Here is a 144179-nt window from a genome sequence, read left to right on the forward strand (position 1 = left end):
ATTGACATTATATTTTCATTTACTGTCAGTTGAAAATGATTTTTAATTTTCCATGACCCCTTCCTGTTTTACCCAACTAAAACATTACTTAGACATCCCCTATCAATTATTTAAATACTCGAAAATTTTCCTGTTCCTTATTTCTTGTAGATTTCCATTATAATCTGAGAAAAATATTTTGTATGCATTCAACTGTCTTAAATTTGTTAAGATTTGTATTAAGAGTAATATGTGGTGTATTTTGGTGACTATTCCAGGTATACTTGTAAAAAAATGAATATTCTGTTCTTGTTGGATAAAATATCCTACAAATGTCAATTACATCTAGCTGGTTGGTTGGCAGTGTCATCCAAATATTCTATATTCTTGGTAATTTCTGTCTACTAGTTCTATCTATTCCTAAGGAAAGAATGTTAAAATCTTCAACTATAAACACTGCATTCTCTATTTCTCCCTAAGGATCTGTAAAGTTTTGCTTCGTGTCCTTTTGATTTTATTGTTATGAAATCACACACTTATGATTGGTAAACTAATCCTTTTATCAATACTTTTATACTCTGAATGCTGGGTATTTTAAGTTTATTTTGTCATTAATATAGCAAAAAATTTTTCCTTTCATTACTGTTTGCAGGTTATATCTATTTTCATCTTTTCCTTTTCAATTTACTTACACTACTGCATTTGATGTGAGACAACATAAAGTGGGGTCATTTTTTACTGTACTCTGACAAAGTCTTAATTACTGTGTTTATAGCATTTAAAATTTTTATGTAATTATTGATGTGTCAGGATTACATCTATGATTCTATTACTTGTTTTATGCTTGTTTTCTGTTTCCCCTTTCCTTCCCTTTTTTAGGTTACTGGAGCACTTTTTTAACATTCCATCTTAATTTATCCATTGTGATTCTAACATCTATTTTATAAGTACAAGCTCTAGGCATTATAAAACATGTTTAACTTTTCAGAATCCACGTAAAATCAGCATATTACTATTTCAAATCGATTGTAGATTTTATATATATTACTACCTCCATTAAAAACCACATCAGTTCATGTCATAATTTTTGCTTTCAACTATAAAATTGCTGAATAAATTGACATTATATTTTCAATAGCCCATTTATTTTTTTAGGACTGACATGGAGAGAACAGTTTCTATGATAGCTAGCATTTCCATTTATCATCTTTCATTCCTAATATCCATATTCCATTCTGATACCATTTCCCTCTGTCTTAAGAACCGCCTTTGGAATTCTTTCAGTTCAGGCCTGCTGGAAACAAATGCTGTCAGGTTTTCCTTCCCCTGGAAATACCCTTATGTCACCTTTGTTTGTAAAGGGTATTTTTGCTGTTTATAAACAATGCTTATCTTTCAGTATTTTATGAAATATTTTGCCTTTTTCTTCTCATTTACATAATTTCTGATGAGGAATTCAGTTATCAAAAATAACATATGGTTTTTCTCTGCTTGCTTTTGACCGTTTTTCTTTCTTTTTACTTTCCTGATTGATTATGACATTTCTGTGGATCGGCTTCTTTGGGTTTATTCCATGTTAGATTTTTTGAATTTGTGTTTAGGCTTTCACAAAATCTGTGAGGTTTTCAAGTCACTTATTTCTGTATTTCCTTAGCACCGATTCTTTCTCAAAATGCCTAATGTTTTTTTTTCCACACTTCACTGAGATTCGATTCAATCTTAAAACTGTCGTTCAGATAAATTTTTTTTCTACTTTATCTTCAAATACATTGATATTTCCCTGTGTCATCACACTCTACTAGTCAGCCATCCAGTGGAGTTTTTTCCACCTACTGTATTTTTTAGTTCTAACATTTACATGTCTTCTTTTTATCTTCTGTCTGCCAAGACTTTTCTCTTCATTTCTAGAGCATTCACAATTACCACTTTCCAATCTCAAGGGGCACCCTTTCTCATTTCTCCTACCAGAATGCTAGAGTTTTCAGCATCCTGCTTAGTCACACACTTCTGATACTGTATCTGCTTTGAGACCAAGCTGTAGAAAGTCAGAGAAAAGAAGGTGGAAGCAATAGGATTTGTCAATTGGACAGTAACTTTCCTATCCCTCAGAGTTGCAGCTGCAGGCTTCCACTACAGCTTCTGATGACATTATCACAGAGTTACAGAGAGAAAGGAGAAGGGGAAAAGGGGAAAGGATTTTGATCCTGAGTCACAGCTATCAGGCTTCTTTTGCAGATTATCTCCATCTTTACCCCTCTCTCTTTTTCTGTCTCTCTCTCTCTCTCTCCACTATCTAGGTTTCAGACTGTTGAATTCAGGTCCTAGGGTCACTGGAAGAAAAAAACTGTAAAGTAACAGCCATTTTGATGATACTCTGAATTCTATTCTTCTTTTTCAATCCACCTGGTATTATTTATTCTGCAGAGTCGTCAAATAGCTCTTCCATCCATTTTAGCCTGGTTTTATAGATGCATTTTCAGAGGAAGAGACTAGGTGTATGTGTTTTTTAATACATTATACACAGATATGGAACTAGCTTCTAACTTCTCAGTCAACTCTCACTAACTACTCAAAATTCTTATCAAAAGATATTAATAATCTCAAATAAGAAAAGTCTAATGAGTTCTTCCATTCACCAAGAGTCCTAGTTTACACAAAAACTAAGTCATGGAAAGACAGCCATCACACTGCCAGAAAAATCCAATCATGTTTTAAGTAAAGAGTTTTTATGATTTCAGGTTGCAACAGCAAGGTTCTCAGAATTGTATAGTGCACTATCAGAAAAAATTATGCTTCCTCACTCCTTAGACTCTATGAAAATTGCAATGACATAATGATGGCACAGCAATGGGAATCTATGTGGATGATCCTTTTATAGGTAACTAGGTAAGAATTCTTATTCAACACAATACTAAAATGATTTTCAGTTGTGGACCCAAATTAAAATCATTAAGAACATCTTTTATTTCCAAAGAGTGATCCCTAATCTCTTTCAAACTCTAGCTCCCAGGCTGGGGATGTGGCTCAAGCGGTAGCACGCTCACCTGGCATGTGTGCGGCCCGGGTTCCATCCTCAGCACCACATACAAACAAAGATGTTGTGTCCACCGAAAACTAAAAAATAAATATTAAAATTCTCTCTCTCCCTCTCTCACTAAAAAAAAAAACAAAACAAAAAAAAAAAACAAAAAACAAAAAAAAAAACCTCTAGCTCCTATCTGGGAAATAATAAGTTTTCAAAATTTAGATTAAACAAACAAACAAAAAAGCAGAAAGAGTATGGCAACAAATCTTGGAATAAGAAAACTTGATTTTGGGCAAACCTTTAAATTTTGGGTCAGTTTTTAAGGAAATTTAGGAAAACATACAGAAGCATTTGTCTCTACAAACTAAAAACATTACTAATGTGTTTTAATCAATACTTTTTCTACATTCTGATTACTAAAAGACAGTTTGCAATACATTGTACAACTGGTCAAAGACAAATGTTTCCCTAAGTTAAAAAAAAAAAGTACTATACTGTAGTTGTTTATTGGAGATTTAATCTTGTAGTTCCAACAAAAAAGCAACAAATACTCAAAAATGAGTAACTGGTTTTTATTTCTTTTGTTGTTGTTGTTGTTGTTGTTGTACTGGGCATGGAACCCAGGGAATCATGCATGCTAGGCAAGCGCCAACTACTGAGCTACATCCTAAGCCCTGATTGTCATTTCTTCAAAAAATTTTAAATGCTTTGCCATAAAAAAGTATTAATTCTAAAAACCTTTTAAATCTTTAGACCATCTTCATTCAGGCAGTGGGCATATCTGTACAACCACACAATGAAAAAAACAACCCGCATTTTCTGTAGTGAATACTGATGAGATCTTATTTCCTCCAAATTTTTATTTAATAAGTCCATACTTGTTAACCAGTTAAATGTCTGAATTGAATAAATCAATTAAGACATTATAACATAATATAATAATAAAACATCACAAGTTCAAACCTTTCTTCTATGCCTGTAGATTTGGTTGACCATTTTTTCTTGTTAAATGTGGCACACTGGCATTGGATGGAAAATGAGGGTTGGTGACAGGAAAAAATGCGAATGAAGTCAGCAAAGAATGTAAACATACAACAGTGCAAATCCTTCACCATCAGTGGAAAACAACACAGTAAGTGAAGTAGTAAGTCAGGAAAATCATCTTTCAATCTAAAACATAGTCCTATATAAGGAAATTGTGAAATTAAAGCAAACATCTGAGAATAAGTTAACGAACTGAAGGGCTGGGGATGTGGCTCAAGCGGTAGTGCGCTCGCCCGGCTTGAGCGTGGCCTGGGTTCGATCCTCAACACCACATACAAACAAAGATGTTGTGTCCGCCGAAAACTAAAAAAAAAAAAAAAGTTAACAAACTGAAGAGCTTTATTAAAAGGAAATTTTGAGTTAGATGTTATGGTGAAAATTATTAAGAAGTTTTTAAAAGTTCAGCAACATGTCAGAACCAAACCATAAGAACAAAACATTAGCCATTAAAACACATATTATCCTCTGTTCCAAGTTCTGCAGGAAAGAACCTACAGGCCAACAGACATGCAGAGTAGTGTTAACAGCAAATCTGTTCAAGTTAAAAACTTATTGTCACTCCTTATCTAAATAAGTATTTCTGGTACTAAAGGCAACACCAAGCTATGAAATGCAATCCTAGTTTACCATTCACACCTATTTTTTAACTGCTTACTAGTTTTTTTAACTGCTCACTAGAAGGGCAAAGAAAAATACAAACGACTGTGTTCCTCTTCATGTTCCTATGAAATAAACATGCCAAGAAGGAAAGCCATCTTAAAATAGAACTTTTTTGGAACAAAGATTCAGTATAAATTTGTGCTATAACTACAAATCTGTAAGCTTGTAAATTGTCCCCCAAAAGGGAGTTAAACCATGTAATTTTTGTACATATTATTAAGATAACAGCTTAAAGTAACATCTTGTAATTTTATTTACTAATATTGTTCCAAATACATTTTGTTTAATTCATTTTGTTCCATCATTCCAGACGTGGAACACCTATAAAAACATAAATATAGTACACAATATATAATATATAATAATAGATTATAATATTAATTATGGTAATATATATAAGCTCCAGATTAAAATTTCCAACCTACTTTAATGTACCTGGTAATTTTACTGAAGTACTTGCAGAATTGAAAACTTGAGACTCATTGGGTTAAAGGTTAATTAGAAAAGCTTTGCACACATAAGTTAAAAATGAGAGTTATAGTATTTACATATAGACCTCCCAAAAAAAGAAAATAAAAACTATTTTTAAAAATAAACAGTAGCAGGGCTGGGACTGTGGCTCTGTGGCAGAGCACTTGCCTTGCACATATGAGGCATTGGGTTCAATCCACAGCACCACATAAAAATAAATAAATAAAATTAAGGTATTATGTCCATGTGCAACTAAAAAAAATATTTAAAAACAGTACCATGGCAATATCAAAATTACAGCAGTTGTTCCCAATTGAATACACTGTAGGACACACTTCATATCCCAAGAAAAAGAGACTTTTTTTAAAGCTAACTTATTGCTCTCATTTTAGGCTTTACTCTTTTACATTAACATATAAAATTATTTATTAATAGTTTAAGATCATCTCTAAAGTAAAAAAAAAGACACTAAAATAACAAGAGGTCAAGAAAAACTAGATTTGGGAAAGAAGCCCATGATATTTCAAGGCCAAATTCAGCTAGGTCTAATATCTTCTATACAGTATCCTCATTTCCTAGCATTAGACCCAAGTATATCTGTTTCCTGTTTCCCATAAAGGCTAAATCAAGTTCACTTCTAAGTTCAGCAAGTACATCTACTTGGGAGACTATAAGCAGCAGAATTCACTAAGTCACGATCAGCCCTCTCTCCAGGAGCCAGCAAACTGATTCTGGCAATGATAAGACTGGGATTGTGAACAAGCTCTTCGGTTTTCTTGGTTTTTGTTTTTGTTTTTAAACACTTACTTTTTAGTTGTAGTTGGACACAATAGCTGTATTTTATTTATTTTTATTTTATGAGGATTGAACCCAGCACTTTGCACATGCTAGGCAAGCACTCTATCACTGAGCCACAGCCCAAACTCCCTAGTTTTTAAAAACACACAGCCTAGCTTAGTGCCTTTGAGTCCTATCAAGAAGTGTTAAAAGATTTAGATGGATAGTCAGACAGATGTGCATGCACACATACACACAGAGTGAAATACAAATAAGATATAAACAAATAATCTTCCAAAGCAGAGGTTAGTAAACTAAAGCCATGGGTCATACCCAACCAGCTGCTTTTTTTTTTTTTTTGGAGGGGGGGCGCATAAGCTGATAATGTTTTTCACATTTTAAGTGGTTATAAAACCCTATATTATATCTTCATTTTTGACTCTTGGACTGCAAAGGCTCAAATATTTTACTGTCTGGCCTTTTCAGACAATTTGTTGAATTCTTCTCAAAAGCAAAAACTATGTTCCTACAAATTGTAACATCTGAATGTGATCATATAAACAATCAATTTTTTTATGTTAAAATCTAATGCTATTACAGAAACAGGATGATCCCAATTTAAACACTGGTATAAACATGCATGTGTAATATGTAGAATATACAGAGAAAAAAAAAGGAAGGAAATCAACACCAAAATGTTCCTAAGTACTTATACCTCTTAGCAAATGCTATTATCACTTTTTATTTTTTCTGTACTTTCCAAATCTTAAAGTGAGCAACCACTGTTAAAATCAGTAAACAAACTATAGGGTACTTATATAGATCAAAAATACCAATGTCTTGAATTTAGTTCCATGGTTACTTTACATAGCTTCAGTTACATTTTGTATTCACCATTACCTCAAAATAAAACTGTTTTGTACATTGTTTGCCATTCATAAAAAAGAGAAGGCCCTCTATTTTGAAAACCTTTACTCAGAGTTGTTGATCTAACTTTTCAGGGTTACCTCCTTGAAATTAACAGTTTAGACATATCTTAAGATACTTAATACAATTTGAAGTTCATTTCCAATATTGTTTACTATATTCACATTAGCTTCAATGTTTCTTTCAAAATACGCTATGAACAAAATAATAAATACATTCTATGTATATTTCATGTACTCTTTATAACTACTATACCAATTAACATTTAAAGTTATATTGAACAAAAAATTTCTTGTTGACAGTCACTAAACAACTCAAACAAAAACATCTTTACAGATAGAAAAGATTACTATTTTAGCCCAGCATAACTGGGTTGAGCCTATAGTCCAGTTCCTGCTACACAGGAGGACAAGGCAGGAAGATCACTTGAGCTCAACTGTTTGAGGCCAGCCTGGACAACATAGCAAGACACATCTCAAAAATAATAATAACTGGGGCTGGGGAAGTGGCTCAAGTGGTAGCAGGCTCACCTGGCATGCGTGCGGCCCGGGTTCGATCCTCAGTACCACATACAAACAAAGATGTTGTGTCTGCTGAGAACTAAAAAATAAATATTAAAAAATTCTCTCTCTCTCTCTCTCTTTAAAAATAATAATAATAACTTATTTTTTAAAATGCATTCCAATAAACTAAAGTACAATTAAACAATTTTGATTGTTCTCATGAATAGTAATTTTTCTTATTTAATAATCTTTAACTATAAAATTTAGCTATTATTTTGAGAACATTAACTTTCAAAGTATAAGACAACATACTAATATAAATGATATATAAAATACTATATGACAAATTGAACTCTAACTTGACAAATGAAAGGTGTATTATAAACATTAGAAAGCATTTTTAAAGTCCCATCTTTACTGTATCTGAACAAAAAAAAAGAAAGTCTTTGCTTTATGGTTTATTTCCTTAGTTTATCTTGAAATGGCATAAAAGTTTTACTTCTAAATGATATTAAAATCTTAATTTAATTCTCCCAAATCACAAATTTAAATTTGAACGCCACATCAGACTACAAATGACAGTTTTTCTTTCCAAGTGCCACTCAAGTTTCTGTCTCCTTTATAGTATAATATTAACCTGTAAACAATTAAATATCATTAAACATAAAAATAATTTTGAAGTAAAAATTACTGATCATGGCATGTATCAAAACTACTGCAAAGTAATAACTTAGCAACTTAACACTGACTAGTCTTAAATTTTTTATAAAATAGCAGATATAAGGATGTTTCCTTCCCTTCCTCTTCCAGGTACTGATAGAAACTGAATCATTTATTCAGAAAACACAAGTCACACTCCTCAGAACTTGTAACATTTAAAGACAAAAACTTAATCTCACTTTATACTGAATTACTACTACACTTTTGCAAGCAGACATATTCACAATTCAGTATTGACCTTACTGGCAAAAACAGTCAAATATCCTCAATATATCCAGGGATGAGTTACTTATTTAACAGAAAAGATATCTGGACTTTTTATTACATCCAAAATAAGTCTACCCTGACAAGTATTACATATAAACAAGTTTTGTCAGTTATGCTTAATTATCCTATTTTATAGTTTAACAATATATTTTACAGTTCCACTAACAGACAATTTGGGCACTAATTCTAGGCTAAGGTTTCCTTTAAAAAAACACCACCACCACCACTAGATATGCATTTAGTAAATCACATTTTAAAAGACCTTTTGTATAAGAACACATAATGTGACTTAGTTCTATAGCTAATAGCCTTTCTTAAAACTTTATAAAAAAACTAATTTACTCTAAAAGATATGCAGGAACTCAAAAGATTATAAAACTGGTGGATTTCTATTTCTGGTTTCTGCCATAATGAATAGTAGGGGTTTAAGCCGAGCTGCTTTTTTGACTTAAAAGATTTTCATACAGTCAGCAACTTACAACAGGACATACTGTAATACCAAAATGGAAACTACTTAATCAACATTTCCTTGTGGAAACACAGATCATATATAACAGTCTATAGGAGTAAAGTTTTATTTTTAAAAGCTGCTTTTTTTTTAAGCAACACAAGCTTTTTTATTTTTTTCCTGGTCTGTCAACACACTCAGTTCATTTTAGTTAATATTGATAATTTATCAAAAGAAAACAGAAATGTAAGCAGCAATATAAAGTCTATTTATTTATAGTGCTGAACAAAACCATATTTTCATCTTTGGAATACAGACTGCTGGTTTTACAATCCTGCAGAATAAATATGATCTTATTTTCATGTTATATATTTTTTAACCTGTTTCTAAAAAGGATTGAAGATATTTAGAAAATCCAACAAGATGTGAATTATCTAATAATACACAAATCTCCCATATTATAAATTTGAAGTTATAGCCATCTATACCATTAATAAAGAAAAGACAGAAAACCAAAAACTATTGGGCATGATTTAAAAATCTTCCTCTTCCCTTTCTGTCCACTCCCCAAAACACAGTTTAAATTAATAAAATAAAAACCTCATAGTTGAAATTCTGTCAGTCTCACAGCTGTTCCTGTTGGCTTTACCACATATAATTTCCAAATTCTAGCATGGAATAAAAACTGCAGGAAATGTTTTTTTTTCCATCATTGAGCTCTTCATTTAAATAGAAAAAAAACAATTATTCAGAATTAAACAGGTTATTATAACATAACAGAATAAGTGTTAGTGTCCTAAAGGGAATCTTTAAAAATATATTTCATCAAGTATGCATCATGTGGTAAATAAAGATTTATGTAAAAGCTGCTTTAGCTTCACTAAATGTCTTCTGTTTTATAGTCTTATATTGCATGGCTCAAGTTTATTAGTACATGATTATGGGACAAGAACTGTGGTTACAGGCATACTTATTAAGCTTTTTGGTCTGAAAGAAAATTTGATAATTTTCTTTGTATTCACCATTTTGTACTCACTTGCTACCATCTATATATGTGGATAAATGAACCAAGTAAAATAAACCATGATACATATATGAAGACTGGTAACCTGGGAAATTAATATTAATACAGCTCATGACTCACACTTTTAAATAATCCTTCCAATATTCCTCATTCAATTGCCTCATTCTTTGTGCTTCCTCTTCACAATGTCTAAGCTCACTTCCTGAGTTTTCTTCTTGCAGGAATCAGCATTAACTGATCTAACAAAGTACGTACACTTGCTGTTGTCAGCAAAGAACAGAAGGCTGGAGAAAAAGCATTGTAAAAGCAATGGAAGGGAATGAAAACATTTCTTGTGCATTTGGTGGTAAAACCTCACTTGAATTGAAATAAGGGTGATCATAATCCTACTTTAATGTTTATATGGATCTGGAACATTAAATTAAATTGTAAAAATATTTAATATTTAAAAAGAAATACATACATGCATTCCAACCCATGAACTCATTTCATTTGATCCAGGGCCTGACCTTTAGTTGCTATAATTGAGTAAAAATAATGGTAATTTCTATTGACATGTATTGGCACTTAAATAGTTAATACTAGAGTCCAAGTATTCTTCATAGTATCTTAGCACAATCTTACAAAAGTTCTTAATAAACAAAAGTGCAACCCTCTTGAGGATCCTGTGTGACTTTTCATAATGGTTGGGGTGTTAATCCCCTGTGCCCAGGCCTTTTTCCAGTTTGAATCATTAGATTCTGCTTACCTAAATCCTACTATCTATTCAATTGGTTCAGTTATTCTTTATTTCTTTGTCTTAAAGCTCAAGGCTTGTACTAGTTATTAAAGAGGCAAATTGAAATAGCTTTTGGGTACCTACATACTGCACTAAACACTTCCAATTTTTTAAGATTAATAAAGCAGTATTTCAAATCATTCTGTTGTGACTGTTTCAATTTTTTTACCATTGTTTTGTGTGGCATATGGAATATTCTGCTTACTGGTGATTTTACATAGTCCTGGAATGTCTAGGTTTTATTTCTGTCAAGAAAATCTGTCAGTGATCAGCTTAAGTGCTAACACAGCTGTGAAACTACAATCAAGGTTTTATTTCACACATTAGTAACCAAACCTGACCTACTAGCACAAGGAGGAAACAGTGTTAATGACCCAGTTCACCACTTCTCTCCCTACAATCCATTTACTCCCGACTATCTCACTATCTCTCTCCCACTCACAAATAAAACATGCACAAAGTTTTCCTAAATTTGTATATAGATATATATACATCTGTCTGTATAGATGCATTATGTAAAACTGTGTTCATATACATACACATTACTTCACCAGAAACATGTATTTCATAAAAATCAAAACAGAGCAGTGTATCTTCTTTTCTTCACAAGAGTAGCCTGTACAGACACTCAAGAGTAAAACAGAAAGAGGTCCATAACTCCTTAACTAAAATTCAAAAAGTTCTTAAAAAACAAAGTTTTAAATAAGTTATTTGGTGGTAAAACCTCACTTGAATGGAAGTAAGAGTGATCATACTCCTATTTTATTCTGCTCTGTGTATATTTTGGTGTTTCAATTCAGAAATATTGATGTATTTGGTTATAGGATCCTGCTATAGTGTTATCTAGGGAATGTTACATAATATGTAGTACATAATATTAATTCAGGTTTTTAAAATTAAAAGAAAATTGTGAATTCTAAAACAAATACATTATCAAGGTTTTGAATCAAGGAACTATGGAATAATATCTTCATTGTTTTCATTTTCTTAATGTATATGTAATTTCTTTCCCTCTACAACTTTCCTTCATTGTAACCTTCTATCAGTTCTAATCTCAAAGACAAAGTAGTCAGAATAAGATCCATATGTCTTAATTCCTCTCTTTAATGTTTATTAATCTCTTTTGCCAAGAAAGACTTAACCTGGATGATATTCTTTATTTCTTTATTTGACTATAAGAGACACAACAGGACATGGCTAAAGCATAGCAAGATTCACAGAAAAGATTCAAGCCAGGAATCTTTAATCTTAAGAATTCCTTGTATTATAAAGACTACTACTATTTTCTAATAACAACATTTATATAACAATGTTTTATTTCTTCCAAGCTACCATATAGTCATGTGACTTTTCTACACCCTACCATTTGCAGAATTGTTGCACTTTTTAATCCCACACTAACACATACCACATACAACTATTTCAACAGCTACCTCAAAAGTAATTCACATACATATCTACTTTTCAATTAGCATTTATTTTTTAAATTTGACGAGCAACTATTTTCACTGAAGATATAAAATTTGTTTTGAATTAAACCAATTTAAATCATCACTAGTCAAGAAGATTCCATTTAATCTATCTTCTACAGAGAATACAATCTTCTTTAAAACATTATAAAGCATGCTCTATACAATCACCTGCAGATATAGCTCTTTTCTTTAAAAAAATATATAACTTTAGGGGCTGGGGATGTGGCTCAAGTGGTAGCGCACTCACCTGTTATGTGTGACACACTGGGTTCAATTCTCAGCACCACATAAAAATAAAAATAAAGATATTGTGTCCACCTAAAACCCAAAAAAAGCTAACAGAAAAAATCACTAACAGATTTTGACAGAAATGAAATATCTATCTCTCTCTCTCTCCATATATATTAAAACTTTAAGTCAGTACTATAGTTAATACTTACTGAAGTTAATTTTGCAAATTTGTCTGACAACTGAATAACCTAGCTATTGAATTTACAATGGTAAATGAAACAGATAATTATTAAGTCATTGCATGGTGAATCAGCTCCAATCCAATAAGCTAATTAGATTTTTTTAAAGGAGAGAGAGGGGGGGGGGGAGAGAATATCTTTTTTTTTTGTACATGGACACAACACAATGCCTTTATTATTTTTTTTTATGTGGTGCTGAGAATGGAACCAGGTCCCGCCCATGCTAGGCGAGTGCTCTACTGCTGAGCCACAATCCCAGCCCCAGGCTAATTGGATTTTATGAAAAACTTCAGTATTACATGTAATACCATCAAAACCAAGAGAATTTTGAATTTATTACTTTTAAAAAGTAAACTAAGCACGGTGGTAGATGCCTGTAATTCCATCTGCTCAGAAGGTTGACACAGGAGGATAGCAAGTTTTTTTCTTTTTTAATTTTTTTTTATAGTTGTTGATAGACCTTTATTTATACATGGTGCTGAGAATCAAACCCAGTGATTCACACATGCCAGGCAAGTGTGGTACCACTGAGCCCCAGCCCCAGCCCAGGAGGATACCAAGTCTAAGTTGAACTTAGCAATTCAGTGAGGCCCTAAATAACTTAGTGAGACCTTGTCTCGAAACTTAAAAAAAAAAAAAAAAGGCTGGGATGTGGCTCAAGGATTAAGCACCCCTGGGTTCATCCCCAGTATCCCCCCCCCCAAAAAAAGAGCACATGGATTCTAAAACTTGTTTTTAACATTATTAAACTATATTAATTAGATATAAAATAGGATTGTCTAAAATTAATTCAATTATATCAACTGAATAAACCTGAAACTCAGCGTATTCATTTGTTGCCTTTTTTAAGACCTTGTTAGATATCTTGCTCACCAATATACCACCAAAGTCCACCCCAGTCCCTGGAGTTTAGCAGATATTCAATAAATACTTATTAAATGAATTTATTAATAAATCACATCTAAATTTAGAATCAGTAAAAATATATAAAGTGCTATGATTTGAATGTTTTTCCCCCCTCCAAAACTCATCTTGAAACTTAATTCCCAATACAACAGTGTTAGGAGGTGAGGCCTACCTTCATGAATGAATTGAAGTTGCTATGAAAAGGGCTTAGAGTGGATAGGTTCACTCTTATTCTTATGTCACATGAGGTTATAACCATTCCTCCTTGTCTCAGCAAGGCACCATCTTGGAACCAGCAAACAACAGTTGGGAGAATAAATTTCTGTTCTTTATAATTTTCAAGACTCAGGTATTCTGTTATAGCAGCATAAAATGGACTACTGAAACATAATTTTTCTGTTAAGTCTCTCTTATTCCAAGCTTATTATTTCAATAAACTGTTTTAACAAGCAACTTTTATAAATTCATGTTCTAAGTCACCATCGGTGCTTAATTTATTACTGAAAATACAGAAAGTTAAGGATTTATAGCCTAAGATCTAATCTTTGAAAATGAAAGACCTAATTTTCCACAAATGTAAAAAAAAAAACTCTACTCCTTAGTATGGGAATTTAAGTAACTTATTTATCTACAATCTATCTACTATGTGCTTAGCATTATGCCAGATATTCCAAATAAATATATAAACAATATAAACATAAATGTAAGAGGAAAGCCAGATGAGTAAATAATCAAACATGACTGGCAGAGTTAACAAATCTTACAGAAAATAACTGAAAGTGGTTCACAGATGAGGTGGCAACTTATCTGACTGCCACAGTAATGAGCGCAATATGTGAAAACTGAGGGAATGCTCAATCCAAGGTATCAAAAAAAGATATTAAGAACAGCATACCAGCATAAAAAAGTGTCTCATTCTATCCTGTGCTGCTCTAACAGAATACTGTACACTAGGTCACTTCTAAAACTATTAATTTATTAACTCATAGTTCTGGAGGCTGGGAAGTATGAGGTCAAGATGACACAGGTTTGGTGACTAGTGAAACCATTCAATTCTTCCAAGATAGCATTTTACAGACTGTTGTCTGGATCCTCATGTACCAGAAAACAGAAGGCAATGGGCCAAAGGAGGCCAAACTTACCCATTTATAATGACGTTAATCCCTTCTGTGGCTTAATTATCTCTTAAAAGTCTCATATTAATCTTGTTAAAATGGAAATTAAATTTCAACATGAATTTTGAAGGGGACAAACATTAAACAATACCACAAAGGTAGAAAAGTAAAGAATACACACACACACACTCACACACACACACACACACACAGAGAGAGAGAGAGAAAAGTAAAGAATACACACACAAACACAGTGTTTTGGTTTTGCTGATGCTGGGGATTGAACCCATGGCTTTCACAATGCTATGGAAGCACCCTGCCAGTAAGATACATCCCCAGGAAAAAAAGAAATAAAAACCTGTATTTTAAAAGTAAACCATTTCAGTTTAATTAAAATTAAAACATTTTTGAGATGGATCTCATTATCATAAAGCATTCTTTTCTTACAACACCCTTCAACAAAATAATCTAAATCAAATGTTATTCTCTTAGGAATCTAAAATTATAGGATAAAATTTATAAATAGTCCTAGAAAAATAACAACCTGTTGTTATCTTTAATAAGTAGAACAAATCTTATATCATTTCCTTTTACGTCTAAAATCACATCAGTGATGGCTTCAAATCCTTTTCATTTTCAGCACTTTTATGACCTTCACATCAGTCACTCTAAACTCCTGGATTTTAATTTTTTCATAGCTATTAATCTTATGTATCCAAAGTGAAACATAATTTCCTTTAGGACAAAAATCATACCTTAAAGAGTGTCTGAGGGTTCCCCTACATAGATCTAGAAATACAGTAGTCAACTGAATACTTACTATCTACTGAGATGAAGGCACTTACTTTTTTATAACACAGAGTACTTTAAAATATGTCAAAGAGGTAGACAGCCTTGTAGCTTTTCTTTATAGCTGATCACACTTGATAAGAAAACTAAGAAATAGGTAGAAATTATTCTCTTAAAAATTTTTAGTTTGCACCTTGCCATCATACCCCGAATTGAGTTTGACTACAACCTCTGAGCTTCGGAGAAAGTTCTATCAGTCATACTGTTATTTATCTTTCTGTGACTGGTTTATTTCACTTAATGAACTACACAGAAATTACTGTCACAGAAACTACAAGCTGTCTGTTGATTAGATTTTTTTAATCTTGGTGTTGTTAAGAGAATTTTATACTAATCCCTTCATTTCACTGATAGGCTCCAACCCAACCCCCCCCCCCCACACACACACACTTTTATTGTAGTTGTAGATGGACCGCATGCCTTTATTTTATTTGTTTATTGTTTATCTTTATGTGGTACTGAGGATTGAACCCAGTGCCTCACGCATGCTAGGAAAGCCTCTACTACTGAGCTATAGCCCCAACCCCAACCCAAGCCCTTCTTTAAAAGAAAAAGTGGGGGGGGAAATCTAGATTTGTTTTCTGAGCAGTGTTTTTTCAACATAACAGCCTTGCCTATAGCTAGCTGTCATTGAGGTGTGGTCTGCTTTGTCCTTTACTTTTGGAAAATTCTTTATAAAGAAAGAGGGCCTACCATTGTCTGGGTTAAAAAAAATACTTTGAAGAAGGATTTTGTAATTACCTAATAATAGAAACACGAGGTTCTAAAGATAAAGCTATGTTTGTGTCCCCACAAGTTTATAATCAATTTGTACCATGATCTATAAAAAGTATATCTTTCAGATAAATAAAACGGACCTGCATCTATTCAATTATCATTTTTTTCCCTCTTCACTTCTTGACAGAGTATTATTGTATAATTAATATCTCAGAAGAAGAAAAGCTTTTGTTTTGAGGTGTTATCTCAGGAGTACTACAAGTTTCAATTTTCTTTTAGACACTCTTGATGTACAATACCTGCCTCTGCCTCTACATATCATGAACCAGCATTTATCTTCACCAAACTTGTCATCCTCTGATATCTTTACATTGTTACTTTTAAGACCTCAGTAAGTCCCACGTGTTGTCTTAAATGGTGACCAAAATCAAAGGCACAGAAAACTCAATTTGATCCTGAAAAGTCAAACTGGAAAATTTTCCTAATGGGGCCAAAAAACCATAGAATCTTTGGTTACAACTACCAATTTTTGGTTACAACAATAACTTAAAATTATTCAACAAGATCTTCAGTAAAGTTAATTCTTTTTAAAATAAGCATGTCAACACTTATACCAAAACAATTCTGTTCTTCAAAACTGACTCCTTGAAAAGCTTAATACTTAACTTATGCTTCTACTTTTTAAACTATTTTGGAACTATATTTTAGAAACTGGCATCACAGATAATTTACTAACTAGATACAAAAATTACTCTATTGTAAAAACATAGGGCTTATAATCTGGCTTTTGCCTTCTATTCCCATATTCCTTTAAACTTGAACTTGGACTTTTTCTTTCTTCTTCTTCTTCTTTTTTTTTAAATTAACACTATGAAAATTTACAGTGTGGGAGTGATCCTTGAAGAGAATCAAAAGAAGGGACCAGTGAAGCAAAAGAAACATCTGAAAACAGGTAAACATTTTCATGTTGCTTGCATTATAGAATTGCAGATAAAAATGTACTAAGGGCCATTAATGATTATTTTCTAAAGCTTAAGTGAGCATATGAGAAAACGAGGAATGTAAACATAGTTTTTTTTTAAAAAATGAAACAAAGGAGATGACCTAGCATGAAAAGTTGTTTTTTTTTTTGTTTGTTTGTTTTTAATTCAAGTTTAGGAAAGGAAATTAAAACCAGGCCTTAAATATAGAATCCTTATGTTCAATAGAGCAGGGAATTCTGATTTGAAAAGAAGGGTCATCTGATCAAAATTGGCAAGCTCAGCTTAGATTCTGAAAGGCAAAACAAAGTATCAAAAAACTATTACTGAATTAGTGCAGATAATCCAATGCATGTTTCTTTCTCCCATCTAAGTTTGTCTCTGAATTCATAAGGAGCAAACTTCAATTACTACTGAGTCCCAAACCAGAAAAGAATAAAGAAAGAAGACTATGTAAAGTACCAAATTCACATCAGAGAAATACAACTATACCATGGACCTTCAGGAGAAGTAGCCCAAGTAGAAAAATTAAGTGGCATACTCATTAATTCAAGTCATTCAAATGTGTCAGAATATTTAACAATACGTGACTTAGGGTCAAAGGCATGTTCTTGTCTTGACTGAAACAAAATAATTATCATTTTCAGATTTTCCAACAAAATAAATTTCAAGATAGCAAAGGAGGGCTAAGGACATAGTAAAGTGCTTACCTAGCATACATAAGACTCTAGGTTCAATTTCTCATAGCACAAAAAAGAAAAAAAAAAAGGTCAAAGTAACTTTAAAGCTTCTAAACAATAAAATCTGTAGTTGAGTTGGGAAAAAATATGTATTTATTCATGATTACAGAAGAGGCAGGTAATTTTACTTCAGATAAATCATTAAAACAATAATATCAATATAAACAATAGCAAGATAGATTTTCAAGAAAATAGATTTTAAAATAAAGCAACTTAGAAATAATATACATATACACATTTAAGAATGCTTATGTGGGCTGGGACTGTGGCTCTGCATAGCGCACTTGTCTGGCATGTGTGAGGCACTGGGTTCGATTCTCAGTACCACGTGTAAATAAATAAAATAAAGATCTATCAACAACAAAGAAAAAAATTTTAAAAAGAATGCTTATGGATAAAATTACAGTTTCAAATATGTAAAACAAAGTTCAAGTTTTTAATTAAATTCGATGAGAAAGTACAAATAAATACAAAAAGGCAAAAGAACCTAGAAGGAAAGAATCAGAAAAATGTCAAAGAACCTACCCAAACCAAAAGAACATAAGTAATATAAAAAGTACAATATTGTCAAAGAAACAAAATTATTTATTTGTTTATTTATTTATTATGTGGTGCAGAGGGAACCCAGTGCCTCATACATGCTAGGCAAGTGCACTGCCACTGAGTCACAACCCCAGTCCCAAAGAAACAAAATTTATGTCTTACATGAAAAGAATACAAAGGTCAAGTCTTAAGAAGATAATATATTCTCCTGGTAAGAACAGGAAAACAATCTCCCCCACCGTGTGGTGGCTTCAAACAACAAAAATGTATTATCCTACAGTTGTCTAGGTCACAAATATCTAACAAAGCTAAAATTAAGGTATTGGCAAAACTGTGTTCCTGTCATGTAGATCTAGGTGACTATCTATTTCTTTTCCCTATCCAGTTTCTAGATGCTGACTACTTTCCATGGTTCTCTTCCTTATTTTCAAAGACAGTAACATTGGTCCAACTCCTTCTCACATCCTGTAGAAGTCTCAGGCTGCCATAACTAAGTCCACACACTAGGTATTTTTTTTAAGTAATAGATGGACACAATATCTTTATTTTGTTTTTATTTTTAATGTGGTGCCAGGGATCGAACCCAGTGCCTCACGCATGCTAGGTAAGCACTCTATCACCGAGTCACTGCTCTGGCCCAGACTAGGTGGTTTAAATAGATATCTATTTCTCAAAATTCTGGAAGCCAGATGTCCAAGATCAAGGGCACACCATGGTCACGCTCTGGTAAGGGAAAACTTCCTGGCTTGCATACAGCCACCTTCTCAATGTATCATCACATAATAGAAAGGGAAAACAATCTTTGTGTTTAAAAAAAGAAAAAAAGACTTCACTAGAACTGAAAGGCAATGAAATCAGTCAATAGACTAAAACTCTTAATATTTTTGTCATACTTCATTCATACTTTTACTTTCATGTATATTATCTGAAGTTCCACAATAAAAACACATACCACTCTCCTTTTAAAAATTGGTATAATGGATAGTAGAGGATAGGAAAGGCAGTAGAATACAACAGACACTAGTATGGCAGTATGTAAAAACATAGATGTGTAACCAATGTGATTCTGCAATCTGTATACAGGGAAAAAATGGGAGCTCATAACCCGCTTGAATCAAATGTATAAAATATGATATGTCAAGAGCTATGTAATGTTTTGAACAACTAATAATAAAAAACTGGTATAATGGTATTTTTAAAAACTTACTCAAGGTCATGTACGGTTTTTTGTTTGTTTTAGTCCCAGGGATTGAACTCAGGGGCACTCAAAACACTAAGCCACATCCCCAGCCCTTGTTTATATTTTATTAGAGACAGGGTCTCACTGAGTTACTTTGCACCTTGCCATTGCTGAGGCTGGCTTTGAACTCTCGATCCTCCTCTTTCAACCTCCGGAGCCACTGGGATTACTGGAATGTGCCATTGTGCCCACCCCTAGGTCACACAGTTTTTCTTAGGGATAGAAATCCAACTCTGAGCTCTCATTTAATGTGACTATTGAGTAGTCCACTTGTATTAGAATTACCTATTATCACTATGACATTAGTGTTTATGTGTCACCCCTACTGCTAAAACTATGAGCTGCTTGGAGGCAAGGTTTACACTGGCTTCTAATTATGTCTGTAACATCACCACCCAACACTGTATATTTTTATAATATGTGCTTAAAAAAAGTCTGTTAATGAATATGCATAAAAATAATTAAAGGAACTGATGGCATGGAGAATCTGTTTAATTACTTTTGAAATACACATATGCATAAAATCACTTACAGTCCCTATTGAATGAGATCAGGGCAGCCATGTCTATATCAGTGAACAACAACGATGATCCTACCACAAGCTAAGTGGATCAGATATGCACACATAGCCAAATCAAGACTAGTTAATTCAGTGGCTTATTAATCACTAAATGCTCTATCTTGAGAACTAGAATCAGGAAGTTAACACAGAGATAGTGGGTAAGCTGGAGATGTTATAAATTTTGTCAAACTAATAAATAAGTGAAGAAATTAGTCTGCAAAAAGAACAGAGTAAAAGGCAAACACACCCACCTTGGAACCTGAATCAAGAAACTATAGGACCCCGAAGGAAATAAAAATAAACTCTGTTCCTATAAGACCTAAATGTTATTTTTTTAAATGTAGAATTCCCTGAGAGCTTATATCTCTATTTCAACAATAAAATTGTTTCTATTTTTTTTTTTTCAATCATGAGCTTTTACTATAACAATAGTTAGTAAAAGCTCATGATTGCAACCAGGGCCGGGGATGTGACTCAAGCAGTGGTGCACTCGCCTGGCATGCATGCAGCCCGGGTTCGATCCTCAGCACCACATACAAAGATGTTGTGTCTGCCGAAAAGTAAAAAATAAATATTAAAATTAAAAAAAAGTCCCTCAACCATTTTCATTCTACACATTCAGGATACTCTTAAGGTCTCAACTAAAAACTACATGCTAAAAAATGCTCTTCTGAGCACTAAATGGCAGGTGTGAGACATTTGGAAAACACAATATAATAAGCTCTCAACCTAGGATGATGAACAAGGCTATAGCGTCACAAATTCATATATTAATATTAAATTAGTAAACTCAGTAACTACCATGTAGGTAGCAGAAAGGATATAAGAATCATTAAGAGAGAGAAATTTTGACTAGTCATAACAGTTTTTAGGAAAATATGGGTTGTAGGTAAAATAGAAACATAAATGAAAACATAATAGATTCCATAAATGGCAAAAAGTATTTTACGTAGCAAAATGATTTTAGGAAAGTTGGTGTCCACCATATAACAGGGTTCATGATGAAATAAAGTCTTGACATAAACAACAGTTGATATGTACACAAATTATGACTATAGAAATCTAATAGTTTCAAGCATTCTACTTTTATTAATGACCTAGCCTTCAAACTGAGGAACACTAAGAAAACATAATACAGACACAAATCCACTGCTATGATTAACAGGAAAATTTCAGTTACATTTCACAGAATGTTTGTTAAAACTGTTCACTAAAGCTTCTTCAACTAAACAAAAGTAATAAATATTTTCAGGGTAGAAGTAAATTGTAAAGTAGGCATTAAGAATTTACAAGATTTGAGCTGAAGTTGTGGTTCAGTGGTAGAGTACTTGCCTAGCATGTGTGAGGCACTGGGTCTGATCCTCAGCACTACATAAAAAAAATTAACAAATAAAGTTATTAAAAAAATAAAATTGAAAAAATAAAAAAGTTTATAAGATTTCAGCTGGGAATGCTTGCCAACAAGCAAGAGGCCCTGGGTTTGATCCCTTACACCATACCAAAGAAAAACCTCAAAACATTGAAATGGTAGCAGGTACACAACACTGCTAAGAACTGTGAGGCTCAATCTCCATTACCGTCAAGTCACAGAACAAAGAATATAGAAAGTAGAAATCTATAAAAGATTCTTGATTGGCCCCTTGCCATTCATGTATTTGTCTATTCCAATTCTTCCAGTTTTTATATGATTATTCAATGCATTTCCCTCACACACATTTTGCTTCCTAAAAACACTTCCAAATATGATCACAACAGGATGTTTGCCTCTCCTGGTTATAAGCACATCATATGACAGGGTCTATTTCCTCTACCATTCCCTATCTCTCAATAATGCATGCTTCAAAATAAGCAAATAATATTCATTGAATAACTCCAGGTTTAAGCTAAACAAAATAAAAATAAAAAGAATTTTGTTTTAAGAATCAAAAGAGTCAATGGGAGAGATTTTTAATAAAGTTAATATAAACAATTAAAACTCATAAAAAAAACATGATTCTATAAAATTTACAAATAATATTATAAAAGAAATATTATTATGTTGCCAACAAACTCTAAACCAGAACCTTCAAATCCTAAAGATTTAATTTTAGGAATATTTAGTACATGAAAGTAAGCCAAACTGCTACCATTACACAAAAGAAGCAGAAGTGGTAGTCGAAGAAAAAAGACAATAACAAAATGAGTGACAAAGCAAAACATCAGCAAACCAAACGCTGAATATGCTTTTTAAAATTTATTAATATAGGGCTGGGGTTGTGGCTGTGGCAGAATGCTTGCCTAGAACATGTGAGGCACTGGGTTCAATCCTCAGCACCATATAAAAAATAAATAAATAAATAAAAGATATTGTGTTCATCTACAATGTAAAAAAATACTTTAAAATTATTAATATATTTATAACAAGAGATTAGTCTCATTCCAAACTGCCTGGAATTGTGCTGTCCAATGAGATGGCCTCCAGGTGCATGTGTTTATTTAAATACAAATTTTAGATACTTAAAATTAAAATTCAGTTGCTCAATACACACTAGTCACATTTCATGTGCTCAATGGTCACATTTATTTGACAGCATAGATGTAAAAAAATAAATAAAAAATTTTCACCGCTGTAGAAGTTCTATCAGACAATACTGGCCTATGTATTCAGTTAGCCCAACTAAAAGGCCTAAGAGACCTTTATTCTTTGTAATTTATTATTTTCCAGGAAGGAAACAGTATTTTACTTTAGTTTTTAATTTTTCTTACTGAATTAAAAAAAAAGAAATTATTATTAGAGGTATAGACAAATAATAGAAATTCTCCACTGGAGAGTAAATCACAATGTTGTGAATTTACTTGATTTTTAAAATAATTTTACCAAATGTTTCTGTAAAAATGTATTGTTCTATATTTAGAATCAGTTTTTCTTTACTTACTCTTTTCAGTCTCACTCTGAAGTTTATTCTCATCCATATAATTAATAGTATAACACAAAGAAACAAGTTTTATTTAGATAAATTTATCATTTATGAGTCAAAGATGTTCAAGTTAAAAACTTAAGGCTCCAATCATTCTCTATAAAGCAAATGCAACCTTTTAAATATACATTTAACTGATCATAAACCAAAATAGGAAGAGCTTTTTTGTGCATCAAATATTTCATGGTTACACATACATATGTATCCTTTGTTTTTATTTTTATTTAATTATTGAACACTGATCATCAATGTGTAGTGCTTCAACAAGCAGTTTCAAATCTCAGGAGAAGTTGTCAGAAGCACAAATTCTAAGTACCTGCACCATCCCAAACCCAATGAATACAAACTCCTGGTGATGGGGTTCAATAGTCTGTATCTCCTCCAAAAGCCCTCCAAATAAACTGGAAGCAGTAGAACAAACTTGTAATCTCAGAAACTGGGGAGGTTGAGGCAGGAAGATCACAAGTTCAAGGTCAGTCTCAGTAACTTAAGGAGACTTCATCTCAAAATAAAAAAATAAAAAAGGACTGGGGATATATCTCTGTAGTAAAGCAATTCCTGGTACTAAAAAAAAAAGTCACTACAGGTGATTCTCACAAGTGCTGAAATTTGAAATTTGTGACCTTCTCAAGAAGTACCCTAATAATATACATAACAGTTTAATAAACACATGTAGACACAGAAATTTCTATCATTTAACCAGTAAACTCAAATACTCTCTTTGTTGATTTTTTTTTTTTAAATTTTGGTTTAAATTACTAAAAATACTGAATTCAAAACAATACTGATCAAAATACAACAACAACAACAACAAAAAAAATTGCATGATGGTGCACACCTGTAATCCCAGTAGTTCCCAAGGGTGAGGCAGAAACATTGCAAGTTCAAACCCAGTCCCAGAAACTTAGCAAGGCCCTAAGCAATTTAGCAAGGTCCTGTCTCAAAATAAAAAGGGCTGGGATTTCCTCAGTGGTTAAGTGCCCCTAGGTTCAATTCTTGGTACCAAAAAGCACTACAAACTTAACTACATGTCTATTCTAAGAATGTTTAATTTTTTAATTAACCATTTTCTAACTGTGGTAATTCTTCTAACACTTTTTCTAGATGGCAAGGTTCACTGTCTTTTTCCAGTTTTCCTAATAAGAATTGCGAGGGGAGGGAAGGAGGCACACAACGACAACAATAGAGGCTTCTTATGTATAAAGGCTCTCAATCCCCTGTCATATATTACAAATGCTTTCCCAAATTTACAGTGTTTCCCACAATCTGGATTTTTCTGTTATTTCCTGTTAATTAACATTTTCTTTATATGTTGTATTCACCATAAATTAGTACTTGGAATGGTCTAATACTGAAGTTAGATTATTTTCTGGGGAGAAAAGACTACTTTGAATGTGACACTGTCTTATTCAGGAAGCAAATGTGTCTGGATCTCTTTCTTCTTGTAATACGAATTGTATAATGCTCAATACCTACATATGTTAATTTATAAGGTCTTAAATACAAAATGATAAAGTCTAATTTTACAACCTTATTTGTTAACTTGAACAATTCTATATAAGGAAACATCCCCTCATCTACTATTTAGTTGCCCAACAGTACATTTCCAATAGAAAAGACTGGATAAGTGCAATTCTTTCATACATTTTCACTTTTTAAAATAATGATTGTTTTATTAGCTTCCTCCACTTTTTTAATCAGTAATTTTAAGAGTCACTATGAACTCATACATTTAACATATATAACTCAAATCACTGTAGATATTATCATTATTAATGCTCAAATTGTGCCATTTTTAATTCAGCAGTAAATTCTTCAATGCACCCTAAGTTCTCTAACCCCAGTAGTCTTTAAAGCTTTCTTATTACAGGTATCACAAAATGTTCCAATCTTATTTTGTATGTTCCTTGCATGAGATACAAAACAAATCCATTTCCAAATACCTCTGATTACTTTTAGTGAAAAATAATGTAAATACCTCAACTTATATTCAAAGAAACTTTAAAGCTGTGTTTAAATTATAACTTGTAATTAGCTATTTGTCAGTTATCTGCCTCATATTAAATAGTAAAAATAAAATACTAGCTTTTGGTTGTGAGCATATTTTGTTTGTTAACATATTCATAGAAATAGTAAAGGTAGGCAGACTTTTAGGTAAATTAATTTTTCTTTTGTGGTTCTAGGGATTAACCGTAGGACGTTGTGGATACTCAGCAAGTACTCTACCCCTGGGCTACATACCCAGCCCTAAACACTTGTGTCAGGGGCAGGTGGGTACTAGAAATTAAAATCCAAAATCTCACTCATGCTAGCATTCAATCACTGAGCTATATCTGCATCTCCAATTTCCATAAGACAACTCACTCTAAAAATATGAAATCACCAAAAGAGAATGCAATATAATATACCTAGTTTTTAACAATCTAAGGTAATGATGATTCATACATGGTTTTCTTTCCCAAAGTATAGGAATATAATAATATATAAAGTTTATTGCTAAATATTTTTAATGCAGGGTTTAAAAGCACATTCACTCCCTTTAATTCTTACTGTGGAGTACATTTTGTCAATTATAGATAAAACATATAGAGTACTAATGTTTTAAATGACCTGTTACCATATCCTGATTATAGATCATAGCCATAAGCAAGATGCTGGTACATAAGTCCTTTAAATATCAAAATGAATTTAAGGTATTAACCATAAAAGAGAGCTACAAACATGTTGTTTTCTATTTGTACATACGTTTAAAATGTTTGCTATAGCACTATTCACAATAGCCAAGATATGTCATCAACTTATGTGCCCATTAATGAATAATTGGATAAAAAAAAATGTGGCCTATATACACATTGAAATATAATTTGGCCATAAAAGGAATGAAATTCTACCATTTGCAGAAACTCGGATGAAAATGGAGGGCACTATGTTAAGTGAAATGTCAGGTACAAAAAGACAAATATGACATGCTTACATATGTAAGCTAGAAAAAGTTGATCTCAAAGAAGGAGAGAATAGAAGAGTGGTTACCAGAGCCTGAGAAGGGTGTAATGGTGGGAATGGATGGAGAAAGAGAATGATTAATGAGTACAGAGGTGTAACTAGATAGGAGAAATAACTTCTAATGTGCTATAACATGTCAGGATAACTGTTGTTGACAACAATTAATTGAATACTTCAAAATAAGAGAATTTTCTCAAAAGATCTAAAATCGGCCTTATACTACAACAGAATCAAATCAGTGTTTATAGCAGCACACTTCTCATTAGCTAAATTATGGAATCCATGCAGATCTGTTAATAAATCAATGGATTAAGAAACTGTGGTGTATATGTATGTATGTATGTATACACACACACACACACATACACACACACACACACAAAAAGGAGTTCTACTCAGTCATAAAAAGGAATGAAATTATGGCATTGGCTAGAAAAGGAATGGAAATGAAGAATATCATGCTCCATTTAAAACTTAGAAATTCAAAGGTCAAATGTTTTCTCTCTAATTCTCTTAGATTATTTTTTTGGGGGGGTGCAGAGGGTGCTAGGGCTTGAACCAAGGGCTTTATACATTCTAGGAAAGCACTCTACCACCTGCGCTACATACTCTGCTGTCTCACTTATGAGGAAGCTAGAGTAAAATAAAGGAAAGGGAGAGGGAAAGTTAAGATTACATAAAGAAACAATCAAATACTAATTAACAGATGAGCGAAAGGAAGTCCAATAAAGTAGAGGATGGAGAAGGGAAAAGGGGAGGAAAAACAGGAGAGTAAATGGGGGATCATGAAAAGAATTCCCACATTCTTCACCCAAATCCCAGATATGCTAACACTTCATAAATACTTTATCTCATTCTTTTCAAAGACACAATTGCTATATCCTCTTTTCTTCTCTTATTCTATATATGTTTACCTGCAAAGGTTTTCTGAACCATGTGGGAGTAACTATCAAACACTGTCTTCTCTCCATTATTCTAAATACTTGTTCTAAAAGGAAGAATATTCTCTTAAAGTCAAAATACAATTATCAAAATCAGAAAACTAACACTCATACAACACTACTATCTAATATACAGGCCTTATTTGGATTTTACCAATTGTTCCAATAATGCTCTTTGTAGAAAAAGAAAATTCCAGAACATGCACTTCTTTGTGGCACCTTTAATCTGAATAGTTCCTTAATTTTCATCTGTCACAATACTGATACATTGAAGAGTACTGCTGCTCTGCTGTTTAGTAGAATGTTCCTTAAGTGAGTTTGTCTGAATTTTCTTCTTATGATTAGATTCAGATTTTATACTTTTGGCAGGTGTAACACAGAAGTGATGGTATGTTTTCAGTGCTTTATGTCAGGAGGCACTTGTAAACTTGTCCTTTAACTGGTGATCTAACTTTAACCATATGTTTAATGTACTGTCAGCAAGGTTTCTCCACTGTAAACTTATAATTTTCCCTCTGAAATTAATAAGTATCTTGCAGGAGGATAATTGGAATGTATATAAGTATCTCGTTAATCATCAAACTTTCAACTCACTAGCTGTGTTCTGTTTTTCAGTCCTGGCAACTGAACCCAGGGATCACAAATGCTAGGCAAGCACTCTACTACTGAGCTAAGTCCACAGCCCTTTTGATTTTATTTTGAGGCAAGGTTTTGCTAAGTTGCACAGGCTGGCCTGAAACTTGTAATCCTCCCACCTGTCTCCCAAGTAGCTGGGATAACAGGTGTGTACTACCACCACACTCAACTCACTTCACTAGTTTTTAGCATTCTTTAATGATCGTTATCTGAACCAATTATTATCAAGTTGTTGCACACTGATGATTTTTTAAATCATTCTTTCTACATCTATTAGTTAACATTACCTTCTTCTACAGTTCTGATGACTGGTATAAACAAATAACTCAAGTATGGTGATATGTAACCAAGGTATTACTGAGATTCCTTGTACTATCATTAATCTAAATATCAATCATCAGTTACTGTATATAAGAGTGTGAAATATAATAATTGCTGTGAGCTAAGGCAGGAGCTTTGCATTTACATAGTACATGATAGTTTCCATTTATTCTCAGTACATTTTTAAATAGATTCCACAGAATAAAGGGGAGCGGAGGGGTGGGGAGGGGTGGGGAGGGGTGGGGAGGGGAGGGGTGGGGAGGGGTGGGGAGGGGAGGGGTGGGGTGGGGAGGGGAGGGATGGGGAGGGGAGGGGAGGGGAGGGGAGGGGTGGGGAGGGGAGGGGAGGGGTGGGGAGGGGAGGGGAGGGGTGGGGAGGGGAGGGGAGGGGTGGGGAGGGGAGGGGAGGGGTGGGGAGGGGAGGGGAGGGGGGACAGTCTGCTCCAGACTGTCTCCTTGAGACTAACAGGAACAAGTTTGTGTAACAATTAATTTAATAACTTCAGTTCATGGTATTCTCATTACTGACAAACTAAAAACCAAGATTTTTCACTTAATCATAAACCAGATTCTACTAATCAATCACTTATAGTATACTCCCCATTCTTTTCTACCAGCAAGAATCTCCCACCTTTGTGGGTTCTGGTAGAGATTTTATCTTTTCTCTCTGAATGTGAGTAAATAAAAATAGTTATCTACTCCTTGCTAGTATGATTTTTATCCACTATTTAAGCTATTTAGATGTCTCATATGAATATGATACTCAGATTTGAGAAGATACCCCTTTATGGTCCATCTTACACTCAATTCCTTTTACCCCCTTAAGATTCCTTCTTTCATACTTCATAAAAACGTATTTAAATCAAAACATTCAGAGGTCAGAAAAGGGAAAACACTGTCAAACACTCTAAAACATCATACTTAAAAGAGTCATAGATTTGGGCTTTTTTAACTCAGTATACTTGATCAGGTAAAATGTGCATATTCCCATGCACATTTTGGCATAGGGCCTAATACATAATAGATATTTGATAAAGATTTATTAAAAAGTGAATGATTCCACTCTTCTATATAAACATAGCAGTTAAACACTCCCTCAAAACTACTCTAAGACATCAACAAAAGGACTGTGTTGTTAAGCACTACATATTAGACCCAGGTGCGCTCTACCACTGAGATATATTCCTATTCTATTTATTTTGAGACAGGATCTCCACACATTGAGGAGTTTGGCCTCCAACTTATTATCCTCCTGCCTCCACCTACCAAGAGCAAAGGGATTTTTTAAAAATTTTTTTTCTTGGAAAATTTCAAGTATATAAAAAAGTAGAATAGTATTAAGAACATCTATGTATTTAATTGCCCATTTTTAATAATTATGTTTTTTTTATTTATCTTTTCATTGTCATCCCCTACCTTAAGTAAAATTTAACCAAATACATCATATAATTTCATATGATTTTTTACCCCATACTGGGAATTGAACCCAGGAGCTTTCTACCTCTGAGATACACTCCTAGCCCTTGTTTTTGTGTTGTTATTATTGTTGTGTTTGTAAGCAGGGACTGACTGACTGGCACAGGTGGGCCTCAAACTTGAGATCCTTCTGTCTTAGCTTCCCAAGCAACTAGGAATACAGGCATTCACTTCCCTGCCCCACTCATAAAATGACATTTTAAACATTAAAAGCATGGAAGACAAGAGACAAGACAATGGCAACAAAATCTGAGAAGATTAAACACTTATGAGTTATATGAGACTCAGTTTAAAACAGAATCCCAAGGTAACAAATGAGGGAAATCAATAACCAAACCCATGCATACCACAGAGTCAATAAAAGATTTAACTATCCAGTTCCAGGTGCCTCTTGAAGTGAAGAGAAGGAAAGGAAGAACTACCACAAGGTTGATTGATTACAAGTTTATTCAAGAAGCAGTCAGGAGGCTGGAAGTGTAGCTCAGTGGTACAGCCTGTACTTAATATGCACACTGCCCAGGTTCAATCCCCAGCACACACACACAAAGGCAATCAGTCCTCCCACCCATTTCCTTCCCTACTTCATACAGTAGAGTAAATGCCTCTCTCCTAACCAAGAAAAGTAATACAAATGTATTATCTGCAAAAGGTGAAGCAGAAGGTCTCTAGGCGACAGGGATATTGAGTCAGCATTTGAATGTTGTTGAAAATTGAGGTTCCTGGCTACCAATTTGGTTCCCAGAATCCAGCAGCCAGGCCTTCTGTTTCTCAGGAGATTAGATGATCCTTCTCCATGTAAGCTGATCAACCCAAGTGAAAAGTCCTGAAGATACAGAAGGTTTTCCAGCTGTAAGCCCAAACTCTGCAGAGAAGTTTACAGTTTAACAAACCTCTACCTCTTTCCTCAGTTTCCCATCAGCATTTTGTTACCCTATTTGTGTAAAAGAGCAGAGACCAAAGATTATTAGGTATATAACAAAAGCCTCTATCATGAAGACAGAAATCAAAACAAATGACAAGAACACTTTTCTCCTACTCAAGGAAAAAAAAATTATCTTTAGGAGAGAGTTGCAACCATAAAAGACAAGTAAGCAGAAAAATATTTTTTTAATATTTATTTTTTTAGTTATAGTTGGACACAATACCTTTATTTTATTTATTTATATGTGGTGCTGAGGATTGAACACAGGGCTTGCTCATGCTAGGTGAGCACATTGTGGCTCAGTGGAAAGAAAGGAATATTCAGAATACAAGAAAAAGCCTTAAGAATTGATAATGGAATCATATAAATGGTGGAGGCATGAACTATTGAAAGAGAGAAAGTTAAGGAAATTTCCTAGAAATCAGAGCAAAAAAGAAAGAACTAATTTAGGAGGTTCAAAATCCACATAATAACAGAGAAATTGGGGGTTGAGGGAGTAAGGCAGGAAGAGAAAGGGAAAAAATCATTAATTAAGAGAAAAAAAAAGGAAAAAGTCATTAATTAAATAATCTAAAAAAATTCCCAGAACTGAAATACATGAATTATCAAATTGAACAAGTTCATTAAATGTCTGCTACAATGTATAAAAATAGATCAGCTGGTTATGGTGGCACAGGCCTGTAATCCCAACGGCTCAGGAGGTTGAGGCAGGAGGATGGCAAGTTCAAAGCCAGCCTCAGCAATTTAGTGAGGCTCTAACCAACTCAGTAAGACCCTCTCTATTAATAAAATACACAATAGGGCTGGGGGTGTGGCTCAGTGGTCCAGTGCCCCTGAGTTCAATCTCCAATACCGAACAATAAAACAAAATAAAAATAGATCAACTTGAAAACGTGATCCAGAAATCTGAGTGCATAGCAGACAAAGAAAAGATCTTCAAGCTTCCAGAGAGAACAAAAAAAAGGACTGAAACTCAGATGTGGGACCAGTAGCATGTCAATGACCTGGCAACTAGTTAGGAAGTCAAATTCTTGGACTTCTCCTAGAACTACTCAGTTAATGGAACTTCATCCATCTCAGAAACTCTGAGAGTGGGACTGGCTATCTGTTTTGTAATATGTTCTTCCTGTGATTCTGGCACACACTACAGTGGGAAAACAGTGCCCTCAGAGTAGTGACTCTCCAACTACTACTCAGGATAATTAAGTTGAACATGAATTGGACTGCCAGCATATATTACCTTAAATAGATATAGACCATTGGAGCAAGTACTTAACAAGATACTGAAATGCTAAAAGAAATAAAGATGTATTTGAATAAACCACTTTCAAATGATTGCAAAAGAAAAAGTTATGAAAAGCCCAGAAAAAAAAGGACACTTGGTTCAACTCTCAGTATATGTCAGAGCTTATAAAACTTTGCTTACAAGTCTTTGGCATTTTTGGCAAATGCAGTCTATTACAGTCAACTTGTTGTTTACTTTTAACATTCATGAAAATAGGAGAACATGGTCCATATTCTGAGATTTGGGGGCACATATTTTCTGTTCCCCCCCCAATATGAGTTCTTCAAGGGTAAAGGCTATATTTTCTGTTTCTTATTAAAAACCATCTTTCTTCTAATGCCAAGAATCCCTAAGTAATTATTTATTAGTTAAATGAGAAATTGTATTTTCAGTGAAAGTTGCTTTGTCTTAAAGTTCTTTTCCCTGGATGATTTGATGAAATGAATGGGTTGACTTGGATTAGATTATTTAAATTGCACTTGATTATCCACACTTTTATTTAAGAGGAGTTAGAGAACAATTGGTTTTCTATACTACCAAAATATTTTATTTTGGATCCATTTGCTGAAGTTCTAATTTCACTAAACCAGCATTTTTATGCAATTACACATTAAGTTTTGGTGATTGGCACATTCTTCTCTAAATCCAGAATTTCTTACTGTAATTTTTCCAGTTTTATTTGTATTATAAACCTACAGGATTTTTATGGTCTAATATTTAAACATATCACCATAAGCTTTTGAACTATATTCAAGAGCATAATGAAAAGATGCCATTGAATATTTTAAAATCTTTTACATTGAGGGATATCACCTCCTCTGGAATTGGGAATGAAAACCAAAAAATCAATAAATGCAACTGGTTGATTATCTCCTGGGTCTTTGACTACCCTGTTCCATCTTGACATTATTCAACACTTTATAAAGAATGCTTGATGAGATCAAAATTGTCAAACCCAGAAATATTCTTTGCCTTCTAAACCTGTGCAATTGCATTTAGTCTTTAGGTATGACTTGAACAATAATTAAAGTGAAAATGAAGCATTAATAATCATCTAGAATGTACTTTCAGTTCCTTCAGTAGTATTTTCCTCAAACAATCAATTTATTATTTTGGTCCTCTTTTAGCCAAATGATAGATTTCTTGGAAACATTGCTTCATTACATTTATTTGTAGAATCAAAAGTGCTCTGATTTATTTTTCCAATGAACTCTGTAAAAACAGAAGCACTAATTTATAAGAAAAAAAAGAAAAAAGAAAACAAACCTCTGAAACTTGGCTGTCCTAAAGTGTTTCTGTATTGACTTGTGTAACTGTCAGTCACACTTGAATGGAGTTCACAATGCTAATAACAAATCAAAATCATAGACTTATTCCCAAAGTATCTGTTAACTTCTCTCAGAGAGGCAGGGTTTTTTTTCACCACAGATCAGTCTTCTATTCCTGACCATCTCAAAAAGTTTTGGACCCAGAAGGAAGAGCACAAGAATGCGTCTAGCCCACCAGTAATATCATTGGTGTTCTTTGCTGCATCTGTAAATTGAAATGATTTATAGATAAGTGCAAATAGAGAACTTAAAGACAAGAATTATTTGAAACATTATGATAATTAGCATGAACTATTAGGTAGGACATAGGTACTGGAGGTTGGGAGGAAGACACAAGCTCAAATGGGAACTAGTTCACATTTCAAAGACTATGCCATGTTCTCAAAACATGACTTTGTGCTCAATATATTTAAATGGGTCCTTGATTTTGTTTATTTTCTTAGTTAAATAGAAATGTAGACAGTTAAGATTTACATTGCAGACAATGTATATAAGGGAATATTCATGAAAAAGGACTTTAAAATAGCTAATACAAATATCTATCAAAGATATGCAAATATAATAAAATCCTATGACTGTGAAATTAGCCCAAATATATTTAAAAACATAATGATGGGCCTGGAAATAAAAAATCTCCATGATAGAGCCCTTGCCTGTTATGCTTCAGGCCATAAGTTCAATTCCTGGGACCACAAAAATGTAAGTAAGTAAGTAAATAAATAAATAAATAACATAATGATCAATTTGGTGAATATTCAGTGACACACAAACACTTCTGGGTAGAGGGTAGATTATGAATTAGTAAATTAATAATTAGTAAAAAACACAATGGAAAACAAGTTATCAATCATGTATATCAAGAGCCTTCTAAATGCTCATACTCCTGACCAGGTGATTCCACTTATAAAAATTTTCTAGTTACAAGAAAATAGAGGAAAAAGTTTTATGTGTAAAGAAAAACAGATTTAAAAAAGATATCATGAAGAGAAAGTGATAACATTAAGATAAGTTGAAAATAATTGGGTCTTATGCCTCTTAAAATTTATTTTTCTTCCATGAATTATTAAAGCCATGATATTTTTAAAATATGTAGTATTTCTAAAAATGAAATCTATGAAGTTTTACTTAAAATTGCTAAAGATATAGCGTTATGCCAAAACAAAACAAATTGAGGCAACAAAATCATCAAAGCATGATATCTTTCTGGAGGTATGCTTCCTTATATTTGATAGTAATATTCAGCTTTTGCGATTTGGAATCACAAGAACACCCTCTGCTTTTTCACAGTCTGATTTCCTTCCCCCTTCTTTCTCCAGACCTTTAGACTGGTATTTAACCCATCATCTCAGGGATAATCAACCAATTAGGCACCTGAAGTTTAGACAATGTTACCTACATCTGTTAGTATTTTCTAAAATCTTACTAAACGGTACATAATTTTGTTTATGCTTAGTAAATTGTGCTTGTAGATTTAGTGGTGTTTTATTATAAAATTTTTTTAATATTTATTTTTTAGTTTGTAGTTGGACACAATACCTTTATTTTATTTATTTTTATTTTTACAGGGTGCTGAAGATTGAAACCAGGGTCTTGCACATGCTAGACAAGCGCTCTACCGCTGAGCCACAACTTCAGCTCCTGAATTTTTTAATCCTAAAAGTAATTAACCTTTATATTAAAGTTAAAAAATACAGAAATGAAAAAAAATGTCATGTGGTTCCACCATATAATGACAACTTTTAGTAGTTTAGGGACTTTTCTTCTTGTCTTCATTATTTGTGAATGCTAATTTAAAAAGAGTTGAAAATAATTGGGTCTTGTGCCTCTTGAAATTTGTTTTCCCCCAATAAAGAATATAGAGAATAATAATAAAAAACATGCATGTTTCATTTTTTTTGAAGGGGGATGGTTACAGGGGAATTAACCCAAGGGTACCTTACTTTGAGATTCCTTTGATGGTGCTACATCTCCAGTTCTTTTTTCAAGTTTTACTTTGAGACAGGATCTCACTAAATTGCTGAGGTTGGTCTCAAACTTTACATCCTCCTGCCTTAGCCTCCCAAATTGCTGGGATTACATGCATGTACCACCTTAACCAGTTTATACTTTTCATTTCTAATTTCATCAAAAAGTGGTAATCACCAAGAATTTTTAAGCTTCTTTTCCTTTCTATGTATGCATTAATACACATAAGTAATATATATATATATATATAAAGAACTTAAATTGACATCATGCTCTAAATATAATTTTATAATCTAATTATTTTAGGAAAAAATGCAAACACAAAAGACACTAGAATGAATAGTAAATTAATCCCTTTGAAGCTTCACTCAGCTTCAACAATTATTCAAACATACCCCCAAATTAATTTGAAGCAGACACCAAATCATTTCTACCCACAGCTATTTATGTATTTATAGCTAAAATATAAGGGCACTTACTTCTAAAATATATATTGACAATACCATTATCACATCTATAATTTTTATAAAAATGCTTTACGATAAAATAGTCAGTGTTTAAATTCCCTTCAATTGTCTCATGAATGTTTTTATTATTTTATCACAGCTGATTTGTTCAAATTGGGATCAAAATGAAGTTCACACATTGCATATCTTTCTTTTTTCTCTTTTTTCTTTTTTCTTTTTTGGTACTGAGGATTAAACCCAGGGTCACTCAACCTCTGAGCCCCATACTGAGCCCTTTTTTGTGTTTTTTTTTTTTTTTTTTTTTTGGAGATGGTGTCTCACTGAGTTGCTTAGCACCTCGATAAGTTGCTGAGGCTGGCTTTGAACTTGCAATCCTCCTGTCTCAGCCTCCCAAACCTCTGGGATTACATGTGTATGCCACTGCACCTGGAAGACATTGCGTTATTGATACATGTCTTAAAATCTCTTAAACTATTGCTTCTCCCTCCTTTTTCCCCCCCCTATCGATTTATTGAAGCAAAACTGGGTTGTTTGTCCTATAGGATTTTTCCAGTCTGGATTTTCTGACTGTAACTCCAATACTGTGATCTTTCTGCCCTGTGTTTTCTTACTTAAGAAAACTAGATTGGACATAATTCTAGTTTGATTTTGAGTTTGTTCATTTCAATTGTTGAATGTATTTGCAAAAATCTGCTCACAATATTCTCTTATTATTCTTTTAATATTGTAGAATCTATGTTGATGTCATCTCTTTTATTTTGATATTGGTAATTTGTGTCTTCTCTCTTTTCTTGTTAAGTTTAGCAATTTATCAATTCATAAATACCAGTTTTTAGTTTCATTGATTTTGTCTGTTTTTTGCTGTTCCTTTTATATTTCTTTTATTTCTGCTTCTGATCTTTATTTTTTCCTTTCTTTTGCTTTTATCAGGTTTAATTTGCTCTTTTTTCACCCTAGTTTCTTAAGGTAGAAACTTATGTCATCAATATGAGATTGTTCTTCTTTATCACTATAGGCTTTAGTGCAAGAAAGAACTCCCATTCCAAGTAGTGCTTTTATAAAACTCAGAAAGTTTTATGTTTGTTTTCACTCTCATTTGGTGTAAAATAATATTTAATTTCTTTTTCTATTACTGCTTTCATCCATGGATTGTTTATAAATATTTTATTTAGTGCTCAAATATTTGGAGATTTTGCAGACATCTTTCTATCATTGATTTCTGATTTAATTTCTAAGTTCAAGAATATGCTTCATATGACTTGAATCCTGTTATGCCGCAGCCCGGCTGGCACTGTTACATTTATTGTGACTTTTTATGGCACAGAATGTTATCTATCAATATATTAAAATAGGGTTGGGGTTGTAGCTCAATGGCAGAGTGCTTGCCCAGTATATGTGAGGCACTGGGTTCAATCATCGCCACCACATAAAAATAAATAAATAAAATAATAGTACTGTGTCCATCTATAACTAAACAAAAATTAAGGTATTAGAATATTCCATGCACACTTGAAAAGAATGTGTATTCTGCTATTATTGAGTAGACATCTCTACACATTAGCAATGTCAACTTGGTTGATAATGTTTGTAAAATCCCTACTCTACCATTACTGATTTTCTGCTACTTTGCTCTTTTAACTATTGAGAGGAAGGTTATTGAAATCTTCTATTACAATTGTGGATTTTATTTTTCTCTTTGTAGTTCTATCAAGTTTTGTTACATGTATTTTGAAGCTATCTTGTTTGGTGAATGTTTTTAGATTATGGTATGCTCGAATTGAACCCTTCATCATTATGAAATGACCTGTAAGGATCTGATAACATTCTTTGTTCTGAAATCTACTTTGTTAGTGATTAGTATAGGCATTCATTCCTTCTTTTATTGGTGTTAACATGATGTATTTTTCTTTTACTTTTTAAACTTGTAACCTGTTGATATTTTGTATTTAAAGTATGTTTCTTATAAACAGCATATCATGTTTTCCTTTTTATCCAATCTGATAGGCTCTGCAGTTTAATTGGGTATGTTTATGTTATTTACACTTTTGCTTATATTTTTATACATTTAATTGACAAATTAAAATCACATATATTTATGGCACATATTTTTTTTTTTTTTTTTTTTTGGCACTGTTAGGTTTCAAACCCAAACCTCATACGTGCCAAGCAAGCGCGGTACCATTGAGTCAAGTCCCCAGTCCCAACATGATGTTTTGAAACAAATATTCATTGTGAATGGCTAAAACAAGCTTATTAATATGTTTATCACCACACATACTTCTTTCTTTTTGAGATGAGAACACTTTAGATCTACTGTCAGGGCTGGGGCTGGGGCTCGGTGGTAGAGAGCTTGCCTTACATGTATGAAGTCCTGGGTTTGATCCTCAGCACTGAAAAAACAAAACAACAAAAACCTACTTTCTTAGCAATTTTAAGTATACAATATAATTTTTTTTGGTAATATTTATTCTTCAGTTTTTGGTGGACACAAGGATCGAACCCAGTGCTAAGTGAATGCGTTACCACTTAAGCCACATCCCCAGCCCTATACAATATAATCTTATTAACTATGATCACCAAGTTGTACACAGATCTTCTGAACCTATTACTCCTAACTGGAATTTTGTGTCTTTGACCAACATCTTCCCAATCCCAATCTCTACCCTCACCACCCCCATCTCCTAGTAACCACATTTCTACTCTCATCTTCTAAGTTTGACTTTTTTAGTTTCCATATGTAAGTAAAATCAGGCAATATTTATCTATCTATGCCTGTCTTATTTCACTTAACATAATGTCCTCCGAGTTCATTCACTTGTTCTAAATGACTGAATTTGCTTCCTTTTAAAGGGAGAATACTATTCCATTGTGTATCTGTACCTCATTTTCTTTTTTGGTGGGGGATACCAGTGAGTGAACTCAGGGGTACTCAACCAGTGAGCCAGCCCTAATTTGTATTTTATTTAGAGACAGAGTCTCAGCTACTTAGTGCTTCACTGTTTCTGAGGCTGGCTTTGAACTTGCAATTCTCCTGCATCAGCCTCCGGTGCTGCTGGGATTACAAGTGTTCACCACTGTGCCTGGCTGTATGGCCCATTTTCTTTATTCTTCTGTCCATTAATGGATACTTAATTGATTCCATATCTTGATTACTGCAAAAAATGCTGCAATGACTACGGGAATGCAGACGTCTGTTTGACTTACTGACTTCAAATCTTTTTATTTTAAATACACAATTTTTAAAAATATATATTTTTAGTTGTAGGTGGACACAATTCCTTTATTTTATTTTTATTATTTTTATGTGGTGCTGAGGATCGAACCCAATGCCTCATGTGTGCCAGGCGAGTTCTCTACCTCTGAGCCACAACTCCAGCCCCACAACTTTTTTAATATTTATTTTTTTAGTTATAGTTGGACACAATACCTTTTAATTTTATTTATTTATTTATTTGTGGTGATGAGAATCGAACCCAGGGCCTTGCACACGCTAGGCAAGTGCTCTACCTCTGAGCCACAACCCCAGCCCCTGACTTCAAATATTTTAAGTAAATATCCGAAAGTGTGATTGCTGGATCCTATGGTAGCCATATATTTAATTTTTCAAGGAACCTCCATGCTTTTTTCTACAGAGACTATACTAATTTAAATTCTACCAACAGTGTATAAGCATTACAATTTCTCCACATCCTAACCAACACTTGTTATCTTTTTGCTGTCTTTTTTTGAAAACAATAATTTTAACAGGTGTGAGGTGATTTCTCTTGATGGGTTTAATTGGCATTTTCCTGATTAGTGGGTTGAGAGTTTTTTATGTACTTTTTTGGCCATTTGTATGTCTTCTTTTAGAAATATATATTACATTTATAAAGCAGATTATTTGTTTTTTCTTGTTATTGAGTTTTTAATGTATTTTGAATAGTAATTCCTCATCAGAGATATGGTTTGTAAATATTTTCTCCCATTCAGTAGGTTGTCTCTTTAGTTAATTGCTTTCTTTGCTGTGCAGAAGCTTTTGTTTTGTTTTTTTTGGTGGTGGTACTGGGGGTGCTTCACCACAAAACTTACATCCCTAACCCTTATCACTTTTTGTTTGTCCAGGCTGCCCTTGAACTTGCAATCTTCTTGCCTTAGTCCAAGTAGCTGGAATTCCAGGCTCATATCACCACACCCAGCCTGAACTTTTTAAATTTGATGTAATGCTTTTTGTCTATTTTTGCTTTTTTGGCCCATGTTTTTAGACTAATATAAAAAAAAATGATTGTTCAGACCAATGTTATAGAACTTCTCCTCTATGTTTTTTCCTAAAGGTTTTATATTTACATTTAATGTTATTATTAGCTATAACTTTTTTTCCTGCTTTGCTGGGGATGGAACCCAGAGCCTCACAATGCTAGGGAAGTGCTCCCCCACTGAGCTGTACCTCCTGTCCTAGTTATAACTCTTTGTTAGAGATTTCTGTAGGGGTTATAATGCATAATGTAAGTGATATTATCATCTTACACTATACTTTATGTATAACAGCCTTATAATATGAGAGTTGTCTTTATACTTTTACATATATTATAAACTCCATGATATAGGGCTTTTATTTTATTTGTTAATGTCTTTAAAAGTTATTTAAATAAAAATTTCATATATATTTTTTCAGAGAATTATGATTTTCACTGTTCTGCCTTCTTTTGTATAGATCCCTAATTTCCATTGAGTATCATTTTTCTTCTGCCTTAAGGATTTCATTTCATTCACTAACATTTCTTGTAGTGCAGGTCTTCTATGAGGGATGTTTCAGCTTTTATATATATGTTTGAAAAAGTCTATTTCACCTTTCTTTGAAAGATATTTTTATTAGGTATAGAATTCTAGGTTGACAGGTTTTTTTTTTTTCCTTTTGGTATTTTAATAGTGTTGCGTCACTAGCTTTTCTATTGCCTGTGTCTGATAAGAACCATGCTATTATCCTTATCTTTATTGCTCTCTCCATAATGTGTCTTTTTTTCCTCCAGCTACTTTTTACATTTTCTCTTTATCACTGGTATTGAGTAATTAAATTATGATGGGCTTTGGTGTAGTTTTTCCTCATGTTTTTATGCTCAGGAGTGCTTAAACTTCTTGAATAGGTTGGGTTTATAATTTCCATCAAGTTTGGAAGATTTTAGTCTTTCTTCAAATACTTTTTTTTTTTTAAATTTTGCCACCATATTTCCTCTCCATGAAGGACTCTGATCTTGTGGATCATTCATGTTCTACTTATTTTAAAAATTACTTTTTGTCTCTAGGTTTTATTTGCTATTTCTATAAATCAATTAATCTTTCCTTCTCTGTTATCAATTTCTTCCAACAATGTCAAATCTGTTGTTAATATCATTCAGAGTGTTTTCCATTTCATCCACTGTAGTTTTAATCTCTGAAAGTTTTAGCTGAATTTATTTTTTCATATGTACTATATCTTTATTTAATTTTTGAACAAGTAGCAAGTATGCTGTTATAATAATGTTTACTAAGTTTTTCAGCTTTGTCAATTCTGGATTGGTTTCAACTGATGGAATTTTCTCCTCATTATGAGTCATTTTTCCTTGGTGTTTTTCATGTCTGGCAATTTTTTACTGGATTCAGGATATGGTGATATCACCTTGCTAGATGCTAGATATTTTGTATCCTATGTTTTTGACCTTTGCCCTGGAACACAGTTAATTACTGTACAATAGTTTGATTCTTTCTAGTCTTACTGTAAAAAGATTTGTTATGCAGAGTGAAGAAGAGCTCAATCTACACCTATTTTTTTTCTCACTTTGGAGGCATGATTCAGCTGTATACCCTACCCCAGTGTCTTGTGACTCATTAGGTTTTTCAGTGTGGCTGTGGGGGATGGTATATTAAGCATCTTAAGAGTCTGTCTTCTTGTATTCACATTATGTCTGTAGGATTTATCCGTGTTGTTTTATGTCTCAGAGGCTTGCTATTTATTTATTGGTATTGAGCATCCCAGTGTATGAACAAACCATATTTATTCATCCATTTTATTATTAATGGACATTTAGATTATTTGGGGCTATAACAGAATTACTATGAACATTCATGTCCTGAGTGGTTTGACAGGTGTTATGACAGAAGTATGTGGGCACTAATGCTGTGGGATCACAGATGGATGGTTCTGGGGAAGGTGATGCTTCAGCAGAGTTTTCAGGAGAATAAAAGATGATTAAACATAAAAGAAAAGGAAAAGTTTCTACACAGAGAAGAAGAGTCATGAAAGAAAAGGAAGAAAATCACCATGAATTAACAAGGAAGAAGGAAGAGAAAGAGACTAGACTGGTAGGTAAACATTACCAGAAATTGGAGGGTCCAAACTTTACCTCATAGAATTTCAAGCATGTAGTCACATAACCAGATTTTCTTTTTTTGAGAAGTGTTGTCTGATCACAGTGTAGAGAATGGATTGGAGGAGGGTGAGATTGGAGATTGGGAGGCCTGTTAGGAGATTATTGCAGTAACTCAGAAGCAAAGAGGACTGCAATAAATCAATGACTATGGGAGCAGTGAACAGGGGAAGGTTTGAGAAATCTTGAAGAAAGTTTATTGGGGAGAGAGAGGAAAGACTCAGTGGAGATACAAAGATGTTTGCATTGGGTGATTTGATATGGTAGTCCAGTAAAAAAATTTTGAATAAAAGGAAAAACTTTCTGGGAAAGCTAATGAATTAAACTGGAAATGTAAAAGTTAAAACATTTTTTGTGGGGGATGGGGCACGTACCAGAGATTAAACTCAGGGGCACTCAACCACTGAGCCACATCCCCAGCCCTATTTTGTATTTTATTTAGAGACAGGGTCAACTAAAGTCAAAACATATATATAAATTGTGGGCAGACACAATGCCTTTACTTATTTATTTATTTAATGTTGTGCTAAGAATTGAACCCAGTGTCTCATGCATGCTAGGCAAAAACTCTACCACTGAGCCACAATTCCAGCCCTAAAATCAAAACATTTTTGAAAAGAGTTTTGATGAGTGGCTTATGATACCAGATAGCAAAATATTATATAAAGCTATGGTAATTAAATCACCATGGTACTATACCCAAAAAGATAAATTTGAAGGGACAGGATTGAAGGTCAGGGGTACATGTGAGACACTGGGTTTGATCCTCAGCACCACATAAAAATAAATAAAACTGGGGCTGGGGATGTGGCTCAAGTGGTAGCGCGCTCGCCTGGCATGCGTGCGGCCTGGGTTAGATCCTCAGCACCACATACAAACAATGATGTTGTGTCTGCCAAAAACTAAAAAATAAATATTAAAAAAATTCTCTCTCTCTCTTTAAAAAAAAAAAACAAACTTTCATTTAATAAATAAATAAATAAATAAATAAAGGTATTGTATCCTTCTACTACTAAATATTTATGTATATTAAAAAAGAAACTTGAATATAAGATCTGTGATACCACAATGAGAGAGAGAGAAAAAACAAACAAACCGGGAGAAAATATTTCAAAATATGTAGTAGACTAAAGGTAATTAAAGTATATTAATTATATATATTATATATATAAAATATATTAATTATATATCTCAAATTCCTTGAGATAAGTAAGAAAAAGACAAAAACTAATAGGAAAATAGATAAGGGACCTAACAAGGCATTTACAGATGAAATACAAATGGCCAGTAATCATAAGAAAATATTAGTTATTGCCTAATTGATTATGTCTAAAATTCAAATAATGAGGAAAAATTTTATGTCTAATAGTAAAAAATGCCTAAATATTTTCAATATCAAATGCTGACTTAAGAATAGGGAAACATTTAGATACGGAAGAAAACAATTTCACACTTTTGGGACAAATACTAGGGATTGAATCCAGGGGTGTTTATCACTGAGCTATATCCACAGCCCTTTTTATTTTGTATTGGGTGACAGGATCTCATTAAGTTGCTGAGGCTGACCTCAAAATTGCTATCCTCCTGCTTCAGCCTCTTGAGTAAATGTAATTATAGGCATGTGACACTATGCCCAGTTTTGAGACACACACACACACACACAAAAAAAAAAAAAAAAAACACATTTTTTTTTTACCTTGAAACTGTTATTGGATCTTATTGCTTAGAAATATTTGCACAGAGATATATTTCCAAGGATATTTCTGTGAGTGGTGCTTATACTAGTGAAATAATGGAAGAATCTAAGTAGGGGTTTGATAAATTATGTCATGGTCGTACAATGAAACACTATGCATTTATTTATTTTTAAAATTAATTTATTTAGGTGGTGCTGGAGATGGATCATAGGGCCTCACACATGCAAGGCAAGAACTCTACACATCCCCAGCCCTGCATTTAAATATATATATATATATATATATATATATATATATATATATATATATATATATATATATATAGTAGTTGTAGATGGACAGCCTGCCTTAATTTTATTTGTTTATTTTTAATGTGATTTTAAGGATCAAACCCAGTGCCTCACACACAGGAGGCAAGTGCTCTCCTGCATTTATTTATTTATTTTTTTATGAAGCAGACCTATATGCAAAGTATAGAAAGTACAGAAAGATATTTATAGTATGCTGTTGGGTAGAATTTATTAGTTAGAAAATAATGTAGCTATGATGCCATTTTTATAAACAGACATTTATTAATGTGCAGAATATGCGAAAAATCGGGCCATCAATTAGAGAGCCATAAATGAACAAGATCTCTGCAGCTGTGGAGTTGACAAATAGTTGACAGTGATTCCCCCCTGGGAATGAGAATGGTGGCAGTGGGCTGGGAAAAGGAGGTACTTTTTGCTTTATACATTTGGACTGTTAAATTTTTATCAATAAACAATTTTTGTTTTGTAATTTTAAAGCTAAGCCTTAAAAGAAGACATTTATATAATTTTTCTTGTATTTTCAAATATTTAAAGCAATAGTGAAGTTAATTAACATTTTTGAAAGTGTGAAGAAATGGGAACTTTTATACTTTTGGTGTGAGCTTACATCTGCATAAATATTTTGGATTGTAGCTTGGCGATATACATATGTATGTATATTTAAGGCCTAAAAATCAGCTTCAATACAAAAATTCTAGGAATTTATGTTGAGGAAAAATTAAAAATATAAAAATGTTAGAAATGTTTATTGTAGCTTTCTTTATAATAGTGTAAAATTAACAACCTAAGTATCTTTCAACATGGGATCACTTTAATTAAATTATGGTACATAGGTAAAATCAAAATGATTGTTGACATCTCACTGGTTGCCACCCCAGCAGTCATTTCTTCTTCTCCCTTGGAAATAGACCATTTTTTTCAGTTATTGAGTGGCAACATGATTGGGGGAGGTGGACAGTCTAGGCAGCAAATTGCAATTGTTGATAGTTATTCTATATCCGTGTATCTGGTTTAGGGTTTGACAAATTTATTTATAGCTAATTAAACATCTAGGTAGTTCTTCATGGAGCTTTTGGGAAGATTTTCACCCAGAAAAAAAAATGTATGAGGAAAAATCCCTACCAATTTTCAACTGTATTTTAATACTTTGTGTGAGCATGTCAGAATGTGATGGCTTAGAGCTGGATGGTGATCTGTCACTCTGAAGGAAAGCCATGAGAATTACACAAAAGCCAACCAAAGCCTCGCATGTTAAGTTAAGTATTTATGCCCAGCTTTAAAAGTAGCTAGTGCCAGACTTTTTCATTGTTTATATTTTCTTTAGTTGGGCATTACAGTTACATACAAATGAAGCCACTTGAGAAAGTGCCCCAGCTTGTGAAACGAGTCCCAACTCAAGAATTAACCTGTGTTGAAAGCTTGGAAAGCTCTTGAGAGTACAACTCAGCTTTAGGACATGGACTGTTTCCTTAAATTGTCAATGCCTTGGGTTTCTTGTCTGTAAAACAGGAATAATAGTATAATTTCTATCTTACAAGGTTTTAATGTGAAGGTTGAATGCATGTTAAGCATTTAGTAACAGTAAACCAAGGTGATTTGGCTGGAGAATAGGCTTATTCATGATGAGTCACTTTTTTAAAAAAAACTTTTTTAGTTTCCTTAATTATTTTTTTAAAATATATGTATTTATTTACTTTTATGTGTTGCTGAGGATTGAACCTGGTGCCTCACACATGAAAGGCAGGTGTCTACCACTAAGCTACAGCCCCAGCCCATGGATCCTTTTTTTTTAAGAGAGAGAGAGAGAGGGAGGGAGGAGAGAGGGAGGAGAGAGAGAGGAGAGAGAGAGAGAATTTTAATATTTATTTTTTTGTTTTCAGTGGACACAACATTTTTTGTATGTGGTGCTGAGGATTGAACCCGGGCCACACACATGCCAGGCAAGTGCGCTACCGCTTGAGCCACATCCCCAGCTCATGGATCCCTTTTTTGAACACACTGCAAAGTCTAGAACCATTCCAATTTGGGTTACTACTTTTTAATTATGATTATTGCATTTATGTTTATGAGTGAGAATGAGTTGAAATTTCTTCCTTGTAATAACCTAGCTTGACTTTGGTATCAAATTATGTTATCATTATAAATTAACTTGTAATTTTTTTTGAATTTTCAGGTTGTTTTCTAAGTTTTTTTTTATTCAAGTTCTCAAATTTATTGGTATACATATCTTCCTAATGTTTTATGTTAGTTTTTTAATGTATGCTGCATCTGTACTTACTTTCTAATACTTTAATTTATTCCTCTCCTTTTTATTGAATAATTTTTGTTGCCAATTTTATCATTGTTTCAAAAAATAACTTTTTTTCTTTGTTAATGCTCTTTGGTATATATTTATTTTTATTTCATTAATTTATGTTTTAATTATCTTCCAACTTTTAATATCTTTGTTATGTTGCACTCTTTCTAATATTTAAAAGTTATGCCTAGGGCTAGAGATGTAGCTTAGTGGTGGAACACTTGCCTTGTGAACACAAGGGTTCAATTTCCAGCATCATAAAACAAAAACAAACAAAAAGTTGGGTCTTATTAAGTTTTAGTTTTTATTTTTTCTAAAGTTTGACTATACATATATTCCTAGTCCCATTTTTTTCTAATTTTCATAATGAAAATTAGATTTAGAAGTATGTTTTAAAATTTCCAAATTTGTATCTTCATAGATTTAGTATAATCAGCAGCATTGCAGTCATGATGTTTTCTGTGTGATATTGATTCATCCAAATTTATTGAGACACTGTATCTCCTGACACCTGGTCAATTTTTGTATATACTCTATGTGATTAAAAAGGTTACACTTTTTTTGTTTTCCAGTTGTTGTATAAATATGTATCTATTAAATCAAACTTGTTCAGATATTCTTTATTCTTATTGATCTGGGGAGTGGAACTGGGAATCTAACCTAGGGCCTTGTGCATGCTTCTTGATTTTTAAAGCTGCTTTACCGGTTATTAACAGAGTTCATTAAAATCTCTCACTTGGATGGTGAATTTGCCAACTTCTCTTTGGAATTTTGCCAATTTTTAATTCTATATATTGAAGCTAATAGTATAATAAAATAATATTTTTGTTATTTGAAAAAGTTTTTCTCAACATTTTATTTTGAAAAGTCATTTCTCTATAAAATTTGAAATAACCCTTCAATAAATACCTATATGTGTTATCCCGTTTTCAGCTCTAACAAATAAAACCCAAAGCTAGATATTTTATTTAAAAAAAAAAAGGTTTCTTTGGGTTCCAGTTTTGGAAGCTGAAAGTCCTATATTGGGCAACCTCATTTGTTCAGTCTCTGGTGAGGGGTCCCCTTGTCTGTGTTACCACATGGTAGACAATCAGAAAGGGAACTGTGTGCAGAAGGAGCCAAGTGCATGGTGTGGCTTTGCTCTCTAACAACCCACTCCTGTGAGAACTAACTGGGTTCCTGCAAGAGCAACGATAATCCCTTCTAAGTGCAGAACCCCCATTTGCCCTAATCACCTTGCACTAGGTCCCACTATCTCTCACAGGACTCCACTAGGGACCAAGCTTCCAGCATGTGAACCTTTGGGAGATAAACCAGGTCCAAATCATGGTAATATCTTACATTCTTTTTCCTAAGTTCACAAACTGCAATCATTTGCCATATTGCTTTCTTAGTCTTTCACCTCCTTAAATTTATTCTAAGTTTTTTTTGTCTTTTGGATGATTTTGTAAGTTGAGTTTTTTTCTTATTTTTTTTCAGCTTGTTTGCTGTTGTTGTATAGCAATAAAATTGATTTTTTAGTATTGATGTTATACTCAAAACTACTGAATTTGCTTAGTAGCTAATTTTCTTTTATGGGTTTTGGGGGATTTTCTATATAGAGGATCGTGCCATGTGCATAAAGAAATAGTTTTACTACTTCTTTCTAAATTGTATGTCTTCTATTATTATTTTTTTACCTAATATTTCTCTTACCTAATATTTCCAATACAATGATAGCATAAGTGAAAGTGGTCATCCTTGTCTTGTTCCTGAGGGAAGTTTTCAGTCTTTTGCCACTGAGTGCAATACTAGCTGTGGGTAATCAATAAATGCCCTTAATAACATTGAGGAAGAGCTCTTCTATTCCTAGTTTTCTCTGTTTTTTTTTTTGTCATTTTGTTAAATGATTTTTTTTTGCATCATTCAGATGACCACATGGTATTTTCCCTTCATTCTATAATATGATGAATTTCATCATCTGCTTTTTAAAAAAATGTTGAATCATCCTTACATTTCTGGTATAAAAACCATTTGATTCATGGTCTGTAATCTTTTAATATTCTGTTGGACTTGGTTTACTAGCAGTTTTTTGAGGATTTTTGCAATCTATATTCATATATGTTGAGAATGTCAGCTTGTAATTTTCTTTTCTTTTCAGCTTTTGATCTGGTTTTGGTGTCAGGGTAATGCTGCCCTCATATGTTGAGTAGGAAGTGTTCTCTAATCTTTAGTTTTCTGAAAATTTTGAGAAGGATTGGTGTTAATTTTTCTTTGGATGTTTGGTATGACTCAACGCTGAAGCCATCTGTTCCTGGACTTTTCTTTGTTGGGATTTTTTTTTTAACTACCCATTTACTCGTTAGGACTCTGCTCATATTTTTTATTTCTTCTTGAGTCAATTTTGTTGATTGTGTGTTTCTAGGAATTTGCTCGTTTCATCTAGATTATCTAACTTTGTTTATCTTACATGAGGGCATGAAAATTTACCTTTGTGTTATTCTAAAAGTTTTGTAGTTTTAGCTCTTACAAAGTGGAGCTTTGATCCACTTGTGTGTGTGTGTGTGTGTGTGTGTGTGTGTGTGTGGTATTATGGACTGAATCTAGGGGCACTCTACCACTGAGCTACATCTCCATCTCCAGCCCTTTTTATTATTATTATTATTTTAAATTTTGAGACAGACAAGGTCTCACTAAATTGCCTAGGCTGGTCTCAAACTTGTGACCTTGCCTTAGCCTCCCCAGTTGCTGGGATTATTGGTATGTGCTACCATGTATAGCTATTATTGATTTTTTTTGACATATGATTGTTTGTAGTATTCTTTTTCAATCCCTTTTTTTGTCAGCTTTCTTTCACTCTTTTTCACATTCTCCCATTTACTTAATTTAATTTTTTTTTTAATTCACTTTAAGGGGCTGGAGATGTGGCTCAAGTGGTAGCTCGCTTGCCTGGCATGCATGTGGCCCAAGTTTGATCCTCAGCACCACATACAAACAAAGATGTTGTGTCTGCCGAAAACTAAAATATAAATATTAAAAAATTCTCTCTCTCTCTCTCTCTCTCTCTCTCTCTCACTCTCACTCTCTTTCTCACTCTCTCTTTAAAAAAATTTGCTTTAGTTATACATGAAGTTGAATGCATTTATGTACTTTGATATATCATGTATAGATGAGATATAATTTCTCATTTTTCTGAGCATTCATGTTGTGGAATCACATTGGTCATGCAGTCACATATATACATACAGTAATAATGTTTGTTTCATTCTACTTGTCCTATGTTACTAAACTCTGATATTTGGTAAATAAGTGTTAAATGTATTAAGTACATTTTTGACTTATAATATCTTCAACTCATTATGGGTTTATCAGGATATAATAATGCTATAATAAATTTGGGAGTATCTATAGATGTTTAAAGCTGTGAATTTTCTCTGACTCTTGCTTTTGCTGTATCCTGTAATTTCTGATATGCTGTATTTTCTTTTTCATTCATTTCTAAGTATTTTTCTAACATTTCTTGTTATTTCTCTTTGATCCATTCATTATTTAAGAGTGCTTTTTAATTTCCCATTTTATGAATTTTCCAATTTTCCCTTTGTTGTTATTTCTAGGTTCATTCCATTGTGGTCAGAGAATGTGCACTGCATGATTTTAATCTTTTAAAACTCATTGAGTCTGTTTTGTGGCCTAACCTGAAGAATGTTCCATACTCACTGGAGAAGATTGTTAATGCTGTTGTTAGGTGAAGTTTGTTAGGTCTTGTTGTTTTGTAAAGGTCTGGTTGGTCTAGGTTGTTTAAAATACTTAATTTTTCTTTTTGATTTTCTCTCTAGATGCTGTAACAATTTTGGGGTATTGAAGTTTCCACCTAATGTTGTAGAACCTCCTTCAATCATGGCACTATTTTTGCACATTTTTGAGTTATCCTATTGGTGTAAATGTGTATAATTTTTACATCCTTTTGATGAATTTACTCTTTCATCAATGCAAAATCACCTTCTATTTCTCTTCTGGCAGTTTTTGGCTTAAATTGATATTCGTGTAGCCATTCCTGTTCTGTGTTGATTGCTATTTTCATGGAATACCTTTTTCCTCTCTGTATTAGTTTCCTAAGGATACTGTAACGAAGTGTCACAGAGTGGCATAAAGTAATATGAACATCTCTCTCACTGTTCTGGAGGTCAGAAATGTTGAATAGAGGTGTTATCAGGGTCAGGCTTCCCTCTGGATTTTTTCTGGCAGGAACCTTCCTTGAATCCTTCCTTGCCTCTTCCAGCTTCTGAGAGTCCCAGGCATTCCTTGGCTTGTGGCTACATGGCTCCCATCTCTGCTGCCTTTCCACTTGGCCTTCTTTCTATCAGCTTTCTGCTCAGATTGAACTAGGATCCACCCTAATGACCTCATCATACTTTGGTTGTCTGCAAAGACCCAATTTCCAGAAGAGTTCACATTCATAGATAGTTCACATTCATAGGTATTGGGTGTTAGGATTTTAACACATTTTGTAGAGGGTGCAAATTCGATTCATGGCACCATCTTTCCACTTTCAATCTATTTGGGTCTTTGGATCTAAAACGAGTCTCTTTATGGAAAGTGTTTACAGTTGCATCATTTTAAAACACACATGCTGCCAATCTCTTTATCTTTTGATTTCAAAATGTTATCTATTTACATAAAGGAATAACTGATAAGAACGGAATGCCATTTGCTGTTTGTTTTCAGTGTGTCTTATCCTTTTCTGCCTTATTTCCTCTATTACTGTCCTTTTTTTATATTTGGTTGACTTTGTGGAATGTGAATTTTGATACCCTTCTTCTTTCTTTCTTTTTTAAAAATATTTTTTAGTTGTTGATGGACCTTTATTTTGTTTATTTGCATATGGTGCTGAGGATGGAACCCAGTGCCTCACACATGCTAGGCAAGCACTTTTCCCCTGAGCTACAACCCCAGCCCTACCCTTCTTATTTCTTTCATATGAGTTTTAAAGATTTTAAAGTGGTTGTCATGGGGGTTACAATAAACATTCTAAACTTATAACAACCTAGCTTGAATTGATACCAATGTAGCTTCAATATCACATAACCTCTGTTCCTATACAGTTCTGCCCCCTGCTTTATGTTGTTATTGTCACAAATTATACCTTTATACCTACAAAATGATATAATTTTTGTTATGTATTTATCTTTAAAATCATGTAGGAAATATAAAAGAGGAGTTACAAACTAAAAGTTGTGAGGTTTTTATTTCTTATATGATCACCTGTATTGGAGTTCTTTCTGTGGCTTCTTCATATGGCTTCCAGTTACTCTCTCGTGCCCTGTCATTTCAGCAAAAAGTGTTCTTTTAAAACATACTTTTGTAGAGTGGTTTATCAAGACCAAACTCTCTCAGCTTTTATCTGGGAAGGTCTTACTATCTCCCTCATTTTTTTATTCATTTTTAATTATAGGTGGACACAATACCTTTATTTTGTTTATTTTTATGTGGTGCTGAGGATTGAACCCAGTGCCCCACATGTACTAGACAAATGCTCTGCCATTGAGCCACAACCCAGTCCCTCTCCCTCATTTTTGAAGGTCAGCTTTGCCGTGATTAACATAAGAGAAAAAGAGAAACAAAAAATTTAAAAGGGGGAAAATGGCAGGGGAAAGGGGGAAAGAAAGAAGAAAAGCTTCTCCCAGTCTTGGGAGATTGGCTTAGAACAATCCTTCATTACTCAGACCAGGCTCCACACCTCTGCCTCAGCCTTCTGTTTCCTGCTTGCACAGAGCCTGGAGACCAGCCAGAGGCAAAGGCTTCATCTTCTCAGGTCTTTTCCAGCATGCATCCCACCCTGGGCATGCACGTGGTTTTCTAAGTTCTGAGAATATCTGGCTATTTAGAACACCCTAATTCCCAGAAGTTCTTTCTCCTTTTCTTCCAGGATTTCCATTTCAATTGCTTTTATTTTCTGGTAAATCAAACCATCTGTTGAGTAGGGGTGCTAAAGCTAACTCATACTCATAAGAGCTGCAATTCTTGTTATTATAACATGTGTCAATTGTACAAATCAATGGGTTTCACTGTGACATTTCCACATATGCATTCATTGTGCTGTGATCATTTCACTCTCCCTTTACTCTCTTTTACTCCCTTCTCTGTGGTCATCTTCCCCTTTCCTAATAGTCAGTCTTCCGTGTTTAAGTCATCCTTTTTTTTTCTTCCAATTATCCATATGTGAGAAAACATGAGAAAAAACATATAGTACTGGTTTTTCTGTGTCTGGCTTATCTTGCTTAACATAACCTTTGGTCACCCCATTTTATTGCAAATGACATGATCTGATTCTTCTTTATGGATGAATAGTACTCTCTCTCTCTCTCTCTCTCTCTCTCTCTCTCTCTCTCTCTCTCTCTCTCTCTCTCTCTCTCTCTCCATATATATATATATATATATATATATATCATATTATTTTATCACTTCATCTGTTGATGGGCACTTTGACTGATTTCACATATTTTATCACTTCATCTGTTGATGGGCACTTTGACTGATTTCACATGTTGGCTATTGTAAATAGTGCCACAATAAACATGGGAATGCAAGTATAAGAGCTGCAATGCTAAGATTTCATCTCACTCCAGTCAGAATGGCAGTTATCAAGAATACAAACAACAATAAGTGTTGGCGAGGATGTGGGGGAAAAGGCAGACTCATACATATTGCTGGTGGCACTACAAATTGGTGCAACCACTTATGAAAGCTGTATGGAGATTTCTTAGAAAACATGGAATGGAACCAGCATTTGACCCAGCTATCCCATTCCTTGGTCTTTACCCAAAGGACTTAGAATCAGCATCCAGTATATAGTAACGCAGCCACATCAATGTTTGTAGCAGCTCAATTCACAATAGCTAAACTGTGGAAGCAATCTAGATGCCCTTCTTTAACTTTAATTGGGCAAAGGGGAGGAAGTGGTGGGGAGGGAGCATGGGGGCAGGAAAGATGGTGGAATGAGATGGACATCATTACCCTAGGTACATGTATGACTGCACATATGTGCAACACTACATCATGTATAACTAGAGAAAAGAAAAGTTATGCTGCAATTATGTACAATGAATCAAATGCATTCTGCTTTCATATATACCTAATTAAAATAAATTAATTAAATAAAAAAAGAGCTTCAATTCTTTTTAAATATTCTTCTCTGCTCTGCTCTGTGTTCTATAAGGCTGGTTATCATTTGGGTTCCTTTGCCCTCTGATTTCTGGTTAGGTTCCTAAATAGGACATTCCATAAGATTGAGAGGGTGGCTTCCTCTATCTGGCTGCCTTCTGTCAGAGGCTGTTATTACCAAAGTCTCTTATGGCCACAGCTCCTATCGGAGCTACAACTCTCATTGAGGTCCAATGACAGCTTCACATTTCCTTCCCTTTTGGGCCTTCTAGTATTGGCTTCCCACCGTTGCCAGTCTCAGTATCCTTTACTCTCCCTTCTTGGTTCCCTTAGCCTTGCCTCAACTCTAAATATGTAGATTATTTCCTTGAGATAGTTTCTGAATAGAAGTTTTGGGTCAAAGGTAAAGGGACAATTGATTTAAAAGAAGTTTAGGAAGTAACATCAATAAGACTTGAATGTAGGCGGTGAGGCAGAGGAAAGAATCTAGGATGAGACTTAAATTTTTGGCTTAGGTATCATGGTAGATGATGATGTCATTAACTAAGATTGGGAATAGAAGTTAAGGTGGGTGTGTGTGTGGGGAATGATAACAAGTTCAGTTTGGACATGTTGCATCTGCGATGTCATGTAGGTAGAAAAATTTTTAGTAGGCAGTTGGAAATACAGGGCAGAGACTTGAGAGAGGGATTTGAGCTGCAGATACAGATCTGAAACTCACAAAGTTGGGGTCCCCAGATCTCTGGGATGTTTCCACATGTATTTTCAGGGATTTGTGTGTTCACTACATTGGTTTTTATATTCATGCTTATATTCATGTTTTCATTTCAACCATAATCTGGATTATTTGGATGACCACCATGTAAGTAAGTATTGACAACTTACTCTAGTGACAGCATTTGTATTTCTGTTTATAATCCTGCTGGTGCCAAGTGTCATAGAGCCAGGCTTAATATGCAAATGATGCAATCAGGTCAAGTGTCATTTTGTGCTTGCCAATGTGAAAGAAGTTTCATTGTAGTTTGAATAGAGAAGAGGGGTGGGAGAACTGAATCATCACACAGCACTCAGCTCTATTTCAATTAAGAAGAGCCATGTTATTAGCAACCAGTTGCTGGTGAGGCAGCAATTTAGTTTCAAAAAACAACATCACTAACACACAAATTAATGTTTATTTCATTTTATGAGGGTTTTTTAAAGATGTTTGGTTTTATTTGCATTCATTTTGCAAAGTTTTAGTTGTAAAGTCATATAACAACTATAAACATAGAAATTTAATTTTATATTTAAATAAGTAAGTAATGTTACAATAAAAATAATTTGTCACCATTGAATATCTAGGAGTAATCTTTTCCTTTAAATGGTATGTGTACATTATATAGATGTGTGTGAGGGCTGAGGCATAAATGAGACTTATCATTTGTAGGAGAGAATAAGAAGGAATGCTGCTGAGAACAGAACCCTGGGAAACATCAGTAATTAAGGAATGAATGAAGGAAGAAAGAAAAACCTAGAAGTAAACCAACAGGAAGAGGAGAATAAGGAAGCCAAAGGAGAAGCAAGTTCTCAATTTAAAAAAATGTCCTTGAAAGGCACAGATGGCTTTAGACCACACATTTTTAGTAGAATAGTAGTAACAAAGTTGGATTTTGGGGGCTGGGGTTGTGCTCAGATGTAGAGTGCTTACCTAGCATGTGTGAGGCATTGGGTTGGATCCTCAGCACCACATAAAAATAACTAACTAACTAACTAACTAACTAACTAAATAAATAAATAAATAAAAGGGATGTGTCCATCTACAATAAAAAAATTCTTTAAAAAAGTTGGATTTTTGAAGTTGAAGGAGTGACTGAGAGTTGAGAATGTGTAAACTTTCCTAAGTTTTGTTATGATGAAAAGAAAAGAGTTTGTGGAATGGGGGACAAACTCACCATAAATATCATATGCAAGCATGTTTACATATTGAACAGGAGATGCAGATGGAGTGAGGATCCCTATGCAGATAAAACAAAACTATTAGTAGAATAGGGTTTCAGAGGGCTGCGGTTGTGGCTTAGAAGTTAGAACGCTTGCCTAGCAAGTGTGAGGCCTGGGTTCAATCCTCAGCACCACATAAAATAAAAAATAAAGATATTGTGTCCAGCTATAACTAAAAAATAAATATTACAAAACAAAAGAATAGAGTTCTAGAGGGAATGGGACTCCATGAGACCCAGATAACAAATGACAGGATTACTCTTGAAAAGTGTTGATAATATTTTGCTATGGGCGATGAGAAATTTTAGAGGTGAAATCTGGACATTGTGCTAAGTAGATTTTAATTTCCCTTGAGGTAGGGGGCCAGAGTGATGGGAAAGTAGTAGGTTCATTAAAGCAGTAACAGTTGTTATGAGAAATGGGCAGGGAATTTCTAGCAATACCAAATGCCTTCTGAGATCTGGGTTCTTGGCTGTGCTACTGTCTAGTTCTGTGTGGGAAAACCAGTCTGAATATTTGAAGATTTGAAATATTTGAGGAATTTGAGCAAGGTAATTTCCAAAGTGCTTTCTAGCTTAATTTAGAACTCAGGCACTAAATTGTTTATAACAAGTAATCTAACTCAATTGATGCTTCTTTTCCCCTTTGAAAGAGTTACTTTGGGAAAAAAAATAAGCCATTTTAGATTACATCTCATTTGGAAGTTCACAGTGGGGGAAAAAAGCCAGTTAGAATAAAAAGGGAAAAGAAATGGGAGACTTGTTTTTTTTTCTCTTCATTTATTAAGTATCTCTCTCATCTACCAAAACAAAACAACACTCAGAAAGATCCAGGAACTAAAGAGGGGGAAAATGATGAAAGAAATTGACTCTGTCTTTTTGGCCTCTAGCTTCTGAGAACCTCTAAGTGAATTCCAGCTATGGGTTAAATTATCATGAGATTCCAATGAGGAATTGAGGAAAATGTCATAGCCTCAAGGAATTTCTTGTGAAGAAATCCACTTCAAGACCTAGCTGCTCTGCCTCTGTAGGAAAGGATGGCTGGGAATAAATAGGTTTGACAATGACTGAAAATGTAAATTTGGTGGTTCCCTCTCTGTGCTCTCCAGCGTTTGGTTGGTAATTAAGCTTTTTAGAATCTAACCTTAATTTTCGATTTGAAGCATAAATCAACCAAAGTAATTTCCTAAAGACCATATCTAGCCTTGCAATGAGAGTTAAAACAAGACTATATTCATCAACTATTGGATACCTAACTCATTATCTTTCTGGTGAGAAAGTTCTTTAAAAATCAAAGAATAAAAATCAAAGCAATAGTATTGCATCTGAGTTGAGCCTGAAATGCCAGAAAATCCTAGGTTTTACTGAGCAGTTTAGCCTGGAACACTGGGGAGCTATGCATTTATCCTGGGCTCCTTGTATCTAGCTCTCAGATACCTGTGCTTCCCAGGAGGAAGAGGAGACCACCTCCAGTAGAAGGAAGGGTGCTGACACCACCAATTCTTATGCCCTTTATCTATTTACACTTCTGTTTCTCTTACTAGACTGTTAGCTCCTGGAGGGCAGAGAAGTTGTCTCATTCATCTTTTTTATCCCTAGTGCCTACACTGGTAACCTGTGCATAGCAATTTCCTAAAATATGCTTACAGGATAAATGAATGTAGTAAACCTGATTCCGTGTTCCAAATAATTTAAAGGAAGAGGGTATAATAATTTCCAAACATTTTAATGGTACTAGCAATAATAGTTCTTTTCAGTTGTGCTAACAAAAAGAAATGGCATCTGGCATCTTTGAAAATTAAGAATGTGTGTATGTGTATATATATACATATACATGTATGTGTATATATATGTACATATATATGTTTGTGTATATATATGTACATATATATATGTATATACACATACATATATATGTACACACACATACACACATATATTCCTGAGTACATGTATGAACATGTTTTTTTGATTATTTGCATACATCTCGTGCCTGCCAATCTTTTCCAAAACACCATCTCGATTTTGTTATTCCCCAATTAAGGGCCCATGATGGCTTCTAGTTACATGATACATTGGTATAGAGCCTTAGAAAAACTTAATTTAAAGCAGAGTTTTCAATCAAGTTCAAGATTTCATCAGCATTGTGCAATAGAAATTACATAGATTTGTATTTTTAAAGATTTCATCAGTATTGTGTAATACAAATCATATAGACTGTATTTTGTGGGCATGATTATTAATCAGTTCTTACTTGAGTGTTAGGAACAGAAGTTCAACTCAATTTAGTTTAAGCAAAAACAAAAAAGAAAGAAAAAATATTCCTTGAGTAGCTAGGAAGTCTAGGAGATCATATCTGGCTGTAGGCCTGCCTTCCAGAAGCCCAAATATTGCTTTCAGAACCTTGTGTCTCATCTTTCTTGGGTTCACTTATTTTTTCTTGTCTTCAGTCTTTGGTTAAGATTTCTTCTCTACAAAGATAAGATGGGCTCCAAGTGCCTTGGGCTTACATCCTTCAAGTTTAGCAATCTCTTAAATAGAGAAAATCATCCCCTTAACTTCAGATGAAAATTTCTGGGGAGGACTCTACTTGGCCTAAACTCTTTCATTCACATAACCCTCAACTAATTACTGAGATCAAGAAAATGTACTATTTTGATTGGGGGGATTTCCCCCCCCCCTGCTTCCCATATTGATTGGCTAAAATGCAGATTGCTTGCTTCTCCCTTGTGACCCAGGAAATGTAGAGTCCCATGATGGCCATTTCCTCTGAGGGAGGGTAGGTCGCCAAAGGAAAAAGTGTGGCTGCTACTGGAAGGGAAATGGATGAACAAAGTTAGCTTTACAGTCTACTACAATAGGGCTTCCATGTAGGTGTGTATGCAAGGTCAGTGAACCAACTGGAATCCAGCCAGATTGTTCAGGGGTTCATCTGAATGTTAGTTTACATGCTGTACCACTGTTAACTATTTGAAATATCATCCTTGCTTGACAGTATCTCACTACTTATGAGTTAAAAATAACATATGTAATGTGATATGAACACTGTTGAACACATGAAAACGACATTTCTTTTTATTTAACATAAATTATCCCTTGCACTTAGAGCACTTTTTTGTCAGAGTATTTTTCAGAGCTCTATTAGATTTGGGTCAGGGAGAAAGAATTGATGAAACTCAATGCTCCTTTTTTTTTTCCTCAGCAAGAAAAATAAATAACATGCATAAATGGTCCTTCTTGAAGTATTTACATCATTCTCCCCAATATCTAAAAGTGGTTTGACTTTCAGATAATAAGACTGAATACTTCTGTCTGTAGTGAGCTTAGGGAAATACACACCAAAGCAAAGCTAAGTCCCAAGTCCCTAAGATGCCCTTCAAAAACAGTCATCCATTTAATTTGATCTATTAAACAAACTTAGCAGTTGCAATGCCCACACAGTGAGAAAGGCTGCTTAGAGATGGAATTTTGGCTTTAATTGGAATCTTCTGTTCTTTATTAGACAACCATAAGCTTCCAATTTTACACACCATCTTCATTTCAAATATGGATTTATAAAAGCTTATGAATTTTCATTCTTAGCAACAGATTTAGGAACAAAAACAAGCTCCTGTCATGAACAAATATGAGGGTTTTCTTTTTATCTCTCTCTTTCTTTTTTTTTTTTTTTTTGCTGTACTCCAAAAGATTATTGATAATTGATCAAACACCTACTTTGTATCCAGAGCTTTGTTAGTGACTTGGAGGGGCAATTATAAAGAAATTTGAAAAATAATGCCTGCCCTTGAAGAATTTAGGTAATATGTCTCAGGAGAGAAAAATTAGCATACCTGGAACAATCAGGTAACAATTAAGTGGTCGCTTTGCAGTTTCCACTAATGATGTAATTAATGACTTTACCTCCATTGCAGTCTGTTGAAATTTTACCCATTCTTCAAAGTCTGTCTCCAGAACTTTTCTTCACATACCTTCACTTAATTGCTTGAATATAAGGAGGGGTCCTTATTGCTCTGAACCACCCTCCCCCCACACTTGATTTAAGTTGTCCCACTTAACAGTGTCTCTACTGCTCTTCATCAGAGCCCCTTACCACTTTTCTGGTCTTTTCACTTTCTGTTCCTTTATTTGCACACTATTTTGAAGGCAAACCAAATCCTTGTGCCAAACCTAAACCTACTTGAGTCAAAAAATTGATACCAAAACCAAAGTCACCAGATATTGTAAATTTCCACATCCAATCTTCTCTGTCTGGAATGGCCTTTTCCTTCCTTTCCCTCCCCCAGTAAAGGCCTGATGAACTGCTGTTTCACCATTAACAGAGCCGAGACATCAGTCTCAGTGAGGTCTCCTCCCCCTCCACCCCTCTAGACTGTACTGTCTCTGAGGTTCTTGTGCCTACTTTTATGAGTCTGGGTGACAAAGATTTGTTTTTGTGTTTGCATTCCCTTTCTACTCTTATCACCCTGAGAATAGGTAGCACCTGTGCCTTTCTTATCTTGGAATTCTACTGTCTAGTAGAATGCCTACCACATGGCAGGTCCTCTATAAAATTTTATTGACATGAATGAGGTTGCATTGAGTTAAGTTGGAGTGCAGAGGAGGTAGCTAAAGACCCTAACTGAGCCGTCAGGTTTTTGTTGAGGTTGAAAATGGGCAAAAAAATCTTAGAGGCTGAAATGATAGAAGCAATGCCCCCCAGAAGTGAGCCTGAACTTGGCAAAAGTCAAAAACAGAATGGATGTTCCTTGTTGGAGTGGAGGCCCTACAGTGGGGAGTGTTGGGAAATAAAGTCAGAAAGGTCAGTCAGAGTCATGGAAGATTTTGAATGTTAATTAGATATGAAATATAATGCAATATGTAATGCAATTCAAGAAAAGAAATTTTTAGAAATATCTATGCACAAAATGAGCTTTATCCCTTCAATAAGGCATCTAATTTGGAATTAATCATGCTGTTATCATTAGTATGTCAGTGGCCTCAGCAGGCCTTGGTGTCATCTGAGCATGAGTGTTGTGTTTTGAAGCCAAGTGTGATGCATGGGGAGTGAGAAGCCCTGGAGTTGAATTTCTACTCTGGTACTAATGTGTTACCTGATATGGTGAAATTGTTTTATGATGCTAATCCTCAGTGTTCTCATCTGTAAAATGAAGGTGTGCAGGTGGACAACATGATTCAAAAATTTTATTTGAGCTCTAGGACTCAACATATTCTTCACCAACTTCTTAATGCCCCTGGTCCCTTGGTTTTATTTGCTTGTTTTGTTTTTCTGTTTTCTGGAGTCAGCTTTGCTTTATTAGGACTGGTCTCTGACAGTCTCACAATCTGCTCTGCTGAAATTACCCTCTGAGGTCTTGACCATTCTGTCACATCTGGAGACTTCTCAACTTTCCACCCTTCCTTCAAAACCCATCTCCAGCACACACCTTTCTTGATTCTTTTCCTAACCTTTCCATGACTCTCTGATCTCAACCCCTCATTTGTGGTGTTTAAAGATATTTTTTCCTGAATTATTTAATTTTTTCACATTGATGTTTATCTTTCCAATTAGTTTATAAATATATTAAGATAAATAACTGCTAAACACAGTGTTTGTTCATCTCCCCTTCACCTTTCCCCCTGTGACATAAAGAAAGGCATAAAAAGACACAATAAGGTTTTTGAACATTGAACTCAATGATGGTCAAGAAATCTTACTGAAAATAGAAAAGTCAAACCATCAAAAAAGACCTCTATTAGGTTTGGAGTTGAAATGATGTAGTGTATGGATGACTCTGTAGATGATATTTTGTACCTAACAAAAGACTTGTTTTAAGACAGGGTGATCTGTGAAGTTTCTGGTCTGTGGGCTTGTCTTCAATTAAAGAGTGGGTGGTACTAGGGCCTAGCCAACTTAGGGGAAAGAGAAACAGAGAACTGTTTACCGAGTGACTTTGCTGTTGGATACATCCCAACTGCAGCCTGGGAACATCGGGCAGAGTTACCACCCTGCTGCCATAACCTCTGCCAACTTGGATAAGAAGCAGTAAAGTTGACCTGTCTCTTGGCTCTGGAGCAAGGCAAGTGAGCACACCTGCAGGCATGGGAAGGAAGAAGTTGTGAAATGAAAGACATGAAAAAGAGATGACTGTAATCCTTTCCTCTCCCACCCCACTGCCCTGCTTCCTTGACAACCTGCAAGGTGGTATTAACCAGAACTTTGCATGGTGCACCAAAGGGTGCATGGGCCTTATGTGTCCAGCTCAGGATGACAGAGGGTGATAAGATCCAATTGTTTGAGATTGTTTTGTCCCCTAAAGTGGTCCTAGGTTTGAAAAGGTTTGAAATCACTGTTCCAGGAAGGTAATTAGCTTCTGAACCACAAATCACTTTTAAAATTCAGTGTTAAATACAGGAGAATACTCACTACTTAAAGTATTTGAGTTTTAGATCTGATAGATCTCTTGATTGTAAATAGGCTCATGGAAATAAAACATCTGAGGTTAGGAACTCCAAATTCTGCCTTTGCTCTCAGATTACCTCAGTCTGTCTCTGGGCAAAAAAAATCTAGATTCACTGGGTTCATCGTATTACCCCCATCTCTGATATACTCCAAAGCTGTTAGTGTTTATAACAGGAATTCTGCTTTGGGTTGATTTGTCTTACTGTATAAGAAAGTGTAGGAATAATTCCAATGTGTCATCAGCCATTTAGTCAGCACTCATTTCTCTAGCAGGGGAAATGGTAAGATTTATTAGGGAAAGTATCAGTCATCCCATATGAATAGATGCACAGTTAAAGCAGATGCAGCAGGCTGAGTGCATGTTCCTGTGAGACTGATCACAAGGAACTTATTAGCAAGAATGCTTGAGAAAAATCGTCATTCGGGAGGATGGCAAACATAAGGGTAAACTTACATTTTATGTAAAACAGTCTTTGAAAGAGTGATTTTGGCTTTAAGTGGGGTACGAATCATTTTTAATTACAATAATTTTTGCTTTAATTTTTTCTTATTGAGAAAATATATTCAAGAGATAAACAGCCCAATAATTGAAAAAAATTTACATGAAATAAGTTTTTTTCCATAATTGACCCCTGCTCCCCAATTTTCCCCTCCCTCAGAGGTCAATGCTGTTGGCAATTTAATTTTGTATCGTTCAGAAATCTCCAACAGAACAAGCAGAGCCTTCCTTTTAGATTTTACACAAATGGTGGTCCATTCCTTACATTCCTCCACAGCTTTATTTTTTCCTTAACAAGTCTGGAAATCATTTCTTATTGGTCTGTGAATATGAGCCACACTCACTGTTCTTAGCAGATTTCACCAATGTTGACATGTTGTGATAATGAATGTAAATCTTTCTGTTTGTTTTAATACTACAGATACATTTTAACTACAGCTCCCCTGCCCAATTCTACTGCTCTCTGTCCAAAGTAATCACTATCCTGAAATTAGCTTGTATCCTTCCAGCCTCATTTTTATATATTTAGTATGTGTGTATTTGTTATTTGTGTTGTGACTCCAGTACCAATTATTTATCCACAGTTATATTATTTTTGAAAGTTTATCTTCTTTTTAATTGTTAAAAACATTGCCACAATAAACATCTATTTCATGTCTCTTTAGGCATATGTATGAGAATTTTTTTAGGCTATATACCTACAAGAATTGCCATATCACAGGGTACGTGCACACCAACTTTATTTGATAACATAGTAGTGTTCTCTAATGTGGTTTTTAATGACAAACATTCACATTAGCCAAATATAAAAGTATTTTTTCTTTCTTTTTTTCTCCTCCTCCTCCTCCTCCTCTTTCACACATCCTAGCCAACACTTAACCTTCTCAGACTTCCTAACAGTGCCAATCCTATGGGCATGAGAAAGTACCTTATTGTGGTTTTAAGTCACATTTATTGCTGAAGTTGAGAATTTTAAAAAAACTTTTTTTTTGTATTATTTAGCTTCCTTTTAACAATTAAATATTGACAATTTTTCTGCTGCACTACTTGTATTTTCTAATTGATTTACGAGGATCTTTCATTTTCTGGATACCAATACCTAATAATACGTATTATAAATAACTTCTCCCAGACTGTTTATTGTGTCTTTTGTCTAATGGACTTTTTATGTTTTAATGTAAGTTATCATGCTGTTATCATTTATGCTTTTGGTATTTTGTTTAAGAAACCTGAAGAAATGTAAAGGAAACATTCTCTTATACTTTCTTTTTAAACACCCCCTACCACCAATATTTAAGGTTTTAATCCATGCAGATTAAATGTACTTTTGTTATGGCATGAGGTGAATATCTGAATTCTCTTTCATTGTATACTGTCAGTTGACTTAGCATCATTTATCTAATGTTTACCTCTTCCTATGGATATGTGAGCCAGTTTGTTCCATACGAAGATTCCATGTATATGTATGTGTGTGTGTATGAGTGTGTGTGTGTGTGTGTGTGTGTGTGTGTTGTAAGTGTATGTGAGTATGTATCCTTTTATTATAGTCTTATAATTAGCCTGGTAAAGCAAATCCCCTCTCAGTTATCTTTTTCAAAAATTTGTTTGCAACTAAACACAGTAGCACATGCCTGTATTCTCAGCAATACAGGAGGCTGAGATAGGAGGATTGCAAGTTCAAGGCCAGCCTGGGAAATTGGTGAAACCCTACACACACACACACACACACACACACACACACACACACACACACACATGGTTGGTACGGTACTTAATGGGTAATTTTTTTCTTAAACTACATATTTAATTAATTTAATGGTTATAAACAGATTGCCAAGTTTTTCATCTCACTTTTAGTAATTTGTATATTTCTAGAAAAATGTCGATTTACATTTTTAAATTTATTATTATAATAATGTTTATTGCATTCACTTATACTTAAAAATCTCAACTCTAGAGTCAAGACCTTTTTTTTCCATAATTTTCCTATTTTTTCCCTCTCAATCAATTTTGCCAGGTACATTTTATTAGTTTTCTAAGACAAACTAGCTTTTCGATCTGTTGACTTTTCTCCCTTTCATTTATGTCTCTTCTTCTGTTGTTTCTTCTTTCCTTCTATTTTCTTTATTCTGGATTTTTAATTAATCAATTAATTAATTGGTGCTGAGGATTGAACCCAAGGTATTGCACATGTTAGCATGAATTTTATCACTGAGCCACACCTCCAACCTCAGAATTTTTTTTAATCTTTGGGATATATGCTTCCTTTTCTTCTAGTATTTGCATGTAAAACTCTAACTTCCCTTCTAAAAGAAGGAAATCCTAAAGTTATGAACTGAACTGCATGCCATGTATCTTGGTAGGGTTTTCATTGTCTGAGCAGTACTATACATTTGAAATTTCCATTCATTTTCTCCCTTAATAGTTATTTAAAAGTTTCTAAAATGGATAGTGGTAGTGTAAGTATTACATTGGTTTCTGATTTTATTGTTTCATGTCAGAGAACATGTTTTATGTAATTTTAGACCACTGGTATTTGCTTGAGATTTGCTTTAGACATAGTGAGCTTTTTTAAAAAAATGTTGTAGTTGTAGATGGGCAATATGCCTTTATTTTGTTTGTTTATTTTTTTAATACAATGCTAAAGATTGAAAAGCGCTCTGCCACTGAGCTACATACAGCCCTAGCCCTATAGTCCAATTTGTACATGTTTCATATGTGCTAGAATGTGTCTCCTGTGATTTGGGTGTAAAGTTATATGTTGTTAACATCTTCTAAAACTGATTATTTTCTAATTTTGACAATGTATCCCTCTCTCTCTCTCTCTCTCTCTCTCTCTCTCTTTCTCTCTTACACACACACACACACACACACACACACACACACACACACTGAAGTTCCAAATGACTATTTCATCAATATAATTTTTTCTTATTTTTTTGTCATTATCACTTATATATTTTTTTAAAAACTTTTTTAATTGTAGTGGGACACAATATCTTTATTGTATTTATTTATTTTATATTGTGCTGAGGATAGAACCCAATGCCTTCCACGTGCTAGGCAAGCATTCTACCACTGAGCCACAACCCCAGCCCTATACCTTATATTTTTGCCATAAAATTCAAAAAATTAATAATATTTTATATGTTTAATTTAAAAAATATTTTTCTAGTACATTTTATCTATCTTAATTTATCTATGTCATCATGTGTTAGGTATGCCTCTTATAAGCAGTACATGATTGAATTGCTTAAAATTCTGAAAATCTCATCTGGGTATAGGGGTACATGGCTGTAGTCCCTCTAATTTGGAAGGCTGAGGCCAGAGGTTCACTGGAGGCCAGCTTGGGCTATATAGTAAGATTCCCATCTAAAAAAATTTTTTTTCTGCTCTTTAATAGGCAAATTCAGTATATTGATATTTACATGTATTTTGATTACTGAAATAATTTGTTTTCTATTTACCATTCTTTAACTTTGATTTGTTCTTCTTCTCTCCTTCCTTGAGTTGATATAGTTTTTTTTGTCCTTAATTGTCCCCTTCATTTCTACTGTAAGTTAGAGGAGGTCAGGATTAAAACTAAAAGACTTCTGTGAGAAATTTAACACCCAGGTTTCCATGGAACTTTTCTAAGCTGGAGGGTGGAACTTTTCTACTTCTTTTCCATGACAGCGGGTGGTCCTCAGAGGGTTTCCTTCAAGGACATGTGTGATCTAGACTCTGTGTCTCAGAGAGCTCAAGGAGATCCCTTAAGCAGCTTCTAAACTTGGACAGAGAAGGTGGCCAGGTCTCCAGTTGAGTTCTGGGCCAGCCTTCATCTGCTCAAAGCCAGGGGTCAGTATGAGAGACAAGGGCACTTGAACAAATCCTCAAGGGGAACCAAATAGTCTAACCATCAAAGGAACCAGAGGGCCAACTCGGATTAAATCCATGTGGGTTTTGTTTTGTCTCTTTATTATAAAATTATTTTCTATCTTTTACATTCAGCTGTTTATTTAAAAGTTATTTATTTATTTATTTATTTATTTATTTATTTATTTATTTATTTATATTTTTACTGCATTGCCAGAATTTCTATGTGTAGGTTCCAATCTGCTACACTCTAAAAAGCTGTGGGAGTTAATTTACTTATCTTACAGAATGTTTACAACTTCCAAGTCTCACCTTCCACCTCAGCTCTTTTGTTTTTGTGTGGTTTTCTCAGTTTCTGTTTAGTTGACTTTCGAGTAAATTCTCTTTCTCTATCTTGCTCCTCTGCTCTGATCATTCATTCTGAAGTTCTGGCTTCTTCATGAATCCCCTTGCCTCTCAAATTAAGGCAGGTAGGTTCTTCTCTGCACACATGCTCTGCTCATATCCAGAGTGCAAGTAAGAAAGTTAGACATCATTCTCCGTGCTGAAGTTCCTGGGTGTGTTGCCTTTTCTTTGTCCTCCAATAATTTCTAGAATGATGGCTGTGATGGTTTCAGCCCTTCTCGATGGACACCGCCCTCCTCCATCACCCCCTGCCATGATGGAAACATATGCAGACAGAAGCAGCTTACATGCCCTGATCTTTCAGTAAGGGGCTTTCCAGTACATGTTGGGGCCCTCACTTCCTGTCACTTGATTTGGCTAGTCAGTTACCTCTAGCCACAGGCATTTCTTGGCCAGCTGTCTGAGTTAACATCTGAACTTGGCCAGCACTGGTGCAGCTGTGGGCTCTGGCATTGCTGCTCATGAGCACATTCCCCAGTAAACCCACAGAGATGCCTTGATTTCTCTTCAGGATGTGATTATCCTAGAAAAGGTCAGCTTCATAGGTATGAAATCTATGTCATCATATTGAGCACACACACCCCACCCCAAAATAAAAACCCAGAACTTGGATTATTGCACCAATGCTGCTGTCTTGAAATTTATTAATACAATTCTGGTTTTGCACTGGACTCCACAGTGCAAAATTTATGTAGCTTCCTCTTAGGAAAAACAGAGAACAACAATGGCACTTGGGGAAGTATGTGGGGCTTTATTGACTAACCCATCTTCTAGAGAATCCAGAGCAAGAACTATGACAAGTAATTGTTTCAAAATGTATTTTCAGATTTAGTGTCACATTCTGTAGAACTTATTCTTACAGGAAGCTTCATACCCATTCAAATAAAACATTTTACTGATTTAGAAAAGGAGGATGTGTAGCTTTCCTCTAGAGTAGTTGTTCAATGTAATTTTCCACAATGATATTGATGTTGTATATCTTTGCTGTTCAATATAGTGACCCCTGTCACATATGGCTACTGAAAACTTGAATAGTGGCTAATGTGATTGAGAACCTGAAATTTAAAATTTTAATTGTTTAATTATTTTAAATTTAAATAGCTACCTGGAGCAAGTGGTTACCATATTGCACAGAGTAGACCTAGAACAACAAAGTAAATTTTTATCTTTGTATTTAGATTATATTTTGCATTGATTTCACAGAAAGACTTAGTTGAACATTACCCAGAAAGATTTTTGAAGTTCAGATTTATTATAGACTCAAATCATAGTGTCTTTTCTTTTTTTGTAAAGAAGGGATTTTATTTATTTTTTTAAGAGAGAGAGAGAGAGAGAGAGAGAGAGAGAGAGAGAGAGAATTTTTAAAATATTTATTTATTTATTTATTTAGTTTTCGGTGGACACAACATCTTTGTATGTGGTGCTGAGGACTGAACCCGGGCCGCATGCATGCCAGGCGAGCACGCTACATCCCCAGCCCATAGTGTCTTTTCTTAAAGGTAGAGAAGATATCCTTTCAACTTGTAAAAGCTAGGGCATGAGGCACATTGCTCTAGCCTACAAGAGAGATAATATATGAATGAATGAATTGCCTAACCAATGCCCCACCCAGTTCCAAGGGATATGGAAGAAACAAGGAAGACAAAGAAGAGGAAAGAAGGCCAGAGGCCAGATTCTTGGCAAGGAGTAAGAGTGAGGAGGTGGTAGAGGGAGGAATGTTGATAGATGCACTTGAGCCATCATTCCTGGGCCCACATGGAGGGGTGTTGTACAGATGATCCAGCAAGTCCTCTGTGTTCTGACCAGACACTGAAGTTTTGAGAGCACAGAGGTACATCAGAGGACTCTGGTCAAAAAAAGGAGTAGCTGAATAGGAACTTTGAGGTGACCAGAATCATAATTCCAGAGATAACCCCTTTATTTCAAAAGGTTAGACTGGAAAAATGGTACTTTTGTGGTCACCAGTGCAGTCACTCTGCCACTAAGGAATAAGGATCCAGGTAATAGCAGTTACATGGCTTATCTAAGCTCTCATAGACTTCAGTACACACAGACATTAACTTGAGAACAAGACCATGGAGAGAAAAGTGTAAATACTTAGTGTTTTACCTAAGGAAACTAAATAGAGTTCACATAAAGGAGCCATCTGAAGTATTGAACTGAACTAAGTTTAACTGAATGGGATAATTTTAGAGTTCTTTTTTTTTCAATTCCTTATGGACAAGTGGTAAGTCGTAGAAAAATAAAGAAGCGGGTGGCAGTTTCCTTGCCCATCTGAATATAGAAGAAATGAATTTGTGACCCCACTATAAATAATATGTTTGACTTTTTGCCAAGCCAGGTATGGACAGCAATTCTAGTCCCAAGCTTTGGCACAGGTGGAGTGTGGGGGGAGGAGAGGCAGAAGGGAAGGATACTAACCTGCTATATTGAGTCTGGGAGCAAGCTACACCAGCATCATGACAGAATTGACCATTTAACCCATAGATGACGCCTCTTTTTTTTGTGTGTGTGTGGTACTCGGAATGGAACCCAGGGACACTTTACCACTGAGCTAAATCCCCAGCCCTTTCAATGTTCTTTTTGAGACAGGATGTTGCTAAGTTGGCCAGACTGACCTCCAACTTGTGATTCTCCTGCCTCAGCCTCCAAAACTGGAATTGTAGATGTGAGCCACCACACCTGCCCTTTAGTAGATATTAGCAACCTTACATGGGAAGAACATCTTGAGTGTATCTGGAAGGTTTTTTTTTTTTTTTTTTTTTTTTTTGCTCGTCACCTATCTGCACATGAAAGAGCTTATAGATATCTCTGACTACCAATCCAAGAGCTTTGAGATCAATGGGAGAGGGGTAATCTGACATTATGGTGTCCTTTTACCTGTGCAGTGTCATTGTCATCTTCTTGGGTTGAATGAATCATATCTGGGTGCAAGATCTATTTAGACAAAATTCTAACAACAGGTATCTGGATCTAATGTCCCATCTAGTCCTTGCCTATGTAGTCCTCTGTGGGCTACACCACCACCTGCAGGCCAGCCCTGAAAAGTACATGTTAAAGAAAATGGAGGAATTCCTAGATGGAATTCTGTCTAGCCATGTTATCTGCTCAAGTCTTCATAGTCCCAGAGCAAGAGCCCATATGATTCATCAAACATACTTATCAATTACTGGAATTCATTAGATAATTTCTTACACATTTCTTCTTGATTTTTTTAATAAAAATTGACATTCTCAAAAGGGAAGGAGGCTTTTCTTTGTTCTCAGATGTAGATGTAGCCTTATAAGAAGATTTGCTTAATTCCCTTCAACCTTTCCCTAATCTTCCTGACCCAGTCCAGTCCACATGATTGTCTTCAACCATTGAGGTTGGAAACAGTAGACCTCAGGAGGACCCAGCCCTGGTAACTCCACCCATGAGTTTCCTTTTTCTAGGAAATTGTTTTTTGGAGAAGTTTAATTGCTCATCCTCCGTGAGAATAAGAATTATTTTTCAAAGAGGCTTGAGTAGCTAAATGAGAGGTAGAAACTCAGTTTGCAGCAGAGTCAACTACCTCAAGCAGTTTGGATTTACCATTTCATACCATATTGAAGGGAAGACCACAGGACCACCCCTGGAAATCATCTGCTGGGAATTCTGAAGACATTTCTGGTCATCACTAATAGTGGTAATCAAGTCAGGCAGGGGCTCACACAATTTGACTATTGTGATGTCTAGGTACAAGAGGAATAAAGCAGTCAAAAATGAGCCTTAATTTTATTTCCTGAACTACTGCAGTCAACAGCTGCATGAAGAAAACTGGGAGAAATAGGTTTGGGAGATAAGATCAAGTTCTATTCTGAAAATGTTCATTTTAAAAGCTTATTAGACATCTAATGGAAATGTCAAGTAGGTGGTAGGATTTGCTAAGTCTGGATCTCAGAGGAAATGTCAGGACTGGAGAATATATATCTGAGAGTTATTGACAGAGAGATAGAAATTAAAGCCATTGGACTGGATAGGATCTCCTACAAAGTGAAGAGTGTATTTAAAGAACAGAAGAAGTTTAAACAGTTTCAAAAATTGGGAATAAGAGGAAGGAGACAACAGACTGAGAAGAAGCCAATCAGGAACATAGAAGGAAAACTGAGATGGAGCTTTGACTCAGAATCTAAGTGGTCTCAGTAGACCACTTAGATTATAGCACTATATCATTATAGCACTGAAAGGTCCTATAGAAGGTCCACTGAAGGAGAAGAACCAGGAATTGTTCCAAGGATTTGGTGATATGGAGCTCACTGTTGATCTTGAGAAGAATGGCTTCAGTGGAAATATATAGAAGAAAACCTGATTGTGGAAGTCACAAATGCAAATATGAAGTGAAGAAATATGTGAAGACCTTAAGTATTAGTAACTCATTTTAGAAATGGTAATGTAAGAAAACTTGAATGGCAGGAGAAGAGGGGTTCATTTACATGTTGATGGCAATGATTGACTAGAGAGGGGGAAATTTAGAGATGCTGGGGACACTGGGTGATGGAAAGAGCAAAATCTTTCAATAGGTAAGAGAGGCTCCAGGGCTTGAATGGCAAGGTCTAAAAGGCTTAGACTCTAGGACAGTTTTTCCATTATAGCAAGAAAAAATAGTAAATATGATGATGGAAATGCTGTAGTTGTCTCTGGTTGCTTCTTAGTAGAAATGAGGTCCAGGGCTGGAGATATAGCTCAGTTGGTAGAGGGCTTACCTCACATGTACACAGCCCTGGGTTCAACCCCCAGCACCACAAAAAGAAAAAAAGAAATGAGGTCTATTTACACCAGCTCTTGCTAGCCTTGTTCCCTGAGACTTTCCCTTAGACTTAAAACAAATGAGTTAGAAGAGCCTAGAAATCTTGCAAAAGTGTCTGGATTCCCAGCAGAGCCACAGTCATCTCTGGTAACTTGTCCAATAGAAAAGATGACAGTTAAGAGAAGCAAATACATGAAATGTCCCCACCCAAATGAGATCCCACCCAAGCATGTTCAGGCTTGGCAGCCACTCAAACTGGACAACACAGTCCATTGAAGTGAGAAGTGGAAGAGTCAGTCCTGGTTAGAGCCTCCACCTACATCAGGGTAAGGCTGCTGGCACCCTATAAAAACAGTCAGGAAAACTACCTTAATGTGTGCTAGCTTTTACCTGTGTTTAAGTATAAACATTTATATTCTGTTTATAACTTGCTTGTTCTCAGTTGGGGTTCCTAGTTTGTCATCATATTTGGATTCTCTCTCTCTCTCTCTCTCTCTCTCTCTCTCTCTCTCTCTCTCTCTCTCCAATCTTGTAAAGTGTTGGCTCTTTGGAACTAAGTGGTTTTTAATTCAGGGTCCCCCTAAAATATTCCACCTCTTTAGCTCCAATTAGCCTCAGATATGTCCCATTCTCACACAGCCACATCCCTTCCCAGTCTTCCTCTTTTCCATGGAGGCAGGTCCTCATACAAATGGACTTTAAAGAGATAAATTATGGATTATTCAAAGTGGTTGCAATGGACCCTTCTGAGCAAGGCTTTGTCATCTGGTCCTCTTCATATCTCTCTAGCCCTTAAAAATGCCTTCTAAAGGAACAACACATTTCTTGGTAAAATGAGTGAACATGCAGATGAATTAGTTTGGAAAAGAAGATGATAAAGAAGGTTGTTTCCCCATGGAAGATCACACACACGCGCTTACGTGCGAGTGCACACACATACATACACACACATATACACATTCTCTCTCTCTCTTTCTCTCTCTCCATACTACACACAGTAACTACATTTACTGTAGTTTACAGATGAATGAATGACAAATTTGAATGAATGTCTTTTTTCCAAGTAAGAATTTTATAGCAACATATAAAGAGATATTAATATAAAATGAAAACATACATGATTGTACATAAATACTTCAATTTACTAAGCAAGCTGTCTTTAGCTGAACATTGTGGAGAAGTGTTTGGACCTTGTATTTGAATCAAAGTATTTAAGTGCAGGTTCATCAAATTACATGGGAGTCAGGGTGAACATTATTTTCTCACATAGTATATGACTAAATTAATTTTGGTTTGAAATAACACTTATATTGAAAGCTAAACACCTAGTTTATCATACCCCATGACTTCAAATACATTTGAAACATATTGTCTGAAATTACCTAAAGGGCATTTTTTTTTTTAAAATAGGGTGATGTACCATGCTAAATTTTCCCAGGACTGGGGAGTTTCCTAGGACATGGGACTATAAAACTGGGAAATTCTTAGGCAAAAATTTTTTGTTTACCTGAAACTGAGGAAGATTTCCAGTCTTAAAACTGGGAAAGTTCCAGGAAAAATGGGTTGAGATTTATCACCCTGTTTATAAACCACACAAGAACCATTAACCAACACATTGCTTTATAATTTTAACAGTGTTACTTAATTTAATACACTTCTTATACTTGGCCCTAAATGTCTTTGGCTGTTTATTTCTTTTTTTTAGAGAGAGAGAAAGAGAGAGAGAGAGAGAGGGAGAGAGAATTTTTTAATATTTATTTTTCAGTTTTTGGTGGACACAACATCTTTATTTTATTTGTATGTGGTGATGAGGCTCAAACCCAGAGCCCCACGCATGCCAGGCAAGTGCTTTACCGCTTGAGACACATCCCCAGTCCTCTTTTGGCTGTTTCAAAGATCAAATCTATCTACCCCACAAATAAATATGTAACCACACTCAGAACAGTCTGAATTTGGAAGACAATTTTACAAACTTTCCTGTCCCCACTCTTTTGCTCTCTCCTTTCCTTCTATCCTTCTTTTCCTTCTTTCCTCCTGCTCTCCTTTTCATGTCTGGTTCACTGTATGTAAAAGCATATAGTACTACAATAATGGTGCATGCCTGTAATCCCAGAGACTCAAGAGGCTGAAGTAGGAGGATCACAAGTCTGAGGCCAGCCTCAGCAACTTAGCAAGACCCTGTCTCAAAATTAAAAAAAATAAAAACAATGGGGATTTAGCTCAGTAGTAGAGGGCCCCTGGGTTAAATTCCCAGAACTGAAAAAAAGTATGTAGTACTAGTGAGTTTATGACTAAGACTCTTCTCGACCTAACTTTAATCTCGATCCCCTGAACCATCTTTTCAACTAGCTTTCTACCATGACTCTTATCCTGTCTGTGGCCTGTCTAGCCCAGTTTTATTAAGAATCCTGCTAAGTCAATATTGAGAATATTTGATATCTGATCACCCATGATAACAGATTAAATTCCTTATCTCTTATCCCTTGACATTGGAACACCTTGGCCTGCCTTCAGCAACAGTCTGTCAGTTTAGCAAGAATCCCCTACCCTTGATGTCTCCTCTTAGGCATTCTGCTTGTTGGTCACAAATCCCCACCTGTCCTTGTACTGAGGACTGAGGTGACCACTTCCTCTTACTGCAGTGGAGTTGATCCCTATTGCTATAATCTCGAATAAAGTCTTCCATACTATTTTAACAAGTGTCAGGATAATTTTTTACTGTAATAGACACATGAAGAAAAATGGGGGTTTTTTAATCAGTAAATAAGCTACGAGAGACATTAGAATCATCATCTCTACTTTAAAGGGCATTTTGTCCTATTTTCTACCCAGTTTTGGAATCCCTCAAACCTCAACTGTAGCACAGTTACATTATTCTTTCCTTTTACTTTTGGCTGCTTAACACATTTCATGGTAATCACTAATTTATCACATGGAACTGAATAAGAACCATTTAATATGATTATCTTCTCCATTAAAGCTGACATCATAATTAGAGCTTCAGTGAACTGTTTGCCAGGAATTATAACTTCTGCCAAGAAAAACTTGGGTGTCATTTTAGAAAAATTCTTAGGTGGGGGAGGAGATCAGGACCATCTGTGTAGGGATCTGAAGCTAAATAACTATCAGTAAAGCCCCTTTTCCCTTATGTCTGCCAAACTCTGGCCAGTCAGCCAACTGGACCTTGCCAAAGACTTTGGAATGAACCAGCTTTCAAGGTAGTCCAAAGAGCACACCCTTCTCTCCAGAGAAGACAGCTTTTGGAAAAGGCAGCAGCAAATAAAAATTAGGCCTTCATGCATAAGGCTTCTTAAAAGTTGTTCCAAATGGTTTTGTTTGCCACCCTACCATTTCCAGGGCAACCACCTAAGCCAGGACAGAAGTAGAAGGAGACATGAGGCTAGAATGGGACCACCCACTGCAATTCTCATTTTATCCTGATGGCAAGAACCTTTATATTGACTCAAAGTGTTTGTCAGGCCTCTTGCTGTGAATCACTGGAATAACATTTTGCCTGATGGAAGTGTGTCACAGGCTGCTGCTCCCTCATCCCCCCATACTGAGGTGTTTTTAAATGGAATGAAATATCCCAGGGGAGTTTTCTCTGCACTACAAGCATTGCTTTGTCACACATTTTTAGATTACATACTGTAAATTATAGATAAAAAAAATACATTATGCAAATTTCTCCCATGGTGTCTTTTAGTTATTTTTAGGAAAAGTGTTTTTGGAATTCAGCTTCGCAGGTAAATGTTTAAAATGAAGAGAATAATAAAACCATGGAGGAGGATGCTCAAGGCTTAGACTGCAGCTGCTTCACAGTCCAGCTTGTTTTTTTTTTTTTGTTTTTGTGATGAGAGTCTCATGATGTGGCCCAGGCTGCCCTCAGACTTAGGATTCTCTAGCCCCAGTCTTTGAGTAGTTGGGACTCCAGGTGTGCACCATCACACCTGGCTCTGAAATTGTTCTGGATGTGTCACTTCGGAGCAATTTGTTTCATTTTTCTAAGAGATTTCCTCATCTTTGAAATATGTCTTCGGCAAGACCTCTAAGGTGACTTCCACTTCTTGCACTCTGGGGTATCCCATGCTAAACTAAGTAAAATGTCCTCAAATCATCTGAGCAGGTTGTATAGAATATCTTTTAAAAGGATGAATAAACTCAACCTGTGAGAATTTTAAAAATTCAACAGCACAAAGTCTTTCAGCTCACAATCATACGCTCTCTTGTCTCACCGGGCAACTGATTTTTTTCACACGGCATGCTGGATCTCCCACCTTGGTCCCATCAGAATCTACTCCCCATCTCTCTCCTCCACTCTGGAAAGCTATCCTGGATGGTTTATGGCACCATCTATTGTCTTCTGGCTTCCAAGTGCGTTTAGTGAATGTGCAGGAGCTTGGAAGAAGGGCAGATTGTAAGATAGTTCCCTCCCTGTGGGGTCCAGTGAGTGGTTGCATTTCTCAAACTCAAGCCACACCTCCTATAAGGCACCCTCCACACCAGGCTTTTTCCAAGTTTCCACAGTGTCTTCCTCCATTTGCTCCTAGAGTCATTGTACAACCTGTGTGGTCCTCCAAACCCTACCCATTCCTTTAAAAATTAATCTTTTTTTTTCTTTTTATTTATTTTTTTATTGGTTGTTCAAAACATTATAAAGCTCTTGACATATCATGTTTCATACATTAGATTCAAGATGGTTATGAACTCCCAATTTTACCCCAAATACAGATTGCAGAATCACATAGGTTACACATCCACATTTTTACATATTAGTGATTGTTGTATTCCAATACCTTTCCTATCCTCTACTATCCCCCCTCCCCTCCCCTCCCATCTTCTCTCCCTACCCCATCTACTATAATTTATTTTTCTCCCTCATTGTTATACAAAATTACATATAAGAGGTTGTGAGGGAAATGGGAAAATTAACAAGGAGAGAAATAAAAATTAATCTTTATTGAAGTCTTCCCAAATTGTCCAGTGTGAATGAGTCATGCTTCCTGCAAGGACCCTGACTCATATACTCAATTTCTTGAGATTGCAAGAGTGGCAAGACTGTCAGGCACAATTGTGCACACCTCTAATCCAGTGTCTTGGGAGACTTAGGTAGGAGAATTCCAAGTTAGAGGCCATCCTGGGCAACTTGGTAGGACTGTGTCTCAAAGATTGGGAGATATAGCTCAGTGGTAAAGCACCCCTGGGTTCAAGCTCCAGTACAGAAAAGAAAAGGAAAAAAAATGAAGAAAAGAAAAGATAACTGAAAAGGCCATGATGCTTATCATTGGAATATAAAAATTGAATACATGTTCTCTCCCCTTGATTGCAACACTGAGGAAAAATGAGAATCCCTGTGTATTGCATGGTTATAATGTGCTTGAGCTCTTTACATGCTAATTTTAGAAAGGATTCAAAAGAAGTAGAAACCATTCAAGTAGTTTAAGCAAGGAAGAACTGGATGTAGGGATCAGGTACTCAATTTCAAGGGCTGGACGAGTGGGTTCTGGGCTGGATTTCCAAGAATCCTCCCAGTACACTATTATAGAGCTGACCTGTCTTAAGAATGTCTCTCAGCAAAAAATTGGCAAGCTGGGGAATCAAGAAGCCCTGTGGCACCTGCCAACTCTAGATCACACTGGCTTGTCATAACTCAGGAGTCAGAGAGACACAGCCTCCATTCTTGACCCTAAAATCTTGCTGTACCTGATTTGTACCATTAAAATGAAGTCCTCAGGGAGTTTTTCCTTCTACTTGAGTCAGTTATAAGTTCAATCTTCACACAAATGCATCTAATTGGTAAAGCCTAAATCATAATTGGAGTTGCCAGTGAGTCTGGGAAACATGGCTTTTAGATTTCTAGCTTTTGTATGGGAAGAAACAGTAGAAGATTGGAATGAATTCTGAGTAAGCCAATCTGTTCTATCTGCCACAAGATGATTTCTGAAAACATTTTTCAAATGACATACTACAAAAGTATGGACTTTGGAGATTAAAACAAAAGGCTAAAATTCAAATCTCTGCTCTAGAATTTGTTAGCTATGTAGCCTTATTAATATTAGTTATTAATTATTAATATTGTTAATATGAAGAGAAAGATGTGTTAAATATTACTGAATCTATTTTTATCTGTATATTGGTGTTATGGTTTGGATGAAATATCCACCAAATGTCCATGTGTAAATTTGGTCCCTAGGGTAGCGCTATTGAGAGGGAACAGAACCTTTAAGAAATGGAGCTTTTTAAAAGGTCCTTGGGTCATTGGGGATGTGCCCTCAAGTGAGATTGTGGGACCCTGGTGTGTCTTCTTGCTCTGCTTCTTCGATTATGATGTGAATGATTTATTCCACCCCATAATCCTGCTGTGATATACCATCATCACCAGAGGTTCAAACCAATGGAATAACTGATCTTGGATTTGAACCTCTGAACTAAGTAAAATCAACTTTTTCTCTTTACAAATATCCTTGTTTCAGGTAGTTCTTTGTAGGAACACAAAGCTGACTACATTAAAAATGGGAATAATAATATCTCCCTTTCAGAATTGACATTCATTCATTTGTTCATTCATTCATTATATATTCACATATCAAATGACTTACTGATTGTAAATTAGTACAAGAAGTTTTAGTTTAAAATGACAGAAACCTAACTGGTTGGTTAAGTCAATAAAAATTTGTGAAAGGATATTTGGTAGGTCACAGAATTGCCACGAGGTCTGAAGAGTTAGGTTCAAGGCTGAGTTTTTAGGACACCACCTAAAACAGGTATCAGAATGAGCCTAAAGATGCTGCTACTGCTTCCACCTCCTGGCATCACCAGCAGGAACTGAACTTTACTGACGTGGGTGCTCCTGCCAGTTATTACCAGGAACTCACCAGTGCCACCTCTGAAGGCCAAGTGGCAGTGGTGTCACTGTCACTGGCACAAGTAGATGCCACATGGCATTTCTTTCTCACATTACTCTCTTCTCAAAGGAAGTTTCACAACAGTGTCTGATAGGATCGGGTCACCTACTTGTGTACAGCTGCAAGGGGTGCTAGCAAAGGACGATTTCTGATGTCTAATTTGCAGAGGAAGGAAACTCTCTAGCCAAAGGGAAGGTGTTCTCAAGGTGCTAGGCTCCAAAAAAATGTCCATGGCATATACTCCAATGGCTAAACAAAAAGGTTATGTATTGGTTCTCATTCTTTGGTTCTTACTCTGCTTTGCTTTGCTCAAGATTCATTCTCAAGGACTCTCTACCTGAAATGATAGAAGGTTGAACCCTGAGAGTGCAAACTTATATTTTATTCATTTATTTATTTAGGCATGGGAATTGAATTCAGAGGTACTTAATCACTGAACCATATCTAAAATGTTTTTATTTAGAGACAGAGTTTTGCTAAATTGCTTAGGGCCTTGCTTAGTTGCTGTGACTGGCTTTGAACTAGCGATCCTCCTACCTCAGCCTCCTGAGCTGCTGGGATTATAGGCATGCTCTACAGCTCACAGCTACAAATTTATATTAGATCAGTCAAGAAGTCTCTATGTAAATAGAGTGTCTCTTTCTCAGTAATTCAATCAAAACTAGGAGGCTGACTCTATTGATAGAATTTGGAACACATACATTTTCCTAAATCATTCATTGAGCCAGGAGGATTGGAATAAATTTATCTGCTTTATACACTAACCAAGCTGGAGAGGCATAGGTTTCGTCCTTCTAAAATTGTTTAACTCAACTATGAAGGTGAAAAAGGTTTTGTAAAGGAAACCCCTCGGTGCTGGGCAGGTAAAAGTGTAATCCTCCTGACCATTCAATATCCACACACACACTCTCCTCATGCGTACAAACTGTCATAACTGTTACCATCCATGGTAGTACAACTCTTCCATGTACATACTGAAACTCCTTCCTTCCCCAGGTTCTAATCCAGTTAGTGCTTCTAGCTTTAGGGTTTCTTGGAAACATTTATCACTCTCAGGTTGTCCCAGAAGCTTCTGTGTATTGGCAAACTCTGGTCAAATGATCAATTTAACCTAATAAAAGTGGAAGAGTAAGTATCTGGATGATTAATTAAAGAAAAAACAAAAGCCATGTGGAACAGAAAGGGGATGAAACAACTTAGAGTGGTCACTTACCAATAGCATTGATCATATTCTGCTTCCTAGGCATGGAATATACTCCCTGCCCCAGTGATGGGGTGAATCCCTTAGTCAGCCAAAGTAGTTGGTTCTCTCCTCCTGGAGTACAATCAGTGTCCACTGTCGTTATATCTGAACAAGACAGTGGAAGGATCGCTTGTGAGGGATAAGCTAATTTAGGATTCTATTTTCTACTGAGAAGAGTTCTGGAGACTCCCTTGGAAGACATGAAACCATCCTGGGCTTCCCTTCCCAGGAATTTCAGTGGTTGGGCTCTAAAGTAAGGGCTTAGTGAAAACTTTACCAGGCAAAGCAGGGCCAGTAGGAGGTGCTTGGTAAAGCTGATCCAGGACCCTGTTTCATCTTTTCTTCAGTTTCCAGAATTGTGGATTTTGCTTCCATTATCTTTATCTTGGGTCAGAAAATTCAGCTCAGGATTATTTACTTACCCTCTTTGACACAGACCACAGTTACAGAGCATCTCTTAACAGTTCCTGTTCTCTGATTTTTTTTTTCTGAATGGTAATGGGGATTGAACTTAAAGTTGCTTTACCACTGAGCTCTATCACCCCAGCCCATTTGTTTATTTTTTTAAATTATTTTTTTCATTTATTTATTTATTTGTTTATTTATTTTTGTATGTGGTGCTGAGGGTTGAACCCAGGATCTTGCACGTACAAGGCGAGCGCTCTACCGCTGAGCCACAATCCCAGCCCCCATTTGTTTATTTATTTTTATTTTAGACAGGGTCTCACTAAATTCTCTGTCTGGCCTTGAACTTCAATCCTTCTGTCTCAGTCTTCCCAGTCACTGGGATTACAGATGTGAGCCACTGTACCCAACTTTCTCTCTGATTTCTGATGATCCAGTTGTCTCTTACTTGTAACTTATCTTGCACTATAAAAACCAACCTGATCCAACCAAGTAACATTTTCCTATTGACTCTTCCAAATCTCCAGCCTGAGTGGACACATTGACTGAGTTTCTAGATAAAATATGCTTATGAAGATTGCCATCTTCTCAGCCAGGAGAGGGAATTTCAGTCTTTAGCCTCACCATGAGCTTTCCAATCCCTTACTTAGCAGTCACTTTGTACCACATTTATTGTACCATACTTATTATTGTTATGCTATAGGATTGATGAAGAACATAGCTATAAAAGTGTCCTAGGTATGTCTGCCAAATAGATATTTTTATGCAAGAATGATATCTTGAGTATTAAAACCACTGTGAAGTTGGATTTTCTGTTCCATTTCTGCTAATTCCTATAAATATAATCTCATAAACAGTAAGATCATAGTTCTTTGAGGTCAGGGATGTTATCTGCCTTATTCATTACTGTATCTATCTCTAGAATCTAGAATGATGCATGGTGCACAGTAGGTTTTCAGTAAATATTTTTAATGGAAGGAATGAATAAAATACTAGATGAGAATGAGCAACCAAAACTAATGACTGAGACCAGTGTTTCCCACATGTAGAGTTTTTTTGTAATTAAATACACATAACATTAAATTTATCATCTTAGTTATTTAAACTATATACATATTTTAAATTAATATTTGAATTTATTTAGTACTACTGATCTCTCTCTCTCTCTCTCTCTCTCTCTCTATATATATATATATATATATATATATATATATATATATATATATATATAGTGCTTCTAGCTTTAGGGTTTATATATAAATATTTGTTGTTGTTTTTGTTGTTGTTAACTATCCTCATCATCCATCCCTTAATTTTTTTTTCAATTTGAAACACTGAAATCCATATCCTTAAGGAATAACACACAATTCACCACTGCTCTTCTAGTCCCTGAAAACCACCATTCTTCTTTCTGTCTCTATAGATTTGACTATTCTATATAATTCATATAGGTAGAATCATACATTTGTATCGTGTGTGTGTGTGTGTGTTTGTGTGTGTGGTGCTGAGTCAAATCCAGGGCCTCACACATGCTAGGCAAGTGCTCTACCACTGGGCTACATTCCTGGTCCACATTTATCCCTTTCTGACTACTTTGTTTCATTTAACATCATGCCCTCAAGTTCCAAATGTAGCATGTGTCAAAATTTTCTTCCTGGCTGGAGTTGTGGCTCGGTAGTCCAGTTCTCTCCTATCATGTGTGAGGCACTGGGTTTGATCCTCAGCAGTAAATACATAAATTAATTAATGTGTTATGTCCATCCATAACTAAAAATTTTTTTTCTTCCTTTTTAAGACTGAACAATATTTCATTGTATTTATATAACCACATTTTGTTTATCCATTCCATCAGTGGACACTTGAATTTCTTCCACTGTTTGTCTACTGTGAATAATGCTGTTATCAATTAGGGTTTGCTGAGGATGTTCTTAAATTTTTCAGATTACTTAGATTCTCTGATTTACTGAACCAAAATCTTGGAAGTGAGAGGAAGGGGGGGATGGCAGCAGTTTGGAAGATGTATTGTAAATGTTTTCCAGGGACTTTGGAGTATAGATGATGTAGTTCTTGAATTGACAATTGGAAGCTACTGATCCCACACAGTAAGTGTACCGGTCTAGAAGTAGAGAAGACACAGATAATAATGTTGTAAGGTATGAATTTTCTGTGTTGTTAAAAACAGAAGAAGCTGGGTATGGTGACATGTGCCTGTAAGCCCAGAGACTTGGGAAGCTGAGGCAGGAAGAGCGTAAGTTCAAGACCAGTCTCAGAACTTAGAGAGGTCCTAAGCAATTTAGCAAGATTGTGTCTCAAAAAATAGAAAAGGAGAATGTATCTCAGTGGTAAAATGCCCCTGGGTTCAATCCCCAGGACCACCACCACCACCACCACCACCACACACACACACAAAAATATATCTATATCTATATCTATCTATCTATCTATCAGAGTAACAACATTGCCAATTTAATTTTCTCATAAACACCTATTATTTCTCTGGTATGAGGATAGATCAGCAGGAAAAAATTGATACAGAAATATGACCTCTTAAAACTGAAATTCATCTAAAATTGTCTTTTGACTATGATGGAAACCTGTGAAATTTGTAATTCAACAAAATCATTCCAAACTCATTTTTCCAATAGCCGAAAGTCTGTATATCAAGACTTGATCCAACATTTAAATGGAATTCCAAACATTTTAACAGCTTCTTTGTTGTGGCTCTAAACCAGAGGAGGAAATTTGCCAAAAATTCTGCTTTTCCCCCAAGTTACCCCCATTTACTTCTAAATTGACACCTTGGTCATATTTTGCCCCCTTTGGTTGAGTTATATTAAAAGCAAGCTTAACTTTCAACCTTTTACCCTAAAAGGGTAATTCAATGTTAATTCAACTGTTTAATTTATTCTCTAGATAAAATAATGTGTTTCCAATACATCTATTTTAAAACTTTCCCATTTTTGCAAATTGCTTGGATATGACCAGTTGAATCCTCTTACATGGCTTTCAAATAGATTTTACTAACTTATTTTCACTTTGTAAGCAAAACAGTAATATTTGCTACAACTTTCTGCTCCCTTTCACATGAGGTTAACTGAAACTCATTATGGTAAGAGATTGTCTTCCTCTCATTGGCTTTTAAGACTCCTTAATACATTCAACAACAACAACAAAATGTTAAATACTTACTATGCGTCAGGGACTCTCATTAGTGAGCAAAAAGAGACAGTTTCTTTTTTCTTTTTCTTTTTCCTTTTCTTTCCTCTCTTTCTTTTCTTTCTTTCTTTCTTTCTTTCTTTCTTTCTTTCTTTCTTTCTTTCTTTCTTTTTTTTTGTATCTGGGATTGAACCCAGGGGCACTTAAGCATTGAGCCAAATCCCCAGTCCCCTCTTTTTAAAATATTTTATCTAGAGATAGGGTCTCTAGACCTTTATTTAGTTGCTTAGGGCCTCACCAATTTGCTGAGGCTGGCTTTGAACCTGCAGTCCTCTATTCTCAGCCTCCCCCTAGCTGTTGGGATTACAGTCATGAGTCACTGTGCCTGGCAGAGACAGTTTCTTACATGTAATTTACAGTTAAGAGAAAGGAATAGTTATTGGTGAAATAATATAACAAATAAATATAAATTTTATATACTTACCATTACCAAAAAGGAGTCCCTACTGCGCCTTAAGAGTGAATAACAAGAGGCATCTGGTCTATTTGAGGGCTTTGAGAGTAAAGTAGGATAAGAGGCATAATATTAGATGTGTGGGAGGCCAAAAGGTTTTAGGAAGAGGGAGTGGCATGAACAAAAGTTAAACGTAGGCCTCTGTGGATGGAGCCAATGCAGCAAATACAAACGTGCTTTCAGCTCTATGAAGGACTTCTGCCTTTCTTTCATGTGCATGGAACATTAGTTTCAAAGGATATTAACTACAAATATTTGCACTGCAAGAATGGAAACCCTAATCCAACCTTCTTTAAACAAACAAGAATTGTTGTCTTATGTAATGGTGAAATCCAGAGTTTAGCTCTAAGTCCAGGCAGTTTCATCTATAGGACGGAGTTTTTGTGCCTTAGCTCTGGCTCTCTGGGATCTATTGACTCCATCCTCATCTTTGTGCTACCTTAATTTTCTGTCTGCTTCCTATCATGGCAAGAACCAGTCAGTTTACCTGATTAGATATGATTTTGTAACATTCCCACCCTGAAAAAAAAACCTCCTCTTGGTAGGGGAATGCTGTGCTCTCAGTGAATTAGGCATGGTTAAAGTGTCCTTCCCTAAAATATCCTTTGTGGCTAGGGAAGAGCAGGCCAATTAGAACATCCATCATTCGAACTGGAAATGGGGTAATCCTACACTAATGGGGGAGGTGGTTTCCTGCAAGTAATTCTGTTATTGCCACAAGGAAGTTGGGAATTTTCTGGAAGGATATCATTAGATGTCCAAAATACTTTGCAGTTTTAAGGGAGTGTAGAATGGGGGAAATAACAAACAGATCTTCTTTAAAGATAAAACAACAAAGATGGCCTCCAGAGTGGAAAAAATGGGTTAAAATGGATGAAAGGGGAGAATGAAGGGGAGAGCACTTAGTATTTTAGACTACTAATCCAGTCTGATGAAAGTGTGAACAGAGGAAGCAACAAATGAGTTGGAATAAGCATAGAGTCAAGAGACAGCTAGAAAATGAAATGAGTACAACTTGTTGATTCACTGGATATAGAGGATGAAAAAGCAAAAATGTAATTAAAAATAACTCACTGATTTCTGTATTCCATTTGTAAGTTTGCAAATGATGTTATCCTGATAAGGGACAGGAAAAAGAAATCGGGTTGAAGAGATAGAGTCTAGGTTTAATATTAATTTTTTAAACTGTTTTAGTTGTAGATGGACCCAATACCTTGATTTTATTTATTTATTTTTTTTGTGGTGCTGAGGATCAAACCCAGTGCCTCACATGTGTTAGGCGACTGCTCTACCACTGAGCCACAACCCCAGCCCCTTCAGATTAATTTTAAGATTTTCTTTTTCTTTCTTTCTTCTCTTTTTAAGACAGTCACATGAAAGTGGCCAGATGACAATTTAATTGTTTTGATTTACTCAGATACATTTATTAAAGGTTTTGGAAGAAATCACTTTTCAAAGATGGCTAAATTTCCCTAAAGCTTTTCTCAAGAAAAAAAAAAAGCTTTCCATTTTATCTAACTCCTAGAAAGAAGAGTTTATATTCTTACTGTAATCTCCCCTTTATTCACTGCCAAATGAGACAATTAAGAAAAGAATCTTCTCATAGCTGGATGTTGTGGTGCTCACCTGCATGCCAATGACTAGGGAAGCTGAGGCAGGAGGATGGTTTGAGGCCAGCCTCAGCAATTTAGTGAGACCATCTAATAGTAAAATAAAAAAGGTTGAGTATGAAGCTCAGTGATAGAACACCCCTGGGTTCAATCCCCAACACTGAAAAAAAAAAAGGAAAAAAATCTTCTTTTCTTTCTGAAATCTTTTTTGACTGGGTGTACCCTTGTTTCAGTGAGCTTCTTTTTTTCTTTTTTGTCACTGTGACCAGAACACCTGACAAAAACAATTGGAAAAGTTTAATTTGACTCACAGTTTCAGAGGTCTTAGTCTGTAGACAGCTGACTCCATTGCTCTGGGCTGGAGGAGAGGGAGAACATCATGGAGGAAGGGTATGGTGGAGGAAAGAAGCTCAGGACATGGCAATCAGGAAGCAGAGAGAGAGAGGGTGCTCTCCTTACCAGGAACAAAATATAAACTACAAAGGCACATCCCCAGTCATACCCTACCTTCCTTCATTTATCACCAGTTAATCCATATCATGGATCAATCTATTGATTAGGTTAGAACTCTCATAATCATTTCACTCTGAACCTTCTTGAATTGTCCTGCCCAAGAACTTTTGGGGGACTCCTCATATTTAAACCATTACAACTCTCATCTCCGTTAACAGATCTCTTGGTGCAATGGAAAGTATGGAATCTTGCTGTACCATTCCCTGAGGATTGAGGTGCTGTTAAAGGATGTTTATAGTGGAGGGAGGGGGGACTCAATATTACAATGTATTCCTGTCAGTTTTGGAGTTGCTTTTCCAATTTTTGTATAAAGTATTTTGTTTGCAAGTGATTAAAATCCAATTAAAGGTAACTAAAAAAGTAAAAGAAAATTTTATTTACTTTTTTTTTGGGGGGGTGGGGGTATAGGGGATTGAACGCAGGGCACTTTACCACTGCACTACACCCCAGCCCTTTTATTTTTTTCCCCTAAAGACAGGGTCTCACTATTTGAGGCTTTCCTTGACCTTGTGATCCTCACTGAGATTACAGGTATGAGCCACAGCCCCCCAGAAGAAATTTATTGACTCTTCAAAAGAGAAATACAAGGAGAAGCTGCTTTGTAGGGTTTTGGTGACTTAAAAACCTTTCTAGGTCTTGTTTGCTATCCTTAACCCCTTCCTTTCCTGCATATCCCTATGCGTTTCTTTCAACCACTTCAATTGAAGATGGACCTTTCTTCTCATGCTGTGGTAACAAGGACATGTGAGAGCTAGGCATAAACAAATTCAAGTTTACGTCACTACATCTTTGCAAACTGAGGAGATCAAGATAGTTTCTTTCCTCCTAGCCCCTTAAAACATCTAAAGGCAGAAGTTTTATCTGGTGTCAGTGGTATACCAAACTTCCAGAAAAACAGGGGATTATGACTGACAGTTGTGGGGTATCTGTACCTTTTTTGGAACAGGGACAGAGTCTCGCAAATTGAGGGACAGATAGTTTCCCAAAGGATGTATGCATGTATATGTGACAGTAGAGTATAGGGAGGCTACAGTTACGAAAAGCGGGTAGAAAGGGATGCTGAGCATCCAAAACAATGATTGGTCGTTCACGTGTCAGGTTATTAAAGTCTCTTCAAGTGTTTGCTCCACAGAAAAAAAGAGCTTTTTTTATTTTTTCCTAGCTAAGACTTAGGGGTTTTAAAGATTATACTTCCAATTTAAGTACCTGAGAGAGAACATCTGTTTGGCTTTACTAGTAACCATTATGACATTTGAGCAGTGTCTTAAGTTGGTTTCCCACAGAAGGTGACTTGGAGGCCAAGATTTAAGAATTGGTAGTTAATTTGGGAGGTGGTTCCTGGAAGCACTTTTATGTGAGCAGGGAATTGAGACTGGTGCTGCAGTCTCTGGCTGGGCACAAATCACGAGACTCCACACAGCTTGTAGATTCAAACAGCAATTCTTTCTTCCGGAACTGTCACCAGCACTCTACAAACACGTTCTGGGGAAATTCACGTTCTCTGCCCAAATCCACCCCTCTTGGGCTTCTGTCTCCCAAAATATACTGTCTGATCCTAAAAACTCAAGAGGAACTCAGGCAGCAGGATACGCCCTATTCTAAATGTGGAACACCCTAATCTCCTATTATGCTAAACAGGGAACACCCTAAACACGGATCCGCCCTGGTTCTTGAGCAAGGTCACCTTACATGCAATGTAGCTGCAAAATGTCCTATTTCCATGAGTCCTTCCACTAAAGAAACATGGGGGTACACTGGCAAGGAAATTGTCATACCTACTTGGCTGATGGCTCCCAGCAGACCTGGAAGGCAAGGAATCCAATAAAGGATTCATTATAGAGCAAGTTACTGTTATGCAACTGGATTTGACTCCTCCTGGAGAACTCTGGTCGATAGTGTAAAATATTTCTCAGAATTATTCCAGTTGAGAGGCAAAGAAGTTGGATATTTTCCTACCGTTTCCACCTGTCATTCACTGAGGGCTGATTCCAGCAGCATTAACTTCCATCTAGTTTGCCCATTTCCCTCATTGTAAACTGTATTAAGGAGTATGGAAGGGGATATGCATAGGGAAACAACCAACAGCAACTCTTGTACCCAAAATCTTGCAGACACCTTGATTTCTGACTTGTAGCCTTCAGAATGAGGGAAAAATAAACTTCTTATACTTAAGCTACCTTGTCTGTAGCACTTCTTCATGGTGGTTCTACCAAACTAACAGAGCTTGTAAAAATGTGGCATCCAGAGTTGAAGATAGTAATATGGTGACTCCACAGTTTTGCTTATGAAATTTAAGATTTTTAAAACTGCATGTAATAGAGACAGTCTGTCACTGAAAGTTCAATAGAAAGACACATTTCAGATATTAAAAAATAATTGCAAAAAAATTTAATTTTACTTAATCTCTTAAAACCCATACAAAGTAAGGCAATATTCCTAACACGTGACAATGTTTTCTTAAAAAAACTCCACAAACTCTTCTAATCTAAAAAACCTACCCATAGTCTATGATATAATTCTTAACAAATGCAAAAAAACCCAATATAATCCCTTGCACTTTATCAGATCATAATGGAATGAAATTAGAAATCACCATGACAAAACCCTACAGAAGCTACACAAATACATGGAGATTGAACAATATATTTTTGAATAATGAATGGGTAATAGAAGAGATACAGGGAGAAATTAAAACATTCTCAGACTCAAATGAGAATAGTAATACAACATATCAGAATCTCTGAGAAACGATGAAGGCAGTTCTTAGAGGAAAGTTTATAAGTGCCTACATAAGAAAACCAGAAAGCATTTCTTTAAAAATCTGGGACAAGGATGTCCACTCTCACCACTCTTATTTAATATAGTACTAGAAATTCTGGCCAGAGCAATTTTAAGGCAAGAGAAGAAAATAAAAGGTAAAACATAGGAAAGGAAGAAGTCAAATTATGGGGCTATTTGCAGATGATATGATCCCATACTTAGAAGATCAAAATAAATCCACCAAAAGACTCTGACAGGTAATAAACACATTTGGTTACAAAACCAACATACAAAAATCAATAGCTTTCCCATATACCAACAATGAATCTGGTGAGAAAGAAGTCAGAAAAATAATTCCATTTACAATAGCCTCAAAACAAAACAAACAAACAAACCACTACCCCAAACCAAAAATCTAGGAATAAATCTAAGATAGGAGGTAAAAGACTTCTGCAATGAAAACTATAGAACATTGAAGAAAGAAATTGAAGAAGACTTCAGAAGATAAAAAGACCTCACATATTCATGGAATTACTATTGTTAAAATGGCCATACTACCAAAGGCAATATACAGATTCAATGCAATTCCTATCAAAATACCAATAAAATTCTTCATAGAACTAGAAAAAACAAAACAGTTCTAAAATTCATTTGGAAGAATAAAAGACCCAGAAATGACCAAAGCAAATCTAAGCCAAAAAAGCAATGCTGGAGGCATCACATTATCTGATTTCAAATTATACTACAGAGTTATAGCAAGAAAAACTGCATGATACTGGCATAAAAACAGACATATAAACCAATGGTACAGAATAAAAAAAAAAAACAGAGACAAACCCACACATCTACAGTCATTGCATCCCTGACAAAGGTGCCAAAAACATATATTGGAGAAAAGACAGATTTTTAAACAAATGGTAATGGGAAAATTGGTTATTCATATGTAGAAGAATGAAATTAGACCCTTACCTCTCACTCTGCACAAAAATCAACTCAAAATGGATTAAAAACCTAGGAATTAGATCAGAAACTATGCAAGAAAACACAGGATCAACATTCCAGCTTGTTTTTCCTATTGAGAAAATCCAGCCAATGACTTCCTCAATATAAAACAATGCCAAGAGTTAACAAATGGGATGGCATCAAATTAAAAAGCTTCTGCATAGCAAACAGTTACGAATGTAAGGAGAGAAACTGCAGAATGGGAGAAAATCTTTGCTAGCTACTCATTTGACATAGGATTAATATCTAGAATATATAAAGAGCTCAAAAAAAACTTTATACCAAGAAATTAAATAACCCAATTAATAAATAGGCACGTGGGGCTGGAGTTGTGGCTCAGTGGTAGAGCGCTCACCTAGCTCATGCATGGCCCTGGGTTCGATCCTTGGCACCACATAAAAATAAATAAATAAAATAAAGGTTTTGTGTCTAACTACAACTAAAAAAAATTAAAAAATAAAAATAAATAGACACATGAGTTAAACAGATACTTCTCAAAAGAAGAACTAAAAATGACCAACAAATATAGGAAAAAATGGTCAACATCATTAGCAATTAGGAAAAATACAAATCAAAACTTACAATGCAATTTCACATTACAACCAGTCAGAAAGGCAGTCATCAAAAATACAAATAATAATAAATGCTGGAAATGGTGTGGAGAGAAAATAACAGTATTACACTGTTGGTGAGGTTATAAATTAGTATAACCACTGTGAAATTAGTATAAAAGTTCCTCAAAAGACTAGGCAGGGAACCACAATATGACCCAGCTATACCACTCCTAGGTATTTATCCTGAAGAATTAAGGTCAGCATACTATACTGTTACATGCATGTCCATGTGTATATCAGCATAATTCATAATAGCCAAACTATGGAACCAACTTACGTGTCTATCAACAGATGAATAGATAAGGAAAATGCAACACACACACACACACACACACACACACACACACACACAAAATGAAGTTTTATTCAGCAAAAAAGAAACATGAAATTATGTCACTTGCAGGAAAATAGATGGAACTAGAGACCGTTATGCTAAGCAAAATACGTCAAAGTTAGAAGGCTAAGAGTGGTATGTTTTCTCTCACATTTGAAAGTCAGAGAGGAAAAAAAAAGATGGGGACAGAGCTCATCAAAATCCAAGGGAGATTAGTAGATAAAAGAGACTAAGGAGTGGAAGGTTTAGAGGAAGGGGAAAAGTTCAGGGGAATGATTTTGGCCAAATTATATTGTCATATAGTGTATTGTATTCATGTATGACTATGTAACAAGTCCCATCAGTAGTGGAACTATAATGCACCAATTAAAAAATATGGGGAAAAATAGAATATAGAATTGCTCCCTTTCAAACTTATTTGAAATCTTCTCCAATTCACATCTTGATTTTCATAACATAATAAAACTTTTTTTAAAAATCTGAAAGGCTTCAAATTTCATGTGTTTTACTTTTAATACTGGCTTACCTACTTATATAATAGAAGTATAATAATTTTGTGTTAGTTTTGATTTCATGTCAATAGAGTTATTGAAAAATAAATAAAAAGCCTACCTTATTAGAATACAACAACTAATCTAATTTCTTTCTCTTGGTTTTTGTTATTGTTGTTTTTTCTGCTTGGCCTCACACTAGATGGGCAGGCACTCTGATGACATCCCTAGTCCACTCTTCATAAACTTTCCTAATTCACTCTGATGACATCCAGGTCTTTTCAGTTTTTGCCTATCAGTAACTCCTCTCCATCTTCAGGATTTGTCTTTTTCCTTGTGCAACTCTCCCACTTTTCCAAGGGATTAATCAAACCCTTTTTCTTTTACCCAATCCACCAATCTCTTAATGAGGCCAAGGAACTGATGTTGCCAGGAAAGAACTCTCTTTGGCACAGGGAAGGAGGGAAAGGCTTTAATAGCCAGCCATTAATTTTTTTTCCAGTAAAAAAAAAATGCATTAAAAATTTTGGCAGCAATTTCACATTGTTAAAATATTAAGTTTACAGTGATTTAAATTGTGTTAGTGTTTGTATGTTAAGTGAAATAATCTATTTTGTACTTTTTTTGTAAACATAAATGCAAAACTTTTTTTTAAATTATTTTGCTTATTTTCACTTTTTTGGCCAAATGTTTCAAAATTCCAGAATCTTTTTGAATCTTTTCCTGTCATCCAACGTATTAGATATTATTTCTAGTTTTATGAACTTGATAGCCTGGGACCACCAGCTGATTATGAGTCAGCAGTATAAAGCAAGTGGTTTTATAAAGCTAACAGTGAGAGTTAAATATATTAATAGGCCTATGACATCCAAGAGTTAGTAAAGTATCCCTCTGCTAAACTTAGAATTGGTCACACTATTAAAGCAACATACCAGTTTGGGGCACTGGCATTTTAATACACATGTCAAATGGCAAAGAAGATTTAAGAGTAAGGTAACAAAAATGAAACAAAAAAAATATGAAATGAAATGTGGTTAAAGTAGTTGGGATTACTGAAACCATAGCATTTGCTGTAAAAATAGTGAATATTTTTTTATCATGTTGGAGTAAGGAAGGCCTAAGTATTATGTAAAACCCAAGCCATAAAGTAAAAATGTATTTAGATTTCCACTGGGAAGAAATCAAACTGAAGAATGTTTAAAAGAAAACACCAGAATAAAAAATGGGCAAAATATTAATTTCTTTAATGTATAGGAAAACCAGACAAATCAATAAAAGAAAAACTATCCAATAGAAAAATGGGTAAATAATTTGGAGAAAAAGTTCATATTAAAGTATGTGCAAATGTAATAAAAATAATACAAGTTGTTCAACTTCACTGATGAATGTATTTCATAACTGGGCCTAAATATATTTTTAAATATCCTGTCAAAATGGCAAAGTTGAAAACATTAAACTTAGAATTTTCAAGATTATATCCAAGCAAGCACTCTTACACACCATTGGTGGTACTATAAATTGGTACAACCATTTAGGAAGTAATTAGGTGATATTGATAAAAATTTAAAATATGCATAACTTTTGATTCACTTCTAGAAATTTGCACAAGTACAAAAAGATATAGACATAATCTTTTTTTTTTTTTTTTTGGTATTGGGGATTGAACTCAGGGGCACTCAGCCACTAAGTCACATCCTCAGCCTTATTAGCCCTAGTTTGTATTTTATTTAGAGATAGGGTCTCACTGAGTTGCTTAGGCTCACCATTGTTGAGGCTGTCTTTAAACTCACAATCCTTCTGTCTCAGCCTCCAGAGCCACTGGGATTACAGGTGTGTGCCACTGCGCCCAGTCTATAGACATAATCTTTTTAGGTGGCATTTTAGGAAACAAAAAAACCCTAAAATGTCCATCAATTAGAAAATAAGTAAATTATGATAAATATATAATATGAAATTCTAGGCAGTCATTTAATATTCCTATGCATAGACATGAGAAGATGTCTTAGATACAGAGTTAGATGAAAAATAAATTTTAAAAAAGGCATTATATATAATCTTATCTTTGGAAAAAAGTATTTATATACATATATATGAATGGGTGTATGTGTGTGAATGTGTATATCAATGTATTCAGCTGGTGGTCAGGTCTATATCCCTTAAATAAGAGAATAGAGGATTATTCTTTAATGAAACTGTCTGTCTAAAATAAGTACCAGCAATTAGATACTGGATCCTATTTCTTCTACAACAAAGGACTCATAAGTTGAGCAAGCTTCACTAGATGTTGGAGACAGACCAAAGAAAGTGCCCAGTGACAACAGGGTCATATGGTTTATGGGAGAAGACTGCTCTAAGAAGATGGTGACAGGCTGATAGTACCTCCATCCTTCACAATGCTTTGCCAAGCACTGCCTCCTCTCCCTCACAGTGTTTCATTCAGTGGTGGCTGGCTGCATGAATGACCTAGTTCTTTCCACAGTGGCCTCAGTTCCATTCCCGTTCCCACTCAGAGAGGAGTTTTATATGTCAGGCTGCAGAAGCAGTGACATCATCAGCATTAGCTTGCTTAGTTTGCCTGTATGACCAACATTCCAAAGAGCAACTGTATTGGAAAACATGCAAGAAAGCAGCTTTCTACAGATCACACTAATCTGTCCTGGTTCCCAGTGTGCATAAGAAAAAGTCAATGTCCCACTAGACAATATGTTTCTAGACCTTCTGGCCCCAAATTGCTCTCATTGTTCTCTTAACTTACCTAAGTCTTGGGAGCAGAAAGGAGGCATTCAGGGACATGGTGTTTTACTGCCCCCTGCTTTTAGGAATGATACAGGTACTAATCAAATCAGTTTTTTAGTAACTCGCTAAATATGAAAAGATAGGATTATCAGACACTTGAGGAATGCCTCTATTATAAAGTAGGGACCAAAACAAACAAATGAAAAATAATCCAGAAAAAAAAAACCACACAAACAATACTTAGAGGAAAAAAAAAGTTTAAAAAATGATAACTGCTGGTACTGGACATAGTGGCACATGCCTGAATTCCAGCAATTTGGGAAAGTGAGACAGGATGATCATAGGCTCAAGGCCAGTCTGAGCAACTTGTTGAGGCCCTAAGCAACTTAGCAAGACTCTGTCTCAAAATATAAAAGAAAAAGGATTGGAGATGTAGCTTAGTGGCAAAGCACCTGTGGGTTCAATTCCCAGTACTCTCTCCATCCCACCAAAAAAGTTAATAACTTCAGCACAAAAAAGAATTTCCTTCCTCCAAAACAAAAGTAAACCTACATGGATAATAAACAGCTATGGAAAAACTCAATAAAAGAGTTGGAAGATAAAGTTTCAACATTTCCCCCCCAAAAAAATAATACGAAAAGATGAGAGAGAGAGAGAGAAAAAAAGATTATCATTTGAGAGAGCCAAAGTCTGAATAACAGAAGTTCGAAGAACAAAAATAAAATACAGTAAAGAAATGATCACAGAAAAACCTAACTTTTACAGAACTATAGGATACAAGTTTGCAATTGAAAAAGCATAAAGAACATTGCAGGATGAGGTGGTATACATCTATAATCCCAGTGATTCAGGAGACTGAGTCACAGGATTACGAGTTTGAGGCTGGCCTCAGCAGTTTAGCAAGACCCTGTTTCAAAAAAAAAAAAAAAAGATGGGGGGGCTGGGGATGGAGCTCAGTAGTAAAGCACTCCTGGGTTCAACTCTAATACCACATACATGAAACAAAAAACACAAACATAGTAAATGATGAACACACTAAATAAAAAAACATGACCCATATCAAGGCATATCATTGTGAAATTTCAGATTCCAAACATAAATAAGGAATCTTAGAAAGACAAGAAAACACACACACACACACACACACACACACACACACACACCCCAAATAGTTTGAAGAATCATAAAGCAGGTGTGTCAACAGCAATTCTGGAAGCTTAAACATAGAATACAGCCTTGAAAATTCTGAGGGAAAGTTATTTCATCTTATACTTCTATACTTAATCACACTACCAATAAAGTGAGGGAATAATAAATATATCTTTGGCTGTTAGGTGAAAGGAGCTTTTTCTCTGCCCTTGCAATTTCTAAAATTGAGTCTGCTGAAATAATCTGACAATACACAGATTAACAGGAAAAAAGGCATACAAATTTATTTATGTGCATGCACACAGGAGCCACACAAAATGTGGGACTCAAAGAAGTGCCAGATGGTTGAAGCTTAAAAAGCATTTTGAGTTATAGAAAGAAATAAGAGGAAAGGTTTTCTTGAGGGGAGGGAGAGTAAATAATTTTTAGGGGAGATGCATGGGCCTGAAGAACAGACCATGCTTGGGACAAAGTTTGATCTCTGGGTATGGTGTCAGTTCTAGTCTTCCTATGAGTTGGTTTTCCCTGTTAAATAATATTACAGAGAGAGAGGTCAAGAAAATTACATTCTTATTGTAAAATCTTCTCTGAGTCAGATAAAAAAATATCAGAGTTGGGCACCATGGTGCACACCTGTAATCCCAGTGACTTTGGAGGCTGAAACAGGAGAACTGCAAGTTCAAACCATCCTTCACAATTTAGCAATGCCCTAAGCAACTTTGCAAGACCCTGTCTCAAAATAAAAATAAAATTAAAAGGGCTTGGGAAGTGACTCAGTGGTAGAGTGCTCCTGGGTAAAATCTCTAGTACAAAAAAAAGAAAAGAAAAGAAAAATAGGAATATCAGGGCTGGGGTTGTGGCTCAGTGGCTCAACAGTAGAGCACTTGCCTAGCACATGTGAAGCACTAGGTTCCATCCTTAGAACTACATAAAAATAAATAAAATAATGGTATTGTATCCGTCTACAACTAAAAATATTTTAGAAAAAGAATTAAAGCAAGAAAAAATATTGGAATTCAGGAAGCAAGAGATCCAACATAGGAGAGAAAGTGAAGTAAGATCAGAGTGAAAATTTCACTTCAATGGACCAGAACTATGGAGGATATCAAAAGTGGTGTTGTCAAAATGAATAAAGGAAATGATGTTTTGGACTGTATTGACTAAAGTTTTATAGCTTTAGTGGAAGGTTTGGATCAGTTCCATAAAAACTAAGTCAATATGAAAACAAAAACAAAGACCAAGGTGATTACTGACTTTAGAAAAAATAAAAGTTGTACTAGAATTGAAATTTAGTTCAGGAAATTAAATACTTGTGAATAATATTATCATTTTTGGCAGATTTGGTTTTAAAATTGTGATAAAACAAACCAAAAACATTTGTAGCAAAATATACATAAGATTTGCCATTTTAGCCATTTTTAAGTGTATAGTTCAGTAGCAGTAAATACATGTTTGTTTTGATGTAAACATTAAATGATTTGATAAAGATTGTTATGTATATAACTCAAGAGGAGGTAAAATTTGTCTGTACATTGGAGGAAGAGTTCATGAGTTCTAAATTTTGGCTTTGCTTTGTAGAAGACATTTTTCAATGCCTGTAGATTAAAACCTAGAAATAATTATAAAGGCATTTTAGCTGGACATACATAGATCTATTTTTAGGAGAAAGAAGTCAATTCTAAATATCTGACCTCGGGGAATGAAAACCAAAGAGGAGGAGGGATGGCACAGAGGACTGATGCAACTCTTCCTAAGTTTTAAAATATTATTTGATGTTAAAACTTATTAAATATCATTTCAGTAAGACAATTTAAAAGGATTTAAAAGGAATATGATAGAATGGCAAAAACTTTAAAAAATATGAAAGCCTTATTGTCTCAGAAACCTGGAGCCTAGAAATGACTCCACCTGGCTTTTAGTTAGGCGTGTGGAATATTTTAAGAGGGAGAAGAAATGGAGTCCCTAGGACACATGTGTCAGCTTTGCCTCACTGTGACCAAAATACCTGACAGGAACAACTTAGAGGAAGAAAAGTTTATTTTGGCTCACAGTTTTGGAGATTCAGTCCATGGTCAGTGGACTCCACTGCTGTGGTCCCAATGTGAGGCAACATGTCATGGGGGAAGGGCATGGCAGAGGGAAGCTGCTCAGGACACGATGGACAGGAAGCAGAAAAAGGGGAAGGGACTGCAGAAAAGATGGACTCTTCCAGGGCATGCAACCAGTGACCCACCGCCTTCAGCCTTGCCCCACCTGCCTACAGTTACTACTCAGTGCATTCCACCAAGGATGGACCAATTAGGTAACAGTTCTCATAAACCAATGATTTCAGTATTAACACAGGTGCTAAGCCATAACAATGCATATGGTGTAAATTCAAAGCAAAAAGGAGTAGAAGAAAAGGAAAAAAAGAAGTAAAGGATAAGATACAGTGATGGTGATTTTCATCACAAATAAGGCATGGAATAAAATGGGTCTTGTGTAGCCTATGTAATACACTACTCATTTCCTTCTGGAACCTTGGCTACATTTTTAGGACTTGAAAGTTTCTCTGATCAATTGGCCCGAAATGTAATGGAAATAAGGAGCTTCTTTTCCTAGTGCCATGACTGCAACCACACAAATGTTCCTGATATTCCATCTTAAAATTCTTAATATATCTTCCCACAAAAAACGTGGCTTAATTTTTCCCCCCTTGGCTCAGTTCTGTTTGTATCTTGAGCCTTTCCCCCCCCAACAATCCTCACAATTCCATTATCCAGCTACACCATTTGTAGCAGAATTTTTCACTTCTCTGGTTGTACATGGAGTTACACCAATTGTGCAATCATACATGTACTGAGGATAATGATGTCGGTCTCATTCCATCATCTTTCCTACACCTTGCTCCCTCCCTGCCACCTATGCCCCATCCAAAGATCCTCCACTCATCCCATCCACCCCCATTATGGATTAGCATCCACTTATCAGAGAAAACATTTGGCTTCAGGTTTTGGGGAATTGGCTTATTTTGCTTAGTATGATATTCTCCAACTCCATCCATTTACCAGCAAATGCCATAATTTTATTCTCTTTTAATGCTGACTAATATTTCATTATGTATATATACCTCAGTTTCTTTATCCATTCATCTATTGTGTGTGTGTGTGTGTGTGTGTTTACAACAATTAAGATGATAACTTTTGGCAAAGTTCTTTGCAAATGCATCTTGTTTTTCTTCTCCTTTTCCTTTTTGGCTTTTTATTCTTATTTAATTATCCTTATATCACTTGGTTATTTGTCAATCTATTAATTTACTATACAAACTAAAACAGCCCATAAATTCAACAACTTATGGACAGAACTCTTCCAACTGGATCACTTACAGTTACAGGTCCTTAGTGGTCTATTTAAGCAGCTGTTCTGACCATGCCTGTAGTGGTGCTAGACTATGTTAGGACAACTGAGATGTCCATAATTGTTGGAGTAACAAGGTAAAATGAGTTACCTACTCATCCATCCATCTATTGAAGGGCATCTAGGTTGGTTCTACCGTTTAGCTATTGTGAATTGTGCTGCTATAAACATTGAAGTGGCTGCATTACTGTAGTATGCTGTTTTTAAGTCCTTTGGGTATAGACCGATGAGAAGGATAGCTGGGTCAAATGGTGGTTCCATTCCAAGTGTTCTAAGGAAACTCCATTCTGCTTTCCAGCGTGGTTGTCAACAATTTGCAGTCCCATCAGCAATGTATGAGTGTGCTTTTTCCTCCACATCCTCACCAACATTTATTGTTGCTTGTATTCTTGAAAGCTGCCATTCTGACTGGAGTGAGATAAAATCTTAAAGTAGTTTTGATTTGTATTTCTCTAATTACTAGAGATGTTTAACATTCTTCATATATTTATTGATCAATTATATACTGAGAAGTGTCTGTTCAGCTCCTTAGCCCATTTATTGATTGGGCTTTTTTTTGGTATTAAGTTTTTTGAGTTCTATATATATTCTAGAGATTAATGCTTTATCAGAGGTACATGTGGTAAAGATTTGGATTCTTTTTTTTTTTTTTTTGGTGTTTTTTGAGTTCTTTATATATCTTAAAGATTAGTGCTCTATAGATGTGCATGTGGCAAAAATTTGCTCCCAAGATGTAGGCTCTTTCTTTACCTCATTGCTGGGAGCCATCAGCCAAGTAGGTATGACAATCTCCTTGCCAGCTTACTCCCATGCTGTCTAGTGGAAGGACTTCTGAAAGGTGACCTTGCTCAAGGACCAGGGCAGGATCCATGTTTAGGGTGTTCCCCCTTTAGAATAGGGCGGTTTAGCATAATAGGAGATTAGGGTGTTCCCCCTTTAGAATAGGGCAGTTTAGCATAATAGGAGATTAGGGTATTCCCCCTTTAGAATAGGGCGTATCCTGCTGCTGAGTTCCTCTTGAGTGCTTAGGGTCAGACAGTATATTTTGGGAGACAGAAGCCCATGTGGAGTGAATTTGGGCAGAGTAGTGGATTTGGGAGAGAGTGGATTTGGGCAGAGAACGTGGATTCCCCCAGAACGTGTTTGTAGACGGCCGGTGTGAGTTCGGGAATAAAGAATTGTTGTTTGAATCTACAAGCTGTGTGGAGACTCGTGATTTGTGCCCAGCCAGAGACTGCGGCACCTCATTGATTTTTTTTTTAATGAGAAGAAGCTTTTTAGTTTGAATCCATTGCATTTATTGCTTCTTGATTTCTTGTGCTTTAGGAGTCTTGTTAAGGAAGGAAGTTGGAACCTAATTCAACATGGATGGTGATTTGGTCCTACTTTTTCTTCTATTAGGTGTAGAGTCTCTGGTCTAATGCCTAGGTCCTTGATCCACTTTGAGTTGAGTTTTTATTTTGCATGGTGAGAGATAGGGGTTTAGTTTCATTTTGCTGCATATGGATTTCCAGTTTTCCCAGCACCATTTGTTGAAGAGGCCGTCTTTTCTCCAATATATGTTTTTGGCACCTTTGTCTAGTATGAGACAACTGTATTTATGTGGATTTGTCTCTTTGTTTTCTATTGGTCTACCATGGGTCTACATGTGTATTTTGGTGCCAATACCATGCAGCTTTTGTTATTATAGCTTTGTAGTATAATTTAAGGTCTGGTATTGTGATGTCTCCTGCTTCACTCTTTTTGCTAAGGATTGCTCTGGCTATTCTAGGTCTCTTACTTTTCCAAATGAATTTCATAATTGCCTTTTCTATTTCTATAAGAAATGACATTGGGATTTTAATTGGAATCACATTGAATCTGTATGGCACTTGAGGTAGTATGCCTATCCAAGAGCATGAGAGATCTTTCCATCTTATAACATCTTCAATTTCTTTATTTAGTGTTCTGTAGTTGAAATAAGCACCTTGAGATCCTAAGGGATAGGTCAAAAGAATCCCAAAGATTTGTATCCTGATATCCTTGAGCTACTAAATCAATGCTAATACCTATCCCTAGATTTCTTAGTACAGGACAAACATAAGCCTAAACTTTGTTTAAACCCCTATTGGTATTTTCAGCTAAATGCAGCCTAATGTAATTCTTCATTTCTTTATATCTTTACATACTACTTCTACTGTCTGATATATTCTTCTTCTACCTTGTGTAATAATGAACTACAACTAATACTTCAAAACTCATCTAAAGGTATTATTTTGGGGCTGGAGTTGTGGCTCAGTGGTAGAGCACTTGCCTAGCATGTGTGAGCCCCTGTGTTCAATTCTCAGCACCACATGCTACCAACATCTAATATATATATATATATATATATATATATATATATATATATATATATATATATATAATAAAGGTATGGGCTGGAGGTGTGACTCAATGGTAGAGAGCTTGCCTCTCACATGTGAGGCACTGGGTTTGATCCTCAGCACCACATAAAAATAAATAAACAAAATAAATTTATTAAAAAAATAAAGGTATTGTTTCCTTGTAAAGCTTTTTCTTACATTTGTAAATTCAGCTAATTACAAATTATTTTGTGCTTCCATACACTACAAGTTGCTAATACTTACTGTAAGCCCTTTTGATGATCTATATAATGATTTATCTCTTATTCTTGACCTTGAACTCCTAGAGAGGAGGATTGAGTTTCATTTATTTTTGCATTTCCTTTCATAGTCACAGACCCATGCAGGGGCTCAATAAATATTGGCTAAATGAATAAAATCAGACTACCTTGAAAACCCAAATTAACTGTTAATTTCCTGATTGTAAATTTATTCTCTGAAGTGCACATGTAAAATAATTTTTCTTTTGTGTCACAGACTTTAGCACCATGAAAAAATACTAAAATAAAATATGTGGGTATTAATTAACTTAAACTGTATTAACAGTAATAAAAATTTATATTTTAAAATTTAAACTAGGTAGAAAATGAGGGAAATGAATATTCATTGAGTCCAAATTATGTGCTAGGCAGTATGTTCTGACGCTTATCTCATTTTACCGAAGCAAATTTACAGTTAGGTTAGGTATGAATTTCAATAACCAAAAAAGAATCTGAGGATATAGATACTAAGTTTGTTTCCTTGATATAGAGCCAGTAGGAGTCACAAAACTAGCCAGAGCTTCAGCCACAGAATGCCTTCAGACTTTTTTATGGTATAGATAAAAGGTGACCCCCAAAACCTCAAGTGTGAGACAATGCAAGAAAGTTTAGAGGCGAAATGATTGGATTATGGCTCTTAACCTAATCAATGAATTAATCACCTGATAGGGATTAGATGAGTGGTGACTGTAGGCAGGTAAGGGGTGGCTGGAGGAGGTGGGTCATTGAGGACATGCCTTTGGGGTATATATTTTGAGAACTGAGCTTAGTATCTCTCTGCTTCCTGCTGTCATGTTCTCAGCTGCTTTCTTCTGCCACATAGTCTATGGTCTGAGACCTCTGAAATTGTGATCTGTTCTTGTCAGATCTTTTGGTCAGAACACAAATCTCATCTGTGTTAGAGATATTGTTAAAATTGTCTTTCTACCACCAAGATTTTTTTTTTTTACTTTCACACAATTGAAGTGGTTCCTCTTCTTCTTTGTAATGCTATTATACCTTACTTATATTGCTTTTTTTACATTTAATTTTTCTTTGTAAACTGTTTTTTGTTCCGCACTATATTGTGAGCACCTAAAAGGTAAGACCATGCATCTTCATTTTTTAAATCTCTCTTTCCAACATTGAGTATAGACATAGTATCAGGTGCTTAATTGTAAATGAATGATAAAATGTACAAATAATTGCATCTTGCTCATCATTGCTTTTTGTTTTCTAATTTTTTTTCATATATGGTGTTGCCTTAATTTCAAACATGAATGAAAGTAGGCTCACAATTTCAGTATTATACTTTCAAAATGTTAAATAAGTCTATTTCACTTCTATTTCTTCTCATCCTCATTAAGTTATATATTATAATGGAAAAGCAGTGAATAAAACCAAGCATTCTAAGTATTTCAGCAACAGCTGGGTGTAATGGCATATTCCTTATAATTCCACCTACTCAGGAGGCTGAGGAAAACTTGCTACAAAAGTACCAGAGAATTCTACCTCTGTGAACAGTGCAGCCAACAAGTATTTCTAAACTTCAGTGTTACCTGGGGCTAGAGGTGAGGATGGGTGTGCTACCCTACCGATAAGAACTTCTCAAGGATGGTGAACATTCTAATCACAAAAGACTAGAGGAGATTTAAAGAAAGTGGCTGGAGTGGGGAGGAATATATACTTTACCTTATTTAAAGATAGTTTAAAAATGAAAGAGTAGTCAAATTCATAGAGATTAAAAGTAGAAGGATGATTAGCAGGGACTGGGGAGGAGAATGGGGACTCACTGATGAGCATAAAGTTTCAGTTTTGCAAGAGAGAAAGAGTTCTGGAGATTGGTTTTGCAAGGCAATCTAAATGTTCTTAATATTACTGACCTGTTTGCCTAATAATGGTTAAGACATCTGACATTCTGGCACACGCCTGCAATCCCAGCAACTCAGGAAGCTGAGGCAGATGGATCACAAGTTTGAGGCTAGCCTCAGCAATTTAGTGAGACCCTGTCTCAAAATAAAAATTAAGATAGATTGGGGATGTAACAAAGTGGTAAAGCAACTGTGTTTTCAAACTCCAGTAACCACCCCCCCCACACACACACACAAAGAGGTTAAGATAGTAGCATTCTGCGGCTGAGGGTAGAGTGCTAACCTAGCACATGTAGGGCACTGGGTTCGATCCTCAACACCACATAACAATAAAATAAAGGTATTGTATCCAACTACAACTAAAACAAAATATTAAAAAAGATAGTAGAATTCTATGCTGCATATATTTACTACAATTAAAAATTTTTAAGTTAAATATTATGAAAGGAAAGTAAGATCTAGACCCAAAATGATAAAACTCTTTCCAAGTAGCTTAACTAGATCCTAAAACAAGATCCTAGAACAATTTAAATTTTTATAATATTTTTAAAAAATCATGTGGACTGTATCTCCTCATGAGCTTTATAGTGACTTCCTTTCAGAGTACAGTATGGAAAGGGGGAAGGGCAGACAATAACTTTACAGCTGAAAGACCTAACTGCAGACTATTACAGGCTGATCAAGGTTAGTTGACATCAGCAACATTGAGTCACGTTGATAGTATATGCCCTGGAAACAATATCACAAAAATGTCACTCTATCTCCATGGTCTTGCTCTCTAAAACACTCAGTCTAATCATGGCAGAAACATTGGATAAATCCCAGGTGAAGGACATTCTATAAAATACCAGATCTGTACTTCTCAAAACTGCCAAAGTCATCAAAAAAGAAGGAAGGTCTGAGAAACTATGAGAGCCAAGAAAAATCTTGGAAACATAACAGCTAGTTGTCATATGGTCTCCTTGATAAGACCCTGGAATAGAAAAATTACATTATGTAAAAACTAAGAAAATCTGTATAAATGATGGATTTTAGTTAATAATAACATATTATTAATTATCAGTGATGACACTGTATTACACCAATGAAAGAGATTAATAATGAACTGGGTATACAGTATAGGGAAACCCTTTGTACTATCCCCTCAGTTTTTCAGTAATTCTAAAACTGTTATAAAAATAAAATCTATTCAACTACAGACAAACAAACCATACCCAGGTCCCAATCTAAGTCAACTTAATCAAAATTTCTTGGAATAGAATTCCTGCCATGGTCTATTTTTGAAGCTCCCTATATGATTCTAATGAGCAGCCAGGATTAGGAGCCACTGTGGTAGACTCTTTCATTGATTCTGGAGAAGTACTGGCAATCTGCTGCTTTTGGAAGTGTATTAGGTACAGCTGGAAGTAACATAGACCAATGAAGTGATAAAAAAGCCTCATGAGAAAGTTCTTGCTTCAGAACTGTAATTTCCCCTGTAAAGATTTCCTGGTACATTGTAGACACCGAAGATGTTTGTGATTAAATAATATCTAAGAGAAAAAGATAATTACCAAAAAGAATTTTGGATATAAACATTTTGTCATGGGAGAAGAGATGCTCTGAAGAAGGGTCCCAGGAATTCCTGGAGAGAAGGGGGACCTTGACATAGGACTGGTAGGGTTCTTGGCATGTGCAAGAGAAAAGAATTTCAGTCCTCACCAGTTAAAGACATAGACAGATTTATTTGGGAAAATAGACACCAATTCAAGAGAGAATGGGGCTTTCTCAAGAGAAAGATGCCTTCGTGTAAGGCAAGGAATACCCATTCGAGGGAGAATGCAGGCCTTCTCCAGAAGGAGCGACAGCAACCCTTTGGTGTGGGTTTTAATAGTTGTAAAGGGAAGATTGCTAAGGGCTAGACTAGAGGTGGAGCCAGGGTGGAGTAACACAGTTTTGTGCCAGTTTTCTCTGAACTTGCTCATCGCCCTCATGTTATTTTGCAGATGAGGTCATGAGTCAAAAGCATAGATCAAGGGCATGAACTGAGTCACTCAGGAGTTGAAACTGTTCGTGAGCACTTTCTGCATTTGAATGGTTCGTGGGTGTTTCCTGAAGTTCAATAGTTCATGGGCACTTCCTTTGAGACTCATTGTCTCTCCCTTTATTCCCAAATTCCAATCTCAATTTGTCAGGTACAGTTTCCTATTAAGAATACTTAGATTGGGCTGGGGTTGTGGCTCAGAGGTAGAGCGCTTGTCTACCACGCATGGAGGACTGGGTTTGATCCTCAGTACCACGTAAAAATAAAAATGAAGATAGTGTGTCTACCTATAACTAAAAAATAAATATATATATATATATATATATATATATATATATATATATATATATATATATATATATATATATTTAAAAAGAATACTTAAATTTATTTGGGGTCAGTGAATATATGTATCTTAAAAGGTACTCAAGAACCAATAATAAGAAACTAGGAGGAAAGATTGATTACCAATGGCTGAGGTATACTCAGAGTGTAAATTTTTTTTAGCTCTTTGGAGAAATGAAACATTTGCCTAAAAGGTGAAGAAATAAGAAGACTCAGAGGGGAGTAAAGGAGGAAATTACACCTTTTACATTTTGGGAATCTTGGCTTGAAGAATGGAAGGCTACTTGGAGGACTTCTACAAGAAACGGTTGGAAATAAGGTTGATGACAAGGCTACAAGAAAATTAGATTTTAGGCTTTAGAGAATAGAGGTGGAAAGGGATGACACCTTTCTTTACCTACCATAAAGGTCAAGACTGACAGCCTCTAGCAAAAGACTAATTAACAAGAGAAAGCATAGCATATTTATAATTAAAATTTCACATAGCACAGGAGACCTCAGAAATGAAGGTCCAAAGACTGAGGAAAAAATGTCTATTTTCATATTTACATTCAACAAAGAATAGACACCTGTGTTAGAAATGTGGTTGAACAAAAGAAGTATGATCTAATGGTAAAACGCTGAAAGTGGGAACGTGGTGGGGAGACTCTGGAAAGCTTATCTGTTCAGATTCTTCTTGGCCTCCCTGTCTATCATTCCTTTTTCCAGATGTTGGGGAAGACCCCTCTGCAGTGAGAGTCTTCTAGAGAAAGAAGAGGGGGAGAGAGTGATCTTTTCTAGGTTTTATGGCTTGCTTTTGGGGAAGAGGCATTCCAGTTTAAATGATCTTCCCTGAGGAAGAGGAATACTATGACTCAGTTTGGGGAGAAAAAGGGGTGAGAGATGGGAGGCCAGGAGAAGGTCAGGAGACCATGCTTCAGAGGCCTTTCCAGTCTCTTCAGTTCTCAGCAAGCCAAGGTGCCAGATTTTGGAGTAGTGTGTTCTGTGCTCCAACAACAGCTTAATTTTATTCTGAAATCAGAGGCCAGTCATTAAAAAATAGGAAGGGGACAGTTGGTGGGGGGTGTAAACAATGGCATTTTAGAAAGATTTGTCAATATTGTTGTGGAGAACGAACCGGTAGGTGAAGGGACCCATATGGTGGTAAGAGATATTAAAGGACTAGAGCAACTGTATAGTCATAAGTAGGGGCTTTGACTAGGTGGGCTGTGGTAATACAAAGACATAAAAACAGTTTTAGACACGTGAGACATCTGGGTATGGTGATGGGTGCACACTGGTTAAAAGGAAAATATAACATATGCCATCCTTAAGGAAAGATCAAAGCAGGGAAATATCTCTATAAACTTTATCCTCTTTCTAAATGCAGCAGTTTTTCATTTTTATAATGTAGCATATTCTTTTTAAAGGCTATTTAAGAGCAGATCTGTTTAAAGCATACTAAGCCAGGAAATGATGCTGGTAAAAATTGGCTCTCCTTTCCTCCATTTGTGTTCTTTTCCTGGATGATAGTGGGCAAGTCATTAATTTTTGTAAACATCAGGGTTGTATTTTTTTGTTTGTTTGTTTTGTTTTGGTATGGGGATTTATCCCAGGGGCACTTAAACACAGAGCCACATTCCCAACCCTTTTATTTTTTTTTTTTTTTTTTTTTTTTTTTTTTTTTAATTAATTTTTATTGTAGGTTGTTCAAAACATTACATAGTTTTTGATATATCATAATTCACACTTTGATTCAAGTGGGATATGAACTCCCATTTTTACCCCATATACAGATTGCAGAATCACATCAGTTGCACATTGATTTACATATTGCCATTCTGGAGTCTGTTGTATTCTGCTGCCTTTCCCATCCTCCGCTATCCCCCCTCCCCCCTTCCCTCCCCTCTTCTCTCTCTACCCCCTCTACTGTACTTCATTTCTCCCCCTTATATTTTCCCTCCTTTCCCCTCACTTCCTCTTGTATGTAATTTTGTATACCCCTGAGGGTCTCCTTCCATTTACATGCAATTTCCCTTCTCTCTCCCTTTCCCTCCCACCTCTCATCCCTGTTTAATGTTAATCTTCTTCTCATGCTCTTCTTCCCTACTCTGTTCTTAGTAACTCTCCTTATATCAAAGAAGACATTTGGCATTTGTTTTTAAGGGATTGGCTAGCTTCACTTAGCATAATCTGCTCTAATGCCATCCATTTCCCTCCAAATTCTATGATTTTGTCATTTCTTAATGCAGAGTAATACTCCATTGTGTATAAATGCCACATTTTTTTTATCCATTCGTCTATTGAAGGGCATCTAGGTTGGTTCCACAGTCTTGCTATTGTGAATTGTGCTGCTATGAACATGGATGTAGCAGTGTCCCTATAGTGTGCTCTTTTTAGGTCTTTAGGGAATAGACCGAGTAGTGGAATAGCTGGATCAAATGGTGTTTCCATTCCGAGCTTTCCAAGAAATCTCCATACTGCTTTCCAAATTGGCCGCACCAATTTGCAGTCCCACCAGCAATGTACAAGAGTACCCTTTTCTCCACATCCTCGCCAGCACTTGTTGCTGTTTGACTTCCTAATGGCTGCCAATCTTACTGGAGTGAGATGGTATCTTAGGGTGGTTTTGATTTGCATTTCTCTGACTGCTAGAGATGGTGAGCATTTTTTCATATACTTGTTGATTGATTGTATGTCCTCCTCTGAGAAATTTCTGTTCAGGTCCTTGGCCCATTTGTTGATTGGGTTATTCGTTATCTCATTGTCTAATTTTTTTAGTTCTTTGTATATTCTGGATATTAGGGCTCTGTCTGAAGTGTGAGGAGTAAAGATTTGTTCCCAGGACGTAGGCTCCCTATTCACCTCTCTTATTGTTTCTTTTGCTGAGAAAAAACTTTTTAGTTTTAGTAAGTCCCATTTGTTGATTCTAGTTATTAACTGTTGTGCTATGGGTGTCCTATTGAGGAATTTGGAGCCCGACCCCACAGTATGTAGATCATAGCCAACTTTTTCTTCTATCAGACGCCATGTCTCTGATTTGATATCAAGTTCCTTGATCCACTTTGAGTTAACTTTTGTGCATGGCGAGAGAAAGGGATTCAGTTTCATTTTGTTGCATATGGATTTCCAGTTTTCCCAACACCATTTGTTGAAGATGCTATCCTTCTTCCATTTCATGCTTTTAGCCCCTTTATCAAATATAAGATAGTTGTAGTTTTGTGGATTGGTTTCTGTGTCCTCTATTCTGTACCATTGGTCCACCTGCCTGTTTTGGTACCAGTACCATGCTGTTTTTGTTACTATTGCTCTGTAGTATAGTTTGAAGTCTGGTATAGCTATGCCGCCTGATTCACATTTCCTGCTTAGAATTGTTTTTGCTATTCTGGGTCTTTTATTTTTCCATATGAATTTCATGATTGCTTTCTCTATTTCTACAAGAAATGCCGTTGGGATTTTGATTGGCATTGCATTAAACCTATAGAGAACTTTTGGTAATATCGCCATTTTGATGATGTTACTTCTACCTATCCATGAACAGGGTATATTTTTCCATCTTCTAAGATCTTCTTCTATTTCTCTCTTTAGGGTTCTGTAGTTTTCATTGTATAAGTCTTTCACCTCTTTTGTTAGGTTGATTCCCAAGTATTTTATTTTCTTTGAGGATATTGTGAATGGGGTGGTTGTCCTCATTTCCATTTCAGAGGATTTGTTGCTGATATACAGGAATGCCTTTGATTTATGCGTGTTGATCTTATAGCCTGCCACTTTGCTGAATTCATTTATTAGCTCTAATAGTTTCTTTGTAGACCCTTTTGGGTCTGCTAGGTATAGAATCATGTCATCTGCAAATAGTGATAATTTGAGTTCTTCTTTTCCTATTTTTATGCCTTTAATTTCTTTCGTCTGTCTAATTGCTCTGGCCAGTGATTCGAGAACTATGTTGAACAGAAGTGGTGAGAGAGGGCATCCCTGTCTTGTTCCAGATTTTAGAGGGAACGCCTTCAGTTTTTCTCCATTCAGAATGATGCTAGCCTGAGGCTTAGCATAGATTGCTTTTACAATGTTGAGGTATGTTCCTGTTATCCCTAGTTTTTCTAGAGTTTTGAACATAAAGGGATGCTGTACTTTGTCGAATGCTTTTTCCGCATCTATCGAGATGACCATATGGTTCTTATTTTTAAGCCTGTTGATGTGGTGAATAACATTTATTGATTTCCGTATATTGAACCAACCTTGCATCCCAGGGATAAATCCTACCTGATCATGGTGCACAATTTTTTTGATATGTTTTTGTATCCGGTTCGCAAGAAGTTTATTGAGGATTTTTGCATCTAGGTTCATTAGAGATATTGGTCTGTAGTTTTCTTTCTTTGAAGTGTCTTTGTCTGGTTTAGGAATCAGGGTGATGTTGGCCTCATAGAATGAATTTGGAAGTTCTCCCTCTTTTTCTATTTCCTTAAATAGCTTGAAAAGTATTGGTGTTAATTCCTCTTTAAAGGTTTTGAAAAACTCTGCTGTATACCCATCCGGTCCTGGGCTTTTCTTAGTTGGTAGTCTTTTGATGGTATCTTCTATTTCCTCAATTGATATTGGTCTGTTTAGGTTGTCAATATCCTCTTGGCTCAATCTGGGCAAATCATATGACTTAAGAAATTTATCGATGCCTTCACTATCTTCTATTTTATTGGAGTATAAGGATTCAAAATAATTTCTGATAATCTTCTGTATTTCTGAAGTGTCTGTTGTGATATTGCCTTTTTCATCCCGTATGCTGGTAATTTGAGTTCTCTCTCTTCTTCTCTTTGTTAGCGTGGCTAAGGGTCTGTCGATTTTATTTATTTTTTCAAAGAACCAACTTTTAGTTTTGTCAATTTTTTCAATTGTTTCTTTCGTTTCGATTTCATTAATTTCAGCTCTGATTTTAATTATTTCTTGTCTTCTACTTCTTTTGCTGTTGTTTTGCTCTTCTTTTTCTAGGATTTTGAGTTGAAGTATTAGATCATTTATTTGTTGGTTTTTTCTTTTTTTAAGGAATGAACTCCAAGCAATAAATTTTCCTCTTAGAACTGCTTTCAATGTGTCCCATAGATTCCGATATGTTGTGTCTGTGTTTTCATTTATCTCTAAGAATTTTTTAATTTCCTCCTTGATGTCTTCTATAACCCATTGATCATTCAGTAACCTATTGTTCATTCTCCAAGTGATGCATGATTTTTCCTTACTTCTTTTATTGTTGATTTTCAATTTCATTCCATTATGATCAGATAATATGCATGGTATTATCTCTACTCCTTTATATTGTCTAATAGTTGCCCTGTGACATAATATATGATCTATTTTTGAGAAGGATCCATGTGCTGCTGAGAAAAAAGTGTAACTGCTTGATGTTGGGTGGTATATTCTATATATGTCAATTAAGTCTAGGTTATTAATTGTGTTATTGAGCTCTATAGTTTCCTTATTCAACTTTTGTTTGGAAGATCTGTCCAGTGGTGAGAGAGGTGTGTTGAAGTCTCCCATGATTATTGTATGGTGGTCTATTAGACTCTTGAACTTGAGAAGAGTTTGTTTGATGAACATAGCTGCACCATTGTTTGGGGCATATATATTTATAATTGTTATGTCTTGTTGGTGTATGGTTCCCTTGAGAAGTATGTAGTGTCCCTCTTCATCCCTTTTGATTAACTTTGGCTTGAAATCTATTTTATTTGAAATGAGTATGGACACTCCTGCTTGTTTGCGAAGTCCATATGAGTGATATGATTTTTCCCAACCTTTCACCTTCAGTCTATGTATGTCTTTTCCTATCAGATGTGTCTCCTGAAGGCAGCATATTGTTGGGTCTTGTTTAGTGATCCATTCTGCTAGCCTGTGTCTCTTAATTGGTGAGTTTAAGCCATTAACATTTAGAGTTATTATTGAGATATGGTTTGTTCTTCCAGCCATATTTGTTTATTTATGTTACTAAACATGGTTTGTTTTCCTCTTTGATTATTCCCCCCCACCTTTACTGTACTACCTCCCGCTGTTGGTTTTCATTGATATTTTCCATTTCCTCTTCCTGTAATATTTTGCCGAGGATGTTTTGAAGAGCTGGTTTTCTAGCTGCAAATTCTTTTAACTTTTGTTTATCATGGAAGGTTTTAATTTCATCTTCCATCCTGAAGCTTAATTTCGCGGGATACACAATTCTTGGTTGGAACCCCTTTTCTTTCAACGTTTGAAATATGTTATTCCAGGATCTTCTAGCTTTCAGAGTCTGTGTTGAAAGATCAGCTGTTATCCTGATTGGTTTACCCCTAAATGTAATCTGCTTCCTTTCTCTTATAGCTTTTAAAATTCTCTCCTTATTCTGTATGTTGGGCATCTTCATTATAATGTGTCTAGGTGTGGCTCTCTTATGATTTTGCACATTCGGCGTCCTGTAGGCTTCTAGGATTTGGGATTCTGTCTCATTCTTCAAGTCTGGGAAGTTTTCTCGTATTATTTCGTTGAATAGATTGGTCATTCCTTTGGTTTGGACCTCAATACCTTCCTGTATCCCCATGACCCTTAAGTTGGGTCTCTTTATGTTATCCCATATTTCTTGAATGTTCTGCTCATGGTTTCTTAACAGCTTTGCTGAGCTGTCTATGTTCTTCTCCAGTTGAAATACTTTGTCTTCATTGTCTGATGTTCTATCTTCTAAGTGTTCTACTCTGCTGGTAGTATTCTCAATTGAGTTTTTAAGTTGGTTTATTGTTTCCTGCATTTCCAGGATTTCTGTTTGTTTGTTTTTTATAACCTCTATCTCCCTGTATAATTGATCTTTTGCTTCTTGGATTTGTTTGTGTAATTTATTGTCGAAGTGGTCGAAGTGGTCTTTCATTGTCTGATTTTGCTGTCTAATGTCTTCCTTGAGACTCCAGATCATCTGAAGCATGTATATCCTGAATTCTTTATCTGACATTCCATCTGCTGCAGATATTACCTCTTCTAAAGTTGAGTTGACCTGCATTGCTTGTGGTCCTTTCTTTCCTTGTCTTTTCATACTGATCGCGTTTCGTTCTTCTGGTAGCCACGCCCCCGTATCTGGTGCAAGAGACCTCAGTTGTCAGCACTGGTGGGGGCTGTAGCTGGGAGACCCGCGCCGCGCGGCTCCCGCCGGCTCCTGCGTCAGCGCCGCCTCAGCTCCCGCCGGTTCCCGTGCCGCTGCCGCGGTTCCCGCCAGCTCCGTCCGGCTCCCTCGCCGCTCCTGCTAATTTAGAGTCCGCTGGGAAGGAATCTCTTTGGCCGATCTTTGGTGACTTCCCCTCTCTGCTATGGCGGGCCCCTGGCTCCTTGCAGGAGTGACCGAAGGGAGAGGTGGAACTGGCTTGTCTCTGGTCTGATATAATCTCTGGTTTTAGATCCCAGTTCGCTAATTCATAGAGGCTTGGTTAGATTTCCTTCCCATCCTCTCAAGGTGGGGAGCCCTTTCCTGGGTGGGCAGGGCCGTTAGCAGAGCCGGAAGGGCACGTGCCTTCTGTCGGGCCAGGCGGGGACCCTTCTGGCTGCGCTGGGCCGCCGGGGGCTCCCTCAGCGCCAGGCAGATGGCGCCCGCGTGGCTAAGAGCCGGGTGGGGTAACCCTTCGCAGAGCGGGCGGGCCGCCAGGAGTGCCGGGATGGTGGGAGCTGTCTGCCGGCCGGGCAGGGACCCTTCTCGACGAGCAGGGCCGCTGGGGGCGCTTGTAAAGCCGGGCGGCTGCCGCCGCGTGTCTAAGACCCAGGCGGGCGGGGTGGCTGTTTGCAGGGCAAGAGCGGGACCGGCAGGGTAGCCGGGATGGCGGAAACTGTCTGTTGGCCGGGCAGGGACCCTTCTCGCCAAGCAGGGTTGCCGGGGGCGCTTGTAAAGCCGGGCGGCTGCAGCCTCGTGGCTAAGAACCAAGCGGGCGGGGTGGGTGTTTGCAGAACGAGAGCGGAATGGCGGGAGCTGTCTGCCGGCAGGGCGGGGACCCTTCTCGCCGAGGAGGGTCGCCGGGGGCGCTTGTAAAGCCGGGCGGCTGCAGCCTCGTGGCTAAGAACCAAGCGGGCGGGCTGGCTGTTTGCAGAACAAGAGCGGAATGGCGGGAGCTGTCTGCCGGCAGGGCGGGGACCCTTCTCGCAGAGCAGGGCCGCCGGGGGCGCTTGTAAAGCCGGGTGGCTGCCGCCGCGTGTCTAAGACCCAGGCGGGCGGGGTGGCTGTTTGCAGGGCAAGAGCGGGACCGGCAGGGTAGCCGGGATGGCGGAAACTGTCTGTTGGCCGGGCAGGGACCCTTCTCGCCGAGCAGGGTCGCCGGGGGCGCTTGTAAAGCCGGGCGGCTGCAGCCTCGTGGCTAAGAACCAAGCGGGCGGGGTAGCTGCTTGCAGAACAAGAGCGGAATGGCGGGAGCTGTCTGCCGGCAGGGCGGGGACCCTTCTCGCCGAGCAGGGTCGCCGGGGGCGCTTGTAAAGCCGGGCGGCTGCAGCCTCGTGGCTAAGAACCAAGCGGGCGGGGTGGCTGCTTGCAGAACAAGAGCGGAATGGCGGGAGCTGTCTGCCGGCAGGGCGGGGACCCTTCTCGCCGAGCAGGGCCGCCGGGGGTGCTTGTAAAGCCGGGTGGCTGCAGCGGCGTGGCTAAGAACCAGCCGGGTGGGGTGGCTGTTCGCCGGGCGAAAGCAGGGCCGCCAGGGTAGCCGGGATGGCGGGCGCTGTCTGCTGGCTGGGCGGGGACCCTTCTGCCGCGCTGCTCTGGGCCGCCTGCCGCTTGCAGAAGCGGCGGGTGGCCGCGGGATTGGACTCTGAGCCCGCGCTGCCAGTCAAGTTTCACTTGTTTGGGGCAAACTGTCACGTCTAATAAACTTACTAATTCTCGGCAGGTCTCCTTTCAACGGAATTTTGCTAGAAGATCCTCAGTAGGTAGAATGTAGCTGTTTTAATTGGTGTTTCTGATCCCGTTAATGTGGAGATATTGAAAGTGCAGCTTCCTCGCCGGCCGCCATGTTGGATTCCCCAACCCTTTTAATTTTTTATTTTGAGACATGGTCTTGCTGAATTTCTCAGGGCCTCGCTAAGTTGCTAAGGCTGGCTTTGAACTTGTGATCCTTCTGCCTTAGCCACCCCAGCCACTGGGATTATAGGCATGCACTGCCTCACCTAGCTAAGCTTCAGTTTCTTAATGAATAAAATGAGGACAAGAATACCAGTTCTTCTTGTCTTGTGGGGATATTATGAGAATCCATGTATTCTAGTTTAATACTTTTAAAATATTATTAATCATCTATGGTATGAAAACTCTATGCCAAGAACAATATTCATTATAAAGATGAATGTGAAAGTCCTCTGAAATTATAGAACAAGATGATCAAACAAAAATAAAAGACAGAATAAGCATATTAGAGACGAAGTCTTTAAGGGTTCAAGTGAATGAACTCAAGAATAGCTGCACGAAAGAGTGAACATTTGAGGTAAGGCATCAAAAATTAGAGAAAGGAGATAAGAGAAGAGTAATTCATCTATCCATCCACTCATCTACCTATTCATCTTTTTAACATTCTAGAGAGACCCTCCTCTGTGACAGATCATGGAAGTAAATACTTTGTCCTTGTGTAGCACATAGTCTAGGTAGGAATTTAGTTCAGAACTCAAGGAGGTTGAATGGAAAATGATTTAGTACTGAACAAATTGAGGCAATGAGTTTTAACTACACAAAATCTAAAGTGGAAGAATCCTAAAATGATTACAAGAGCAAATTACAGAGTGTTAAAATGTAGGGGTTGCCTGTATAACTAAAAGGTTTCTTTCTATTCAGAGGGTAGGAGGACTTTGGTTACATTTGAGTAGCAGAGACCAGGTCTGAGAAAGAGAAAATATTTAAATAAACAACCTGAACTAAAGGATAACTTCTTACACATATATTCTATTTACTTTGGTTCCTTCCTTTTGGTCATGCTTCATAAATCTTGTGCAAGGTTATGAGCACCACTGGAAATCCAGCTAAGGCTGAAGACTCTAATTGCACAGTTCAGCATGTCTGTTATTATGGTTTTACTCTTTTTTGGGGTAGATCTTGAAAGCCCTTCTTTCTTTCCTTCCTCTTATGTCCTTGATGGCTAATATTCCTTAGAGTTTATGAGGAAAACTGTGGGGCCAACACATATTTGAGAGCATGCTTTAAGGGATAGGGAGAAAGGAGAAAGGTAAAAGGGAGAGATAGTGGAATTGGTTGACTGGCTCTCGGGTACAAGAATGCTGTGTAATGTGAAGTGAGAACTATTGATGTTTCTGTTCATAAAATGGAATAAACACATGATTTTTGTAGAAAGTGGATATTTGGGATACGAACATGAAAATTTAGCACGTTAAAACTTAAATAAGTCAGGAAGGATGTGTTTTTCACCTCTTTGATCAAGGAATTAAGGAAAAAAGAAAAGACCTGTTCCTTACTGATTCTCAGTCCTACTTAAGCTTTCTCTTCTCTACTCTTCTCCAAAAAATGAATTTACAGAAATGACACCAGCCGTACCTCATAATTAGACCAATTATATATGTTCTCTTAGATCCAAAGGGGAATATTCTCCCATCCCAAATACCATCATGTATCTGGAGGAAGTAGTCATTTGCTTCTCTCACAGCCCTCGCACTGCATCCCTTTTCCCAATTGCTCTCTCTTCTTTGAGTGAGTCTACATGATATCCATGAAAAAAATCTTAAAGCCTTAAAACCTTGAATTCTAACATGCCTGCACCCTGCTAGTTCATTTCCCTTAATGATTCCCTTCTAAACTACTGCCCAAGCTGTGTGTACCATAAAAATGCCTGCAACAGCCAGGTGCAGTGGTACATGCTGTAATCCCAGTGACTCAGGAGGCTGAGGCAGGAGTATAGCAAGTGAGAGGACAGCCTCTGCAATTTAGTGAGACCTATCAAAATAAAAAATGAAAAAGGGCTAAAAAGGGCTAGGGATGTGGCTCAGTAGAAGAGCATCTGTGGGTTCAAGTCTCAGAGGATGGGGGGAAGCCCGCAGCACAGTTGTGAAGATGTTGGAATTTTTCTGACTATTCTCTCCTGTTCTTAGCTTTTAACTTTTTTCCCCAGACAGAGTCTCACTATGTTGCTGAATCTGGCCTCAAACTCATGATCCTCCTGTCTCAGCCTCCAGAGCAGCTATAATTATAGGCAAGTGCCACTGACCTGGGTTTAGACTTTCTTATTCTGGTCTGGTATATTTTATCATTAGTCTTATTATAGATGATTTATACTGAAATTTGTATTCATCCACTAGCACCTTCAGAATGATAAATCAGTTGGACCATATGGCTTTCTATTTCATTTTTGCTCGAGGCTGTGTCTAATGAATAACCCTGAACTCCTGATATGAGTTTCAATTTTCCCCCACACTGACACCCAACTCTATTGTAACCATCCTTTGTTTAACCCTTTTATATCCTTCATCCAAACTCTTCCATTTTCTTAGGATAAACAGGATGGAGTAACAAAAAGAATAATGGACTTAGAATTGGAAGAAATAGATTCATGTGCTGCATGATGACATTTTAGTCAATGACAAATTGCATTTATGATGGTGGTCAAGTGAGATTATACTATAGCCAGCTGTACAGTAGGCTATGCCATCTAGATTTGTGTAAGTACACTCTGGTGTTTGCACAACAATCAAATTGCCTAATTTTATTGAATTTCTCAGAAATGTGTCCTTGTCTTTATGCAACACATGACTGTAGTTTCCACTCTTTGCTCTACTGTTTTCTAATCATGTAAACCCTGAAATTCACTCTTTGAACATGAGTTTTCTCATCTGTGATGCAGATGATGCTAATGCTTACTAATTAATAAGGTAGATGTGAGGATCAAGTGAAATAATGTGTGTTAAAGAAAATTTATCCTAGAAGGTGTCATTTTTATTTTGAAGAGCTAGAGGGACTAGGGGAGAGGGACAGAGAATATGCTGGAAACTGGCCTACTTCTCTCGATGTGCACTCTATTTCATTCCGTTTTGTCTCTTCAAGAACCTTGTTCCTGGAATTATGGTCTGTGTCTCCTGCATCAGTAGTTTCTCCTTTTTTATCAGATAAATCTGATCAATATACAAATAAGAATGCAACTACCAATATACAACATACAACTAGCAACGGACCTAGATATCATGTTGCCCCATGTTTGTTCCTCTTTATGATATGTATTTCCTCTTATTCTTAATCTACTCTGTATTAGTTTGGATACTCTGAAAAGCTGGCCCAAAGATGAAATTAGATGAGTAAGAGATTTTTGGGGGTAAAATGCCTGTGGAAGATAAAGGGAGGGAACAGGGATAGTTGGGGAAAGCCTGGACTTTGCAGGTCTGATGACTGTGAGAGGTCGGGGAGCAGGAAAGAGGACTGGGGAGAGAGGGTCTGAGACTGCACCAGAGTTCTAAAAATTTTTGGTGAGGTTGATAGTGTGTCCTTAAGCCAAAGTTTCCTGTGGGAGGGCTCCTGTGCTAACTGTAGCCAGGTTCAATCTATCCTGGTGTAAACTTGGTCTAGTAGTGGATCTACAGGAGCTTCAGCTGGGGCTGTCAGTCAGCTGTGCTCCCTGCAGCAGATCTGAATGACACATTTCCCTAGCAGCACAACTTCACTACAACTTCTTTTATTGAAAGCACTATTTCCACTTTGTCAAATTCATTGGCAGTCCAATTTAGTCTTCATATTGTTTACTTACTCAGTTGGCATTTGAGACTGTTGATACTTTATTCTTCCCAAAATACTTTCTCCACTTAACTTCAAGGAAGCCATGTGCCCTTGGTTTTCCTTCATTTTCACAGACAGACACCTTTGCTGACTCCTTCCTTGTTGAAATCTCTAAATGTTGAAATGTCCCATGACTCAGTTCTCAGTCTACACTCACTCCTTTGGTTATCTCTGTTAAATGCCATCTATATGACAGCATGTCCTAAATTTACATTTCCAGTTGAAACCACTCCTTGAGCTCCAGAATTAAAGTCTATGTACTAGACAACTATTTGAAATCCTCAATTGTCTAACATATCTTACACTTAAAATGTTCAAAACAACACTTTTGATTTTTTTTTGTGTGAGGAAATTATGGATAGTGGATGAAAATAGCCTTAGATAGAAGGCTATTGCTGAAATCCAGGTAAGACAGAGGTAAGAGATGATGCTAATTTGGATGAGTGCTATAGCAATTTTGCAGAGGTGATTAGTTTACACACCTTGAGATGGGGAGTTTTCCTCGATTATCAGGTGGGTCCAATCTAATCACAGGAGTCCTTGAAATTAAAGAGCTTCATTCAAGTTGTGGCAACATACAAAGCTGTGACAATGAAAGGATCAGAGAGATGTGACGGTCTGGGCTTTGAAGATGGAGGACGGATTTCTAAACCAAGGACTAAAGGCTCCCTATATCAGATAAAAAAGTCAAGGAAACAGTCTTCTGTTGCATTTCTGACCTAAATAATTGTGAGATAATAAATTTATATTGTTTTAAGACGTGAAGTTGTGGTGATTTGTTACAGCAGTAATAAGAGACTAATACAACTTGTGTAGTGCAGTCCCAGTATCAAAAGCAGATGTGGACACTAACATGAAGTATGGAATTGTGATTATTTATGAAATTTGTGTTCTGATTTCTGAACTGAGACTGGATTTATGGTTAAAATGACACAGGTCTTTCTAGTACCTTGGAGTCACCAGAAAGGTGATGAGGCTTTCCCAGGTGTGCATCCAGGTATGAGAGGAACACCACTCATTGCATCTCACCTTCACTGAGTACAATTTTAAGTACAATAGTTACATTTTCTATAAACAAAATGTAGATGTGGATATGGAGGGACAAAGGTACTAAATCAAGGTGGACAACAGTGTGACTCAAAGAACAGATCACATTAGAGAATATATGCAGACTTAAAATAATTTAATCACAAAACTTTAGATGGCTACAACCAAGTGAAAAAGAGGGAGTTTGATACTGTCATACAGAGAACAACATAGATTCCATTACTTCTCTACAAGTTTAAGCTGTTATAAAATTAAAAATTTAAATTTACCAGTTATATTTGACCTCCTATGTCACTGGAATTACAGAGATGCTCCAATGCACTGGCCCTGATTTTTAATTGCATTGAACTTAAGAAAATTTGCTTCTATATTTTTCAGGATCTGCCATATTAGGAATATTTCCCTTATTTTTCTTCTCTTTTAGCCAGAAGCTGAGAGGGAAATGTGCCAAGCAGAAAAGCAGAGACATGGAATACACAACACAGAACTTGGCACACAGAGGTAAGAATCCACTTAACAAAGCCCCAAGTGACATTTCAGAGAAAGGATATAGGAGGGTGTTAGAAGGGAATTACTGTGAAAATTCCCAAGTGGAGCCTGAAATTCCTCTGGCTGCAGTCATGGAAAGAAGGATACTGTATTCACATTATAACCATTGTTTTTAAGCATGGTAGGCCAAAGTTCATGGAGCAATATCTGCATGTTTGCATGGAGAAAAGATGAATAATATATTTAAATTCAATGCTTAAATTTCCCTTATTTAGAAATTTGGCTTGCTTGATTTATGTCTCCCTAATCTACTTAGGTAGAGACCTTTTCCTGTGTTTTAATATCAAACAGGCTTTAACTTTGTCAGGTCTAAGGGGACCTTGCCATTGGTGGAAGCTTAATAAGGCATCAGGAGATTACAGGTAAATTTCATTAAGAATCTGTAAACCTCTACCTCAGGAAAAATTGTGTGTGTGTGTGTGTGTGTGTGTGTGTGTGTGTGTGTGTGTGTGTTTAAAAGTAGGAAGCCAGGATTCGCCCTGCAATTTGCTAGAGCAATATCCTAGAAACACCCTGTAGGATTACCTATAGATCTCTGATATCCCCTCAATTGCCCATGTCCAGTCATGAGAAAGCCACATAAACTCAGGGCCCAGGACCACCTGGACAATTTAAGTTTTTCAATTTTGAAACAAACAGTTGAAAAGAATATGGTTAAGTATAATTATTTTTTGGACATTGACTTTGTTAGAATATGTAAGGGTACTGTAATCATCTCTTGGCCATTTTTTTTCTCTCTCTCTCTCTCTCATCCTGAATTTCCATCTTATTATTAAAAAATAACTAAAATGTGTTTTATCCCAGAGAAGGGAAATAAGGGAAATATTCCTAATATGGCAGATCCTAAAACAAATAGAAGCAAATTTTCTTAAGTTCAATGCAATTAAAAATCAGGGCCAGTGCATTGGAGCATCTCTGTAATTCCAGTGACATAGGAGGACAAAACAACAACAATAACAATAAGAAAAACAGATAAAGTTAGAGCTTTATGAAGACTTCTGTTTCAAGGAAGAAGTTTTGAGTCTTTGCATGTGAATACATACAATAATTATATGAAATTAGTCTTAAAAGCCTTGTGGCAAGGAAGCATCATTCTTATGCAGGATATCATAGTAATATGAATGGATAAGCCTCAGAAAATGGTGGTAGATGGCCCAGAACTTGTTGGCTAAAAAAAGCAGAGGCCAGAACAGGGACATTGCCATTAGCCCTTCTTAGCTAAGAGGATTCACAGATTCCCCACAAGATAGATCACTCTACCAGTGAACTCTACCTCCAGGCTCCTTTATCTGTTATTTTAAAGATACTTTCATGTCTGGAGGTCTGCCACCTCTTGTCTCATTCCTTTCATGGCTCTCCATCTTTCTGAGTCTTGTATCTCTGATTTGTGGTCTTGTTTGACATGGGAAGCCATCTATGAGCTGTGTGTGAACTGATGGATGTTGGAGCCATTATGCAGGGAAGCCTGGTCTTGGGAACCCCCAGGTGGAATCCACTGGTTCGAGAATGCCCAATTCACATCAGCACCCTGTTCTAGCTCACAGCTCAGGTTCAAACACAGCTCTGGAGAGGAGTAGCCTGCTAGAGCCAGCCTCCTGGAGAAGGGTGTAGCTTTCCAAACACCAATCAACCTGTTTATCGCAAGACTCCTGCCACACTGAGAAGCAAGCACCAAAACAACACTCCTCCCACTGAAACCTTATTCCTGCCTTTGAGATGAACTCCCCCTTAAATAAAGAATTGAGGTTTTTTTTTTTCAGTTGTTCAGTTCCAGTTCCCATCAGGATTGGAAGACCCATCAAGTGCCCACTTTTTAAATTTAATCTTTGGCTTTGTATTATTTCTTACTGATTATTTCAGACTTTTTATTTTCCCATGTGGTTCACATCTCCTGAGCAAAATCTGCTCTGTCAGGGTACTGGTTACCCCATCATTTGACTTTTTAAAAATTATGGTAAAGTATATATAACACAATACTATTTACTATTTTAATCATTTTAAGCCTACAACTTTGTGGCGCTTACATTGTTGTGCAATCATCACCTCTATCCACCTCCAGAACTTTTGATCTTCCCCAATTGAAACTGTACCCTTTAAATAGATAACTTGTATTCTCCCCTCCCTCCCCGGCACCTTGCAATCAGCATTCTACTTTCTATCTCTATGAATTTGACTATTCTAGGTATTTATTAAGTGGAATCATACAGTATTTGTCTTTACGACTGGCTTATTTCATTCAGCACAGCGTCTTCAAGATTTATTCATGTCGTCTCATGTGTCAGAAGTCCTTCCTTTTTAAGGATAAAAATATTCTCTATATGTATATATATAGTCTTGTTTAATGAATAGGTTGTTTTATGTTTCCATAGCAAAACATTCAGTTTGAACTTTCACCTGTTCCACAGAAATACTTCTTTGATCAGTGCTCACCTGCATTTGTTTTCCTATTTTTTTTTCTTTGTCCTTATAAAAAATTCATAGACATGTGCAAGTGTGCACAAATGTGGGCACATGCACACGTGCACACACATACACACACACACACACATCTTGGTTTATTTTATTTCAAATTTTTTTTTTAGTTATAGATTGACATGATACCTTTATTTTATTTATTTATTTTTATGTTGTGCTGAGGATTGAACCCAGTGCTTCACACATGCTAAGCAAGTGCTTTACCACTGAGCTACCACTCCAGCCCCACCTTGGTTTATTTTTCATTCTTGTTTTGCACCGTGGGCTTTTCTTGACCAGTTATTTGCAATGGTTCATATATTAGAGATGCTAGAGCTGTGTCCAAGGCTAGAAGCAGGTTTCTTAGTGCCTTCACTTAAGTGTGAGAGTCCATTGATCTGTTACCTCTCCCCAACTGCAGGAGGTAAGCAGATATCAGACTGTCATCAGGCACACTCTATTTTTAATCCTCTGTCTCACCAACAGAATATTTCTTAAAATATGGTTTGTCAAGGGAGTCCTTCTTTAATCCTGCTACCTCTGTTTTTCAGAATCAAACTAGTACATGGTTTCTTCTGTCACTACCTCCCATGCCCTCTCCTTGTAAGGACACTGAGGATGACATTTCTGATTCTTGGGTGTGCTCCTCATTTGGAGGAGGTGCCAACTCTCAGGGATTTGCATTCACAAGCATCTCCTACTCTTCCTCCCACATCTTGTTTGTTCTTTGCTGTTTTTGGCAGCCCTTCTACCTACTTGTGGCTGGAAGTTTAATACGTATCTTAGCTTGCATTTCTGTTTCTCATTCTCCTTTTGGGTGATCTCCTAGAGAAGAAGGAGGAAATGCCAATTGTATTCTGCTACTTTCAAAAGGGAAATCTATATCTAATTCTTCTTCAATAGTTTAGGTTATATCATTCTCAAACTAATGTTTTATTTGTTTTTAAACCTCCAATTTAGTGAATGCTTTGGGTAATATGGATGTTTGAACCAAGAAGATCCAGCTGACAACTGCAATCAAGGGCATTGTAAGAGGGCAGAGCAGGAAACAGCAGCTCTCACAAATGTGGATGTAACATCTTCTTATCTTTTGATTCTGTGATCAGAATCATCAAGTCTTTACTATCACCCAAGTGACAGTTTCAGACTTGAAGGACACAGCTATCCTTGGCCAACTTTGGGATTGTGATCTAACAACTCCCCTTCCTCCAGTTAAGAATACCTAATCTGTAGTTCTGACCGTCAAGTGTTTACATATATGGGTTATAGCAAAGCTTGCTCACTGCAGAAAAGATAGTGTGGATTCAGGTGAAATACATCGCTGATCTACATGCAAAATGTGAAATTCCATCATTAATAATTTACTACTTTGTGTTACTATGACCTCTTTCAAAATACCTACATTTCTTTGATAATAAGCAAGTTTTCACTAACATATTTGTGTAAATAACTTTAGTAATGTTTCTAGAGGAAAGAACATCAAGAAAGGAAACACAGAAAATGGATATGAAAGAATCTCAAGATAAACACTGCCCATCTAACAATTTGATCTAACTGGACTTATGTAAAAATAATCCTAGTTAAGTTGCTACTCACATTATTTTACTAATAGTTAAAATTATAAAGATGTATCTTCAGGCAAAACAAACCTTAAGTTTGATATTTGAGTCCTTCCTGGTAAGAAGGCAAAAACTTAAAATGCCCATAACTAAGTTTCTGATTTCTTTCACTATTTTATGGAATTTTTAAGCCTTTCATTCCACATTAAGTCTAGTTGACTTTACTGTTCTTTCTAGAGCATAGTTCTGCTCTATGGAAGCTTAGCTACTGTTCCGTTTATACTCTGTAAAGCAATACTGGCTGTACAGCTAGTTTAAGGGAAATTAAAAGGAGATCCACCTTGGGATTTTGCAATAACAACAGCACTTATTTTGTATGAAGAGTGATGTTAGGATTAGATTTAAGCTTTCCTGTACCAGGCTGGCATGAATACTTGTTGCTCAAAGTTAGAATTATCCAGTCATTTCATTTTTAGAAATGGATTTTTAAAAATAAACTGACAGGGAAATATGGACATTGAATAGGATCTAAACCCAGAAAGGATTTTAATGTAAAATATAAGTTTTCTGAATTGGAAAGTATTTCCTGACAGAAATGTTGTTCTGATTGACAGTCTCATAAGGACATAATTTAATCATCCATACATCATGTATAAATTTACCATTATTTCCAAAGCCAAGCAGAACACATTGTTACTCCTTCTCAAAAATACTCTTAATCCCTTGACTTATACAACTGGGGTGATACTGCCAAGACAGTCATTTCAATTTCTTATCCCATAAACAGAAGAACTTAGGCACAAATACTTGGAATAAGAAGATATTTTGAAAGGCATTTTATTAATAGTTATAGCTTTGGAAATGATTAGTTAATAGGAATTGTGCCTATAATGAATATTATGTTCTGGATACTCATTTATCTAGTGATCATTCACCTAATTGAGACCTTTTCAAAGTTCAATACTTTTTTCTTCTTTTCTACCTTTTAGTCATCTCACATTTTAATACTAAGGGCCAAGAAAAATGATAATAGCCAAATGTGGCAATATTCTAAATGTCCATCCAGTGCTAGAATGAATAAATAAAATGATATATCCATACAGTGAAATATTATTTGTCAATTAAAAGAAATAAGATACTGATATATGCTACAATATGGATAAACCTTGAAAACATTATGCCAAGTAAAAGAAGCCAGTAACAAAAGACACACATAGTATGCTCTCATTTACATAAAATACTGCAATAGCAAATCTATAGAGATAGAAAGTAGATTAGTGGTTACCTAGGACTAGGCAGAGGGGAGCAGGGTCAGAGTGATTACTAAGACATGAAGTCTCTTTTCAGGGCAACAAAAATATTCTAAAATTGTTATAATGGCTGCAAACTGTGAATACACTAAAAATCATTGATTTATATACTTAAATAGGTGACTTGTATAGTATATGACCTATATCTAAATTAAGCCATTAAAATGAAAAGGGATTGAGATTTTTACATCGGTCAAATTTTCTGAGATAACTGTCATTATAGGAAAATATCTGGTAGCAGTTTTATATAGAGTATCAATGAATAATTAATGATACCACAGAAATTGTTACATTTCTAAAACTTTTTTTAACTGAAAAAATGTTTTTACTACTTCAATGCTTAATTTAGTGCTTTCTCACTGGATTATTAGCCAGGAGAGCTTTATTTAAGCAACTGGCTCACTGGCTCATAGGATGGTTGGGGCTGGTAAGTTCTGAAATCTGCAAAGCCAGCCACTAGACTGGAAACTCAAGGAAGGAATGATATTGCAGCTTGAGTTTGAAGACAGTCTGGAAGCAGAATTTCTTCTTCCTCAGGAACTTTTTCTCTAAAAGCCTTCCTGAAAGGATGAGGTCCACACACATGATAAAGGGTAATGTGCTTTACTCAAAGTCTTTTGATTTGTTAATCTCATCATAAAAATATCTTTGGAGTGACATGTTGATCAAATGTTTGGAGAATGTGTCCAAGCCAGGATGACATAAAATTAATCACTCTACTTACTTACGTGAGAAAATAACTAATTTTAATCCCAATTTGGCTATGAGCAGAAATAGCAGGCCAACTCTCTAACAAAGAGAATCCAATAATCATACAAGCACCACGTATGGCTTTTGGAACTTAATTTCTTTGCATGGATGGTGGAAGGAGACCCTCATTGTTATACAAAATACATGTATGAATATGTGAAAAAAAAAAAGGAATAGCGTTACCCTAGATTAGGTAGAGAGAAGTGATGCGAGGGGACAAGTGGGACTGGGGAGATAGGGAGGATAGTAGAATGAAACATATATTATTATTACTGTGTGTACATATGTGAATGCATGACCAATGTGATTCTGCAACCTTTATACTCAGAAAAATGAGATATTGTATGCCATGTGATTCAAATGTATGATATGTCAAGGTCATTGTACTGTCATGTGTAACTAGTTAAAACAAATAAATAAAGAAATTGGGATTTTACTAGAAAAAAAGAAAAATTAATGCATACTTATTAGAAATTTTTTAAATGTCAAAAAATAGAATTAAAAAATCAATCTTCCCCATAAGTTTGAATTATCATTTTCAGTTAGGCTTTTGTCTAGAATGACTTCATAAATTGGGAATTAAGGTTTTTATATACATATATTTTTAATTTTTATTTTTTAGTTGTAGGTGGACACAATACCTTTATTTTATTTTTATGTGGTGCTGAGGATCGAACCCAGTGCCTCATGCATGCTAGGCAAGCACTCTACCACTGAGCCACAACCCCAGCCCAGGTTTTTATATAAAAAAATTTATATGAGTTTTATGTACAACTGATTTAAAAATCAGTTATAAAGTTTATTAAGAAAATTTATTTTATTATGAAGTAAATAAATATGAGTTATCCACAGTACATAGTAGATCATTGCTGCTTTTTTGTACAGTGAAGTAAATCAGGAGACTTAAACAATGGTGTTCGTGAGTGAGGAGCTTTTTATGAGGCCATGGCCCTTACATTTACAACTGGCAGTTTTGCATTTAACACAAATAACAAAGTTTTGCCTTTCATCTTAAAACGTTTGCACCCTACTTCATTACCCATAAATATTTTCTCCTCAAATTTAAACAAGTTGGCAATGAGTTTCTGTGATGAGAACATTTTTATCTTAATGGTTAAGCATTTGATCTGGTGACCACATGTGAAGATTATATTTATTCACTGAGAGTACACTAAGTCACAGATAGTTAATCTACTCTACAATGTTACCCGCCTGAGAGAAGAAGAAGGGAATAAACATGAATGCATACTGCATCTCATGTCCTAAGGCCTATAACATGATTTTATCTTCCCAACAATCCTGTGAGGTAGATAACGTGTTCCCAGTTACTCACTGAGTGGCAGATTAAAACTCAAAAAAGTTAACAACATTGTCCTAGATGATGCAGTGAAGAAGCTGGAAGGCTTTCTCCTTCTAGAGATTATTTTTATCCTCAGTAGTCTCGAATAAGAAGAAAGTTGATATTTTCTGAGCCTTAGCCATTGTCCCTGGCAATTACTTTCCACTTCTTTTAGGATCTCGCAAGCATACTTGAGCTCCTGTGTTTCACCCTTCTTAAATATGTTCTGGTTTCTCAACAGATGTGAAGAACCTTGGTACTTATATTCCCTGTATACTCTGAAGTTGTCTTGGCAATGGTCCAGGGACCAATCTATCTAGTGAGAATACAGAATTTGTGGTTTGTTTGTTTGTTTGTTTGTTTTTTTGAGAGAGAGAGAGAGAGAGAGAGAGAGAGAGAGAGAGAGAGAGAATTTTAATATTTATTTTTAATTACTGGCGGACACAACATCTTTGTACATGGTGCTGAGGATCCAACCAGGGCCACATGCATGCCACATCCCCAGCCCCAGAATTTGTTTTTTCTCTTAAACTACAGTCTTTATAATATTTGCTGGAATTTCTGAAATTGGCAGTAATGTCTGAATTTGACTCTTTTTTCAGAGTGAGGTCTTTGTTCAGGGATGATGAGATGTACATGGATTCTTATAATTCCCAAGAAGTCTTCATGTGTCATGAATTCTGGGATGAAACCTTATAAAGGACTAGATGAAGAATCTAGTGAACAGAGGATGGTCCTTTGGTATTTGTCTTTGGCTATTAGGTAAATCATGATGCAATTTTCTGACACTGGGAAGACTGGAAGCATTTTAGCAGGAAAGTTGCAAAGAAATATGCTATTTTTAACTTCAGGATTTTCCCTCATTTTTCATATTCAATCCATAATGGTGTATAGGTTAAAAACCAAATGAAATGGATAGATAGTGTGATATATGAATTATATCTCAGTAAGGATATTACCAAAAAGAGGACCAGAAATAAATATAATTGTCTACTCTTGGCCCTTGAAATATTTTTAGATGACTTATACCCAAACTATTAAAGGTTGAGTTAGTAAACTTTTTGTTGCTGTGACAAAACACTTGAAAAATCAACTGAAAGGAGGAAAGGTTTATTTTGGCTCACAGGTTCAGAGGTTTCAGTCCAGGGTCACTTGGCACTGTCACTTTGGGCCTTTGATGAGGCTGAAATCTTGGCAGGCAGTGCATGGTGGAGTGGAGGTACTCTTCTCATGGTGACCAGGAAGTGAAGAGAGAGAGAGAGAGAGAGAGAGAGAGAGAGAGAGAGAGAGAGAGAGAGGCCCTGGACAAAATATACCTTTCCAAGGCACAACCCCAGGTACTTCTTCCAACTGGGCCTCACCTGCTAAAGTTTCCACCATCAGCTGAGGACCATGTCTTCAAGATATTCCAGATCTGATCTATAACATACATATATGTTGAATTTCAGGTTAAAGGGTTGACAGATAGAAATATATAGTCTCTAAAGGTCTTATATAATTGAAGTTTTTTCTTTTATTCTTCTCTTTCTTCCTTCCTTCCTTCCTTCCTTTCTTTTTTTTTTTTTTTTTTTGTATTTCTTTTCCAGTCAATTCTCAATGCTGGCTAGGAGATAAATTTAACTTTGATATTAATTATATAATTTATCAATACATCTGGCATGTATTTCCTTTTCTGTGACAAGTGCCAGGCACTGTTTTTAATACTGAAGATGCAGAAGTGAACAGGACAAATTGCTGTCGGCTTACATTCTACTGCGGGAAACAGAGTTAAGTTGGCATGGGGGAAGGGCCTCTCTGAGGAAGTGATATTTGCACAGGGACCCAGATAACATAAAAATCTGGAGGAAGAAAATACCAGGTAGATGATGCAGAAGCATAAATATCCCAAGTTGAGAGGAAGTTTAGTCCACTAGAGCAGTGGTTCTCCAACTTGAGTGCACACCTTGAGGACTTGTGAAAACAGATTGCTGGCTCCACACACAGTGTCTACATCAGCAGACCTGGGAAGAGGACCCCAGAATTGCATTTCTAACAAGTTCTCAGGTGATGTTGACACTGCTGGTCTGGGGACCACACTTTGAGAATCACTGTGTTAGAGGAATAAGAAAGAAACAAACGTGGCTGGGAAACTTGAGTAATTGAGAGAACAGTAGGTAGTGGTGTGCTGAAGCCAGCTTATTCTAGCTCACAGAGCTGAAATTGAGCATCTTTTCCCAACCTTATGTTAAGTGATGTTACATTGGTGGCCTGATATCAGCCACCGTGGATGTATTTGTAACTCAGAAATCGGTAGGTGCTACAAAATCAGAGATTCCACTTCTGGTGGTAGAGATGAGATCTAAGAGGTAGGCAGATATCAGAACTTCAAGAGTCTTGTATTCCATAACATGGAAAAAAGATTTAAGTAAGGATAATGGGAAGCCAATTTTTTTGAGCAAAACAAGCACAATCTGACTTTTGTTTTAAAAGGGACATTTTGGCTACTAAATCTAGTGTAGTGCTAAAGTTTGGATCTTGAGTTTCTCCCACAGGCCCATGTGTTAAAAGCTAACTCCCCAGCCCATGGTGCTATTGGCAGGTGTGGGACCTTTACAAGGTAGGGCCTCATGAGAGGTTTTAAGGGTCTCCTACATGCACGTGTGATCTCTCTCTCTGCCTCTGTCTCTCTCTCTAGCTACATTCAACCACTGAGCTACATTCCTAGTTCTTTTTTCTAAAATACATTATTTCTAGGTGTAGTTGACACAATGCCTTTATTTATTTTTATGTGGTGCTGAGGATCGAACCCAGGGCCTTGCACTTGCTAGATGAGCACTCTACCACAGATCCACAATGCCAGCCCCCCTGCTCTTTTTTATTGTTTATTTTGAGACAGGGTCTTGCTAACTTTCCCAAGTTGGTCTCAAACTTTTAATCTTCCTGCCTTAACCTCCCAATGCACACACCACCATGCCCAGTTTGCTCTTTTTTCCCTGGCCACATGAGGTGAACATCTTACTCCACTTTATGCATTACACCATGAGGTACTGACTCACTATGGGTCCAATAGCAATAGGGTCAACTGAGTATGACCTGAAAACTCCAAAACTGTTAACCAAAACAAACCTTTCTTCTTTTTAATTTTATTATCTCAGGTATTTTGTTACAATAATGAAAAGCTAACTAAAACAGATTATAGGGAATATGATTATATACCCCAAATTTAATCTGTTTCTGTTTGGGTTTATTGAGCTACTCAGCTAATGGCTACACTTCTCAGCTATCCTTGCAGCTTTATGTGAGTGTGTACTTAAGCATATGACAATGTCATATGAATAAAATGGTGTGTGAAATTTCTGTTACTGGATTAAAAAAAATTCCTTTTCCTAAGTATCCTCTTTTTTTCTTGAAAGTTACAACGCAGACACAGTAGTGACCCAATGTTGCCCATGCAAATGGCAACAATATTCCAGGAGATGAGAAACTGATTCAAATTTTCCAGCCACGTTTGTTTCTTTCTTATTCCTCTGACACAGTGATTCTCAAAGTATGGTCCCCAGACCAGCAGTGTCAACATCACCTGAGAACTTGTTAGAAATGCAATTCTGGGGTCCTCATCCCAGGTCTGCTGATGTAGACACTGTGTGTGGAGCCAGCAATCTGTTTTCACAAGTCCTCAAGTTGATGCAGGTGTGCACTCAAGTTGGAGAACCACTGCTCTAGTGGACTAAACTTCCTCTCAACTTGGGATATTTATGCTTCTGCATCATCTGCCTCGTATTGTCTTCCTCCAGATTTTCATGTTATCCGGGTCCCTGTGCAAATATCACTTCCTCAGAGAGGCCCTTCCCCCATGCCAACTTAACTCTGTTTCCCGCAGTAGAATGTAAGCCGACAGCAATTTGTCCTGTTCACTTCTGCATCTTCAGTATTAAAAACAGTGCCTGGCACTTGTCACAGAAAAGGAAATACATGCCAGATGTATTGATAAATTATATAATTAATATCAAAGTTAAATTTATCTCCTAGCCAGCATTGAGAATTGACTGGAAAAGAAATACAAAAAAAGAAAAAGAAAGCAAGGAAGGAAGGAAGGAAGGAAGGAAGGAAGGAAGGAAGGAAGGAAGAAAGAGAAGAATAAAAGAAAAAACCTCAATTATATAAGACCTTTGGAGATCAACTAATCCTATCTGTCAACCCTTTAACCTGAAATTCAACATATACCTATGTTATAGTTCAGGAATATGTTGAAGACATGGTCCTCAGCTGATGGTGGAAACTTTAGCAGGTGAGGCCCAGTTGGAAGAAGTACCTGGGGTTGTGACTTGGAAGGGTATATTTTGTCCAGGGCCTCTCTCTCTCTCTCTCTCTCTCTCTCTCTCTCTCTCTCTCTCTCTCTCTCTCTCTCTCTCTCTTCACTTCCTGGTCACCATGAGGAGAGTATCTCCACTCCACCATGCACTGCCTGCCAAGATTTCTGCCTCATCAAAGGCCCAAAGTGACAGGGCCAAGTGACCATGGACTAAAACCTCTGAACCTGTAAGCCAAAATAAACCTTTCCTTTTTTCAGTTGATTTTTCAGGTGTTTTGTCACAGCAACAAAAAGTTTACTAACTCAACCTTTAATAGTTTGGGTATAAGTCATCTAAAAATATTTCAAGACCAAGAGTAGACACTTATATTTATTTCTGGTCCTCTTTTTGGTAATGTCCTTACTTAGATATGATTCATATACCACACAATCTATCCATTTAATGTGATTTTGTTATATTCACCATTATGGATCTATCAACATAACCAATTTTAAAATATTTTCATCCTCTCCAAAAGAAATCCTGTCTTTTAGCAGTTAACCATCTCCCATGCTTTCTATTCTCCCAACCCATGGCAAATGCTAATCTATTTTCTGTCTCTCTGGGCTTGCCCACTCTAGGCATTTCATATAAATGAAATAATAAAACATATGGTGTTCTGTGAGTTGCTCCTTTCAATTAGTATGATATTTTAAAGGCTAATCCATACTGCAGTGTGTGTCAGTACTTCATTTCTTACAAATAATATTCTATTGTAAGAACACAGCACATTTTATCTGTTCATCAGCTGATAGTCATCTGGGTATTACTGCATTGCACTATAAAGAATAATACTGCTGTGGACATTACATTTTCACTTCTCTTGAATATATACCCAGTGGTAGAACTGATTGATCACATGGTAACTCTGTATTTAAACTTGGAGGAATGACCATATTGCTTTCTAAAGAAGCTGCATCATTTTGCATTTCCAAAAGCAGTATACGGATGTTCCAATGTATCCACATCCTTGCCAATATTTGTTATTTTCTGTATTTTTTATTAGAGCCATACTAGTTGTATTGAGGTGTTATTTCTTATTGTGCTTTTTATTTGAACTTCCCTGATGACTAATGACATCAAATATTTTTTGTGTGCCTATTGGCCATGTGCATATCTTCTTCAGAGATATGTTTATTCAGATCCTTCACCCACTTTTAAACTGGGCTATTTGTTTCTTTATTATTGATTTGCAATAATTCTTTGTTAGTTTAGATAGAAGTCCTTATCAGCAATATGATTTCCAAAGTTTTCTCACATTCTGTGAGTTGTCTTTTCACTTTCTGATAATGTATTTTGAAGCAGAGATTCAATATTGATGAATTCACTTGTTATTTATACTTTTGATGTCACAGCTAAGAAACCATTGTTATATCTAAGATAATTCAAGTTTATGCCTATATTTTCTTCTAAGAACTTCATAGTTTATCTTTGATTCATTTGTGTTGGTCTTTGATCTCTTTTGAGTTAAATTTTGTAAGGGCATATGGTAGGGGTCCAATTTTATTCTTTTGCATATATAGAAATTCAGTTATTCCAAGACCATTTTTTAAAAACAGGATTCTTTACCCATTGAACTGTTCTGGCACACTTGTTGAAAATCACTTGACTATAATTGTGAGGGCTTACTTCTAGACTCTCAATTGTATTCCATTGATCTATATGTCTGTTCTTCTGCCAATGCTTCTGGTCCTTTAATCAACATCTATTTAGTCATATCTTAAGGTCCATTTCATTGCACAAACATATGTCTTATTCTAAAGCAATTTTATCTGCATGTTTTTATTCTAAAAATAACCAAATGCAGTCAGTTTCACCGTCTTAGGGGAGAGGGAGACTGCAAATTATAAAAGGCAATGTCTACTACTTCCAATGAGTGGAAATTCTTCTGAATTACCAAAAAAGAACTAGATGGCTTTAACCAGATGAATAGTAATATTAAAATTAGGATTTCTTCATCTGGCCCCCAGATGTCATAGCCAAGTCTTTCTAAGAAGAGAGAGAGTGAGGGAGGAAGTCATAGGCACAATACAACTAAAATATTAGGAGACACTTATATGACTTGGCAATGTTAGTGCAAGGCTTTAGTGTCTTGATGAAAATTTAGCTGGTTAGCTCTTCTGACAAAATAAGTGATTCTTCTTGGGAAATTGTGGTGCCAGCTTTTGCCAACTTCTCTCTACCACTTCTACCTACTATTCTCATATCTGAGGTCCTAGAGTTGTTGCTATATGAACAATTTATGCTGATAAAGACAGTTGCTTTCTCTTTTGTCAAATACAATTGATTTGGTCTCTCTGAAAATGAAAATACCAAAAGTCTCATCAGATGTAGCTTTGTACACCATCCTAAAGTAGTTTTATCTCAGCAAAATCAAATACATAATACAAATAAATACCATATATGCTATGGTCGATCAGAGAGAACTTCAAAAGAGAGTGCTCTATGATCTCAATGGTGCTTGCTTCATTTTGGGAAGCACTATTTTTTGGATTTTAATTCAACAGTACACAAGAGACATTTTTTTTTCTGAGTACATTTTCAGTTTTTGTAACCATGTGTTATTTACAGAAAATAGAATTCATGTGTTTTTGATTCATTTACACTTAACTCATTAAAAAATTCCTGTTAAACCACTTGGTATTCAAGGACTTTTCAGTTTTCTAAATAAGTTTCCAAAAGCCTTCTTAAAGATATGAAATGGTGTTAAATAAATATGTACATGAGTTTCCAAACCATGTTCATAATTTTTTCTTTAGAATTTTGTGCCTTTAGTTAGTAAAATGTGCTTTTTCTCTTAGCCAGAAAGAGATTAATGTGTGAAAATTTATCATTTGTCAATGCAAGAAACCCTTAAATTTACAAATAAGAAGTTTTAAATATCATCAATCAGCAAATAATTTGATTCACATACAAGCTACAAAATAAATGTCAGATAAAAATTACAAATTTAGGAGGAAGAAAGTGAATTAACAATTACTGAGCATACCTTGGGTAATATGTACTGGGCTTAGCTCTTAGAATTTAATCTTTAGGAGACGGGTATTTTCATAGATGAAAAAATTGAGGCTCAGATAAGCTAAATAATCTTCCCAAAGTCACATAGATAGTAAGAAAGAGCCAGAATTCATGTGTAATAAGAATTGTAATGCATTATGCTGTCATATATAAATAAAAAAAAATAATTAAAAAAAGAGCCAGGATTCAAAGGGTTGTATGATTAGTAAATCCCTGTTATTTCTACTACTCATGAATGCCGCAGTCTCTGGCTGGGCACAAATCACGAGTCTCCACACAGCTTATAGATTCAAACAGCAATTCTTTATTCCCGAACTCACACCGGCCGTCTACAAACACGCTCTGGGGGAATCCACGTTCTCTGCCCAAATCCACTCCGCATGGGCTTCTGTCTCCCAAAATATACTGTCTGACCCTAAGCACTCAAGAGGAACTCAGCAGCAGGATACGCCCTATTCTAAAGGGGGAACACCCTAATCTCCTATTATGCTAAACTGCTCTATTCTAAAGGGGGAAACACCCTAATCTCCTATTATGCTAAACCGCCCTATTCTAAAGGGGGAACACCCTAAACACGGATCCTGCCCTGGTCCTTGAGCAAGGTCACCTTTCAGAAGTCCTTCCACTAGACAGCATGGGAGTAAGCTGGCAAGGAATTTGTCATACCTACTTGGCTGATGGCTCCCAGCACATGAATCCCACTGGATTTTCAATAAAAAGACCTAATTTAAAATTACCATAATTTTACCAAATGCTGGGAAGATAAATGTGAATTAGCCTTAGCTTTTTTGAGTATAGAAACAGACAGTAAAGCTCACCTTATGAAATGTGATAATGTATGTGTGTATGCAGCTAGACTGAATTGAGTTGCTTCTTTTACCTCTAACCTTGTCTTACTTTAGTAAGTTTTCATATACAGAAGGTAATACTTTGAAATCTCAAATTTCACTGGCACGGTGGTGCATGCTTATAATCCCGGTCACTTGGGAGGCTGAGGCAGGAGGATTGCAAGTTCGAAGCCAGCCTCAACAATTTAGTGAGCCCCTTAGTGACTTAGCAAAATACTGTCTCAAAATAAAAATTAAAAAGGGCTGTGAGTGTAGCTCACTCGTAAAGCATACCTGGGTTCAATTCCCAGTACAAAGAAAGAAATTTCAGATTTCATTTTTTTTCCTTGTAAAATTTCAATGATTCTCCAAGATCTTTACAAATTCCAACTCCTTCTCTCTCTATTCCCCCAATAAAACTTTAATTTCACTTGGATTAATTTACTATTACACCCATGGATCAACATGCACATTGTATTTAAAAAAACAACAACTATGGTACCTGGGGTTATAGCTCAGTGGCAGAGCACTTGCTTAGCACTTGTGAGGTACTGGGTTTGATCCTTAGTACCTATAAAAATAAATAAGCAAATAAATAAAATAATGGTATTGTGCATCTACAACTAAAAAAAAAAGAAAGACAGAAAGATGTTCCTTAAAAAAAAAAAACCTATGGTAAAATACACATAACATAAAAGTTGCCATTTTAACTATATTTAAGTTTATAATTCAGTGATATTACTTAGTAATACATTCACATTTTTTGTAACCATCGTCAGTATTTCACTTTTCTAAGCAGCATTTCACATACCCCACAATGAAACTTTCTCCCCATTTCTATATGTCCAACTCTCTGTCTTCTAGCCAGATCTAACTCAAACTACATGTCCCTACTGAGTTAGTCTTACTTATATCACTTATTAAGAGGCAGTTTTGCATAGTGGTTAAGTGTATAGACTCTGGATCAGATTGAGTTCAATTCTATCAGTTACACCCTGACTGCATGACCTTAGGCAGGTAAATCAAGCTGTTAGTGTTCTACATATTTACCCAAATGATTTAAAAACTCGTGCCCACACAAAAACATGCACATGAATGTTTATAGTAGCTTTCTTCATAATTGCCTCAAAATGTGAGCAACCAATATGTCCTTCAGTAGGTGAATAAACAACAAAAAAAAACCAAACTGTTGTACATCCACACAATGAAATACCATTCTGAGATAAAATGAAATGATCTTTCAAGCTATGAAAAGGCATGGAGGAAACTCAAATACCTATTGCTAAATAAACAAGTCAGTCTGAAAAGACTACATATCATATGATTCTAAATATACGACATTCTGAAAAAGGTAAAACTATCCAGACAATAAAAAGATCAGGGTTTCCAGGGGTTCAGTTGGTGGGTGGGAGGGATGAATAAGTGAAACAGGAATTTTTAAAGCAGTGAGTAAAACTATTTTTCATGATGTAATAATGGTAGATACATGACATGCATTTGTCAAAACCCATTGAACTGTAAAACAGAGTGAATTCTAAGATCAACTATGGATGATTGTAACACATGTATTACACTAACACAAGATGTTAACAATAAAGGAAACACGGAAGGTATGTGGGGACTGTGTACTTTCTGCTCAACTTTTAGTAAACCTAAGAGTGCTCCAAAAATGAAGTGAGTTTATTAAAACAAAAGCAAGCAAACAAACAAAAAACAAGCAAAATTAGCAAACAATAACAAAAAGATATCTGGGAAATCTTTAAATATCAGAAATTAAATATTAAATTTCTAAATAATCTATGTATTAAAGAAGAACTTATAGAAAATTATTTACTGAGTTAAAGTCTTTTTAACAAAGCAAAAGTGACAACAGGTAAATATAACCTGTGAGATGTGGCTAAAGTTGAACTTAGAAATAAATAGCATTCAATGTCTTTTAGAACATAAGAAATAACTTCAGCTTTCACTTTAAGAAACTATAAAGAAAGAAGGGAAAAATTAAACCCAAAATAAGCAGAAGAAAGAAAAAAATGCAGACAAGGGTAGAAATCAATGAAACAGAAAACAGATAAACATTAAAAGAAATCAATTCAAAGCTGGTTTGAAGAGGGAGATTTAAAAAAATTAATAAACTTTTATCCAGAGTGATCAGGAAAAAATGTTAATACACAAATTGACAATATTTGGACTGAGAGAGGTGATATCAATATAGATTATCCAGATGTTAAAAGGATAAAGAGAAGATATTATGAACAACTTTGTGTCACTAAATATGACAACTTGGATGAAATGAGCACATTTCTTGAAAGACAAATAGCTAAAGTTCATCCAAGAAGAAATTGAAAACTCAAATATAAGTATTATTAATGAAATGAATGCATGATTAAAAACTTACCCACAAACCATGTATGTATGTCAAAATATACTCTACTGTCATATATGTCTAAAAAGAATTAAAAAAATTAAAAAAAGATACCTACAAATAAAAATACAGACTCCTATGCCTTCACTGGTGAGTACTACCAAACATTTAAGGAAGAAAAGAATACCAATTATACATTAACACTTCTTAAAAAATTGAAGAGGAGGAAGGCCAGCATTACTCAGTTACCCAAACCAAAGACATTAGAAGAAAACTAAATGGACAAATATCCCTCATGGACTTTGCTGCAAACATATTTTTAAAATTTAGCAATTTGAATTTAACAATATACAAAAAGAATCTAGAGAGATTTATCTGAGAAATACAAGCTTGGGTTAACATTTGAAAATCAGTTCATGTAATTCACTATATTGAAAGATTAATGAAGGAAAAAACCAATCATCTCAACAGATGCAGCAAAAGCATTCAGTAAAATTTAGCATCATGACAAAAACTCCCAGGAAATGAGGAATTAAAGGGAATTTACCCACCTTTATAAGAGGCATTTTAAAAATAAACAACTCTCTATTAATGAAACACTAAATGTTTGTTTTCACCCTGAAATCAGGAGTAATGGAAGGATATACACTGTCACTGCATTCAACATTGTATTGAAGTTTTATTAATATATTAATATAAGAAAAGGAAAGAAAGGCATCTAGACTGAAAAGGTAAAAGTATAACTTTATTTGCAGACCACATGATCATGTATGCAGAATATACGGTGGAATCTATTTTAAAAAAAATTCTGTTATGCCTACATAAATGTGTATCTCTGAAAAATATAAATAACTAGTGGAACTAGGAAGTGACTTTGACAAGGTTACAGGTTATAATTCCTAGGTCTCATCTAATTCCTAGGTTTTTTATCACTTTGAGTTGACTTTTATGCAGGGTAAGAGATATGGGTCAAGTTTCATTCTTCTACATATATTTTCAGTTTTCTATCACAGTTTGTTAAAAAGGCTATCTTTTCCAGCTGGGCATGGTAGCACATGCCTGTAATCCCAGCTGCTGAGGCAGGAAGATTGCAAGTTCAAAGTCATCCTTAGCAATGTAGCTAGGCCCTGAGCAATTTAGGGAGACCCTGTCTCTAAATAAAATATAAAAAGGGTTAAGGATATGGCTCAGTGGTAAGTGCCCCTAAGTTTAATCCCTGGTACAAAAAAAAGCTGTCTTTTCTCTAACATATGTTTTTGGCTTCTTTATCTAATATGATATAACTATATTTCTATGGGTCTGTTTCTCTGTCTTCTATTCTATCCCATTGGTCATCCTGTCTGTTTTGGTGCCAGTTTCATGCTGATTTTGTTACTGTAGCTCTGTAGTATAATTTGAGGCTCAGTACTATAATGCTTTCAGTACTGCTCTTTTTGCTCAGAATTACTTTGATTACTCTAAATTTTATTTTTCCAAATGAATTTTAGAACAGTTTTTTTTTTCTAGTTCTGTGAGGGATGTCATTAGTATTTTGATGAAGATTGCATTGAATTTATATATTGCTTTTGGTAGCATGGCCACTTTGATAATATTAATTCTGCCTATCTAAGAACATGGGAACTGTTTCTATCTTCTAAGGTCTTCTTAAATTTCTTTCTTTGGTAGTCTATAGTTTTCATTGAAGAGGTCTTTCACATCCTTTGTTAGATAAATTCCCCAATTTTTTGAGGTTATTTTGAATTGGATAATTTTCCTAAACTTCAGGTTGATATCTTTGATGAACATAGTTACAAAAATTCTGAATAAAATAATGGAAAATTGCATATAAAACATATTAAAAATATAGTGCACCATAATCAGGTTGGTTTAATCCTAGGGATGCAAGGTTGGTTCAACAGATGCAAATCAATAAATGTAATTCACCACATAAATAGAGTTAAGTATAAGAAACACATGATTATTTCATTAGATGCAGAAAAAGCATTTGACAAAGTCCAGGACCCACTCATGTTTAAAACACTAGAGAAACTGGGAATAGAAAGAACTTACCCCAACATTGTAAAGGCAATATACGACAAACCCAAGGCCAATATAACACTGAACAGAGAAAAACTGAAAGCATTTTCTCTAAAAGTAGGACTAAGAAAAGGATGCCCACTTTCACCACTACTATTCAATATAAACCTTGAAACTCTAGCCAGAGCAATCAGGCAAGATAAGGAAATTAAAGGGATACAAATAGAAAAAGAGCTCTAATTATCTCTGTTTGTTGATGACATGACCATATGTTTAAAAGATCCAAAAAACTCCAGTAGAAGAATTATACAGCTGATAAACAAATTTAGTAAAGTATCAGGATACAAGATCAACATACATTATAAATCAATGGATTTCCCATAAAACAATAATGAATCTGTTGAAAAAGAAATTAGTAAACTATCCCATTCACAATAACATAATAGGTTTTTATTGAATAAATTAACAGTCTGATTCTATAATTTATATGAAAATGTTTAGGACCTAGAATAGTCAGAACAAGTTTACAAGAAAGAAAAAAATTGGAAGGCTAACACCATCTGATTTTAAGCTTTACGATGAAGCTACTCTAAGAAGACAGCATAATGTGGGTATAAATATAGAAAAATAGATCAACCAAACAGAATAGTCTACAGATAGACCTACACATATATGATTGATTAATTTTTGACAAAGGTGCAAAGGTGCAAAGGCAGTGCAGTGAAGAAATGAACAAGCAAATGATCTTAGATTAATTTGACAGATAAAGTCTATAAGTATGAAGGCATAAAATAAATAAGTGTCCTTAATCCATAATTTGTACCATATGTAACCAAAATTCACTCAAAATGGATCATATCCCTAAATCTAAAACTTAAAACTCTAATGCTTCTAGGAGAAAACAGAAGAAAATCTTTGTGACTTTGGGTCAGTCTAAAATACAACACCAAAAGCATAAGCCATAAAAGAGGCTGATGAACTCCTCTATAGTAAAATTAAGATTTTTTGCTCTTTGAAAGACACTGTGATGGGCTGGGAATGTGGCTCAAGTGGTAGTGCGCTCGCCTGGCATGTGTGCGGCCCGGGTTTGATCCTCAGCACCACATACAAACAAAGGTGTTGTGTCTGCCAAAAACTAAAAAATAAATATTAAACAAAAATTCTCTCTCTCTCTCTTTTTTTTAAAAAGACACTGTGATAAGCCATAGACTTGGAAAAACATTTTCAAGTCACATATCAGATAGAGTATTTTTATCCAGAATACATAAAGATTTCTCAAAATCTAACTATTTTAAAAAATGTGCAAAACACACATTTTATCAAGGAGGTTAGATGGGTTACAAAAAAAAAAAACACTTGAAAAGATGCTATCTTGGGTCAGTATTCAATTTAAAAATCAGGCAGGTTTCAGGAGGGCCATTCCAAAATGAGAAAATAACATCTTGATGTTCTATGAATATTTTAGTATAAAGATTTTAATGGTAAAGGATCACATTGGTATTTAAAATATTCCAGACTAAAATTATTGCTGCTATGTTTTATGGTGTGGAATTCTACAAGATCAGTTACCCATTTGTTTGTAGTTTAGAGGGGACACAAATTACTTTCTCAAGACAATCTCATCCTTATTTCTATACTTCATTTCTTTGGCACAACTCCAAGTACCAGGTGGAATGACTCTCTATTCAGCTGGCTTTTTGCATGTTTTAATATTCACCAGAAAATGTCAATGCTACCCCCAAGCTCTGCTGGTTTATTAAAACATAAGGCTCTGTACTTAATTAGTCACAATGAATCACTGTATTCTAGGTATTTCTCAGGGGGGTTAATCTCAAATTCAGAGCTGTTCACTAATTTTTAAAAGCTCAGTTGAATACAGTAACACTAAAGAAAATTGCCTGAAGGTTTTATAACATACCCATTCCTCTAGATATACTGAAATCTACCCTGGATAAAGGTAGACCATACATAAAATCTTGCCTAGAATGACTCAAAGAAGTTATTTTGTTGTGTTTTTGCTTTAATTCAAGCATAGTTTTGCTTTCCTAAAGAAATCTGTCTGCTTTTTGAATTATAGACAATATAACTGTCCACTTATGAGAAGGGCATGGTGGTGCACAACTGTAATCCCAGCAATTGAGGATGAAGCAGGAGGATTGAAAGTTTGAGGCCATCCTCAGCAATTTAGCAAGACTCTTGGCAAGTTAGTGAGACATTGTCTCAAATTTTAAAAATTAAATTAAATTAAAAAATAGCTCAGTGTTAAAGCACCTCTGGGTTCAATCTCCAGTACTAAAACAAAGCAAAACTGTTTACTTATGATCTAACACTTTATTCCTGCTTTAGGGCTGTAACTTAGGGAAACAGGACATATGCATAACTTTGAATTCTGTCTTCTAACAGGCCACTTTGATGCAGTTGTTATAGACTCATCAAAATGGTCATGGTCATGACAAAACCTAAACTCTTATTGTTTATCTTATTCTTGTATACTCATTTTTATCTCTGAACCTCAACACAATCCTGATTTTTCACCCCAGCTGGGGACATCAGTAATTATACAGATCTCAGGAAAGGTTTGAGACAAGTCACTTTGCATGTTTTATCAAAATAAAATAAAAATGTATAAGAGTTTCAATTTTAGTCAGTACTAAAATGTTCCCTTGTTAAAAGAATTGTATCAAAATTTTACACAGAAAATTTTACACTCAGGAAACTCTTAATCTAATAAATGACAAATTTATCTAATAAACTTCTTAAGCTTCAGCTGTAAGTCAGGTATTTGGTACATGGGAGTGATGGAGTGATGCTACCAAATAAGCCAAATTTGAAAACAAAGAAATTAATTTATTATTTGAAAGTAATTTTGCAGAATCCACACATACTAGAGATAATTAAGTACATATAAAATAGCAAAAGAATGTATATAAAGCAGTAACTAAGTTTTGAAAAGAAAATGGAAATGAAATTTATTGAGTGTATTTATTATCAGCTGGTTCTCTGTTTTCATCTCATTGAGGAGCACCCAAAACTCCAAACAAGATAAATAGGGAGTAATCTCAGGCACAGATTATTGTACAACTATAATTTAATCTAGCTCGATCTAATCAATTTTACTATATTTTGACAGGAGAAACATTTTAATAAAGAGGTGACATTCTGAAAGGCTTCTCTCATGGTGCAATAAACCAAAAAAAATCAATACCTATATCTATATCTATATCTATATCTATATCTATATCTACACACACACACACACACACACACACTTTTTAGAATGCTTCCCATTCATTTGTTTATGTGTTTTTTCATTCACCAAACATTCACTGAAGTTTGATAAAGATTTTAAGATAAGCACTGAAAATGTAAAGACCAATAAGAAGTAATCTTCACCCTCAACAATCTTATAATCCAGTGGAGAGCAAGTTATACCAATAAGTATAATATAGGTTAACTATTGCTAGATCTATTAATGATAATTCCATACTGTATTAGTTATGGATATGATACTGCACAATAGTGCATTAACTTAAATAGCAAATTTATTCTCTTGCTTTTAAGTTTGTGGGATGTCTCTGGGATATGAATTCTAGAATACAGGCTGTATACAGGCTGGGTTCAAGTCAACTCCATGTGTCCCTTGTCTTTGGATCTGCAGCTGCCTGGGGTGTGTGGTTGGTTCCATAGGCTTTAACTTTGCAGTCAAAACTGAATAATTAGCAACAACTTGGGACTCACTCTTCTCATCATTGCATCAGGAGGCTAGCTCAAACACACAAAAATATTTCAAGTCTCTGCTTGAATTACAAATGCTGACATTGTGTTGGCCAAAGAAAAACAACTGAACAAGTGCAATGCCGATAGGGCAGGAAACTGTATTTGGAGTACACAGAAGTAAATATTTGCTGAACAATGACCTAAACTCACACATACAAAATGCAGTAGGAGAGAGCAGGGAGGAATTATACAAGTCAAAGTCCTTGGTCATAAGCAATAGAAACAGATTCTGACTTATTTATGCAGTAAAGGAATTTATTAAGGAGCATTGATTAGTATATAGTATTTTGGCCAGTTTAAAAACCAGAGCCTACGCAAACACAAATAACTTCCAAAATCATACTGAACTAGGCTGGAGAGGATACCATTGTTACAGCCAGTAACAGAGACACTCCAGCTTGAATTGCCCACACCACTGATATAAGTTGCTATAAGTACTGGCTTGATGCCTCTAAAAATTGGTTTTAGGTTCTCTTATTGCTGCTATGCAGTGTGAGTTCTGCAAAGAAAACATGCCTTTTTCACATCAATAGCCCCTAACCCCAAATATGGGATAGATGTGTCTAACTGGCAGATCCTAGATCATGTGCAGATACCCTAACCAAGGAAAGTGGGAACACAAGTAGCTGGCACTTTCTACATAGGTGGAAGCCTATGCCCAATGAAAATGGGGGCATCTCAAATGTAGGTAGGGAACTCAGACACTCTGGAGAAAAATGAAAAAATTCTATTATAAGCACACTGATGGAGGCAGACATATCAGGGAATGCTTCCCAGAGTAGGTAAGGTTCTTTTGAATCTTAAAGAACAAATAGGAGTTGGAGAGTTGAAAAAGGGCAAAATGGTTTTTCAAGCAGAGGAGTCATGAGAAAACAGGGTGCGTTTGAGGATGTGCAAGTAGTTCAGCATGGTGTCAGTATAATTTGTGGGGATGGATGTGTATAGAGTGGTGATGGAGCACCATATTAGGTTGGTGAGAGAAAAAGAGATAGATTATGAAAGTCCCTTTACATCATGTTAATTAGTCAGAGTGTAGTATAGATAATAGAAAATGTTTTAAGTATTTCAGATAGGAAGTTATTTAATACAGGGAAATATAATTTTGGTGGAAGTGTTGGAGGAATAGATGCCAAGGGGCTGCTA

This window comes from Callospermophilus lateralis, unplaced genomic scaffold (genome assembly GCF_048772815.1).
Source record: "Callospermophilus lateralis isolate mCalLat2 unplaced genomic scaffold, mCalLat2.hap1 Scaffold_83, whole genome shotgun sequence".
Taxonomy (NCBI): Eukaryota; Metazoa; Chordata; class Mammalia; order Rodentia; family Sciuridae; genus Callospermophilus; species Callospermophilus lateralis.